The sequence below is a fragment of the Balaenoptera musculus genome, chromosome 17 (assembly GCF_009873245.2).
Source record: "Balaenoptera musculus isolate JJ_BM4_2016_0621 chromosome 17, mBalMus1.pri.v3, whole genome shotgun sequence".
Classification (NCBI taxonomy): domain Eukaryota; kingdom Metazoa; phylum Chordata; class Mammalia; order Artiodactyla; family Balaenopteridae; genus Balaenoptera; species Balaenoptera musculus.
The window spans coordinates 71,118,462-71,262,640 of NC_045801.1; the positions used below are offsets into that span (position 1 = coordinate 71,118,462).

Genomic DNA, 144,179 nt, shown 5'->3' on the forward strand with positions numbered 1-144,179 from the left:
CGAAGACCCAACACAGACAAAAATTAATAATAAATAAATAGTAAATAAATTTTTTTAAAAAATTATAAAAAAAAAACAACCAATGGGTCAATGAAGAAATCAAAGAGGAAATCAGAAAATAACTTGAGACAGATGAAAATGAACACACAACACTCCAAAATCTATGGATCCAAAAAAACAGTTCTAAGAGGGAAGTTTATAGCAATACAGGCCTTCCTCAAGAAAAATCTCAAATAAACAACCTAAAATAGAACTAGAAAAAGAACAAACAATAGATATTTTTCTGGAGAAGATATCTCTCTTCTCTTCTTGAGAAGATATTTTTCTTATAAGCACATGAAAAGATGCTCAGCACGGCTAATTATTAGAAAAATGCAAATCAAAATAATGAGATATCACCTCACACCTGTCAGAATGGCTATCATCAAAAAGTCAACAAACAACAAATGACGGCAAGGATGCAGAGAAAAGGGAACCCTTTTACACTGTTGGTGGGAATGTAAATTGGTGCAGCCACTATGGAAAACAGTACAGAGTTTCCTCAAAAAACTAAAAATAGAACTACCATATGATCCAGCAATTCTGCTCCTGTGTATATATCTGAAAAAAATGAAAACACTAATTTGAAAAGATACATGCACCCAAATGTTCATAGCAGCACTATTTACAATAGCCAAGATATGGAAGCAACCCAAGTGCCAATCAACAGACAAATGGATAAAAAAGATGTCTCACACACACACACACACACACACACACACACACACACACACAGGAATATTACTCAGTCATAAAAAAGAATAAAATTCTGCCATTTTCAGCAACATGGATGGACCTAGAGAATATTATACTTAGTGAAATAAGTCAAAAAGAGAAAGAAAAATCTTTAACTTGAAACCTTTCTACAAAGAAAATTCCACGACTAGATGGATTAACTAGTGCATTCTTCAACATAAGGGGAAAAATGCCCTCATTTTACACTGATTTAGGAAGTAAAAACGAGAAAACACTATTCACTATATTTTACAAGGCAAGCATAAATTGGATACTGCAATCTAACAAAGACATTAAAAGAAAGAAATATCATAGACCAATCTCTCTTCTGAATACCTGTGTAAAATTTATTTATACTAACAAATAAGTCACAGCAACATACAGAAAGGATTACATATCATGCCAAAGGGTGGGGGGGAGTCATACCAGGAATGCAAGGTTAGATTAACATCATAAAATTAATCAGTAAAAATCACCATCTCAATAGAATAAAGAAAAATTACATGGTCATCTCAAAACATGCATTAAAAACACTTGACAAAATTAAACTTCCCAACAGTTACATTAAATTTAAAAATTGAATTGAGTAAAATCAAAAGAAGTCTTAGCAACTAATTATAATATGATAATATAATGTGAAAAGCACATTTCCAAAAAAGCAAAGATCATAATAATGATAAAATGAAAGCATTCTCTATGCAATCAAAAATGAGACAATGATATCTTCTGTCACTTCAGTACAATCATTCACTGGAGGAATTAACTAGTGCAATACGACAAGAAGAAGAAATACACATATAAAAATTTTTAAAGGAGTAATAAAACACTAATTGTTGAAAAACATATTATTATATATTTAGAATATCCAAATGAATATACAGATAGTAACAACAACAAGAACAGCCAATAGCCACAATAATCCCTGGGGAGGGGAGAGAATCTTATTTCCAGAGTTGCCATATTATATCATTTTAAATATCCAGTTATAAAGAAATAATTATATCACATGCAAATAAATAAGAAAATATGGTCCATATGTGGAAAAAAGTTGTCAATAGCAACTTTCTCCAAGAAGACTAGTTGTTGTACTTACTGGACATCTTAAGACTTTAAATCAGCCATTTTAAATATTATCAAAGAACTAATGGAAACCATGTCTAAACAACAAAAGGAAAGTATAAAAATAATATATCACCAAATGGAGAATATAAGTAAGGAGCTAGAAATAATTTTTTAAGTAACCAAATAGAAATTCTGAAGTTGAAAAGTGGAATAACCAAAATGAAAAATTCATTAGAAGGGCTCAACAACAGATTTGAGTGGGCAAAAGAAAGAATCATTGAACTTTAAAACAGGTCAATTAAGATTTTCAAATCTGGGGAACAAAAAGAAAAAAGAAGAAAGAAAAACAAATGGTCTCAGATACCTATGGTGCACCATCAAGTGTATCAACATATGCTTAATGGAAGTCACAGGAGGAAAGGAGAGAGAGAAAGGAAAGAAAGAATACTTGATAATAATAACCTCAAACTTCCCAAATTTGATAAAAAAATATATAAATCTACATATCAAAAAAGCTCAACAAGCCCAAGTAGGATAAACACAAACAAATCCCTACCTAGACACATTATAATCAAACAATTGGAAGGCAAAGAAAGAATCTTGAAAGTAGCAAGAAAGAAGTGATTTATCATATACAATGGATTCTCAATAAAGTTAACAGCTGACATCTCATGAGAAACCATAGAGGCCAGAGGACTGTGATGATGACATACTCAAGTGCTAAAAGGGAAGGACTGTCAACCAAAAATTTTATAACTAGCAAACCTATATTTCAAAAATGAAGGAGAAATTTAGACATACTTAGATAAATAAAAAATGAAATAATTCATCACTAGAAGACCTCCAATATAAGAAATTTTAAAGGGAGTTTTCAGGTTCAAATGGAAAGACTAAAGAGTAATTCAAAATCACATGAAGAAATAAAGCACACCAATAAAGGTATCTAAATAGGTAAACACAGGAGTCAGTATAAATTTATTATTCTAACCCTTTTTTTCTCCTTTCTTACTTAAAAGATTATTTCATAAAGCAATATTATAAATCTGTGTTGAAAGGCACACAATGTATAAAGATGAACTTGTAACAATAACAACACAAAGGTGGGAACAAACTTCTACAAGAACAAATTTCTTTATATACTATTAAAACTAAGTGGTATTAATCCAAATTAGATTATTATAAATTAAGATGCTAATTGTCATCTCCTGGGCAGCCACTAAGAAAATAATTCAAAAATGTATAGCAAATGAATGACAAGGTAATTAAAGAGGTATAGTATAACAGGTTAGAAAATATTTAACACAAAAGAAGGTAGTAATGGGGAAATAAGGGACACCAAAAAAAGATATGAGACATAGAATTCAAACAGCAAAGCAGCAGAATTAAGTTCTTTTTCATCAGTAACTACTTTAAATGTAAATGGATTAAACTCCCCAATCAAAAGGCAGAGATTGGCAAGATGGATTTTTTAAAATGATCTATATGCTGTCTATAAGAGACTCACTTTAAAGACTCAAACAGATTGAAAGTGAAAGGATAAATAAAGATATTTCATCTAAGCAGTAAACCAAAAGAGAGTTGGTATGACTGTATTAATATCAGACAAAATAGATTTTATGAAAAAAATTATATGAGACAAAGAAGAATATTATATGATGATGAAAGGATCAACCCATTAAGAAGATACAATTATAAATGAATATGCACTTAACAAGATATCCCCAAATCACATGTAACAAAAACTAATAGAATTGAAGGGAGAAATAGACATTTCAACAATAATAGTAGAAGACTTTAATATCCCACTTTGAATAATGAACAGAATAACTAAACAGAAAATTAATAATGAAATAAAAGACCTTAACAACACTTTAAACCAGCTTGAGCTAATAAACTTCTATAGAACATTACACCCAATAACAGCAGAATACACATTCTTCTCAAGTGCACATGGAGCATATTACAGAGTAGAACGTACTTTAGGCCAATAAACAAGCCTAAATAAATTTAAAAGAATTGAAATTATACAAAGTACAGCTCTGACCACAATGGAATGAAATTTACTATTAAAACAGTAGAAAATATGGGAAATCCACAAATATATGAAACTTGAACAGCATACTCCTAAATAATCAATGGATCAAAGAAGAGATGACAAGGAAAATTAGAAAATACTTTGATATGAATGAAAACAAAAACACAACATGCCAAAACTCATGATATGCAGGTGAAGTAGTGGCTAGAGGAAAATCTATAGCTTTAAATGTCCATATTTTTAAAAAATAAAATCCTAATTCAATAACCTAATTTTCACCTAAAGAAATTAGAAAAAGAAGAGCAAATTAAATCCAAATCAGACAAAAGAAAAAAAAATAGTGAAAACTAATGTAATACATAATATGAAAACAATTGAGACAATTAATGAATCCAAAAGTTGATTCTTAAAAATTATCAACAAATTTGATAAAACATTAAAAATGTTGATCAAGCAAAAAAGAAAGAAGATGAAAAAAACCAAAAACTGGAATGAAGGAAGGGACATTACTACCAACCACAGAAATGAAAAGGATTATATGGGATTATTATAAACAACTCTATGCCAATAAATTAGATAATCTAGATGAAATGTTAATAATCCTGGAAAGATGGAAACTACTGAAATTCAGAACAGAAATAGAAAATCTGAATTAACCTGTAACAACTAAAGAGATTAAATCAGTAACAACAAAAACACACAAACAAAAAAACAGAAAACAACAACAACAAAACCTTCCTACAAAGAAAAGTACAAGATAAGAAGTCTTCACTGGTGAATTCTACCAAACATTTAAAGAATACCATGCTTTAATAAACCTCCAAAATACAGATGAGGGGGGGGATGCTTCCTAATTCATTTTATGAGGCCAGTATGTATGACCTTGACACTCAAACCAGACAAAGACATCACAAGAAAAGAGAACTATAGAACAATATCCTTTATGAATATAAATGTAAAAAATCCTCAACAAAATCTAAATCCAGCAAACTATAAACAGGATTATATGCATGACCAAGTGCAATTTATCCCAGGAATGCAAAGCTGTTTAAACATATGAATATCAAGCAATGTAATACACCACATTAACAGATTAATGGACAAAAACAACATGATCATCTTGATAGACACAGGACAAGCATGTGACAAAATCCAAGGCCCTTTCACGCTAAAAGCACTCAAAAAACTAGGATTAGAAGAGAACTTTCTTGACGTGATAAAAAGGGATCTACACAAAAATCCACAGATAACATCATATTTAACAGTGAAAGAATAAAAAGTTTCCCACTAAGATCAGAAACAAGACAAGGCTAGCTTGCCATACCCATTCATCATTGTATTAGTTCTAGCCAAGGCAATTAAACGAGGAATGGAAATAGAAGCATCCAAATTGGAAAGAAAAAAATAAAATTTTCTCTACTTGCTGATGAAATATACATACATATCCTAAAAAAAACAGAATAATAAATTTGTTTAGCAAGGTTTCAGGATACAAGATCAATATACAAAAAAAATCAACGGCATTTCTATATTCTAGCACTAAACAATTAAAATGATGTTAAGAAAATTCCATTTAGGGCTTCCCTGGTGGCACAGTGGTTAAGAATCTGCTTGCCAATGCAGGGGACATGGGTTCAAGCCTTGGTCTGGGAAGATCCCACGTGCTGCAGAGCAACTAAGCCACAACTACTGAGCCTGTGCTCTAGAGCCCATAAGCCACAACTACTGAAGCCCATGTGCCACAACTACTGAAGCTCGCACGCCTAGAGCCCGTGCTCCGCAACAAGAGAAGCCGGTACAATGAGAAGCCTGCACACCGCAACAAAGACCCAACACCACCAAAAATAAATAAAAATAAATAAATAAGTTTTAAAAATAAATAAATAAAAAAGAAAATTCCATTTATAAAATATAAAAAATAAAATACTCAGGAATAAATTTAACAAAAGATGTACAAGGTTTGTACAATGAAAATTTCAAAACATTGTTGGAAAAAATGGATATTTTGAGGAAGGTAATGAGTGATAGAGTGCACTAGGGCAACTTCTGGGTTGTTTGTAAGTTTTTATACTGTGATATAAATAGTAGATACACAGGTGTATTTAATTTGTAAAAATTCATCGAGCTGTACACTTAAGATTTGGGCACTTTATTCTGTGTATGTTATGTTCCATTTTAAAAGGGTGATAAAAATAAAGAACTAATCAAATCATAGTTTATTTCTATTCCCATTATTAAACACAATGCATTTAAAACAGGAAAGATAGAAAACTACACTGCAATGAAGATATAGAATTTTTAAAAAGATGGGCTAATAAAGTGTATCCCACAATGGAAAATGAATTCAAGTCACTGGGTCAAAGTAAAATACATCTTAAACTAATAAAGGGTCTGTTAATATAAACTTGGAGAATGATAGTAATTATGAAGAAGTTGTAGAAGACTTGAATAAGGGAGAGATTCTGATTTTCAAAAGGAAAAAAAGGTAGAATCCAGGAATAATTCATTTAGAAAAGTGATATTGATCTCTATCAAAAATCAAAAACATCTTGGTCTCTAATACCATTCTTTACCAAATGGAAGTAGTTCTCTTCAGAGAAATGGCTAACTCCAGGCCTGTGGCAAGCTGGGAACAAAATCAACCTGGGTTACCCTGTGAGTCCCCAAATGTTCAATGTTAAAACAATCACCACCAACAACAAAACAGTAGTTATATGTCATGAGGATATGAAGGAGCGCCCACTGGCAAATCTTGGACAATTTAAACATCAAAATAATTAAGGACAGTAATTAGTTATAGACCGCTGCAAAAATAGAAATTCATGAGTCTATTGATAACAAATAGATAACTAAGTATCTAAACAAATAAATAATGGAGAAGACAAAGCTCTTGCTTACAGTACAATTTCAAGAGCCAATAGGTAAATGTGATTGGAAAGCTGTAGTTAGAAAATTACAGTTTAGCAACATTGGAATAAAGATTGTTTCAAGCAAGAATTATCAACGGATGCTGAATACAAGGGAAGTTTTTGATGAGGACCAACCACAATAGTTGCATAACCTTACAGTGCCTCCCTATAGATTTCTAGTAGTTGCAAGAGAAAAAGTAGTAACTATACAGTGACAAAGTAAGTAACACCTTTACGCAGTAATCAAAATTAACATCACCAATGAGGGGCAGATGGACATTGTGTATGTCTAGAAGCAACACTCTCAGAAGGACACAAACATCTCTTCTGTTGCATCCTGGAAAATGTAACCTAATTTTAATCATGAGGAAACTTTGGGCAATCCCAAAATAAGAGAGAGTTGTATTAAAAGAGAGGAAAGGATGTCGAATTCTTTTAAAAATGCCAATGTCATAAAAAATAAATAAAATCTGTGGAAAATTTTCCAGATTAAAGTAGATTAAAGAAATATAACTAAATACAATAGCTGATCCCAGATTGGATTCTTTAATAAAAGGGAAAAAAATTCAGTAAAGGACCTTATTGGAACACTTAACAAAACTGGAATAATGACAGTAAAATAATGGTATCAACGTTATTTTTACTAAAATTGATAGTGTGCAAGAAACACAGAGAAGAATGTTATTTTTACTAAAATTGATAGTGTCCAAATGACAGAGAGAAAAAGAGAGAGAGGGATTGATGATTAAATAATAAAGCAAATGAAAGCAAATGGGGTACAAGAGTAAGAATAGGTCAATCTTACTAAAGGGTATACTGGTATTCTATGTACTATTTCTATTGTTGTAATTTTTCTATGAGCTTCAAATTGTTTCCAAATAAAAAGTTTTAAAACTTAAAAATCAAAATAAAATCTATAACAGTTATAAAACTAACATTAATTGAGGGCCTCCATATTCCAAAAATTATTTAAATATCCTTTTATTTAATCCTCACAACAACACTGTCCAAATAATTTAACAGGCTTAGAAAAATTTGGCCTTGGTCTTTTTTTCTCAAAATTTTATTTAATTCCTTGATTAAATAAGTAAAAGGAACACTTGTCAAAGTTCTTTGTGATATTTGATGTTGGTTTTGAGTGATGGATAGTTTTTACCAACAGGATTGCTGCAGATAGGAGTGGATCCAGATTTCGTGGGACCTGAAACCTTTAGAAATGACAGAAGAAAAGACTCTTCCAGAGTGCAAAGTTACAACACAAAATTAAGTATTCATTATTCATTAAATAATAATAATTATTTGCTAAGTAATCATGTTTAACAAGAATGAAAAAAGAAATCACAATAAATAAACTTTAAAAAACTGGTAACTACCAAAAATATCACAACAACCAGAAAAATAACATAATATTTATATTAATTTGCTACCTGACATAGCTGTGTAATACGATTTTCCTACAGGTTTTTTGGCTACGTACTCTTGAATCACTTCTTCATATGATACTAATTTTGCAATATTTTTCTAGAGAGAGCAGAAAGATATTTCAATCTTCTATTGATTTAGTTGATCGAAATTTGTTTTTCATTATTTCTAGTGTAGAAAGTTTCCTTTGATTTCATAATTCCTTTGACATCATTACTCTTTATGTCCCATAAATTTTCAGTACTATTGCCAGACTTGGGGAAATATCTTTCAACTTATTTTCTTATGGAAGACCTACTCACTATAGTACAACTACAAGTTTGTATCCTAAAAACACAGGAAGCCTGATGAATTCTATTTTGTGTAAGTCCATCAAAAAAGACAAAATATATATGTTGTCATAATTGTATATATCCTATTATCAAGTATATATCTGACAACAGTTTCTGTTTTTTTAAAAAATAAATTTATTTATTTATTTGTTTTTGGCTGCATTGGGTCTCCGTTGCTGCGCGGGCTTTCCCTAGTTGCGGGTGAGCGGGGGCTACTCTTCATTGCAGTGCACAGGCTTCTCACTGCGGTGGCTTCTCTTGTCACGGAGCACGGGCTCTGGGCACATGGGCTCAGTAGTTGTGGCTCGCGGGCTCTAGAGCGCAGGCTCAGTAGTTGTGGCACACGGGCTTAGTTGCTCCGCGGCATGTGGGATCTTCCCGGACCAGGGATCGAACCCGTGTCCCCTGCATTGGCAGGCGGATTCTTAACCACTGCGCCACCAAGGAAGTCCCGACAGTTTCTGTTTTAACTGTGTCAATAAGAACAAAATCATTACTGCAGTTATACATGGATGATTGAAAGAAATTTCCACAGTGTAGCTTCTAGGTCTAGGATCCATAGTATATGTCATATTGATATACAATCTCTGACCTTACAATTGTGTTTTAATGCAGGTGAGTAGGCCCAGGGGAAAGGAGAAAGATTTCTGGAACTCATTTCTACATTGGTCAGCTTGAAACAACTATACATATATGTGTCCAGTTGTAATGCATGAAATGACTCTAAACCACATAATTGTCTCACTGAATCCAAACTAAGTACATTCCCAACTCAGTTCCTCCTTAGCTCAGTTCCAAAAACATCCACAGCCATTCCAAACATGAGGAAAAACACAAAGGTTAAGTCAAAGAGGAAAAAGACAGTAAAACATCTCACTTTTGTAAAATTACAAAGTGATATGACCATATGAATATACTGCTAAGGCCCTCCCAGGGCCTTGAAGGGGCCCATGCAAGAGAGGGCCTTGAAATTAAAGCTTTATTTAATATATACACCCTTGGCTTCAGGGCATCTCTTGGCAGAAGAAATTGACAGTTTCAGCCTGAACCCTTTCATTGAGTCTACTGTCCGATCTAGTAAACTATCAACTTGGTCTAATAGCTTGTTGCACTATTAGGGGCATAAATTCAGCTCAAGGTGGGTGACCGTCCCATTACACTCATAAGACCAATTCTGAGAATCAAACTTTTGAAGGTTACTTGTTTAACCCAGAAGTCATCCAGAGGATAGTGACCAGGAAAATACAAAGACTCAGAAGAAGAAGAGTTATTAGAATTTGGGTATTTAGTATGTCAGAGATGACTTAGAGAGGAAAGACCTTTTGCAGAATGTGAAAGGGGCTGTCATACGGATGAGGAATTGAACCTGCTCTACATTCTTTGGAGCAGAAGAAGGACTAGGGTGTGGTTTGGAGACTTAGTGCAAAAAATATATATAGAATATCTCATGAATAATGCTTATGTTGATTACATGTTGAAATGGTAATATTTTAAACAGCTGGGGTTAAATCACATGTATTTTTTTCACCTGTCTCTTTTTACTGCTTTAATTTGGCCACTAGAAATTCTAACAGTATATATATATATATATAGCTTGCATTTGTGGCCCACGTTATGTTACTATTGGATAGCACTGGTCTAAGCTTTCAGCCCCACCAGGATAATCCCTAAGCCCTCAAAGCCACTGCAATTTTACCAAGAGCTGAAGCACCAAAGCCGTTTCATATTTAGGCAGCTTTGACTTGAAATTCTCTTTTCTTGAATTTACTGCATTTACTGTACCTGGTTCATTGGTGTCACTTGGCTTTTTCTTAAATCAGGAAAATGAGCTCCTATAGTGTTCAAAAATAGTCCAATAAAGATATATTACTGCCTCTTTGCTCAGTAGGGGTAGATGGGTCATAACAGGATGTCTGACACTAGCAGGTTTATACAGTAATTTTTTTCTTATCAGCTACTTAATGAAATGAATTTCTATCATAGCAACTTTTAAATGTTAATACTCTTACAGCTGTCTTCAAAGACCTATTTTGAACTAAATATGTTATCAATCAAAATACTCATTAAAATTCGGTGCAAGCTTATGTGAAGAGAGAGATTAAATCATTGAGGCATCTGGGCCTCTTATTCCACTAATGTGACCTCATTATATCGTAATTTGTTATTACAGAAATTTAATTTTCTGATGCCATAGAATTACTAAGGGTCTTCACATTTCCCAGATTTTCATCCACACTAAGTGCAAACTTTTTGAGCATTTACTGGTTGGGTCCTTGGGTATTTTCAAGATTTGTGCTTCTGACAGACAACAATGTGTAACCAAAGCAAGCAGTGCTCCCTGATGCTGGAGGGAGGTGATGGTTCCAATCCCTAAAGGCGCCTGGAGAGGGTGTTCTCTCTAATGAGGCAAGAAAATACCCTGAATTAGCATTTCATTGTAGCCACCATTAATAGATGTGGATCCTGATTTTCACACCTTCGCACTCTCTACCTTATCTCTTAATAGAATCTTCCTTCCATGGAGGTGTGATGGAGTCAGAAGCACAGAGAGGGTTGCTTACAGGGCTGAGCAGTTTGCCCACCCACCTCAGAGAGTCTGAGGACAAAAGAAGGTAACGTGCAATTCCTAGTACAGTGCCTAGCCAAAGTAAAAACCAAAACAATCCGAGTTCCCTTCCTCTCTCCCCATCACCTTAATCTAATCATTCAACCAAACATGCTACTTGGTTTTCCCTGCTGTTTAAGGAGAACCCAAGAAAAACCAAAAGGAGAGACAGAACACCCTGAGTGTCAGGAATCAAGAATACGATATTCAAAAATTTGGTCCATTTTTCCTATGAAGACAATTACCAAAATACCATAATGTAGAAGGAAACTCAGAATTTCATCTGAAAACCCTGTCACCTTTAACTCATACACCTGTACCTATGTCCAACACTGCTTTCAATTACAACAAAATGGTCATTCTTTTCATCTCTAATATTGTTTCTCCTTGTTACCTTCTCTCTTAAAAAAAAATTACCAAGTTGCCTAATTGCCATGGCCAGGGATGAATTCTGACCGGATCCCAGAACCCAGAGTAGTTCTGTTGTGATGGTCATTGATTTAGTGGCTTAGTTCCTAGTGCTCACACAGAAAGACTCAGAAAAAAGGACATAAGTTGCCCATCAGATCGACAGCCTCTTAGCCTCAAGTCATTACATCTTTTATGACAGATGTGAGCTGTCAGGAAGTGGGTGTTTCATTTTACTCTCCAATTCCGTCTACTGTCTCTCCTGCTATTCTCCTCCTCTGGAGCCCTGTCTCAGCTACACTGGCCTCCTTCTTCTGCTTCCACAGCCAGCCTCCCACCACAGTAGGGTCTTCGCACATCCTGTTCCCGAGGCTAAGATGCTCTTCCCCCAGATTCCCACATGGCTCACTCTCACACTCTACAAGGCTTTGCTCAACTGTCTCAGCAAGGCTTTTCCGATGACCTAATAGCGAACGAAACTCCTTCCCTGCCCAGTCCCACCCCCCATCCACTGCCCTGTTCAATCTTCTGGATAGCGTCTATCACCATCTGACACCCTCCATACTTCACATGTTGTTCATTATTGTCGGTCTCCTGGGCTCAAAGGTGAGGTCCACAAGGTAGGGGCTTTGGGCAGCTTTTTTGCTGCCGTGTCTCTAACACCTCCAAGAGTGTTTGGGACAAAGGACAGTGGGTAAGTGAATGGAGAGAGCATATTGTCACGGATTTTTGTCATTTTGTTGGAGTACATCAAATAAGAGTTAGTCACACAAGGACATTATTTTTAAATCCATGCAATGCATAATTTGGGTGACCTGATGTGTACACACATGTCTGTTTGTAAACGTGAATACACTGCAGTCTACATTGGTGGGTTGTCGTGGTGCCCATGCTTTAGGCCCTGAAAAAAAACAAAGGGCTCTGAATTCACACGACTCTGAATAACAGATGACAGACTACTTTCCCACTGTTTTATGTGAAAGAATAAAAGAGAAATATGTAGGAGAAAAAGCCATTGTAGAGTGAAAAGAAACGCCCGAGTCTGCTCGGCACGACTACCACTAAGTGCAGCAGGATCCCAGGAAAACAGAGGAACTCTAGATGGCTGGTGATGACAGCTTCAAGTCCCTCCCAAACAACAATGTCTGGCTCTCACCTCCCAAAACTTCAGCTTCGGAGATTCTACGGCCAACACAGGAGGGAAACTGTGGCTTCAACATTAAATAAAGAAAATGAAATCCCTCAAAGCAAAAGCATGACATTTCTTCTCCACACCCTCTGTTTTTTTGTCCTCTATTATTTGAGATCAAGCCTTAGCGCGAAACCAAAAAAAAAGAAAAAGAAAAAAGTAAACAATTCTTTGCAGATAACTTGCAGTTAAATAACCTGATAATTATTCATTTTGGCTTAAAGCATGCTTGTAAATATCATTTCAAATGAAGCACTGACGATTTTTAATCAATGAAAACTGACATTTGTTGAAAAGGCTTTCTGAATAATTACCTTGCATTCTTATTACTAAAGCAGATTTAACGGAAAATCAAAACAAACGATATTAATTACATTGTAGCCTCGTTATGTATTAATAGGTTCAGAACCCAAAAACTGAGTGTCTTATAGAGCTGGGTGTAATATTTATATGAAGCTTTATGATGGAAGCCAGCTTAATTCTAATGCTTCCATTTTAGTGCTCTGACCTTCTGCTCTCTGGAAGTGTGAGTTTGATCTCAACTAGGAATCCATGTTTCTGGCATCAACATTTTGGGCTCATGCCTGAGAACCCAGAATGTCAAAGGAAGTTGACTTTCTCATGCCAAGAGACATGAGTTGCATGATTGATCACCTACCTTTAACTCAGAGTCATTATTGAAACACTTCCCTTCTGGCTGATGAACTTATAACCTCAAGCAAAGGAATCTCACCCTGTGACTATGCACTGAGATCTGCTATTATCTTTGTGTCCAGCAAGCAACTGAGCCAGTACCAGCAGGAGCCTGAAAATGAGGACAGTACCACAGGAGAAGGGATTTCCTTAGGTCTTCATCTCCTGGCTTTTAGACCATCACATCTTTACATTCATGTTCGGCTCTTTCATTGTAATTAGAAATCAGCAGGTGGGTTTCCTAGCTGGGGAAACTTTTTAAGTTGTACAATACCTCTGAGAATCAGTTTTTGCATCTGTAAATTGAAAATAAAAATAATGGTTGCTGTAAAGATTATATAAAACAGAATTATTATGAAGATTAAATGAATAATCCAGAAAGTGCTCAGCAGACATGTACTAGGCTGTCAAAAAATATTAGTCATTGGGGGGCTTTCCTGGTGGCACAGTGGTTGAGAATCTGCCTGCCAATGCAGGGGACACGGGTTCGAGCCCTGGTCTGGGAAGATCCCACATGCCGCGGAGCAACTAGGCCCGTGAGCCACAACTACTGAGCCTGCGCGTCCGGAGCCTGTGCTCCACAACAAGAGAGGCCGCAATAGTGAGAGGCCCGCGCACCGCGATGAAGAGTGGCCCCCGCTTGCCACAACTAGAGAAAGCCCGCGCACAGAAACGAAGACCCAACACAGCCATAAATAAATAAATTAATTAATTAATTTTTAAAAAAAGGCAGATGCTTGCTTTTAAAAAATATATATATATATATTAGTTATTAGTCATTATTATTAAAGGCCCCTTCCAGTCTCGACGTTCTGTGACTACTCAAATGCGATATGGAAACCCTACTGTGAAAGTCTAAGGAGACTTATTACCTCTTCAACGTCTTACTCTGGCACAATAGCCTTCTGACCTCTAGGCTTGCAGTAAAACGCTAACATGAACAGTATGGACAAGTACAGAGAACTGAGTAAAGTTTGGACATAAAAGTCCTCCCTACCAGAATGTAGACCACACACAAAGCAGGGAGAGTTCACCAAAGCAGGTAGAGTCAAGACAATACCATCATCCTTGAGGGCGACTTTTGCAAAATCTGAATCATTCATTCAGCAAAAATTAAATGCGCCAGTAAGTGTTCTAGGTACTGACGACTCCGCAGTAAACAAAAAGCCAAGGCTGTCTCGGGAAGCTGATGTTCTGGTTGGGAGAGAAAAATGGGTGGAGAAGAAAGGAGCGGGGAGTGACACAGCGCCCTCCATCCTCCTAACAGCCTCCTCGGAGCCTTCCCTGAGTTCCCCGTGTCTCCACTGCGCGTGTCAGTCAGCATCAAACTGCCGTTGACTTGTTTCTTTCCTATAAATCCTCAATCGCCCCCCTCCTCTTCAATTCCACTGACACTTTCCTCAGCCAGGTCTATATCCTCTCTAGTCTTGGTTACAAGACCAGCGCCTTAGCAGATCTTCCCGCCACCAGTCTCGACAACCACTGAAATGCCCTTTCCTCTTTTGAAAAAATTCTACTCAGCCTTCAAGTCCCAACTCACATGTCACCTCGTCCATGGAGTCTTGCTCAAAAGCCTCCTCACCTCACATTCCAACACAGGCAGAACTAATCATACGTGCTCTGTAATTTCTTAATTTGGTCGCCCTTCCAGTTGTAGCTCTGCTAGGCTGTAACAGAACCCGTTCACTCATTTGATAAATAGTTATTAAAATCTGTACCCTAGATCTGGTCCTGTTATAGGCACTGGAGTTAAAACACTAAATGAGACAAACTAGGCCCCCAACTCAGGGACCCAGTGGTTCGACCTCCCTCTCCTTGAGGTTGGAGGTCATGTCTTATTACCTGAGTGCCTTTGGTGCATGTCCTGCATTCAGGACTTGCTGAACGTCCGCCTCATCGCCAGAATTTGATTCAGAGAGAATAGGTGTTGGCCAGGCCCAGCCCACCAGATTCTATGCCAGAATATGACACCGAATTCCCCAGTGTGGGGGAAGGTCCCTCATTCCTTTCTCTAAAACAGAGAGGAAACAATACACCTCCCAGAAGAGTTCTTAGTGTTTACCCTTTCATCCCATTACTTTTAATTATATGGGGAAAAAGACATCCACCTCTTTTCATAGCAAACCAAAATTCCTTTAATCTATAACTTAAGGTAAAATTGATCATTTTCTACCATCCACAAGTATTTTCTTTAAACATTATCCTATTAGTCATTCAAATAAAATAATCCCTAAATTTTCCTGTCAGAAGAATTGCTATCATCATATCAGATAATACAAGCACTCAAGTGTGGCAGAATGAAAGAGGGAGGCAAGATCACAGAGCTCTATAAGGTTTAAAATTTTCATTCATTCAACTTGAAGGCTTCTGTATAACCAGTACCATTGTCAGATACTAGAAAGAATGGGTGCTAGTGAGGGAGGAGCTACTTTCAGGGAATGTATTATTAATGAGATAATTATTATTACTAAAATGAGATACATTAGTGTTGTCTTAGTTAGTTTGGGCTGCCATAAAGGAATACCATAGATTGGGTGGCCTAAACAGTAGAAATTTCTTTCTCATGGTTCTGGAGGCTGGAAGTCCAAGAACAAGGCCCTGGCAGATCCAGTGTCTCGTGAGGATATTCCTCCTGGTTTGCAGATGGTCATCTTCTCATTGTATCCTCACATGGTGCAGAGAGAAACAGCAATCATTTCTCATGTCTCTTCTTATAAAGGCACTAATCCCATTCATGAGGGCTGCACCCTCATGACCTAATTACCTCCTAAAGACTCCATCTCCAAATACTATCACATTGGGGATTTAGGCCTCAACATACGAATCTGTGGAGGACTAAAACATTCAGCTCACAGAAAGTATTATTAGTAACATAATAAAATGAGCATGAGAAACTATAAAAGGACCACATACACTAAGAGAGTTAGGCCTAAACAAAACTTAGAAGTAGTGGAATAATAATGTCTTACATTTCAAATATATCATCTTTGGCCAGACCATCAGTTAAGTGAGTACCTGAACTACTATACGCCTCACCTGAACTGTGCTTTAGCATCATTCCATGAACAAATATTGAGAGAACTTACGAGAAACAAGACTTTGAATCTGGCTCTTCTATTTATTTTAGGATTAATTCGTTCATTCCATGCATTCATTGGACATTGTTGACATTGATTATATGCCAAACATTGTATCCAAGGCCCTGGGAATAGAGAATTAAAGTATCATCTGTTCCTTTAAGGAGCTTATAGTTTGGCGTGAAGTCAGACAAGCAAAGTATTATAACCCAATGTCACAAGAGCTATGCCAGACTTCAGTTCTGAGGACTCTGTAATCTCTTAAGACAGGCACCAAGCCTTGATGAGGGGATCAAGGAAGGCTTCCTGGAGGAAGGGAGAGCAGCATGGAAGGAAAATCAGACAGAAGGAACCAGAAGAGTGAAAGTACAGAATCCTAGAAAAGTATAAAGCAGTTATACCAAATGGCTGTTACAGGTGTAAATGAGGAAGAGAGAGGTCAAGGATGAGAGAACCAGTCACTGCATCACATGGTTGCCCCTTATGAGAATCCTCAGGAAGAATTTCAACCCTAATATCAGGCAGTTATACCTCTCCTGAGCTATTGATTGACGTCATCTTGGGAACATGACAAAGTCTGCATGCTCTCTGTCAACAGTACAGAACATTACTGGCGTGCTCTGTTCAGTACCTTGCCTGGGACTTGGCATAAAGCAGGCACTTGACAATTTTAGTTGAATATTAAAATAAACTTTGGGGCTATTAGCCTTGGTTTCATCTTACCTTCCAACATGATTTTCTTACCTGGTGTTTGTATTTTTATCTCTATAAATCTTTGAAAGGAGATGAGCTATAAAGAAGATAATTACATTTAAAAATACAACTTACTTTCTTATGTAACTCTGTAGGTAAATCCAAAATTAAAGTATCATTTTAAAGATAAGAAAATTAAGGACTTGTGATTCTGGCCAAAAAGGTATAACAAGGACTGGATTTACTTGAAATGCCTCCTACCCTAAACACCAAAAATACTGGAGAAAAAATATGAAACAACAGTCTTTAAGGCATTGGCTATCAGGCAGTGAAGGGCAGTGATCCCTGGAAGACTAGAAATTAATGAGGTGAGCCCCGCCACTGTTTGAGGTTACTTCCTTGAGAGAAATTTCCAGGTCATGGAGAAGGGAAAGGGAATCAGGCAGAACCCAGCAAACTCCCTGAGTTGAGGAGATGGAGATGAAAGTCTAGAGAACAAAATGGCTAGAATTCGAAGAACAGAGCACAGGCAAGGAGAGAGTTGCACAGAGAGAAAATTCCAGTGATCTGCAGAGGCAGGGTCCCCTTGATTATTCATCAGAGCACTGCTCAGCTCACGCATGGAAGGAAACTACTCCAGACCAGGGAAAGAACCAGTCGAGAGGATTAGAGGGAAAAGTACCCAGAACTTGCATAGAGCCAAGAACAGTGCCTGTCTCCCTTCCCCACCCCCTCCCCCAGTCCGACCGGAAATCCTCCTGATTCACAGGACATCAGGTAGAACACTCAGAAGGGTTTTGCCTCAGTAATGAGGTAAAATTAACTCTAGACAAAATACAGCTGTGGACTCACCTAACAAAGCTTAAAAGCAAGACCTGAAAGGATCAAACTGCATCTAAATAACTTAAAGGTGTCCCAGAACAAAGCTCAAGATGTGTAGGAATAAAAGACTTGGAGCCCCAAAAAGACAAAATTCACATCCCATCAAAACTGAACAGGCATGCAAAAAAAGCTAGAAAACAGAACTCATAATGAGGAGAAAAATCAATAATCTAAAGTGACCCAGAACTGACACATGTCAGAATTAGCAGACAAGGACGTGAAATCAGTTACAACAGTATTCCGTATGTTCAAGCAGCTATAGAGAAATAGAGCGGGATGGATAGAAAAAGATCCAAATCAAATTTCTAGAGATGGAAACTACAATGACTGAGATAAAGAATATAATGGGTGGGATTAACAGCAGATTTGAAAATGGAGAAAAAAATATTTTCAAGAATTTGAAGACACACTAATAGAAACAACCCAAAATGGAACACAGAGAGAAAAAAAGACTGACAAAAATATGAACAGAGTACCAGTGAGCTGTGGAACACCTTTGAATGGCCTCATATGTGTGTAATTGGAGTTCTCAAAAGAGAGGAAAGACAGCAGGGAGCAGAAAAAATATTTGAAGAGATAATGGCCAAATTTTTGCCAAACTTGAGGAAAATTATAAACCCACAGTCACAAGAAGCTTCTTGAGACCCAAGCATAAAAAAACATGAAGAAAACTACATCAAGGCATATCATAATTAACTTGCTAATGAGAAGGCAACTAAAGCTCAGAGCATTTACCTGAAGTCCTTTTCAATGGACAAGTTTGCACTGGGTCCCTTCACATTGAGCAGATTTTAATCATATCTTAAAGAGGTCACAGACATGGATTGGCAAGGAATAGATCAGAAGTGAAAGCAAGAAGGAAAAGACTACTTAGGAATGAAGGCAGAGACGTTGCCATAGAACCCTTAATAAAATATGTCAACACTTCATGCACTTAGTCAAGGTTAAGGAGGCCTTGCCTCTGCAGGCAATGAGCTCTGCCAGCCACACTGGGTGTAAAGCCAGTGCCAAGGGCCACAGGGTATGTTTTCATTTCACTATGTCATTACCCCATTTCTTCAGTCTGCCTTCTTGTTCTCAGGCCTTAATTTTCAGCTTCTTGGGATTACTGTCTTGTTCATTGTGGTGGTTGTTTTTTCTTTTCTTTTTCTTTTGGTCACTGGATTTTCTATTGTTGTGAAAAATAAATGCTAGGTAAATGGGCTGTGTATGCTGTGTATCATTTCCAAAGCTTATAAGATAAAGAGGTTTATCAATTATCTTTCTTCTTCTCTTTTTGTACTTGTAAAGCAGAAATTCCCCTACTCCTTTACATACTTGAAGATGCTGATTCTTTCAGTATTTGCCTGATGAGACTCCTTGTTCCCTTGTGTTTCGTAAGGAGTCTTTTAGTTTCCTAGCTTGATTTTGCTTATTTTGTGATTTCATCTATCTTCTCTTCTAAATAATAATAAATTAAGAGAACAAGTGGTAAAAATTTGGAATTAAATTTATTATTGGACTAAGCACACTTCTAGGAGTTTACCTTCCCGTCTTCCCTTCCCACTCGACAACTCCGAAATATAGTTTTTACTGAAGTTGAAGCACTTAAAATATGCTTCAGATTTTATTCAGCTAACAATTATTCTACCCTATTATGCACAAACACTGAGCTACACCTATGTAGCAGGTATGAAGATGAATGGCATTGATCCTTCCTATAGGAAGTCCATAACCTAGAGGCAGTGAGACAAGACAAAACTAAACAAAACCCAAACCAAACAATAATAAGTACTTTCCTTATCAATGGGTTTTCTCCTGAGTAGTTTGTTCAGATACAAAAACACACACGGCAAGTTATAAAATCCTTGTTCTAAACCAACTCAGTGTTGGTTGGGGCAGAATTCAGACCTGTACTCATGAAATCATGCACATATGTGTGTGTTTTCAAATAGTGTTTTTGAAATTTCAGTCTTTTTTTTTGCATATAAACTCTGTAACCATACAGCAAAAGTATGATATACCCAAAACAAGCAAACAAACCAAAAAACCCTTTATCAGGACTACTTTAAACCTATAAAACTTAGAAAACTGGTAGTAGTCAGCAGGCCATGAGAAATGAACATCTGATAGCCCAGAAGGTTCTAATTCTGGAAATAAACTTGGCTTTAAGTAATGCAGGTAATACTTGTGTATCTGCTTATCTTTTTCTATTTATAAAAAAATTTGAAAGGATGGTGGCGCCCAGCAATTATGAACACTTGTTCATAAAAACATGAACATGATTCATGGTATTGAGATAGATGTAGTTTGGAGGAAGATCATCCAGGGAAAGACAGGACAGCTTGCCTTAAAACCCCTTCTTGATCGCCTCACTTCCTGAAAATTGCAAAGACCAAATAAATAGCTGGAGTGCGCACTAACTGAGTACAGAAAGTGAGGAAGGTGTCAAGGAGGGCGTCTCAGTTTATTTCACAGTCATTCATCCTTCCCATTTCTCTGCAGAGGCCCCAGGCAGGTAGATAACACAGCCATCAGAACCCGCGTGAAGATGGCTGAACAATCAGGACGGGTGGTGCCAGTCCGTTTGTGAGGCTCGGCCAGGAAAGGATGGAGACTGAGAAGCAGGGCAAGAGAGTGTGCACGAGGTCTGTTCTCTGGCCTTGGAAAAGGAGCTCTCATTTCAAGGTGCACAGGGATGTCTGGGAGCCGAAAGAAAAAAGCCGCCTAGCCGGGGGAAAGAGCCGTGAACAATGGGGTAACTAGGAGGTGCCTGGGGAAATTTATTTGTTATTTCCTGAAGTCAGAAGAAAAGGAGTCGCAGGAAAATAGCTTTATTTCAGCTCCTGAATTGTTTTATGCGCGATTTCCCTAGAAAGATTTTCGTTTTCTCCTTCTGAACTGTTCAGCACCCAAGCTCTCCCGGGATTTTCTCATTTCCATCCTAACAGGAGGGGATCCTAACACTCCTGCAGTTAAAAGCCCTCTCCTCTCCGCTTCAGCATCTAAGTCTTCTATCATTCTTTTGTTACAAATGCTCTGCCAGCAACAGAAAAGATTCTTTCTAGAAATAGCAAGGGGATGAATATGGGGGTGGGGTGGAGGAGTGCGGGGAGAGAGACAGAGACAGAGGCAAGACAGAAGGGAAGGGTAGACGGAGAAGAAAGCAGTGCAGGGAGAGCAAGTGGGAAGCCCCAGCCTCTGAGGTCTTCCTCGGGCTTTTGTTGCCTTTCTCCCCGGCTGGCCTTCCTGAGAGCCGCAGCTCAGGGGACGGCCGCCTGCTGCCGCCACTGCTGCGGGAGCTGCTCTTTCTTTCCTTCAGGCTCTCCTCACCATCGTGATGCAGTCAGGAAGTCAGGCTGCCCTGTCAGACCTCATCTGCAGTCCTGTGAAGGCGGAAGGAAATCACTTCCATTGACCCCCTGGCATATTTATAGGCTCCATCTTTTTGCTGAGGCTGCTGGTCATCACCTGCCCCTCCCCGTGTTGCGCTTATTCACACCCGTGTGCGACGGGAGCGTTCATCAGGGACCACGCGCCCCGCTCCCAGGCTGCCAAACCTACCCAATTACTGAGGCTGGAAGGGACCGAAAAAAAAAAAAAAAACAACTCTCTGCTGGGCCAGTTCTCGTTTGTACCCTCTAAAAATCAGACCTTCTGACTCTGCACGCTTCCCCTGTCCAATCTGCACGCTGACTTTGAACAGGCAGAGCGCTCATTATCCTCCGTTGGCTGTGTCTCCGAGATCCCCCTTTTCTTGTTAAACAATGAGCAAGAGACGCTGTGTTTCCTTCTGGAGAAGCGGGGGAGAGGATGCGAGTATAGCTGCTACTCCTCGCCCTGCTTGGCTTCCTCTTCAGATGTGCAAGTTATGCAGCCCTGTTCTTCTGAAGGGCGGCTAGCGCTCTGATCCCGTGCTGCCCTCTATCTTTCTGTTTCTTGCTAAAGATGTTGCAGTTTCCTTTAATAAGTGATTTGGAAGAAACCATTAAAATTAGGAGGAAAATTGTGTCATGTGATTTAAAGCCATGAGAGCTAGATGCAGACATTCCCTTAAATGTTGACGGACGAGGATGGCAAATTGTTTAAAAGGATGTGTCTCTTAACACATTAATTTATTTAGAGCTTTTTTTTAACCAATACTTTCATAATTTCTATTTCTCTTGATGTATCTCATTCCTCAGATTAGAAAAGGAAGCAAAGATTAATATTATTAGACCTACTACCTTAGCATGCAATGTTTTTTGAAGCTCATTACAATAGAACATTTATGAATTAGGATTTTTTAAGTTATGGAAAGCAGCGTTGAAGAAAAGCAACAAAACCTGCCTGGGACACAGAAAACCTGGATTCTTGGCCCAGCTTTGCTTCCACCTAGAATCATGACCTTGTAAGTCATTAATCACTCTGGGCTTTAGCTCCCATATCTGTGGTTCTGTCTAGAGCTAACACTTCCATACTTACAAGCAGGGGACTGAACAAAGGGAGCCTGGCCAAATGACCACTTGATTAATAACCAAGCCATTTGTGAGAACGGGGGCAAAGGTTGATTGCTTCCCTTATCCCCATGGACTAATGCATAATAGCTAGTGAGGCTGCAGCAGCAACATACAAAGCATAAGAAAGACACCTAGACCAAGCATCAACTATATAGGGTGTGTTGGTCCCTACTTAACCATTTCTCAAAAAAAAAAGAGAGAGAGAGAGAGAGAAAGGGGAGACTGATTTGTAGCTTTAGCCAATTTCTGTGGTATAAATACCCCCATCGTGGTCAACTTGAATCTATCAACTTGATTTCACTGATGGAAGAGTTAGGAAGAAATGCTGAAAACTTGACTCAAGAGCCCTTACAATGGTGCTCCAGCACAACGCAAGTTCCACCGGTGCACACTGCTACATGCTCAGCCCATCTACCCGCAAGCCCCACCTACCCCTATGCTCCCCACAGATCAGCTGGGCTTTGAGTAGGGAACTGGGAATGGTGAAATTCCAGTGAGAGCCTGAGATACAAGATGAAGACAGTAAAATTGCAAAGAAAAGCTTGTCTTCACAGAGAGGTTTTGAATACTTCTCAAAAATGTGACAGAAAATCCCCAAAAACAGAAAAGAGAAAAGGGATCTTATGCCTCCAGTCTTTCTGGACACATAGTCTGAAGATACCTTAGAAGAAAATTTCTTCAAAGGTTTATGTAAATTTTGCATTCTATTTTGGAACTATCTAGGACTATTTTAATATAAAAGTAATATAAACATTTTAAAACAAACAAAGATTTTATATACCCCCTAGTGTATCAAAACATAAGTCAATAAAAGACTCTAAAATCAAACCACAACTTGAAGGGTTTGGAATGGCTTTCTAAATGAAGGAAAGAAGAGAGGGAGAGAAAGAGGAAAGGCAAGAGAAAGAAAGGGGAAGTGGGCAGACAAAACAAACTACAAACTCGATAAAAACACTAAAGCATGGAAGAAGACTTGGCTTGGAAGGAGATACCACAGTTGTGAAATTCTTCTTATGACTCAGCTCACCATCATTCTCCATGACAAAAAGGTTCCAAATTTCTGTGCTCTTTAGCTCACTAGAGAAATGAACACTTTCTTATTTAGGCTAATGCCCATTTAAGCAAAATTTGAAGGTCAGCAGAAGAGGTGTTAGAACAGCCACCAAAATGGGTGTGTTAACAGGAGCAAGTTGAGAAAGACCACGATGATAGAGACCATCAAGCACAGACACTGAATTATGAGGACGTAATAGCTTTGGTTTAGAAGAAATTAACATCACATGGGTATTGACTCGCTTAGAGGGAAAGAGTGAGCAGTAATCCAGGGGCTCCACTACCTCAGTGGGAAAGGGAATGTTTCAGATTATTTGTACAAATGGGTCAAAAAGTTCCTGAATTGATATCGGACAGCTCAATTTAATCTCATAAATATTCATGGTGCACCTGTGAGTACAAAAATCCCAAGTGGGGAAGAAATTGGTGCAGGAAAAGGGACACAGCCCAGGAAGTGTGTCCAAAGATAAATAAAGACATGATACACACCCCAAAGAAGTGAAGACTATAGCAGGGGTTGCTACCTAAAGCACAAGGAAGAATGACAGGTGTTATATGAGAGGTAAAAACACAGTGCTTGTGTAATAACTTCCAGTGGGGAATAAAGAAATGCACTGTGAACTGATTCTATTTCTATTTCATAAATTCTTTTTTTTTCCTATAAGTGGTATATTTTGCTTATGCAGAAATGAGGAAGTCATTTTTATTTCAACTAGATATACCCAGTTCACCACATTTTTTCTTTTCTCAAGTATCTTTCAGCACGGAAAAAGGACTTTTTATGCATTGCTAGCTAAGTCAAAAGGAGTTTACAAATAGCCTGCCTTTCTAAAGACCTTGCAAACCAATTTTCAGTGATGAGCTCACAGAGCTGTGTGGTCAGAAAACTCTTATATACCTCCCAGTGCTGAAGGGAAGACTTTGCTTTCAGGTTCTAGCCAAGAGTCTAGAAACAGTTATTAAAGAATTATTTTTTACTAAGGGATATAATTCTGAACTTAACTTTAAAAACTTGTTAACATCCTATTAAATTTACCTGTCATTTTAAAATTTAATAATGCCAATCTAGTGTTTATTATGCAAGGATAGAGGACCATATGGCGGCTGGTAAAGAGAACACTACCTGGTCCACAACTTGGTTGACCTGGGAATTCTAATAGCCTTTATATAATGCCACCTACACTACTCAAAGCCCAACACCTCACAGAAATCTAATAAACCTGGTTGATTAGACAGATGTGCGGCCAAACATCTAGATATTTTGAAATTTCAGGTAACTGAATTTTGAATTTTCTTTACTTATAACATATTCTTGGAACTGCAGCTAAGAGCCAAATTCCAACCATCCATAGCAGATAAAGTAGCAAACGCATTGACTGTGAATCAAAACTTGCACTTTGAATCAGCCTAGAGAGGCCTGTAGTGTCATAACATAGACTCTGGGACCAGACTCCTTGGGTTCAAATCCTAGCTTCCCCCATTCTTGAGCTGTAAAGCCATGGACGGCTTACTAACCTCAGAACTTTCCTGCAGGGGAGGCTGTGATGATTAAGTAAAGGTCTGCCATATATGGAAACCATCCTTCAGCAGTATGTATGTGCAGCTATTGCTATAGCCCTGATCCAACCAGCATTTCCAGATCTTTCTATCCCCCCAGTTACACATTTCCCTAAACATGTACCCTGTTATAGTTAGGCTATTAATGAAAGATTTTTTTACGTTTCCAAGCCTTGTGAAAGTCCAAAGAACAAAGTTGAGTCAATATTTTAGAAAACGACATCTGTGATAACGCTTAACGAAGTTTTCCATGTTGACCCATGGACCTCAGGAAAAGGTGAAAGAAGGGGGTCATTGATGAACTTTAGGGAATCTGTGACTCTCTCAAAAAAATTTTATGCAGAAATGACTATGCCTCCATGGACATTGGAGGAAATTTCCATGGCTTTCAGCAGATGTGAGAAAAGACCCAAAAGATGACTAAAAAGCCCCTGTATGTAAAACAAAATACCACTGATTTTTTGGATTCAAGGCAACCTTAGAATTCAAATAGAACCTAATCCAGGTATTTACCCCTGATCTTTATGTGCTTGCCACCATTTTACGTTAGATGGCAATTATTATATTTATGCAACTTTTTTTCTTTAACTTGCAGTTAAAACATAGATATGCAAAGTACTATCACACCCCATCTTAAAACGCAAGGTTATTTATACTATGTTGAACTTCATGGTTACTTTCATTTAGAATTTTTATTACCCCCCTTTCTACTTCAAATGTTTTTAGAGAAGCATCCCATGAAGACATAGAGGGATAGTAGGAAGAACAGGGGCTTTGGCATCAAACAAATGTGGGTCTGAATTCCAGCTTTCCCTCAGAGGAGAGACAAGAAACCTGCCCAAGAAAATGGCTCGGAGGAATGTTGTAAACTACATAACAGGCAAAGTACAAGACCCAGGGACACAGTGGACATGCAAAGGTGGTTTTCTTCCCCTTTCCTTCCTCTTCCTGCCCTCTATCCCGTAAGAGGAAGTATTGCAAGTTTGAAAATGGCACTTACACCACAGACTCCGACAAACTGAGTATAATCACGTCTGGTTTTATTCATTACATTCAGAAGCATACATCCCCTGGAAAAAGGACGAGTGTTAATAAATAAATAAATAAATAAATGGCTTTTAATGTTTAAGTGCAGTAATTTGTTCTATAATGAATTCATGTTAATAAAAAATTATAAGTGTACATGGAGATCGTAAGAATTATCAGTGTAATATTACTGAAAATGACCAATTCTCGGCCAATTATTTTGTGTGCCCTCAGTGAAAAATTTTATATATTTATTTTTAAGTTATTTCTACATAAATTCATATCTTTCCCATAGGTGCATTTTTTTTTAAGAAATAGATCTTTAGTACAAAAACATTTTCAAAAATATTTCTAACACTTGAGTATTGGGAAAGATACATGGTAAAAAATGTCAGTGACTCAAGGCTTCATTTCTTGTTTTAAACCCAACTCTTGTCTCCTCAGGACCAAACTTTTAAAGCTGCCTCAAAACTTAAGTCCATAAAGGAAAACTGATTTTTTTCCCATGAATTTATTTATTTATTTATTTATTTATTTATTTATTTATGGCTGCGTTGGGTCTTCATTGCTGTGCGTGGGCTTTCTGTAGTTGCTGCGAACGGGGGATATTCTTCGTTGCGGTGCACAAGCTTCTCATTGTGGTGGCTTCTCTCGTTGGGGAGCACGGGCTGTAGGCGCATGGGCTTCAGTAGTTGTGGCTCACAGGCCCAGTTGCTCCGCGGCACGTGGGATCTTCCCGGACTAGGGCTCGAACCCGTGTCCCCTGCATTGGCAGGCGGATTCTCAGCCACTGTGCCACCAGGAAGTCCAAGAAAAACTGATATAAAAATTTTAAACTATCAACAGTATCAACAGTGAACAGTATTTATTATGATAAGATAAAGCAAAAACAGAAGGTACTAATTACCACAGTGACACATTCTGAGCTAGCCGAAAAGTAGAATTCAGATTTCTGGTTCTCGAGGAAATAGACATTAGATTTACTGCCGTTAAGGAAGCAGTTTCCAACGTTATTTACATTGAGGGATCAGTGACAGTAGCATTTTATGGCTCCCTAAGACGAGACCAGCCCAGGACCTAGCAGCAAAGGAGAGCATAGTAATGGGTCTTATGGGGATGTTCAAGGGACTAATAACTCCACGTGGTCTTAGAGGTCGTGGAGAATATCGCATCAGGCACTCTTGGGAGGAAGCAGGGCTGTGCAGCTGGTCCAGCGTTCAAGTCCTCTTCACAAACTGCACCAATACGGGTCCTTGTCACCCCTCAGGGCAGCCCTGTGGTGAGCAATTATTACATCATGTTCTATGGATTATCACCCTACAAGTAATTTCTCAAATGTTCTCATTAAGTGGTATCTTGAAAGCGACAGACTCCAGCTAGGAAGGAACAATGAGAGGCACTACCGGCAAACGGGGGCGGGGCGGGGACAACAGTTCAGCAGAGGCCGCTATGAGCCCCTCACCCACCCCATCCCAGCCATCCCTCCCCTCCCCCTGCCCTTCAGGGAAAAAAGCCTTTGGCTACTCTTAGAAACTCTTGAATGTAAGAGTAATACCAAGAAATACCACTGAATTCTCCTTTCAACTTCTAGGTCCCTGCATGTGAATTCTGGTTCTGCCTCTCAACAATTACATGACTTTCAGATTATTTTTCTTTGGGTCTCAGGGAAAAGAAGACCTGCTTCTTAAGGCTGTTGCCATGACTAAATGAAGTAATGTATATGAGGTACCTGGGCCAAATGCCTGCACATGGAACGGACCCAAGAAATGGTGGAAATGTGAACATTTTACATTGATTGAGTAGCTTCTCTAGGCTGGACCCTTTGTGCACTTTCTCAGCTGTCCGACAGGGAGTGTGAAGGAGCTTCTAACTAATGGCCATGTCTGACGTTCAGCCTTCAGAATTCAAAACATAGAAGTGCCAGCCCAGCCTTTCACTTATTCTTGAACTTTTTGTCTGTCGGGCTGCATGTTAGGGGATGGAGATACAAAAATTAAAAAGGAAATCCTATATGTATATGTATAACTGATTCACTTTGTTATAAAGCAGAAACTAACACACCATTGTAAAGCAATTACACTCCAATAAAGATGTTAAAAAATAAAATAAAATTACAAGGGGAAAAAAAAAAAGGAAATCCTTGCCCTCATATTTCATAAGCGAATGGAGGAAATGTATATACTAACTGCAAAAAGGGATCAAATGAATAGGGGAGGAGATTATAAAAGAGGAATCATAAACATTATCTCCCATGTGACTCTGTTTTCTTTTCCAAATGGATTTCCTCTCATGTTTGTTACTCTATTATTTAACACATGATTCTGTTAAGTGGCTGCATTTTGCCAGCTCCATAAATGGCATTAGCCTTGGAGCAAAGTGGAAAATGCCAGCCCCATGCAGTTTTGATCCGTCCCTGATTGTGCGACCCATACGTTTCCAGCATTTCAGAAGGCTGGTAGGGTCCCTCCATTGTTATGGTAGACTAATGGTACGGAACTGGTAACAGGACAGCAAGAAGAAAAACCCCACACACACCGGCTGTGGTAGATGGGCACTGCCAAGGCCCCATGGTACTGCCTCTGACACCCGAGGGAACAGATACAGGAGGGAAGGAACTGGGGGGTGGTTCAGCTGTACCATGTAAAGGAGATGACGGGGAGAGAGACCCGTCCCGCCATATCCCAGTTCAAAGTCAGTTGCTCCCTGACTGAAGCACAGTCTAAGGAACCTGCCCGAGATCTCAGCAACAGCTTTCCCAGCTCCGCACCAAGTGGGGCTAAGAGCTTAGTCCAGACGTTCTACATCAACCTCAACTCTGATTATGCTTCTCAGAGTGGGTCTGTAATGAAATGCAGGTCTAAAGAGTAGCCAACTTTTAAAATCAGAAAGCACTTCAGTCTCAAAGGCTTAAAAATCGTGTGATACAACTGTTTACTCAGCACACATCAGGTTTATCCTCAGGACAAGGCAATGACCTGCCATGAATGACACGATTTAAACTGTTTCTTAGGCCCAAGTACTGTTTGCAAAACGTTTTGGAGACTTCCTTATACATATAAGCTGGAAAGCCAAGATAAGCCCATGTTTATAGCATCCGAAATCTTAGCAAATATTCTAGCCTGTGAATTATGAATTAGCAAGATTTCATTATTTTTCTTTAAGAAAATGAGAGGCATCGGGTCCTGCAGAAAACCTAAACAAGTCCTTGGAACTATGGCATTAAAAAGCTTCTCAGTATTTATAGAGCTATATGTGGAGAAAGATCAAGGCCGTGAGGAAGCACACCATTTAAAGGAAAAAAAGCACAGAGAATAGCAGCACTTTCCTCTGAAATATGTCCTATGCTTTGTCCCCCAGTGAAGGAGCAATTATCTCCATCACATATGATGTAGCATGTTCTACTTGCCCTTCTAGATAGAGGGAAAAAGTACTTAAATCTGAGGTTTATCTCCAGCATTCTTTCCCTGCCCCATTTAGCATCCTTCTGCCACCTCTTGGAACCCCGAGTCTCTGGAACTACTTTGGTTTCCAACAACCAGAGCTTTTTCCTCATCCTCCTCATACCCACACTTGCTTTTGTCCCATTCTGCTCTTCTAAAGGAGCTTAGAATACAGAGGAAAGGAGGAACCGTGGGCTTGAGATCAGATGTCTGAGTTTGAGCGGTGTGAGGCCATAGATGCAGTCCAAGCATCAGTAGCTTTGAATGCTTCCCAGGCATATTCAGCTGCGTTCAGAATTAACCTGATGCTAACTGACAGTGTTAATACTCAGCTAGAACTCCTGCTAGAAAGCAAGTACAGAAATCCCTACTTTCCATCAACATCAGTTTATCGTGCTACCCAGTCTAAAGACGAAGTGTCCAAGGATGAAGGTTAGCACCTCGTGGCAAAGCTGCCCATGTGTTAGTGAGTCTTCAGGACATTCTCAGACCTCCTACTCCATACACCCAGCAACTGGTCCTAACTCGGGCAATACCTGAACTTCCTCTTGTTGCCAGTGAGACTAAGGGACAGAACAAGATAATTCAGATGCCACAGGGGCTACTCATTTAATGTATGCAGAGTTGAACTCAGGTATGATCTCATAGATCTAAACCTTTTCCAACTGACTAGGAAAGAAGAGTCCAGTAAGCTAGGTTCCTCCCTAAAAGTAGGGCACTTCTGTTTTCAAAGGACAAAAATACTATTCAACTCGCAATATAATATGCTTAAATAATTTAGATGAAAAAATAAAGCTACCCATATCACCCATATGAAGCCCAAAGAATCACCTGAGAGGAGACTGGTCAGTATATAAATTTCCTGATATTGTGTCTTATCAATAGAAACATATTCAGGCAAATATATCACAAAGCCACTTCTGGAAAACAGCTGCTTCTTCCAAATAAGGAGTAGGCTTCCAGCCAACCATATGGAAAACATTCATTAAGAAAAACAAAATTCCCTCACCTTCACCTCCAGACTGAGTCTTCTTGCTATGATTTACAAATATGGCTGCACATCCAAATGAGCTGGGACTTTCTTTTGGTGTCCCACCAAAATTTACTATATAATAACAATATCTGAGTGTGGCGTTTGGGAATCTGTATTATTGAAAAGTTCTTCATTCATTCAAGAACTAGAATTGGGATAACTGAGAGGCTCTGAGGGGAAAAAATTAAGTTAGGTCCACACCTCACATTGAAACAGGCTGAAGTCGATGGATCCCAAACTAAAAAATAAATAAATAAAACCACAAAGGAACAAGCAAGAAACTATGTGAGAATTCTTTTACCATTTCAGAATGGGAATAGCTAGAAAACTATGAAAGAAAAGATTGGTTTAATTCAGCATTATAACATATTTTAAATGTTGTTATAAAAACTGTTGAGAGAGATAGATAGACCATAAGAAAGTCAAAAGATATACTGGAAAAAAAAGTTTAACGTACATGACTTTTAAAAATTTGGTCTTTCTAATGTAAAGGATTCCAACAAATCAATAAGAAAAAGCCCAACAACCCAGTAGAAAAATGAGCAAAAGATTAGAATAAATAATTCACAGGATAAGAATAGCAAATGGCTCATAAACATATGAACATATTATTTCTATTTTTCATAATAACAAAAAAGTAAATTAAAACTACACTGAAATATCTTTTCATAGTCAAGAATGGTAAAAATCCCAAAGTTTGATGACACTGCTACTGAACAAGGCATGGGGAACCACTTTGCTCTCTCAAGTGGAGTGTAAATTAAATATCTGTGGAGAACAAGTTAGCAACAGCAGTCGATGTCATGTGGCCTAGCCACTCTCTTCTCTTCTATAGGCACACTTTCAGGCATATGACAAGATATATGTGTAAAACTGTTACTGCAACATTGTTTGTAATAGTAAAATATTGAAATTAACCCAAATGTCCATCAAAAAAAGGGTCTGTTTTATTAAATTATGGCTTAACCACACCATGGAGTACCTGGCTGCCGTAAAAGAAGATCAGTGAAGTTTCTTTATGCACCAACATGTAATGACATCTAAGGAAACAAATAAAAACGCAGCACAGTCTGTATACTGTTGTACTATTTGATTTTTTTTAAAGCAGAGGGAGGGGTGCACTGCTTTTCCTTGCTATCTGATCTTTCAGTCTCTGAAGAGTCACTATAACAACTGCCAAACTGTTTTATTCAGCATTCCCTATCTAAATTGAAAAGCTGCCATAATGAATCCATACGCAAGCACCCACAAACATTATGCACGATTCCAGGCAAGATCAGAGCGAGCGGCAATCATGTCTCAGGTGTACTCCAGGTAGAACGGAGTCTCGGCTGATGCTGTCTAATCAAGTTCTGCTTTGTTGTCATCATCTTCCCCCACCTGACGTAAAAAATACCTCCTAAAAGTAGAGAAGGAGAAAATAGGTGAGCCAAAGAGATATACAAGTGCCCACACATAAGAAGAAAAGTTTGAAGTGATAAAGCAGATGGAGAGAGGAGATCTCAGCAAAATGCAGGTTCTGATTGACTAGGTTTGGGTCTGGGTCTGAGATTCGACAAAGCTAACAAGCTCTCAGGTGACGTCAGTGCTGCTGGTCCTTGGACCATATTTCGAGTAGCAAACTTTGTTATTGTGTACTGCAAGTAAACGTACTCAATAATGAGCTCAGTAAGTGTTAAACATTTAAGTGCTTGGTGTTTTATGACGCAGACATCCTTGCTCAATTAATATATAACAATTGGAGAAATAAATTGAGGTTTCTAATTGCCTGGGAATATATTATTTTTTCCTTTTAAAATAATGGATTATAAGCTCAAGTTATCTAAAAATTTGTAATCCAATAGGTTTTCAGAAATTTATATGTATATGCACGCCTGTAGGTTTATTCGCTCTGATGTGAGTAAAATAACTCTGAAAGGCTCCGGAAGAATAACAGGTTTAACACTGAGTACGTGGGAAACATGAATAGTATGTGAACTTTATTATATTTCCTTTTATGCCTCTTGAATTTGAGTCATATAAATACAGTATTTATTATCGAATAATTTTTTAAAGTGCCCCTCCTGAAACTGATGACCTCTTGAAGTTGAATGGAAAGGAAGGAGAATTCATGCAGGTCTAAACCTACAGAAAGCTTTTCCAGGAAAGACATGGTGCTGAACTGACCCTGACCAATTTGGAATACCTTCAATCTACACACAGAAGGAAATAAGTGTACAATGGTTGTGAATGAGAGTTTTGTATTTTTCCAATAGCCTTTTGAAAGACACTCGTTAGAGTTATATAAATATTATATAAATTTTAAATCACTTTATAAAGAAAGATATAATGAAAAGAAATGGTACCCTATCCACCACCTATCCATCTAGGATGGATCCACAGGGGAAACCATTTTTAATATTTTCTTCCTATGATTACATCCATGTTGACAAATAGTGTGTTTCCACACCTATTTATAAATTCAGGAACTGTACGCATTAATCATCACTCCCTGCTATGATGAATTAGGATTCGGCTCACCTTCCATCACTCCCCACCTCCTCCCATCATCACCTTAAAATGGTTATATCACTATTTTTTTATGCTTTCCAGCTGTTACGTTCATAACTGTAAGTAATATGTTTCCGTCTTTATTTTGTACTCTATCAACTGATACAATGTCTCTTGACCCCTCCCTCTGTCTTATGAAAATATTCCTGCCTCCATTCTTCCTTTTAGCTGTCTCTCCATCTCTGGTCCTCCAAACACTGGCATCTACGTTTTACATCTCCAAGGTGATCATATTTACGTTCCGTTTTCAATCATAAATATGTAGTCCATATTTTACCCTGAAAGGGTTATCCTACACATTGAAATTTAATGCAGTGTTTACTTAATTATGAATAAAATTATCATTTGCTATAGAGCCAACAGCATAATATAATTATATTTTATTTCTTGAGCAGCTTTTCATTTTTCCTAGTGGTCCTAACTGGTTTCTTATTTCCTCCCATTATTTAACTTTTTCATAATTTTAAGACCTCATGATTTTTTCCTAATATTTTCATTTTTCCTCTGTAATATCATGTCATATTTGTCCACCGTCTCTTCCTTCCCAGAGCCTGACATTTTCTGCTGCAATCTGTACCAGTCTAGGCCTGTAACACAATTCTCTTCCTAAACTTCCCCTCTTGTTGTCCTGGGTTGTATCCCCACCATCTTAGCAGGTCTTCTGACTAAAGGAAAAGCTTCTGGCCAAGAGATTTTTCCAGCAACTACAATGAGACACTCTTCAGCCTACCAAGGACTTTTTTGAGGAAAAGGACTAATAGAAAAAGTCAAAATACTATATTCTATGCTCTTTTTTTTTTTTCCTGCCTCCAGGATAGCAATATGCCTTTTTGAGAAGATCCCTAACTTGATGATTCAGATAAGACAATTTGGAACTTGATTTTAATTTAGTTATTTAACTCATGCCAGTTGTGATTTATTCTGTTTCATACTGAAATACTGTATTTTATTTTTCTTTCCAGAATTATTTGACAGACACTAAATAGAACTTTTTTTTTATAATAAAGAGTGCTTAATTGTCAAAGGAGTAAAATATTATACATGGACAAATGACTAACATTTTACTATATTTTACTAAGGTGCTCTGATTCTGCTTCCTTAATAATGACCAATTTTTTCAGAGTCTGCTTCTTCTGAGCCTGTAAGATGGGGCAGGGGAGGAGAGCTATGATGATTCACCAACTTGATTAACTTTTTTCTCTTTTTGACAAAGTATTGTGTCATGATTATGTACAGCTCTGATTCCATTTAAATATCTGTGTGACAAATATTCTGCAGAGGAAGAAGAACAGGACTTGAGTAATATGACTAACTCAGCATACATAATTTGTTAATGTAGTTAGTTCTGATTCAGAAGTATGAAATCCTCAGAATTAATGGAATGCATAGAAGACAGACAGTCTAACTTTTACTTTTCTTATACTGGTTCAATTTATTCCAAATCCTAGCCTTTTTATACAGAGATCAATATCTTGAAGACTTTTGATGTGCAAATGGCTTATTTTATTCATTTTAATTTGTAAAATCTGACCTCGAAAATTTGTTTACAGAGCTCACTGTCCTATCTTTTCTATTTGCTTAATGAATATTTACTAAATGTTTAGCATTTATAGGTTCCTCCTATTTATCTGGCACAGTATGACATTCTTGGAGGAATCAAAATACTTAAAATACTAATACCTCACTCCAAGCGATTTTACAGAAACATAAATGTTAATATGAAACAAAAAAAATATTCCAAACAGTGAAGAACCAAGAGCTACATTATGTGGCACAAAGGACTGTGTGGCACTTAGAGAAATCTGAAGGAAACAGAAATGAGGGCTGGGCACCCACATAAGGCTTAGTGAACACAGATGAGACGTGAAGAGCTGCTTGTCGGTCATTCTGATGCAAACACTTGAAGCCAGTTTATTGACTATGAAACACAAAATTTCCCACTGCATCTGGAACATTATTTAACTTATTGGGGTATGTTTTCTTTGTCTCTGTATGATGGGAATAAGATAAAAAGATTCATGCTTGCTTCTGTAAGTTGACTCTAAAAGTCAACATTTGTGTGTGTATATGACTTTAAATAGTGCCTATCATTCTAACTAAAATTCATGCAAGTAAAACTCTTTATTCTTTTCAAGTAACTTGAGCTCAGAAGGCATGATCATTTCAGAAGACGTATTAACAGTATCCTATGACCAGCCTAATGCATTGGAGATGTCATCACTCAAGGCGGGCCGGGTAAGCTTATTTTAAATACCAGTCCTGTGGCCAAGAATTTATGATAGACGATATTTCACTTAAGGAAATAGGTATTTCCTGGCAACTTTGAAGACTGAAAAGCAGAAGTACTAAGTTGAACCATACGAAACTGACACTCTGTAGGTCATAACATCAGTGATTTTCTATGGTTCTCTTTTCCAGTTGGGTTCTCTTGGGAGCCACCACCTATATATCAGACTCCCCCCAAAAATTACACCTAAAAAGGAAGAGCTACTTTTATTTCTAAAATCCTAATATTTAAAGTTGGGGATTGATAAATCATCTCCAGAGCAATCAAAATAGGCAACAGACCCTTTCTAAATTCCATGAAGTTTCTTTGAAGATTTCTTTGTGGATCTCTTACCTCAGCTAAGAATAAATAGGTTAAGAATATGTGTATTGGGTTTTCTGTAAATTGAATAAGATCACTTATTCTGGACCTTTTAGACTTTCATATAGGAAATAAGGAAAAGAGGACAGAGAGAGAAATGTTTGTCAGCCTTGACCCAGAGTTCTTAAGACAAAGAGGAATAATATACTGAGGTCCATTCAAGCTTTGGCTTCTCCACAGATCATTACAACCAAGATGCCAATTAACACTAATGTGACAGTGGCTTGTATGACGTGGACAGCTGGCCACTCAAAGATACACAAGGACCACCTGCTCATGTAACATAGGCCACCAAACAGGCACCAGATGGTGACAACATTTGAATGTTATTACTATAGTCACTTTCACCTCAGCTCTATTTGAACTGGACATTAGGAGAAAGAGCTGTAAAATTTGCATTTGATTTTTAGAACAATATGGTTCTCTATAAATCTCACATGTATGACTTACTTGAGACCAAAGAATCATCCCTGGGCATTGGTGGCTCAGAAGAAAGTTCTGCATCATATGGCAATTAGAAGCAATTGGCTTAACCAAGACATACTATTCCTGCTGAGATGCCCTTCTGGAAAGCGTGGAGAAGAGAAATGTGGAAAAATCACGGACAGGGAAAGACTTGACTGAGGTGATGGAGTTGGGGGTTGGTAAAAAAAGTGAAAAATGGTTGTCAGAAGAGGCAAGTGCCAAAGCAACAAGAGGAGCCGAAACATGCCCAATTTTTGGCTGCATATTCCAAGCCTTGAAATTTGCTCCTGGTTATACAGATATTCAAGGAAAAACATTCTGGAAACTTTTAGACATGCTTATTGCCCCCCCCCCAACAAAAAAAAAAGATGTAAATACAATTTTTTCAATAAATATGCACTAGGAGTTTGAAAGAACATTCAAGGAGTTCAAATCATTTCCCCAAACTGTGGAAAATGTTCTGTGAAATTGACTGATGCCCTAAGCATGGAAAAATAGTTATGAGGTAAAACTTGGTTAACAAATTCTGGAACATAGTTTTGTACCTTGGACAAAGAGTAATCCATGTTTGTATGTCATAGGGAGAATAGCCTTCAGGTATCATGCCCAAATCCTTAGTAAAGAAAACAACACTGTCTAAGGATCTAGACATCACATGTAAAATTGTCTAGCAAAGTATACAGCAATCAAAAGACCATAGAGATTCCACTAATATTACTGCATTATAGACTGATGTGGTCTCTACTTATGTATGAAAAAAATCAGATTCCCATTTCCCTAACGACATAGGTGACCCTTGTTGAAACAGCAGCCAGATGTCCAATAAGATTTCCTGAATTTTGTAATGCAACAAACTTAGCAGGTGGTCCTTAGTCTCTAAATCAAACTGTTAGGGCTTCTTGGGGGTGAAGGGTGAGGATGCCTAGCTTAAGAAAACAGGGTCAGTATGGAAAAAAAGTCTGAAAAAATCTAGAGAAAGCAAAAGATTAGAGAAAAATATTGGTAAAATTTGACAAATGCATTTCTCAGTATTATGTCAAACATGTTTACTAAGCAGCACAATTAATAAAAAATATTCTGTACTAGAGCCCCTAATTATTATTCCACGCAGGACAGAATACCTCTTCATTATGCCTTTTTGAATTGATTGTGTACATCAAACAGTCGAGATATAAATAAAATATGCCTGCATGCATAATGCCCTCACATTAAAGCTGAAGGCAATTAACCTATGATTTCTCATTAATTAAATTAAACAACCTTCTAAAAAATGTCTAAAATCAAAACAGATTTCTTTTAGTGTAGATTTTCTCCACAATGATGCAGAGAAGCTGTTTACCAAATTTATCACACCAATAAAAAAAATGCTGTTTCTGATTTTATCCCAGGCTTGTCTCTAGTTTTCTCCTGAGGTTCCAGTCTCATTTAGCTAAATCTGATTACAATGTCAGGGTTTTATTTTTTTTCCTATGTCTTTAAAAATACCTGTTCTCATCAAGATTTTTTTTTCCTATTAAATTGTCCAAACACCTTCTCCCTGAGCTGGATCCATATCATATAGTGGAAAACTCAAATTATTTGGTGAATTTGCTGGATTTAGATAGCTGAAGCACATAAATGAGATACAAGAGGGCATAATGGGGGCCCAGTAACAGGGCAGCCTCAGCAAGGCTGGAAAATTCTCATTACCCTCCTGTTCAAGCTCCTTCCAATTCTCCCTCTCCTTCCCTGACTCCCAAGTTACACCAAGTTATTAGGTATTTCAAATTTCAGTAGTCTCCCCTCTACAGAGTATTTTCATTTTAAAACAGGTATAAAAGGATATGTTCCACCAAGGAATATATCCTTAATAATAGAAACCTTTTGTTTTGCTTTTCTATAAAGTCCTTTGCAGATCCCCTAAAATCCCACTATATTAAGAGACCACATAGTCAGAGATTGCCTCCACCTAAAGCCTGCCCTTCTTAGCACACAATCGGGTGCTAAAATTTTTCTTAAACATCATGCATTGATTTCTTAAACATCAATCCCTTCTCCAATGGGCAAAGTATATATATATATAATATATATATATATTTACACTTTTTTTCATATCCTGAGGATCTGTTTGAAACAGTGCTTTCACATGGTAAGTCCTCAAAGAATGATGCTGTATTGAACTGAGTTTAAGCCTCGGTTCACTCCTTTCCCCCAGTGAATCAGCTCCCCATCTCTACTACCACTGGCTGCTAGTGACAGCCTTTGTCTTCTAGTTCCCTGGATTAGAACTGTGAAGATATCCTTCACTCTTTGGTCACCTTTTCATAATCCTTTTATTGATTTCCTCATGAGGTGCTATCATCTCTTCCTCAAAATGACAGGAAGAAATGATGACTCCCTTTTTCTTGATTCCAACGACCACAGCCTAATACAGACACATTACTTTGCCCTTAGAAACGTAAGCTTTCCCAGACAGCCCTCTAATCCCACTCACTGCCTCTAAATTATCCCTCTACGATATACGTTACCTGTACTCTTTAACAACAAATCTTCCTTCAGCCTTGTTTTGCCCTTGACCTCCTCCTCACACACGTACATCAGCTGTAAAGCACACAACGTCCATTGTCTGTTCAACAAATATCATCACCTTCGCTCCTAGTAGAGCCCCGGATTTTGTGTTCTAAAGGCAGGAGAGAGTCTATACTCTTACAAAAGAACCACCCTTCCTCTGCTCTATGACTGGTCTAAACCAGCCAGTTTCTGGCCAATGGGCTTTAAGGGAATGTGTCTGGGGAAGCTAATAAAATCCTCAATAACATGGCAAAGCTTCATAAGGACAAAATACTATACCTCAGTCTCTTCCTTACTGCTTGGAATGTGAGTGTAAGGTTGTGACGCCTAGACCTATACCAATAGGTAAGAACAGTAGATCAAAAGAACAGAAAACCTTGGGTCCTTGATGGCATCATTGAGCTGGGAGCCAACTCTTCAAGACTTTTTGTTAAAGAATAAGAAATTTAAATTTAGTACATTTAATTTAGTTGAAAAAGATCAAAAGAAATTATTTTACTATACAAGGTGAATCTGCAAAAAGACTCTGTAAAGCATTGTTCTTCAATGCCCCGATTTGGGAACCCACTGGCACAGAAGACCATGAGTACTCTGAATACTATGTAGCTTCATGACAAATTCTTTGGGAGACTGATAACATACTGCACAGGATTTAATGTCAGGGTACACACAATCTCTGATCCAACAAAGGCATCTGAGAAATTCACTAAGCACGTATTTAAACAATTGAATCTGTCATGTGCATTCTGAGAAGTCCCTGAAGAAGAGTAAGCCTGACAGGATACAATGGCATTGGAGAAGCTATTATAGTCAATTCTATGAATCAGGTACCCTGATTCCCCAAGGCAATTTTTACAAGAGCGGGTCAATGGCTTACATTTAAGGCTTTGTTTTAAAAATGATACGAGGGGATTTGAGAAAAGGTTTCCCTTTAGTTACAATACCTTTTAATACTACATTAAAATAAGACAGGGTGCTATTGATACAAAGGTACATTTTGATAAAAGAGGATTTTATGATAAATAAATCTTAAAATGAAGTACTAATCCAATTTTTACTGCAGACCATCATAAATAGAATACAGTATGCTGTGCATAAAGAAATGAAAAAGCCTACTAAAAAGGTCTAAAGTATTAAAGTAATGTGACTGAGTTTTACAAATCTGTACATATGATTTTAGTCACGTCAATGTAGTCATCTTGTATATGCTGTGAGAATGTTGCCCAGTCTGATTCTCTTCCATGAAGCTGTCCAGTTTTTCCAACACCATTTGTTTAAGAGACTATCCTATCCCCATTGATTACTCTTGGCTTCCTTGTCAAATATGGGTTGACTATATGTGTAAGGGCTAATATTCCCAGGCTCTTGATTCTATTCCATTGGTCTATGTGTCTGTTTTTATGCCAGTACTGTACTGTTTTGACTACTATCGCTGCTTTGTGTCAGTCTCAGCCTATCAACAGCAACTTTATCTGCTAGGAATGCCTGAGGGCACTTGGGCCCGTGCTATTTGTGGTGAGCCCCACAGTGTAGCGGCTGGACCACTCTTGTGGTTCTTATTATAAGAACCACAAGAGTAAGACACACTGCAGCAACAACCATCAGGCAACTTGGAAAAAGCAAAGGTTATTATTCACCAATCCTGGAGGATACCTGGCACACCTGGGGCCATACCGCAAACTCATAGATCTGGAGGGAAGGAGAGAAAGCACAGACCTGGGGTTCTGCCTTTATTCGTGCGTTCGCTATTTATTGGTGAATTTAAAACATAAGAGCAAGAAGTAAAGTACAGGAAGGGAGAGGCAAGTAATCAGTTATCTAGGTCACCCAGGGCTTTCTAAAGGAAACTTCATGGATGAGGTAGCCTGGCCATTTATTTACTTTGTTGTGTGGATGGCCATGTGTTTATTCGAGATGAACGTCTTTGAAATGGATGCCTTGTCAATCAAAAGCTTAATGTCAGTCTCTCAATTATAATCAAAAAATTGCAGATATTTCACTAAAATAGCTTAGTAATACAATTTAAAACCAGGAAGTGTGATGTTCACAGCTTCTTCTCTTTCAGGATTGCTTTGGTTATCTGATGTCCTTTTTGGTTCCATATAAGCTTTAGGATTGTTTGTTCTATTTCTGTGGAAAAATGCCATTGGAGTTTTGATAAAGGATTGAATTGAACATATAGGTGCTTTGTGTAGTACGGCCATTTCAATAATATTAATTATATTAATCTATTAACACTGGATATCTTTCCACTTGTTTGTGTCTTCTTCAATTTCATCAAAGTATTGTAGCTTTCAGACCTGTTAGTGTTTGCTTAATATATTTAGGTGCTCCAATGTTGAGTGTATATATACTTACAATTGTTATGTCTTCCTGATAAATTGACCCCTTCATTATTATATAATGATCTTCTTTGTCTCTTGTTACCATTTATAACAGGCCTAAAGTCTGTTTTGCCTCTTATAAGTATAGTTACCCCTGCTCTCTTTTGGTTTCTACTTACATGTATTATCTTCTTCCATCCCTTCACCTTGAGCTTATGTGTGTCCTTAAAGCTGAAGTGAGTCTTTTGGAGTCAGTATATAGTTGGATCCTTTTATAGTCATCTAGCCTCTCTATGTCTTTTGATTGGAGAATTAAATCCATTTACATTAACAGTAATTATTAAGGGAGTTCCCTGGCGGTCCAGTGGTTAGGACTCTTGCGCTTTCACTGCTGAAGATCCAGGTTCTATCCCTGGTCAGGGAACTAAGATCCCACAAGCCATGTAGCGTGGCGAAAAAAAACCTCAAAAAAACAGAGTAATTATTAATATGTAAGGACTTACTAATGCCATCTTATTAATTGTTTTCTGGCTGTTTTGTAGTTTCCTTGCTCCTTTCTTTTTACCTTGCTGACTTCTTTTGTGAATTGATTTTCCATGGTGATATGCTTTGATTCCCTTCTCTTTTATCTTTTGTGAATCTACTGTAGGTTTTTGCCTTGTGGTTATAATGAGGCATATATAAAACATCTTACAGATATAATAGTCTATTTTACACTGATAACAACTTAACTACAATCACATACAAAAACTCTACCCTTTTGCACTCTCCCATAATTTTATGCTTTTGATGTCATAATTTACCGCTTCTTATATTGTGTATTCATTAACAAATTATTGTAGCTATAGTTATTTTTAATACTCTTGTCTTTTCTTCTTCATAATAAAGTTAAATGGTTAACACTCCACCATATTACAGTATTAGGGTATTCTGAATTTGCCTATGTATCTACCTTTACCACAGTGTTGTATAGGTTCATGTTTTCATGTTACTAATTAGTGTCCCTTCATTTCAGCTTGAAGGGCTCCATTCAACATTTCTTGTAAGGCAGGTCTCGTGGAGATGGAGTCCCTCGGCTTTTGTCTGTGTAAGTCTTTTATCTCTCCTTTGTTTCTGAAGGATAGCTTTGCTGGGTAAAGTAGTCTTGGTTGACTTTTTCTTTCTTTCAGCACTTTGAATATTTCATTCCACTCACTCCTGTCCTATAAGGTTTCTGCTGAGAAATCCACACTGATAGCCTTAGAGGAGTTCTAAGTTACAAGCTTTTTTTCTCTTGCTGCTTTTAAGATTCTCTCTGTGTTTGATTTTTTGGTCAGTTTTATTACAATGTGTCTTGAAGAAGATCTCTTTAAGTTGACTTTGGTGACTTAAGAGCTTCGTTAACTTGGATATCCAAATCTCTTCTCAGATGTGGGGAATTCTAAGCCATTATTTCTTTAAATAAGCTCTCTGCCTCCCTTCTCCCTCTTCTCTCCTTCGGAATGCCGATAATTTGTGAATTGGTCTTTTTGATGGTGTACCACAGATTATATGACTTTCTTCTCTCTTTCTCACTTTTTTTCTTTGCACTCCTCTGACTGACCACAGGGTGGAGAAGGGGGTGTGTGGGTGAGGCAGTGTACTAGGGGTGCCCATGGGCCAGTCAGGCGATCCACAGATGAGGCATTTCCAGCGGCTCATGAGTAGTCTTCTTCATGCAATCTATGATACAGTTAGTATCTGTGTCCCTTTAACATCCTCTGAGAGTTCTATATGCTGCTTTCCCCACCTCTATTTGCCCCTCAGTCATGTAGCTCACAATTCAGTACTCTGGATGGGGTGGAAGAGTAATGAACCTTTTGGCAGCATGCTGCAAGAGACTCGAGCTGAGGACAATCTTTCTTGGCCCTAAGCTGTGCCACCTTGGGAGAGGGGTGATACAGATAAAGTCAAACTGTTCCTCTTACCCACTCCAATGTGTCCTAACTTGTATTTTTTGTTGTTGTTGTTCTAATGGAGTCCTGAAACTTCTTCTATGGAAACCTGGACTTTCACAAGGACTCTCTCATCTGTGAGTGACTAAATCAGTGTTCTCCAGGGGCTACCAGACCATGGCCAATAGAGGCTGGAGTTGGCTCACAGGCCACTGCAGTGTCCACACCTGGGACCAAAGTCTGTCTGCCTATTCCTGATGTGCTGGTAGATAAGACTTCTCCCAGGTTCCCTGGCACATAGTGCTGGATCCACAGGGCCTGGCTCCCTCAAGGGCACTTTTGTCCATGGATGGATGACAAATTTTTGTTGTCGAGGGAGAAGAGACAAAAATGAGGGACTTCTTAGGCTGCCATGATGCTTATGTTACTCCTGACCATTAGATTGTAGTTGACCTTCTGTATTTATCCTCCTTCAGGAAAAGAATGTACTGACCATGCAAATGTAAGTGTCTCAGTTCAGTGTCAATTATATACCTTGTTACAAATATCAAATAACTCAAGTCAAATCTAAATGGTGAGCACACAAAAAAAGTTGTGAACAAAGATGAAATAAGGGCAAGTAGTGCAGCATCTAAGGAAAATTAGAATCAAACCTGGAATTAAATTCTAGCTGTGCCAGTTTATAAGCTGTGGGACCTATGTATGGTAAGTCACTTGATCTCTCAGAATCCAAGTTTTCTCATTTACGAATGTGAATATTAATACAGTATGGTATTGTTGGGAAAATTAGCAATGATGTATTTCTAATCCAAATGTCAGTTGAGATCACCCTTTCCTTTTCATGCTGTGATCTCTGGAAACTCCAGTCCCCAAGATGCTTTGAGTCACATTGGGGCTTAAACTCTATGGTCCTCTCTCCTTCTAAACTCTTGTTTCTGCTAAATCTTTGATCTCTTTCACATTCTGCCTCCTGTATCTTCCTCTTTTTTCTAACTGTGCCACCTCAGAGCACAATCTTTTTCCTCTGATTTTTCCAAATCATCCAAGGCATTTATGCCTAGTAGACACTGACAGAGTATTAACAGATTTAAAAATAAATATTAGAAATGCTGTGGGCTATTTCCTGTTCCCAGCCAACTTTCCTACTAACATTGCTCCCTCTCCCAACGTTTTCCTCAAATCTCCTTCCCTACTCCCAACCACCAAAGTTTGTTTTATTTCTTTTGAAAATCAGTGTGTTACCTTTGCTTCTCACTCCCAAGGACATTCTTGTTATGCCCAGAGAGGATGATTTTAAGAAGAACTTGGTGGGCAGCATTTAAAGTAATGTTGTTTAGCTACATTCTTAACATGCCTAGAAGAGTAGACATTCAATTAGTGGTAGTTGTTATCATTATGTGTATAAATCGCCAAGGTAATGACCTTGAAATGCTATTCTCTTTTGAATATATATTCTTTTATGTTTGTTAACAAGGCAGTCCATTATTTTATGGTCACCACTTACAAATCACCATTCCAGAGGCCACAGAGGGTAATTCAATACTTTTGGTTTTTAGAGTGCTGAAAAATAACTCACAATCATTACTTTTTCAATTATATCCCAACAAATGGACATTTTTTTTCCTTGTTTTGCTCCAACAATCACCTAATTTTCTGTGTTAGATGTATTCTGCTTTGATCTTTAGAAAACCACTCTCTGTACTCTCAGCCTTTATGCCTCCTCTTGTATTGCTGACACCAGCCCCACAGCCAGGGTGTATCTTGTGATCTAGGCTTAGAGAAACAGTACATTACACTCCCTGGCTTCAAACATAAGTCAGGGATGGACACACTACCAAAATCGAATGAATCAGACCAAATGAGACAATTCTAGATGCTTCTAGGAAAGCCAACTGTAATGGTTAATTTTATGTATCAACTTGATTGGTATAAGGGATGCCCAGGTATTTGGTCAACATTATTTGGGTGTGTCAATGAGAATAATTCTGGATGAGATTAACATTGAATTGGTAGACTGAGTAAATCAGATTGCTCTCCCTAAGGTGGATGGGCCTCATCCAATCAGTTAAAGGTCCTCAATTGAACAGAAAGGTTGACCCTCCTCTAGTAAGAGAGAATCCTTTCCACCTGACTGCCCCTTTGAACTGGGATATCATCTTTTTTCCTGCCTTCAGACTCAAACTGAAATGCCAGCTCTTCCTGAGTCTCAAGCCTGCTGGCCTGTGATGGAATGAAACCATCAGTTCTCCTGGTGCTCCAGCTTGCTAATGCACCCTGCAGATCTTGGGACTTACCTGCCTCTTGTCTTGTAAGCCAATTCATATGTATATGAATCATTTCTCTGGAGATCCTGACTAATACACCAACTATCCAAGATGGACCTTTTATAGATATATTGTTATTGTCAAACACACAGATAATTTTTCTGAAAATAAGCCAACATAGCAGAAAACTGCACTGACAGGCAGAGAGAGAAAAAAAAATCCTTGTGGTCTTTCCTTGAGCCCTTGGTCAAGCAAAATTTGAAACCAACTCTATCCTGGGTTTTTCTGTTACACAGCAGAATAAACTCCCTTTTTGCTTAAAGGGCCTTTCTATGTCTTGTAACAAGAATTCTAACTGATAGCTCATTTCATCCAAATTGGGGATAAATAAATACAAAGAAATACATACACTCATCCAGATAAAAGTAAATGGAAACACGGAGACACACAATAAATGGAAAAAGTTTACACAAAGTCACATGTAAACCAAGTATGCAAAAGTACATGTAATTAGCTTCTGGGGAAAGGTCCAAATTCAGGACCTTCCTAATGGCTAATAATTAATAGTTGTGATATTTATAATGTCCATGAAATTAAAGAAGATCAATTGCATAGGAAGACCCCAGTTTCCTGATTCAAGAAAGGAAACCAAATATAATATTAAGATAGTCATCAAATCACAAGGAAAGAGAGCAAAATAAGAAGAAAGGAATGAAAAATAATTACAAAAACAACCAGAAAACAATTAATAAAATGACAATAGGTATATATTTATCAATAAAGATCCAAGAATTTTATATTATAGAGCATGTCTTAAATCACAGTATTTTGGAAACTTTTCAAATAATATAGGACTTCTCATAATATATAGCATTCGCAGAATAGCTAACTTTTAACAATGTAATTCCTTAGAGAACTCTAAGAAATAAATTGGTTGAAAATATACCTCTGTAAAAATGAATAATTTGATACAAGATCATTGGATATAAGCCTATTAAATGCTGGAGGACGTCTGCTAAAAATGATAATTTGTGATTTGAAGTTGTTGAATGATGCATGTTCATTCTTTAAGACAATTTGATAGCAAAATCAATTGTCTGTAACCTAACATGTGAAGGAAAACCCATACCAGTGATATAAAGAATACTTATCTTTTTATTCTAAAAAGCATTAAATCTATTTCATCCACAAGCAATTTCAATTCATTACAATACCAGGATAATAAAGAGGAAAACATACGCCCACTATACACTAGCATATTTTCAATGAGGATATTATCAAGTGGGAGAATGGCACCAACTGACTCATTTGTGAATGTAGTTTCTTTTTGAGCCTCAGTATGAGAAGTTTATGTTGATTTTATATGACTTAGTCTAGTTAAAAAACTACTACAGATCACAGGACAGAGGCCTAAATAAAGTTTTTATAGGAATATAGCCACACCCATTCTTTTATGTTTTATTTATGCTGCTTTTGGGCTCCAATAGCAGATTTGAGTGGCAGAGACACAGACTGTATGGCAATAAGACTAAAACATTTACTATGCGTCCCTTTAAGAAAAAATTTGTGTACTTGGGACTTAGTTGATAACTGAGAACTGCCCCTGGGTCCAAGTACACTATTTTCAAATCTTAGATACTTTTATTCACAAAATTACAATGTGAAATTATGGGTAAAAATTGTCAATATTGAATGAGTAAAACTTAAAGCCTAGTTGTTCATCATGTAGAATACTGGCCTAAGGAACACAGACTTGAAATTAGTTAGGAGGGAAACTAGCATAGAATTTAGAAGACATGCCTATTTAATCAGTGGACCTATAACATCAGGTAAAGTAGAAGATTACCTTTTCAAAATTGAACAGATTAATTAATGGACTAACAGGATGAAAATAGAGGATTACTTGCTAAAAAATGAATAATGAACCTATAACATAGGGTGAAGTAGATTACTATTTAAAAAATGAAGAGATTACTCAATGAGCACATTCAGATGGGACTAAAATCAGACCCCACAGTTTGCAAATAAACCATAAAAACTGCAGGGAACTTAAAGTCTTCAGGAGGTATTCTATTTAATTTAAACTCTTTAATCAACTATTCTAAATGAACAACCACTATTTACAGTAATAAAACCTGAAAAAGATTTGGAGATTACAAAGGTCAAGCAGTTCTCAAAGTAACTTCCTTTGTTGTATTTTATGAGGGTTCACTTAATACATGTGCTTACTATCTCAGAGTTGTGGGCACTATCCTTCCTAAGAAAACTCAGGATCTGGTATAAATAGTAGAAATAAAAAAGTAAGTATCTATAGGGTAAAGTAAGAAAGAGCGAAAGAAAAGATAAATGTGCTCCAAAGAAATGGGATAAAATCAACATCTCTTAGCATGAATGTTGCAGGCCAAAACTCATCTCATTTATGCTTGAAGAGAGAATATACCATACCTGTCATCTCTCTGCTTGCTAAGCAGGAAATAAAGCTGGCCAACTAACACATATGAACTCTGTTCACAGAGCCCAAAATCAACTTTCTACTCACAGCAGAGGCCTGTTTAGGAAAAGGCCTACACAGTGACAGAAGAACGCATGCTAACCATCTATATTAATCAACCTAGTCCCTCATAAGTAATTTTAAATATGAATTAATAAAGAAGCACTGCCCAACACTTGAGGAAAATCAATAATGTGAAATAAAAATGAAAAGGTAAATAAAGAAAATGAATAAGTTTGAATGAAACAAGATTATTTGGGAGAACCGAAGAAAACTTTTTTAAATTTTTAATATTTAATTAATTGATTAATGAAAATGTATGATACCCAAAAAACAAAAACAGACTGCCATCTATTTTTTTAAAAAATCAAAGAACCAAATAAAGAGTTCTTAGAAGTAAAAATATGATTGGTAAAAAAAAATAAAATAGAAATAGGAATAAATAAGTAAGGTATCTTCCAAGCATTGAACAAAAAAAGACAAAAAGGTAGAAACATAGAAAAATTTGACTGTCATATAAGATGGGATGAAAGGAAAAAACTTCAGGAAGAAAATAGGAGGGAGTAATCAAAGATATAGTAGAAGAAAAATATCCCAGAGCTGAAGAAAATTACTAGATAAGAATGGTACCACAAAGATTATTGAAAAAGTCTTATACCTAGACACATTCTAATAAAATTTTAAGTACTCCCAAGATAAAGAGAAAACCCTAGAAGCTTCCAGAAATGAAACCAAAAGCAAGCAAGACTCATATTGCTACCAAATGTCTCATTCAAAATACTGGATGCTAGAAGAAATGGAACAACATCTTCAAGGTTCTGAGAAGGGGATTAATATCGACCCTAGAATTTTATGCAAACTATTAATAACACGTGATGACAAAATAAGTGCATTTTCAAACACAAAAAACTCTGAAAGCTTTTCACAGATACATCTAATGTGAAAAAAAAATACTTTAGAGGCAATTGAGCAATATTCAATTCAATGATTCAAAAAACACTGACAGCTAAAGACATCACACACACACACACACACACACACACACACACACAAAACAGAAGGAATTGGGAAAGAAAATGACAAAATTTTGAACATTTCCTTTTCTGTGGTTGATATCTTTCTTCTTGGTTGTTCATTGATACAGTATTTAAAACTAACCTAAAGACGAAGTCTAGAATTCTTAACTATAGTTATAGTATTGAGTAGAAACAATAATATCATTTTACATAGACATGAATCAAAAGATAGTATCTGAAGTTAATTATGAAATACTGGTTTAAGTGTAACATCTAAAGTTATAAATGTATATGAATAAAAATAATAATATATAATTATATATAATAAACTAAAATTATGAGTAAGGAGAAAGGTGTGAGAGTAATAGAATTAAGTCAATTTCTCCTTTTCATACTGGGGTAAAAACAGATGCTATGCTAAGTTGCTGAATACAGAAAGAAATACAAGATTTAAACACCAGAAGAACTAAACAATAAGAATTATGAAAAGCGGTTATATCTGAAAAGTGGAACTGGAGTTGAATGATTTAATGGAATATTTTTAATTTCATACTCTTTTGCATTGTTTAAATTTTTGCCATGGGCATATATTACTATAATAATATTTGTAATAATAAAAAATAATTATCCCAAGTACTAATCATGATATGGATTTCTAGCACCTCACTCACCATATTCAAATATGGAAAATACAATCCCAGAACCTATATGTATTCCCAGATATGAGTGCCAAAACATCATAGAAGGTTTTGAGATTTTTAGAAGAAATAATATTTTTATAGTATAATTTAAATATGATAAGAATTCAGGTGGAACCTCCTGAGTTCCATCTTGTTTACCGCATAGGTCACTTTACCAGTGTAGTTTTTAACTTCCCATCAGTTTTTGTCAAGCCAAGAATTAAAACCCTGTGAAGTAGGAGCATCAGTTCCTCTTTTGAGGCAACCAAAACAGCATTCAGTAGATCCTAGGACACCAAATAATCACCAATAAAATTCAAAAGTCCCAACCATTTCACTCTTCTTAGCCCTTTAATCCCAATAGTCCAATTATGAGTACAAACAGGCCCTAGGTTGAAGTTAATGTAAGAGGAAATTGATCACTTTCTAACCAGTTCATAGAATCCTTCCTAAGTGTAGCAATAAGCACAGAGGAGGTAATTATAGTTCTGTTTCCCAGATTTCCCCTAGGGCTCTGCTATGCACTTCCATTCAGCAAGATCAGTTTCTCTTAGTAAAGAATTATTCATTCATATGTAATCAACTCACCAAAGGAGAACAGTCCCAGAAATGCAATCTCCTCCTTCTGCATTGGCTCCCAGTAGAACTCTACCAAGCCTACTCCCAGACCAGTCATTCAGATGTCCAGAGACAAGTATCTCTACCATGGAGATGCCTAAAGTAAAGAACAGTTGAAAGATTACCTAGCCTGTGTGAACCACGTACAATTCCAGGAAATGCATCAGGATTTTTCCATGAGACACAACATCAAGTAGTTCTGAGAATGAACAGAATGGCAGTAGTTTGCTTGCTTTTATGTTTCCTTCTAACATTTTGCCCTCAAAACAAAAGGTTTAAAATCATGGCTATAAAAACAGGTTATTAAATTTGAGATGCTCTTAAAACCTAGCAGGAAAGCTGACTCCTCCAGATTCTTATACATGGAACCCCAACAAACAACATTTCAGGGAAGAAATTGTAATGAGTGGCAATTTTCAGGAAATCTAATGAGAAGAATACAACTTTTTTCTTATGATATAGTAGCTCTAACACTGCAGCTGTTGTGGGTGACGTGGCCCCAATAAAAAGGGGCAAGCTCATCAAAACAAGATGTATTATATGTAACTATTTGGGACAGTATACTTTCTTTTTTTTTTACAACATAATACTCAGACTGGAGTGTGTCTCATGGTGATTTATACAGAAAGACTTCACGCAGGGAAAGGGAGGTCAAGAAATGGATGGAACTAGTAGTTACACTAATGTATATATTGATATTTCTCAAAACTCATCTAATTGTACTCCTAAGAGCTGTGCATTTACAGGGTATAAAGTTTACCTCAATTTAAGAAGAAAGACATTGAGTCATCCTGACGTTTTAAGACCCCAGGAAGGTGAGGGCTTAGAAAGGCATTGTTTTACCTGTGAGCAGTCCTCTTTTTGAACAGTTCCAGTATGTATGAATTTCAGTTACCACGGTTCAGTTAAATAACAGCAGTTCCCTGACACATAGTTAAAATTTCAATTGCCACAACAGACTACCTAATTGCATAAAGTGCAAACTTCATTGTTAGCCCTTCAGTTCACAGATCACTATGAAAATAATGGATGTACTCATGATTGATGACCCATCATGTCACTTCTTTCAAAGTCTGTTGGTGGCTGGTCACTGAGCATCTGTTATTCAGTTCACACAAGCTTGTAGTTGTGTTGCTTCCTTGTCTTTTAGTGGTAAACCCTTAAGACATTTTATGAAAATGAATACTTAAAAGAGAGAATTAGCCAATAAAATGAAAGTGCAGCAAAGAAACAAAAAGTGGTAACACTTGGAAGTGAAATTCGAATCAAATGTCTATTTAAAAAAAAAAAGGAGCTGACTGGGAATATTGACACTGCTGCCCTTCAAGAGACCCTAGATATACAGTTGGAGGAACTGAGTGAAGGCCAACACCTTACCCACATGAATGATAAAAGCACTTGTGACAAAAAAGATAAAGGTGTCACAGAGGAAGTGACACCAGGAAAAAAGTTCACATTAAAGGAACTCTCAGAGATATTTCATGACATTGAAAGCACAACAGTTAAAATGCTGGGGGCTTCCCTGGTGGCGCAGTGGTTGAGAATCTGCCTGCCAATGCAGGGGACACGGGTTCGAGCCCTGGTCTGGGAAGATCCCACATGCCACGGAGCAACTAGGCCCGCGAGCCACAACTACTGAGCCTGCGCGTCTGGAGCCTGTGCTCCGCAACAAGAGAGGCCGCGATAGTGAGAGGCCCGCACACTGTGATGAAGAGTGGCCCCCGCTTGCCACAACTAGAGAAAGCCCTCGCACAGAAATGAAGACCCAACACAGCCATAAATTAATTAATTAATTAACTAATTTAAAAAAAAAATGCTGGGAGCTGGTCCAAAGGAGTGTGACAATTCCCAAAGCATAGAAGAGATGCTCACTCCATACCATAAGTTATATGACAAGAAGAAGGCAACCACTTTTCAATCTATTTTTCTTAAGTTTTTTACAAAGAAATAATACACCTTAATTCTCAATGTTTCTAATGTTTTAAATTACAGTGTTATAAATAAATATTAATTTTACTATTTTTTATTTTGTTATGCATTTCCAATCAATAGTAAGATAGTTTTTAAATTTTTGACATTTTGAAGGGTAGAAGAACAATTGTAATTTTTTCATTGATTTTTAATTTTTTTAAATTTCATTGTAGTAAGAACACTTAAGATGAGATCTACCCCTCAGCAAATTTTTAAGTTCGCATTACAGTCGACCCTTGAACAATGCAGGGTTAAGGGCACCAGCCCCCTGCAGTCGAAAATCCACATATAACTTTTGACTCCCCCTAAACTTAACTACTAATAGTCTACGTTGACTGGAAGCGTTACCAATAATATAAACAGTCGATTAATACATATTTTGAATTATACGTACATGTATCATATACGGTATTATTACGATAAAGTAAGCTAGAAAAAAGAAAATGTTATTTAGAAAATCAAAATTAAGAGAAAATACATTTACAGGACTATACTGTATTTATTGATACCGTAAGTTTATGTCATCTTTTTGCAAGATGAATCATCTGTCTGTCACTATCTACATTAATATTGTCTTATATGATACAAAACATTATATGCTCTATGTATTACGAACACTCGACATCCAAAATGAAAAGATAATGTGAAAAAGAAATTCATATTTACTTATAGGTATACCAATTCATGCACTGATAACAGCATTTGTAGCAGCAGTATAATTGCTTTATGACAGCATACTGTAATCAATATAATTGTTTCACAGTAGCCTAGCTATACCTAATGAATGAATTACTATAATATTTTTATGGCATAAAATATTATAGTCATATTCATAATACAGTATTGGAAACAGTGTTACACTTTTTAAAAAACTTATCTGTCATCATAAGCTGATACACAATTTCTCCAATTATAAGAGAGAGAGGCATACTATACAAAAATGTTTCAAAAATTCTTTGAAAGCAAAGTTATAAAACAGTAAGGAAACTAACAGGTTATTAACTTTATATTAAATATCTCTCACCTTATGCCTACATAAGGATAGACTAGTATCTACATATATATTATGCATTCATGACATACCTGACTTTTTTCAATATTTCTAGGCTACGTGGTTTGTCTATGATTTTTTTCAAATTGTCTCAAATCTCCAAAAAATTTTCCAATATATTTATTGAAAAAAATCCAGGTATGAGTGGACCCATATAGTACAAACCCATGTTGTTCAAGGGTCAACTGAATAGTACTGATGACTACAGGTACCACGTTGTACAGCAGATCTTTAGTATTTACTCATCTTGCTTAACGTTATGCTCATTGATAAACAAGCCCCCATTTCTCCCTCCCCCCATCCCCTGGCAACCACTATTCTACTATTTGAGCCTATGATTTTGACTATTTTAGATACCTCATACAAGTAGAATCATGCAGTATTTGTCTTCCTCTGATAGCTTATTTCACTTAGCATAATGTCCTCACGGTTCATCTATATTGTCACATATTGTAGAATTTCCTTCCTTTTTAAGACCAAATAATAAGTATTGTATATATATATATACCACATCTTCTTTATCCATACATGTATCAGTGGACATTTAAGTTTCCACATCTTGGCTACTGTGGATAGTGATGCAATGAACATGGGAGTGCTAATATGTCTTCAAGAATCTGATTTCAATTCTTTCAGATAAATACCCAGAAGTGAGACTGCTGGATCATATGGTAATTCTATTTTAATTTTTTGAGGAAAGTCCTTTCTATTTTCCACAGCATCAGCACCATTTTACATTCCCACCAACAAGCTGTGAGGATTCCAATTTCTCTTCATTCTAGCCAACACTTATTGTCCTTTATTTTAATAACAGCCATCCTGACAGGAGTGATGTGATATCTCATTGTGGTTTGGATTTGCACTTCCCTGATGATTAGTGACATTACATTTTTTCATATACCTGTTGCCCATTTGGAGGTGAGAGACACATACTAAAAACTATAAAACACTGATGAAAGAAATTAAAGAAGACACAAACAAATGAAAAGACATGTCTTGTTAATGGATTGGAAGACTTAATATTTTTTAAATGCCCTTACTGCCCAAAGTGGTCTAGAGATTCAACAGAATCCTTATCAAAATCCCAATGGCATTTTTTGCAGAAATAGGAAAAACAATTCCATAAATTCAAATGGAACCACAAAAGACCACAAATAGCCAAATCAATCTTGAGAAAGAAAAACATAGCTGGAAGCATCACATTTCCTGATTTCAAAGTATATTACAAAACTATAGTAATCAAAATGGTATGGCCCAGGCATAAAGCCAGCCATGTATGAAACAGAATATAGAGCCCAGAAATAAATCTTTGCATTTATAGTCTACTGATCTTCAACAATGGTGCCAAGAATACAGTATGGGAAAAGGACAGTCTCTTCAATAAATGATGTTGGGAAAACTGGATACCCACCGGCAAAAGAATGAAATTGGACACCTATACACAAAAGCAACTCAAAACGGATTGATTTAAACATAAGATCTGAAACTGTAAAACTTGAAGAACACATAAGGGAAAAGCTTCATGACATGAAGTCTTTCCAATGACCTCACAGATATGACAGCAAAAGTATAAGTAACAAAAACAAACTAGTGGGACAACATGAAACTATAAAGCTTCTGCAAAGCAAGGGAAACAATCAACAGACTCAAAATACAACAGATGGAAACACAGAGAAGGAAAACCAGAGTCCTGCCTCCTTTCAATACTGCTGTTTTCCACAGCCCTGCACCATGTTGGAAATATTCTGTTCAGGACCTCTTCTAGACTCCTAGTGCCTGGAGTTTTAGTCACCTGGGGAAGCAGACCACATGCCACAAGCCCTGATGTTTTCCACCTACACCATATCTACCTGAAAGTTCCTCAATTATCACTCTCACCTCAAGATTCAACCCTAAGTATTGGGATTGAGTAAAACTCTGGTACCTGCCCTACTCTCATGTGACTTCTTTTACTTCTCATTATCTCTCAGGTTAGACTCAGGCTTATCTTTATACAATAATATCCTTTTGCTAGGAGAATAGGTCTTTCAGTGAAGAATTCTGGCATAAAGTTTTATTTTCTCTACGCTCAGGGAAGAAAACGACCAATCGAAGACCACCAACCTCGACTGTCAGTATGCTATAGAAATCTCTAAACAAAGCCCAGATTTTAAGACAATCCTGTTGCAAAGTCCTCTATTGGATATTTTATGGTGACTATTAATGCCTTCTCTTCGTATCCCAGTGGTAGCATTCCCAACATCCACCCCAACCCCTACTTCTACCTCATACTCACCTCCAGTAAGATGGAGGGCTCTATTTGAATATGGAGATCATCTCATGATAATGCAAAAGAAAGGGGACATTAATGTGCTTCAAGTATTATTTCCCTTAAATGAAACAGATGTGATGATGAGAAACTCCCCCATGCCAATAGCACATGAGCGCTGTCTACAAGAAGATGGCTGTGGCCCAGAAAAGGGTTGTTGGCTTGTGAGTTCCCTGAGAGGACCATGACTTTATGTACATAACACTAGAAAAAAGGGGAGATCAACTGAATGCAGCCAAAAGGGCAGTTTAAAAAAAGGAGTTTGGGACTTCCCTGGTGGTGCAGTGGTTAAGAATCCGTCTGCCAATGCAGGGGACACAGGTTCGAGCCCTGATCCGGGAAGATCCCACATGCTGTGGAGCAACTAAGCCCATGCACCACCGCTACTGAGCCTGCACTCTAGAGCCCACAAGCCACAACTCCTGAGCCCGTGTGCCACAACTCCTGAAGCCCGCGTGCCTAGAGCCCATGCTCTGCAACAAGAGAAGCCACCGCAATGAGAAGCCCATGCACCGCAACGAAGACCCAACGCAGCCAAAAATTAATTAATTAATTAATTATTGGAAAAAAAAGGAGTTCAAGGAGACTTCCAGACTTCCCTTGTAAGGAAGTTTGTCCTTGCTGCTTCCACTTTGCAGAACTACTATTACATAAACAAATTATGAGAAATAGCTAAAATCTTAGAAAAGTTTAAAATTAAAATTAAAATTTACACATATATAAAAACCAATGAAGGCTAAAAAATTAATTTAAAATTTGAAAGAAAAAGAAAATAATTAAAAATGGGGAAAAGAAGAAAAAAGATTAAAATTTTAAAAGGCTAAAATAAGTAAGGTTAACCAAAGGAAATAAGAAATATAAAGCTATCAAAAATCAGGAGCAAATAAAAGTCATCAAGTGAAAATTTTTAACTAAAGGAAGGAAAAGTAACTTTAAATTTAAGAGAAAACAGAAATTTGCAAAAATAATTTGCCATGCTGGGTTACATGGCACAGATCCCCCCATCGAACTGAAGGAGTTTCTCCCCCAGGTCCTGGGAAAGCTGTCTGCCAACCTCTCAGCTTCAGCCCTCTCAGATGTTTTCTTCTACTGAAGAGAGCCACTGTGCCCTAAGACAGCCACATCCATCGTGGGGATATAAATCATTGTGGGGAGACAAAGCCCAGGCAGATCCGGTCATGCCAGCTTGAGACAACTCTAACCAGCCATCCCAGCTTCAGAGCTCATCATGAATACGTTTAGTCATTGGTAACACACATGAGCTTTAGGCAATGTGGATTTAGGGGTCTACTAATTCAAAAAAAATTTAGGGCTATAGTGGTCTAGGATATCTTGAAAAATCCCCTGAAAGTAAAGGACAAATTATTGAATATCCCACAACAAAGAAGGAAACACTATGCCTGGTAAAACTCTTTGTGTTCTTGAGGCATGTTGCACCTGAAAATACAGCTGCCAAATGCCATGCAACACAGATGGCTGCCAGATTTGAGGGACCTAGAGCAAGAAAAATCTCTCCAGCAGGTTTAGGCTGACGTACTAGCAGCCCTGATGCATGAGCTATGCAACCCAGAAGACCCTATGGTGTTAGATGTATCAATGCTGGGGAAGGGTACCATGTGGAGTTTTTGGCAAGTCCTCATGGGAGAATTACAACATAGACCCCCTAGTGTTCTGGAGCAGGGCTGTGCAATCTTCAGCAGAGAAATGTACACCTTTTGAAAAATGGTTCTTGATATGCTGATTGAATCCTGATTGGGACAGAATGTTTAACTATAGGAGAACAAGTCACCTTGCAGCCTGAACTGCCCATCATGAGCTGGATTCTATTAGATCTACCAAGTCATAAAGTCAGACTGGCCCAGCAGCAATCCGTTGTGAAACTGAAGTGGTATAACTGGGATTGAGCATAAGCAGGATATAAGACCAAAAGCAGCCTGATGGGCAGATAGCCCAGAACCCCACGTGTCCACCACAGTGGTCCCTTCCTCAGCTCATAACAATGGTTGCATTTGTGTGGAGGACTGAAGAACGAGAAGACAATGAAACGCGCTGTTATTCATGAGTAAGTCAGCTCAGTATTTAGAGTCAGGCTGAAAATGGATGGCAGCTGCACTACAGCCTCACTGAGAAGTACCCTTAAAGGACAGAGCTCAGGGGAAATCCTCCAAGTGGGCACATTCTGAGGCAGTGCATTTGATCAACCACTTAGAGTGGAAGGAAGAGTGGCCTGAGGTTAGCCCAGCATTTATGTGAACTTACGGGCAGTGGCAAATGCCTCAAATGACTGGACAGTTGTCTAGAAAGAAATAGATTGGAAGATCGTGGTAGAGGCATGTGAGGTACCAAACAGAAGAAGACACAAAGTATGAAGATCTTTGTATCATGCATGTTAACAGCCATCAGAGAGTATCCCACCATGGATGAAACACCAAAACACCCAAAGAACACAAAGACTTAGCAAGCTGACATCAGTCAGTCTCTGACATGTATGAATGAACAGCTGATACTATCCACAGGCCCAAGAGTATGGGTTCCCACTTTTCAGCACTACTGTAGCTTTTCCAGCTACTGTATGTCTAACCTGTCAGTAATAGACACCAATGCAGAGGCTAGGATGATCTAGAACAGATAATAGAGGAAAGAAATAAGCATCAGTTGTGTACTCAAAACCAGATGTATCATCAGGGTCCACTACCTTTTCCTTACACGTTTTGAATAGGTTCCCTCAAGAAAAGAGACCTAACAAACTCCTGGAAGAGCTACTCAAGAACTTAACTGGTAGATACAAGTAGTGTCTTCACGTAAGTTCTTGAAGCAGCTCCTCCAGCAGTTTGGCAGGTCTCTCTTCTTGGTCTTGAGTCCTGTGCCTTAGTACTAAGTTGCAAACCACCCAGATCCCCCATTACAGACTGAAAGATTTATTCCACCTAGCTGCAGGAAAGATTGTTGGCAAATAGCTTCCAGATGTCAGCCCTCTCTGGGGAACTGTTAGTTCCCCAGGAACACCTGCCTTAGTGTTTCCCACGGGTAGCCTGTATTCCATAATTCATGTATATGACTGGTATAAAGACCCAGCCAGCTTGCCTCAACTTGGGACAACCCTGAAGGATCATCCCAGATCTTCTTTTTTTTTTGTTCTACTTTTTAGTGATTGGTACCAAGACATAAAACTGAAAGTCATCTTTTAGGTTTTCCTGACCCTCATCTTCAACATCCAATGAGTGCTTCCTGTCTACCAGACCCCATACCGAGTGCTTTACCTGCGTTGTCTCCTTTACACCTCGCCACTGCCCTCTGAGACAGTGATTGCTCTTATCTGCATCTACAGGTAAGAAAATTCCAGTTTAGAGGTAAGAAGTAAATTTCCAAAGTCATACAGCAACTAAATGGAGAAAACAGTTTCAGACTATCTGCTCTAGAACCAAATCCTGAGCCAAATCTCTGTATGCTTTTGCATCAGAAAAGCCAACACGTTCCTATTTTTAATTTTGCATCCTCACCCAGTCACTTTTGGAAAGGAATATTAATTATCCAGAAGCAATTTTAAAGAAAATGTTCCTGCTTGCCACAAGGAACAGAAGTTCACTCAGGTTACCTCATCTCATGCATGGTTAACATCACACATATGCTGTCTAATAACAGGATCTCTTAGACTCTAGAAAGAGACATACAACAAGACCTTTTGAAGAGAAAGAAATTAGGGACGAAATGAATATTTAGGATCCAAGAAACTCCAAAAGCCAGCTTATCTTGATGCTTTTCAGCTACAGTTTGTTGATATTTACTCTAGCATTTATCAGTTGGCATGGCTTAGTTCTTTCTCTGATTTTTCTTCTTTCTGGGTGTATCTCTCCACTTATACTTCTACTAACTCCTCTATCCCCTCCCCATATCTCTAGGTCAAACTCCTGAGGGGGTAAAATCATATTTGAGTAGAGCTTTCAAGTCAAGACTTCTTGAATGCTGTTGGCTGCCTGTAATTGCGTGCCCTTGGGAAGTTCCAGTTCAATCAAATGTGGCCAGGGTAGGGAAGATTGGACATTGCAGATACAGGAAATGACCACCTATGCCTAAAGACGTTCTGGGAAAGGTGCCCTCAGCCAGCAATGGACAGTAGGGAAGTTTCCCTTTGAAGGAGATTGACAAGGCAGGCCTTTTCAGCTTCGACGATCCAGTATGTTGTGGAAGACTTGTCAGGGATAGAACACACATTTAACACTTCACCACTAGAAAAAGGCTTTTCCCCACCCATTAGAAGAAATGACCTATTTCTCTCTGCTATAATCCCTACTAGTTGCTGCTTCAATGTGTGAGACGGGCCAGGACTTCCAATGTGTTTCTTATGGGAGCTTATGGAATGTGACGACTGAAAGACACCTACTCCTGGATTTTCCTCTGTGGGAAATAGGACGTGATGAAATAGTCCAATATCAGAGGAATGATATAATCAGATCATCGTTTGAGAAAGTTAATCTTGAATATGGGGTTAGTGAGATATTGAAGCAAGAGGAACTGAGAGACAGAGCAGTAAAGATGCTTTGCCAGAGTTTACATGAGAGATATTGTGGGTCTTACTATGCAAGAGGCAATGGGAATGGAGAGAAGCATAAGCCAGAGGTATTTTATAGTAGGTAAAAATTAAGGTGCTAATGACAGTGAGATAAGGAGTGGAATCAATGGCAGGAGTGAGAGATGCCAACTATGACATGACGATTGGTGATTTTAGGGACGATGGGGCCTGTAGTTAAGGCAAGAAGTACAGGTGGAGCAGAGGATTTTTTTTTTATGGGGAAAGGATGACATATGACACATTTGATTTCGAACATGTTGCATTTGAATTTTCTTCAAGTGATCCATGTGGAACTTTCCAGAAGGAAGTATAAATCTGGATTTGGAGCTTAGAATAGAGATTGGAAATGGTCATATACATTTGGCAGCATATGGTCCATTCTAGCCCTTCCACTTTGAATATTACTTTCAATAAAGGAAAACATGCCAAATAGACTGTGCATTTCTTTCTGTGATCCCCAAAATAGACGTTATCTCTTTTTTCTTATTGCTTGCAGCATACTGAATTTCCGAGAGAAAAAAAAATCCCCCAAGATTACATACTAAATGATTTCATTTGTATAACATTTTTGAAAAAACAAGAATATATAAAATGTTATAAATGAAGACCACATTAATGGTTTCCAGAAGTTGGGCAGGGGGTACTGGAAGGAGCTGGGTGTGGTTATTAAAAGGGCACCATGAGGGAGTTTGTGGTGATGGAGCTTGACTGTGGTGGTGGTTCCCATCAACATGCACATGTGATAAAATTACATATAACAAAACATACACACACACATAAGCACAGGCAAAACTGGGCAAATAGAAATGAAGACTGATGGATGGATCAATGCTGATCTCTTGGCTGTGATATTGTATTCTTCATTTTCAAGACGTTACCATTGGAGAAAACTGGGTAAAGGGTAAATGGGATCTCTGCATCATTTCTTATAACTGCATGTGAATCTACAATTATCTGAAAATAAAAAGTGTAATTTTTAAAAATAGAAAGGCAAGATTATTCAGAGGAAAAAAAGTGTGTTTTCTCCTTATTTTTCCTCCATTTGCTTCCTTAACTTAGGAAACATTTGTGGCAAGCTGGTGGAGACAACAGAATTTAAGGAGGAAAGAGTATCCCAAAGTCTAAGAATAACTTGCCCTTACTGGGATAGAGCAGGGTGAGGGAATTTGAGAAAAAAGTAAAGAGAGAAAGAGATTGAAGAGTTCTCAGCACTGGATGATTGCGACAAGAATAAGGGATGTTTATTAAGATGCTGGCTGCTGACCACGGAATGCCCAAGAACGAGGGCCAGCATACTGTACAAAGCAATGCCAAAGTACCCCCAGCATTTTTATAAACCCAAACAAAGGGACAGGGTGCGCATCTAGTGAACAGTGTTATTTGAAGGAGGTGCTCTCCCACCTACATTTAGGGAATGATGTTAAACAGAGCCATCTTGACACCCACCCCCTGCTCAGCCCAGCCACAGTACCTTTCTGTTTCTTTAGCATTCATCTTAATCCTATAGAAAGTCTACATTTTTGTTTTTCCATCATCCTGTATGCTTTTTGTTATTTAAACCTCCTTTGGACATTAGTGGATTCCTTATAAGATTGGAGCTCAGCAGAGAGACTTCTTTGCCGCCACACTGATTTCTTTATACACCTCTTTCATAGTGCATGGGGACCATGAGTATTTTGTTTTCTGAAATTCTATTTGGGGGACCTTCTACCAATCTGAAACCACATTCTTCTCTATAATCACCCACCAATGAACTATACTTTCCTCTGATTTTGTTTCAATTTGATTTCCTTGACACTAATTTATATGTCTGATTATTCTTGGAATTACTTTTTTTTCCTTATTATGAAATCTGAGATTTCTTGTATTACTTCTGCATCACCAGTGAGTTCTTCCTTCCTGACAAGAACTGGCTCCAAAGTTCTGCATGTTACAACTTCTATCTTCTTGGAGAACAAAGTCTCATCAAGCCAATTGAAGAGTATATCAAAACCATGCTTTTGGCAGAGTAAGGCTTTTCAGCAGATGTCTGAATAGTTCAAGTTTCCTATAACAACCAGATCATATCCTTGCACCTGCTTCATAATCCGTGTGAGAAATGCATCATTCCTCTCCCCTAACTGCCCAGCCATCCACAGTAGTGACATCACATGTTTCCTTCTCAGTTTACCCTCAACCAGATGTTCTCAACTGTGTTTCCAAAATTAGGCTTATTAACTTTCTTCTGTAGGAAACTTCGATACTCTCCAGCCATTTCTGTTAGGTGTATTTTTCTTGTCAATGCTTAAGGTCACTTTCATTGCCATTTATGGTATTGGTGATGGTTATGAGCAGATGTGTATGAATTTGTGGTAAGAATCTTCAGTTATTTTATTACTCTATGCAACCGTATGTAGGTACCTGTAATTGTAAGTGTCTATCATGGCCTTCTTATTTACTTTTCCCCCTGAGAGGCAATAAGTCCTCCCTCCTCTAAAGGAGAAAGCTATACCACAGCAGCAATTAGTGATGATATCAAAATGTTACAGAGTTCTTTGAGGACATCTTCTTCTTTCCCCTCAATTTTCACTTCTTAGATGCCTTTTCAAACAGGTTGGTGGGGCTCCTGTTTAATATGTTCTTTTCAGGCAACTGCCCAATGAGTCAGACTGGGCTGAATGTCATAAAATGGTAAGAAAAATCATTCTCATCTGAATCATTGTTCAACTTGTTTGACGGTGAGCATACAAATTTAAATAACAGAGACAAGACCTTCAGCTCTCCCTGTGGCACCAAGTAGCTGACTCTGGAGGACAAATGGTATTATACGGCTGAGGCAGGAACTTTTGTCTTCTGCCTGCGCCACACAGCTTGCAGGATCTCAGTTCCCCAACCAAGAACTGAACCCAGGCCACGGCGGCAGTGAAAGTGCCAAATCCTAGCTACCAGACCACCAGGGAACTCCCCAGGAATTCTTAAACAAAAATGTTTTCATTGTTTTTAGCTCCCCTTTTGCGGGTTTTTTGCCTTTACATTTTGCAGCTTGCTTTATGAGTACCAGCATCATTGTATAAGTTCCTCACAGATGTTAGTGACCCAGAATGATAAGCCTTTAGTATAATCTCCACTCATAGCTTCTTCATATCATTCCAAAAGATATTCCCAAACATTCTAGTTCAATGATTGTTAATATAACACAAAGTGATTTGCAGAGTTTTGCTTGGGATGTTCCTGTGCTTGTTTTAAACAACATTTAAAAGAAAAAGTTAAAAAAAACTTTTCTGTTAGTATTCACAATTCCATAACAAGTGTCTCCTTTGTCATGCAGCAGTAGGGGTGCAGGTTCTACAATGAGAACATTGATGACATCCAGATAAGGGGGATTGTCTGCTTCCAGAGAGGAGAGTCCCCTTGGTGACCAATTTCTTCCCAAGAAAGTCACAGGACAAGTAGATGACAGGGAATCCACTAGCCTGAGTAATCAGGTAGCTAGTATGTAACACATTAGTAGTCCAGGTCACCTGTTTTCACATGTGGCCAAAACACAAGCAGAGGAGAGAAGCAAAAAACAGAAAAATGTAAAGATCAGAAATAAGGTAAACACAACCTAAATTGCAATGAATGAATGCCAGGAAAAGCATCAAAATCAACAGTGCAATGCAAGGTAAGAAATACAACCACAGGAGACAGACGATTGCAAGAGAAGAAAAAGGAAAAGGAAATATAAGAGCGCAAAATTACCAGGGAGAGGCAACAAAGCTATTGTAACATAAGATTTAGAACGTAACACTTTTTCAATATTTAGTTAATATTATTTTTAACTGTATAAAGCAATAATAATGTATGATGTTAATGGAATTTAAACTATATTGTGACACGGAAGCAACCTAAATGTCCATCAACAGATGAATGGATAAAGAAGATGTGATATATATAGGTAGGTAGATAGATAGACAGATATAGGTATACATATAATGGAATATTAGCCATAAAAAAGAATGATATAATGTCATCTGCAGCAACATGGATAGACCTAGAGATTATCATATTAAGTGAAGTAAGTCACACAGACAAAGACAACATATGCTATCACTTACATGTGCAATCTAAAATATGATACAAATGAACTTATTTACAAAAGAGAAACAGACTCACAGACATAGAAAACAAATTTACAGTTACCAAAGGGGAAAATGGGTGGGGGAGGGATAAATTAAGAGTTTGGGACTTGCAGATACAAACTACTATAGATAAAATAGATAAACAACAAGGTCCTACTGTATAGCACAGGGAACTGTATTCAATATCTTGTAATAAACCTAATGGAAAAGAATATGAAAAAGCATATATTGTGAGGAAGAATGAAATGTACAAACATATGACAAAAGTTACACAAATGATAGAGTGAAAGTGATCTAAGATTCCTTTATTATTTGGGAGAAAAGTAAGAGTTTTTATTAACATTAAAATTTAATGTCAAGAAGCCTCATTAATTTCTAGGAGTAATCACTAAAATAATAGCAAACAAGTATAGACTTCCAAATTAATAAGGCAGTGGTAAAAAAATCAAATGATTTGAAAAAAATACTCAAGTCCAATGAAAGAAAGGAAATAGAATCAGAGAATAGGCAAAACAAATAAAAAGCAGATAGATGGGAGGAGACCTTCAAGATGGCGGAGGAGTAAGACATGGAGATCACCTTCCTCCCCACAAATACATCAGAAATACACCTACATGTGGAACAACTCCTACAGAAGACCTACTGAATGATGGCAGAAGACCTCAGACTTCCCAAAAGGCAAGAAATTCCCGATGCACCTGGGTAGGACAAAAGAAAAAAGGAAAAACAGAGACAAAAGAATAGGGACAGGACCGACCTCTCTGGGAGGGAGCTGGGAAGGAGGAAAAGTTTCCACACACGAGGAAGCCCCTTCACTGGCAGAGACAGGGGGTAGCAGGGGGGAAGCTTCAGAGCCACGGAGGAGAGCGCGGCAACAGGGGTGCAGAGGGCAAAGCGGAGAGATTCCCGCATAGAGGATCGGTGCCGACGAGCACTCACCAGCCCGAGAGGCTTGTCTGTTCACCCGCCGGGGCGGGCGGGGGCTGGGACCTGAGGCTCAGGCTTCAGAGGTCAGACCCCAGGGAGAGGACTGGGGTTGGCTGCTTGAACACAGCCTGAAGGGGGCTAGTGCGCCATGGCAAGCCGGGAGGGAGTCCAAGAAAAAGTCTGGAACCGCCTAAGAGGCAAGAGACCATTGTTTCAGGGTGTGGAAGGAGAGGGGATTCAGAGCACCGCCTAAACGAGCTCCAGAGACGGGCACGAGCCGTGGCTATCAGCGTGGAACCCAGAGACGGGTATGAGACGCTAAGGCTGCTGCTGCCGCCACCAAGAAGCCTGTGTGCGAGCCCAGGTCACTCCCCACACCGCCCCTCCTGGGAGCCTGTGCAGCCCGCCACTGCCAGGGTCCCATGATCCAGGGACAACTTCCCCGGGAGAACACACGGCACGCCTCAGGCTGGTGCAACGTCATGTGGCCTCTGCCGCCGCAGGCTCGCCCCGCATTCCATACCCTTCCATTCCCCCGGCCTGAGTGAGCCAGAGCCCCCGAATCACCCGCTTCTTTAACCCCGTCCTGTCTGAGCGAAGAACAGACGCCCTCAGATGACCTACATGCAGAGGCGAGGCCAAATCCAAAGCTGAACCCCGAGAGCTGTGCAGACAAAGAAGACAAAGGGAAATCTCTCCCAGCAGCCTCAGGAGCAGGAGATTAAATCTCCACAATCAACTTGACGTACCCTGCAACTGTGGAATAACTGAATAGACAATGAATCAGCCCAAAATTGAGGCGGTGGACTTTGGGAGCAACTGTAGACTTGGGGTTTGCTTTCTGCATCTAATTTGTTTCTGGAATTATGTTTATCTTAGTTTAGTATTTAGAGCTTATTATTTATGGTTGATTTGTTTAATGATTTGGTTGCCCTCTTCCTTTTTTAATTTTTTATATATATATATTTTTCCTTTTTCTATTTTTGTGAGTGTGTATGTGCATGCTTCTTTGTGTGACTTTGTCTGTATAGCTTTGCTTTTGCCATTTGTCCTAGGGTTCTGACTGTCCGTTTGTTTTTTTGTATTTTTAGTATAGTTTTTAGCGCTTGTTATCATTGGTGGCCTCGATTTTTGGTTTGGTTGCTCTCTTCTTTCATACTCTCTTTATTTTAATTATTTTTAATTTTTTATTTTAAATAATTTTTTTCTATTTTAATAAATTTATTTTATTTTACTTATTTATTTTCCCTCCCTCCCACCCTCCCTCCCTCTCTCTCTCTCTCTCTCTCGCTCTCTTTCTTTCTTTCTTTCTTTTTCTACCTGTTCTTCTGAGCCATGTGACTGACAGGGTCTTGGTGCTCCTGCTGGGTGTCAGGCCTGAGCTTCTTAGGTGGGAGAGCCGAGTTTGGGACACTGGTCCACCAGAGACCTCCCGGCCTCATGTAATATCAAACAGCAAATGCTCTCCCAGAGATCTCCATCTCAATGCTAAGACCCAGCTCCACTCAACAATGAGCAAGCTACACTGCTGGACACCCTATGCCAAACAACTAGCAAGACAGGAATACAACCCCACCCATTAGCAGAGAGGCTGCCTAAAATCATAGTAAGGTCACAGACACCCAAAAACACACCACCGGACATGGTCCTGCCAACCAGAAAGACAAGATCCAGCCTCATCCACCAGAACACAGGCACCAGTCCCCTCCACCAGGAAGCCTAAACAACCCACTGAACCAACCTTACCCACTGGGGGCAGACACCAAAAACAACCGGAACTACGAACCTGCAGCCTGCAAAAAGGAGACCCCAGACAGAGTAAGTTAAGCAAAATGAGAAGACAGAGAAATACACAGCAGATGAAGGAGCAAGGTAAAAACCCACCAGACCAAACAAATGAACAGGAAATAGGCAGTCTACCTGAAAAAGAATTCAGAGTAATGATAGTAAAGATGATCCAAAATCTTGGAAATAGAATGGAGAAAATACAAGATACGTTTAACAAGGACCTAGAAGAACTAAAGAGCAAACAAACAATGATGAACAACACCATAAATGAAATTAAAAATTCTCTAGAAGGAATCAATAGCAGAATAACTGAGGCAGAAGAACGGATAAGTGACCTGGAAGATAAAATAGTGGAAATAACTACCTCAGAGCAGAATAAAGAAAAAAGAATGAAAAGAATTGAGGACAATCTCAGAGACCTCTGGGACAACATTAAATGCATCAACATTCGAATTATAGGGGTCCCAGAAGAAGAAGAGGAAAAAAAGGGACTGAGAAAATATTTGAAGAGATTACAGTTGAAAACTTCCCTAATATGGGTAAGGAAATAGTCAATCAAGTCCAGGAAGCACAGAGAGTCCCATACAGGATAAATCCATGGAGAAACATGCCAAGACACATATTAATCAAACTATCAAAAATTAAATACAAAGAAAAAATATTAAAAGCAGCAAGGGAAAAGCAACAATTAACATACAAGGGAATCCCCGTAAGGTTAACAGCTGATCATTCAGCAGAAACTCTGCATGCCAGAAGGGAGTGGCAGGACATATTTAAAGTGATGAAAGCGAAAAACCTACAATCAAGATTGCTCAACCCAGCAAGGATCTCATTGAGATTCGACAGAGAAATTAAAACCTTTACAGACAAGCAAAAGCTAAGAGAATTCAGCACCACCAAACCAGTTCTACAACAAATGCTAAAGGAACTTCTCTAGGCAGGAAACACAAGAGAAGGAAAAGACTTACAATAACAAACCCAAAACAATTAAGAAAACGGTAATAGGAACATACATAGTGATAACTACCTTAAATGTAAATGGATTAAATGCTCCAACCAAAAGACATAGATGGTTGAATGGATGCATAAAGAAGACCAGTATACATGCTGTCTACAAGAGACCCACTTCAGACCTAGGGACACATACAGACTGAAAGTGATGGGATGGAAAAAGATATTCCATGCAAATGGAAATCAAAAGAAAGCTGGAGTAGCAATTCTCCTGTCAGACAAAATAGACTTTAAAATTAAGACTACTGCAAGAGACAAAGAAGGACACTGCATAATGATCAAGGGATCAATCCAAGAAGAAAATATAACAATTGTAAATATTTATGCACCCAACATAGGAGCACCTAAATACATAAGGCAAATGCTAACAGCCATAAAAAGGGAAATCGACAGTAACACAAGTATAGTAGGGGACTTTCACAACCCACTTTCATCAATGGACAGATCATCCAAAATGAAAATAAATATGGAAACACAAGCTTTCAATGACACATTAAACAAGATGGACTTAATTGATATTTATAGGACATTCCATCCAAAAACAGCAGATTATACTTTCTTCTCAAGTGCTCATGGAACATTCTCCAGGATAGATCATATCTTGGGTCACAAACCAAGCCTTGGTAAATTTAAGAAAATTGAAATCATATCAACTATCTTTTCCAACAAGGACGCTATGAGACTAGATATCAATTACAGGAAAAAATCTGTAAAAAATACAAACACATGGAGGCTAAACAATACACTACTAAATAACCAAGAGATCACTGAAGAAATCAAACAAGAAATCAAAAAATACCTAGAGACAAATTACAATAAAATCTCGACGATTCAAAACCTATGGGATGCAGCAAAAGCAGTTCTAAGAGGGAAGTTTATAACTATACAAGCCTACCTCAAGAAAAAAGAAAAATCTCAAATAAACAATCTAAACTTACACATGAAAAACTAGAGAAGGAAGAACAAACAAAACCCAAAGTTAGCAGAAGGAAAGAAATCATAAAGATCAGAGCAGAAATAAATGAAATAGAAACAGAGAAAACAATAGCAAAGATCAATAAAACTAAAAGCTGGTTCTTTGAGAAGATAAACAAAATTGATAAACCATTAGCCAGACTCACCAAGAAAAAGAGGGAGAGGACTCAAATCAATAAAATGAAAAATGAAAAAGGAGAAGTTACAACAGACACTGCAGAAATACAAAGCATCCTAAGAGACAACTACAAGCAACTCTATGCCAATTAAATGGACAACCTGGAAGAAATGGACAAATTCTTAGAAAAGCACAACCTTTTGAGACTGAACCAGGAAGAAATAGAAAATATAAACAGACCAATCACAAGCACTGAAATTTAAACTGTGATTTAAAATCTTCCAACAAACAAAAGCCCAGGACCAGATGGCTTCAGAGGCGAGTTCTATCAAACATTTAGAGAAGAGCAAACACCTATCCTTCCCAAACTCTTCCAAAATATAGCAGAGGGAGTAACACTCCCAAACTCATTCTACGAGGCCACCATCACCCTGATACCAAAACCAAACAAAGATGTCACAAAAAAAGAAAACTACAGGCCAATATCACTGATGAACATGGATGCAAAAACCCTCAACAAAGTACTAGCAAACAGAATCCAACTGCACATTAAAAGGATCATACACCATGATCAAGTGGGGTTTATCCCAGGAACGCACGGATTATTCAATATATGCAAATCAATCAATGTGATACAGCATATTAACAAATTGAAGGAGAAAAACCATATGATCATCTCAACAGATGCTTGAAAAAGCTTTCGACAAAATTCAACACCTATTTACGGTAAAAACCCTCCAGAAAGTAGGCATAGAGGGAACTTACCTCAACATAATAAAGGCCATATATGACAAACCCAAAGCCAACATCGTTCTCAATGGTGAAAAACTGAAACCATTTCCGCTAAGATCAGGAATAAGACAAGGTTGTCCACTCTCACCACTATTATTCAACATAGTTTTGGAAGTTTTAGACACAGCAATCAGAGAAGAAAAAGAAATAAAAGGAATCCAAATCAGAAAAGAAGAAGTAAAGCTGTCACTGTTTGCAGATGACATGATACTACACATAGAGAATCCTAAAGATGCTACCAGAAAACTACTACGACTAATCAATGAATTTGGTAAAGTAGCAGGATACAAAATTAATGTACAGAAATCTCTTGCATTCCTATACACTAATGATGAAAAATCTGAAAGAGAAATTAAGGAAACACTCCCATTTACCATTATAACAAAAAGAATAAAATACCTAGGAATAAGCATACCTAAGGAGACAAAAGACCTGTATGCAGAAAACTATAAGACACTGATGAAAGAAATTAAAGATGATACAAACAGATGGAGAGATATACCATGTTCGTGGATTGGAAGAATCAACATTGTGAAAATGACTATACCACCCAAAGCAATCTACAGATTCAATGCAATCCCTACCAAACTACCAATGGCATTTTTCACAGAACTAGAATAAAAAATTTCACAATTTGTATGGAAACACAAAAGATCCCGAATAGCCAAAGCAATCTTGAGAAAGAAAAACGGAGCTGGAGGAATCAGGCTCCCTCACTTCAAACTATACTACAAAGCTACAGTAATCAAGACAGTATGGTACTGGCACAAAAACAGAAATATAGATCAATGGAACAAGATAGAAAGCCCAGAGATAAACCCACACATATATGGTCACCTTATTTCTGATAAAGGAGGCAAGAATATACAATGGAGAAAAGACAGCGTCTTCAATAAGTGGTGCTGGGAAAACTGGACAGCTACATGTAAAAGAATGAAATTAGAACACTCCCTAACACCATACACAAAAATAAACTCAAAATGGATTAAAGACCTAAATGTAAGGCCAGACACTATCAAACTCTTAGAGGAAAGCAAAGGCAGAACACTCTATGACATAAATCACAGCAAGATCCTTTTTGACCCAGCTCCTAGAGAAATGGAAATAAAAACAAAAATAAACAAATGGGACCTAATGAAACTTAAAAGTTTTGCACAGCAAAGGAAACCATAAACAAGGCGAAAAGACAACCCTCAGAATGGGAGAAAATATTTGCAAAGGAAGCAACTGACAAAGGATTAATCTCCAAAATTTACAAGCAGCTCATGCAGCTCAATATCAAAAAACAAACAACCCAATCCAAAAATGGGCAGAAGACCTAAATAGACATTTCTCCAAAGAAGATATACAGATTGCCAACAAACACATGAAAGGATGCTCAACGTCACTAATCATTAGAGAAATGCAAATCAAAACTACAATGAGGTTTCACCTCACATCAGTCAGAATGTCCATAATCAAAAAATCTACAAACAATAAATGCTGGAGAGGGTGTGGAGAAAAGGGAACCCTCTTGCACTGTTGGTGGGAATGTAAATTGATACAGCCACTATGGAGAACAGTTTGGAGATTCCTTCAAAAACTAAAAATAGAACTACCATATGACCCAGCAATCCCACTACTGGGCATATACCCTGAGAAAACCATAATTCAAAAAGAGTCTGTACCACAATGTTCATTGCAGCTCTATTTACAACAGCCAGGACATGGAAGCAACCTAAGTGTCCACGGACAGATGCATGGATAAATTAGATGTGGCACATATATACAATGGAATATTACTCAGCCATAAAAAGAAATGAAATTGAGCTATTTGTAGTGAGGTGGATGGACCTAGAGTCTGTCATACAGAGTGAAGTAATTCAGAAAGAGCAAAACAAATACTGTATGCTAACACATATATATATGGAATGTAAAAAAAAAAAAAAAAATGGTTCTGAAGAACCCAGGGGCAGGACAGGAATAAAGACACAGATGTAGAGAATGGACCTGAGGACATGGGGAGGGGGAAGGGTAAGCTGGGACGAAGTGAGAGAGTGGCATGGACACATATACAACACCAAATGTAAAATAGATAGCTAGTGGGAAGCAGCCACATAGCACAGGGAGATCAGCTCGGTGCTTTGTGACCACCGAGGTGGCGTAGGGAGGGTGGGAGGGAGACACAAGAGGGAGGAGATATGGGGATATATGTATATGTATAGCTGATTCTTTGTTATAAAGCAGAAACTAACACACCATTGTAAAGCAATTATACTCCAATAAAGATGTTAAAAAAAAAAAATTACCCAGATACCCTTTTCCCAAAGGAAAAAAAAAGCAGATAGATGGTAGATTTAAACTCAAATATATTAAGATGTGCATTAAATGTAACTGGATTAAAAAGTTTAAATTAAAAGACAAAGCCTATTCACCTAGAAATAAAACGTATGCTGTTTAAAAGAGCTATCTAAAGCATAAGGATACAGAAGGGCTTAAAGTAAAAGGCTGTAACAAGATATACGATGCAAACATTAATGAAAACTATATGAGGTAGCATATAAATACCACACAAAATAAAACAAAGAAAAAAGGCACTAGTAAGATAAAGAAGCCCCTTCATAATGATAAAATGTTCAATTTACCAGGAAAATATAATAATTCTAAACCATACTCACCTAATAGCATAATCCCAAAACAAAACAAAAAGTAGCAGAAATGCACAGAAAAATTAATTCATAATTAAAGTTTAATTCACAATTAAAATGAAAGAATCTTAGTATACCTCTAGAAGAAGCAGACAAAAATCAGTAAGGATACAGCATATTTGAAGAACATGATTAATAAACCTGAATCAGTGGGTGATATGCAACATCCAAACTCAATAACTGCAGAATATACTTTCTTTTCAAAAATACGTGAAACCGCTTCAGAGATAACAATATACTCGACCATAAAGAATTACAATCTCAGAGTATATTCTCTGATCACAATGTAATTATGCTAGAAATTGATAAGCAAAAGATACTCTAAAAATCCCCCATATGGTTTAATATAGGAAATATAGTTCTAATTAACAAATGGGTCAAGGAAGAAATCATAAAGATAATCAGAAAGTCTTTGAACTGATAGATAACAAAACTAATTTATATACAAACTTGTGGAACTCAGAAAAAAAAACAGGATTTAGAAGAAGATTTCACTAAAAATGGCAAGAACCTTGTACCAAAATTTTTGAAAATTTACATGAAATTGACAAATTATTAGAAAAACACAACTTAAAAAGCTGACATAAAAATAATAAATAGAATGTAAAACATTCCCATAAAGAAAACTCCAGGCTTCACCAGCAAGTTGTTCTAAATATTAAAGAAAGAAATAACTCCAATCTTATAAGAAATCTTCCAGAGATCAGAAAAAGAGGAGACACTTTTCAAATAATTTTACAAGGTCAAGATAACCTTGGTCCCAAAACTCGACAAGGAAGAATAATTGCAGGCCAATCTCACTATGAACAGAGTTTCAAATATTCCAAATCAAATATTAACAAATTGAATCCAGCTATACACAGAAATAATACAATATGAACAACTTTCATTTGCCCCAGGAAAGTTGGGGCAAAGTTGTTTTAACATTAGAAAATCCATGTAATTTAGTGCATTTACTGAATATTATGATGATTTGCACAGAGGCAGAAAAGGCATCTGATAAAATTCAATATCCTGTCAAGATAAATATTAGCAAACGACCAAAAAAATATCAAGTATTCTATTTAATGGTGAAACATTAAACATTTCTTTCTGAGATTGGGGAAGGACAAGAATGCCATTGTTATTTCTATTCAACATTACGCTGGAGGTCTTAGCGAGTGCAGTAAGATGAAAACAGAATGAAAGGTAAATGGATTAGAAAGAAACCAAACTTTCACTATTCACAGATGATATGTGTGTATAGCAAACTCCAAAAGATTCCACTGATTGTTAGTTAGATTAATGAAGGTGTATCAAGTTAGCCTGATTCAAAATCAATGAATAAAAATCAACTGTACTGGCAGTGTTCTGTTTCTTTACCTGGGGACTTGCTATATGTGCATCTGCTTCTTACTGATTTGTTAAGTTGTACATGCATGTTTTGTGCACCTTTTTTATTAACCCGTACCCATTGCTAGTACCCTAAAGGTGTCATACTCTTCCTAATAGGTTCTACCTGCTTAATAGAGAGGAAAAAGGTATGTAGCACTCAGCCTGAAAAGCAACAGTATACTTATATGAAAACATTTAAAGCCTTACTTAATGGACACTTGCTTCTGATGCTCAGGATGTGGCTTAATTCCATTCCTGTTTTACTGTTTAAGTTTCTTTTTAAAGCAACCATTTCCTTTATACCGTTTACAACAGACCCTGCAAAACTATGACAGAAGCTATTTATCCAACAAATCATACTATTTCCCTTGTAGATACTTTACCTTAAAATAGACATTTACTTGGACAATTCTATGTACCTAGCTTTCAGTCAAAGAGATCTATATATTACACTTGGCCCTTGATGCACTGATCTATACATTAGCCTTTCCCTGAAGGAAACGGTCGTTCAGAAGGAAGGAGCAATTTGATAAAGCCTATACAGCAAGTCATTGTAAATGGAACTGAAACATTTTCTTAAAGACAAAGTAGAACAATTTCTTTTCAACCTCTGATCAGTAGACAAAAATAAGTTGGATATAAATTTATGGGCACAAACCAGCACTATTTGATTCACTTATTGTTCGCTGCACTGAACACTGTTAAAATCCACTGGAAGCCCAAAGAGCCATTAGCAAAGGGTGGCAGTCACAGCACCCCTGTCATCGGGCCTAAGAGCAGAATAGAAACGCAGCATCAGGCCTCACGTAGGGAAATGGTTTAGAACTCTGGCGAAACTCCCATGCTCCTAGGGTACCTGCTTCCTCTTAAAAAAACATCATGCACTTTAAATACCTGAACCACTTTTCATCTAAAAAAATACCATCCACGACTACACGGTTATTGTAATAACCTATATTATATGTACATTAGACATTAGAAATACAAACACTGACATTCTTTGCCTTACCTGTTACGGCACAAGAAACCATAAACGAGTCTGTCAAATAACAAAAGGCTTTTGTTTAACATCCCAAAACTAATCTGTTATTACTCTGCCTGTCAAGGGGAAAAAAAAAGTCAGAAAACACAAATTCATATCATTTTCTATTAACCAACTAAAAATAGAGGGTAAAATGTAACTCCACTAGAAAAATGAATAAGTACTTGAAAACCATCACATTCTATAAAGGTCTAGCTTTTGGAAACTGTAACCCTGTCATTAAATTATTTCCCCAAATCCATTCACACAGTCATGTGCTGAGTCTAAGAGGAGGAGGAAAGATCATTTTTTTCCCCAAATTTGGTATCTAGCTTGCTAAAAAAAGACAAAGGCACATTTTATCATCCTGGAAAAAGTGACTTCAGTGAAGCAGATAAAGTGTCTAATAAGGCCTAATTATCTCATGTTGTGATTCTTTTTAAATCACTTTTAACCTCAGGAAGAATTTTAATTATCTTGTATAATAAAGTCTCTCCTTATTTCACCCCCTCTAGGAGAAAAGACATATTAAAGCTTATTTTTGTCAAAAGATAAGAGCAGTATTAAGTTTAAATTGATGTCATTATGAAATATTCGATATCAGGATTACACATTTCAACTTCAGTAATTATCCGAGCGGTCACAAAAAGAGTACCATTGCACCACCAGCTCCTAGAAAGGCCATCATTGCTATCAGCACACCTGTGATACACCAGGGATGGTGGGGGAGAGGAAAATGTGTTCTTTCTATTCCAGTAGAGTCTTGTGATTCCAAGGTGAAATTATTGAAGCAGTTTGGGAGGTGCTTTTTAATATGATTTTCAAAAAGTTTTCTCCTCATTATCAACTCTTTAATAAACACTTCAAGGTTTCTGTGAGCTTCTCTACTGGGAAAAAATATTAATTCATGAGTTCTTCTTCCCAAACATACACTCACTTCTCTCACTGGGATTCAAGAACTCAAGAAGGAAATGTTATGCAAGGTCTGCATATGAAGAGACAAAGTTTCCCTTCTTCTTTTTCCTATTTCTCCTACAAATGCATCTGTGCATGCTGGGCACAGAACCTCTATCCTGCAATACGATTCTGGCATGAGGGACAGCCTCTCCGACTCAGGGAGGGCCTCTGAAACAGGGCATTAACCTATTTCTCTCCTCTTCCTTCCTCATCCACATAAAATAACAATAGTTAGTGTTGACTAGATGCTGGGCACAGTGATAAGCCCTTCCCAACACATTTATCTCATTCACGTTCACAGCTCCACCCGCCTCTACTAATGAAGTAACTGAGCCTTAGAAATACTTGGTGGCTTCCCCGACGTGACACAGCTAGTGGATGATGGAATTTGAATGCATCTCTGTTTCAATTTACAGAATCTGCTCATGTAACCATCACACCAGTTGTAACACATTCCTTTATTTTGACAGAATGGAGGTGACTGCTTTCGTCCTTAATATAAGGATGCAATTTGGATATTCATGATGTCTCGGAAAAGCATGGAATTTTTCACTTACTTGTATCTTTATATAGTTGTCTTTGACCCTTGCCACAGAAATGTATATATATATTCCACCTATATATATATATATATATATGGGTGAAACTTCATAGCAAACTGTTGGTATACTAAGCCTCATGTTAAAACTCATACTACAGAATTAAATATGAGCAGAATCCAATTACATCAAATTTTACTTAAAGGAACTCAACTTCTCTTCGGCTTACTACAATAGAAGTCTGTGTCTTATTCTGGTCAAATCCCATTGGCAGTGTTTAGGGGATGGGAAAGAAGCTCACCTTCATGCATTTAGGGGCCCAAACTGTCAGGGACTCTTGACGTCTTGCAAAGTCACCTTAGGTGCCAACCTCCAGCCTGGGGTCTTACAAAGAAAGAGTAGAGGACGGCAGGGAAAGGTTTTCTGAGACAGGCAGAGAAGTACCCAAAGAGAAAAGGGAAGAACTGGGCAAACAGCTAGCCAGTCTTGTTTACCTTAGGTATACACAGTAACATAAATTAGGTAAAAAATTGTGATTAGAAGAGGCAGGTATGGGTATTCTATGGCATGGACTGAAATTTCATTTTTTAATGTGATTATTTTTTTACTATCTCTCAATTTTATTAACTATTGTTTAGTCTGTATCTGTGTTAAGACCCTTTAAATACTCTCTAGAAGAGAGGACTATATTTAATAATTAATAAATTAATATTAATAATATGGGATCAAATAATAATTTTAATATTAGCAAACATCTACAAAACATTTCTTATATGTCAGGTACTATTCTAAGTATTTGACATATATTAACCCATTTAACAAAATCACTATGGTTACTCATTTATTATTAATAGGTAAATAATGCTGCTTTAATCTGTGTTATTCAGTTTTGTCCTGGGAAGTTTAAACCATTGTCTCATAATCTTTTTTGAAGTCTTAATTTGATTAGGAAGCCTATTTTTTATTTTCAACACAAAGGTAAACATCAGACAAGCTTAACTATACAATCGGTTAAAACACAGAATGCATGGTCTTCTCCCAGAGCTTATAACGCAATAGGTCTGGGATGATGCCCAAGAGTTTTCAGTTTCCCTAAGTGACTCTGATACTGTTGGTATAGAAAAACTGGACTTAGTTTGCAAGGGTGTAGAAGCAAGGGTGTAGAAAACCCTACCTAAAGAACTTAGACCATTGGACTCTTCAAGGAATACAAGAGAACGGCTTACGAGAATGGGTACAATTCTGATTTTGATTAGAATCATAGAAAACAATGTCCCTGGATATTTCTTATAATAAGATTTCCAAAAGTTGTGTAAGCAGACAAGGCTTCAGTTAAAATTATGTCACACTGAGTTTGTATGTCTCCGTAGAGATTCTGCCAGTGTGCTTGGTGGGTCCCAAACCCCTTCTAAAAAGAAAAATTCAGATTTTAGGGCCGCCTAGTATTTAGTGCTACCTCTAAGAAATGAGAAGGCAACCAGGAAGAGATCTCACAGGCAATCCATCTCTCCGGCCAGGAGGAAGGAATGCTGAGACAATTAAGAGAGATGGGGCGTTCAGGAACAACGCCCGAGGAGGGTACCACCTATAGCCCACCCTCACAGCCAGTATGGGGTGGATACAAGCAGAATAAGGACCCCATTCCTCAACTCTGGACTGCTTCCGGCTTTGTAATTTGAGAAGAGGGCAGAACATGACATGGTGATGGACGCCCCATTCCTCTGCCTCCGTGGATAATATCAAGTGGGACCTCTTCCGTGCCAGAGTGAATTTCAAGGCCTCCACAGAACATGATTGTACCTGGGGCCTTTTAAGTTCCCACTGTGAGATCAGTGTGTAGGACATTTTTCTAAAATGAACTGCTACATGTTTTGGTCTCTGCTCCTGATTCTCACTGCCTTTGCTAGACTGGCTATTTTTAAATTCCTGTTTTAACCATGAATGAGCAACTCGAGTCTACCTTCCAACAGGGAAATTAGTATTGTTGTATTAAAAGCTGATCTTTTCCTGTTCCTCTAAGATTATGTTCGATGGGGAAGGACGATCAGTTACTCCCTCCTCTCCATTCCTTCCATCTGGGAAGGACGCAGCACAGACAGAGGTGTCACCAGCAGCCATAGGGCCATAAGCTCAAATGGGTAACAGAGCTCTGTAAGAAAAGGAATCACTCCCTGAGAGTCTCTCAGTATCGTCGCGCCCCCAAGCATTTCTGTTTGAGAAAGGAAGGACAGGGTACGAGCTGTGAGAGGGCAAGTTGGAAGCAGTCCATTCTAGCAATTCTGCCATTATGATTTCACTTATTCATTCAGCAAGTGTTGACCGAAGGCTACTATATACCAGGGCCGTGTTGGACTCTGGAGACACATGGGGGAAAAGACACACACAGGTGGTCCTCTCATATACTTTCTATTCCAGCAGGAAGACCAGCTATTAAACGACATGCATTACTAACTAACTGTGATTCCAGTGAGGCCTGTGAAGCATGGCTACAGCCTGGGGAGCTGAGTTGGTCCAGGGATCAGGGAAAGCTCCTTGAGGAACTGACACTTAAGTCCTGAAGGATAAGTGGAGTTCTCTGCTAAGAAGGATTCAAGTAGGGAAAAGAGCTATTTGAAGGCCCAGAGGTAGCAGCGTAGATGGCGTATGTGAGGAGCTAGCCAAGGGCTTGTGTAAATGCAATAAAGACGGCAGGACACCAGCAGGAGAAAGGGCTCCTGGAAGGTTCATATAAGGCAATCATGGGCCCACAATTAACCGTAAAAGGTTCTCTAAGCATCAAGGACTTTGTCCAGAACAATCAAAGTACTGTCTTCCAAACCACCTTTTTTAAATCCAAAGCATCTGGTGCAGTGTTCTGCCAAAGGTGTCCAATGGATGTCTGACGAATAATGAATAAATTAATCAAAAATGTAAGCATGTGTATAAAATCTATCTTTCACACACTGGAATTTGTGCTTTGGTCCATTTGCTGCAATATTGCAAAATCATATAAGTGTCTGGGCTTCCTGAATTTGAAAAGGCAGCTTAAAATAATTATTGAATTCTGAGCCTCTATTCTCTCAAATTAATTCCCAGTGCAGCATATGTGCTCTTAACCAGCTTTTCTGGTTTTCTGTGCAAATAAAATAAGACTATTTCAAAAGACATATTGGGGCATTGATACCACATCAGATACCAGAAAATCTTAAAATGTTTATTTACAAAAGTCAGAAGAGAGAACAGTATCATAAGCAGCTGAAAACAATATGGCGACAGAATGGAAGACTTCCTACCAAATTTCTCCACTCTTCACACACATTTTTTCTTCATCTATCCCCATCTCTAAATGCATTCAGCCAAAAGCTTGAGAAATTTAAAAGCAAGTTGTATGTTTTAGACAGTAGATGCTTCCTCATTCTTTCTATTCATGTTTTTGTTCATCTGTTCATATTTACTGAGTTGTACATCAGAAGCTGTGCTGAACGCAAGAGATGCAAAGATGGATGTAACACAGTCTTTACTATCTACACCTCTTATTAGGAGGTGTAGATAGATAGTAAGTGTTCAAGTGTCTCAGGTAGGGAATTTGGGCCTGGGGGCAGTGGAGACACCAAAGAAGGAACAGCCAGTTCTATCTGAGGTGGGGTAGCAGTGGGGACCTGCTACAGAGAGGTCCAGACGAGAAAGGCTCACAGAGGAGCTGACATTTTCCTAAGTCTTGAGAGGTCCACTACCCAGCAAGGGACACAGAAAGGTAGCGTTCCAGACAGAACCACCAGAGCAGATGCAGAGAGATGGGAAATAGCTTGCAACACTCAAAGAACTGAGGAATTCCCTGGCAGTCCAGTGGTTAGGACTCCACACTTCCACTGCCGGGGGCCCGGGTTCAATCTCTGGTCGTGGAACTGAGATTCCGCAAGCCATGCTGTGCAGCCAAAAAAAAAAAAAAAAAATACTCCAAGAACTGCATATAGTTCAGTGCAGAAGAACACGGAGTTCAAGCCAGAGCACAGAAACAAGTCTGGTTGTGGACATCTTGGATTGATGAGAAGGCAGCTACTGAAGATGCTCACACAGGGGAGTGATAAAGCCAAGCATTTTCTTTCCAAAAAACAAGCGTAAATAATAGATTACAAGGTGGGGGAGGGATAAACTAGGAACTTGGGATTAATTGATACACACTACTATATATAAAATAAACAAAAAGGACCTACTGTATAGCACAGGAACTATATTCAATACCTGGTAATAACCTATAATGGAAAAGAGTCTGAAAAAGGATAACTGAATCACTTTGCTGTACATCTGAAGCACTGTAAATCAACTATACTTCAATTTTTTAAAATGAAAAAAAAAAGAATGCATTGGACTAACATTGGCATTGGGACATTTACTGAAGAATACAAAACTAAATAATGCATTCACATCTCACAGACATTTTTCTCCCTTCTTTGACATTACAATTCCTGGAAAAAAACTAAAATGTTTTTTAAACATTTTTAGTTTTTTAAAAACTAAAAATGTTTCTACTGTATGTGAAGAAATTTGGAAATTTCTCAAGTCCAAAATTCTTAATTCCAAAAAAAAAAAAGAAACAAAGAAAGAAAGAATGGATTATGAGGAATTTAAGACTAGAGGCAATTGTCTAGGCAAGAAGCGTTATAAAGTTAGAACTGACAGAATTCAGTTGGCTTCCTGAAAACCTAGGTCTAAAATAAAAGGAGAGTCAACACAACTTTTACTTTTCTACTAACACATTGGTACCTTTGTATAGAATTATTCAAGGCTAGAGTTGGCTGGACTTAGATGTCATCTAACCCAGTGCCCTTAATTTGCTAAAGAATCTGAGACCCCAAGAAATAAAGGTCACAGAGCCAAGCAGGGCAGAGTAGACCCCAGTGTCGTCAATCTGAGCCAGGCATCCTAAGGGCACCCGTCTCTTCATCTCTCCCCACTTTATTAGTTAATCACTTAGTGACCAGCTATCAAATGGTACTACTAGGATTCTATTCCAAGGAACTACACAATGAATTTTTTTATAATACAAATCATCATTTCATTTTGTATTTTATACTTTCTTGTGCTTATGCATTATATTGTGTATGCCTAAAATTATTTTTTAAACTGTTGAAAGTCCACTTTCTGGGAGACCCAATAAACTATGACCAGTGTGAAAAACAGTGATCATTAACATTTGTAACTAATTCACATTCATCTTCGTTTTCTTGGTTGCAGTGATTCTAAGGGAGTCTTTTGCACCATGAAAATTACAGGCCTGTGTTTGAAATCTAGCTCTGCCACTTGCTAGCTGTGTGATCTTTAAAAAGTCACCTAACCTCTCTGTGCTTCAGTAAAATAGGCCTAATAATAAAATCTATCTGATAGGGTTGTGGAAGTCTTAAATGAGCTAATGCTTTAGAACACTGCTTGACATATAGTAAATACTACAGTAGTGTCAGCATTTATCAGTATGGATAAAAAGGTTCAACTAGCTATGGGGTGGTCCAAAGCAGGACCCTAACAAAGACAAGGCCTATCTGTGATTACATATCACCAGAGAGGTTTATCTCTAGCTGATTTCAGCCTTCCATGAGTCTTTTGGGATGTCCCATAAAATCAAGTTAAATTTAGGGAATTCCCTGGCAGTCCAGTGGTTAAGACTCTGCGCTTTCACTGCAGGGGGCCTGGATTTGGTCCCTGGTTGGGGAACTAAAATCCCACAAGCCGCGTGGCCAAAAGTATTTTTTTAATTTTTTAAAAATTTAAAAATCAAGTTAAATTTGAAGGAGGTGATTCTCCCTCTGTCCTCGTTTGTGATTGTTTTCTTCTGACGTCTGACTCTTCACATGTTATCTTTCCTCATTAAGGAAATAGTGAGGTACTATTTTGCAAGAATGGTACTAAACTCACCTGAAAATATCACAAACCCTGCTGAATGTTTTCTAATGATGCTGCTGCATTTCTCCAAATAATAAGAAATCCCTCCTCACGTTTTCTGATCCTGCAATCAAATGCTCATTTTTATTGTTTCAATAAGACATTCCTATTCTTCCAATAATAAACATGCACTAAGAACACATTATGTGGGGGACACTCAGCTAGGTGTTAGGAATACACAGACATTACCTGTACTCAAGGGAATCACATTATTCCCTTTTTTGTTTGTTTACTTCACTCCCATCCATAGAGTACCTACTGGGAGCCAGGCCCTGTCCTTGGGAATGGTGTCTAGTGGTGAGTGAAACAACACAGACTCTGCCCTCGTGGAGCATCAAGTCTATTTTATCTAATATACAGGTAATAAACAGGGAAACAGACAAAGGAGCACAAAATTACAAACCGAGAAAAGGCTTATGAGGGCAAAGAACAGGTTAAAATGGCAACCTTCTCGCTCCTCCAAGGAAGGAGGTCTGTGTAAATAGAGTGGGCAGAGAAAACCACCAGGACAAAGGAAAGTCGACGGTGAAACCAGCCCAGCAGCCTGCCATACGGAGAACCGGGGAGAGGATGGTCGAAGCTGAGGAAACGATGACTGAAGCCCCGGGAGGGAAGCAACTTAACGACGTTCGAGCGGAAGTAGCCCTGTGTGGTGGCTGGAGTGAAGGCAGGACGACACCACGTGAGACGCAGGGACGAGCAGGGACCACAGCGTGCAGGACGTTATAAACCATGGCCAAGAGGGTGTGTGTTATTCTTAATGCAACAGGAAGTCACTAAAAGATTAGAAGAAGGGATGTGCAATTTACATTTTGTAAGGTTCTGGTGGACACTGTTGGGGAATGCAGTTGGAGGGAAGTGGAGAAATTCTGATTCATTTGGAAGTAGAATTGTGATCTCACTGATGAATTAAAACTGCAGGTTGAGGAACAGGGAAGAATCAAGGATGATGCCCATGCCTGTGGCTCAGGCAAATAAGTGAATCGGGATGAAAAAGACAAAGGAGGGACTGGTTTCATGAGAAAGAAATCTGTTCCCATTTTTTGGTCTTATACGGAGAAACCCTCTTATAAATAAGTACCTTACAGGAGTTAAGTCCTAATAGAGTTTCCTAGCAGCAATCCGGAAGGCTGCTTTGTGAGATACTCTGACTCATGCTGAATTAAAAGCAGAGAGTGTTACTCTCATCCCTGGCTCGCTTCCTGCTCTGGACAACGGGCATCCATTATTAAATGTGTCTGGGGGAGTAACCCTAGGTGTTGACAGTAGCCCGAAGAAGCTTCACCTCCCCTCCTCCTGGCCTGAATTTTGCTTGGTACCAGTGTATGTTGTCCACAAATGCAGCTGAATCCTTAATGAACCTGATGCTAGAGCACGAAATGGACAGCCATCTTAGAGTACCATATGAGCTGACATGTTGGTGTACCTTAGTAGTTAATGTGGCCACCCCAAATGATTAGCCTAACTGAGTGTAAGTGAAATGAGGAGCCTGGAGGCAAGGTCAAGGCCCCTCAAATGATTAGTCTAACTCAGTCATGGCATTCCACTCTCTCACCAATGACTGGTTCAGGGGTAGGCATGTGACCCAATCCTAGTCAATTCTAGTGAAGGAAAAAACTGAGGGCTCTGGGGGAAATGTGTCTTGGTCCCAAGAAGAGAACACAAGGAGGGAGAATCCTTTCTTTGTCCTGTGGACATTGCCCTATCAGGAACCTCTACAGCCATCTTGCTCAGAATGGCTAAGGAGGAAGCCAATGCACAGAGGAAGACAGAGTCCACACAATGCACACGAGCTGAGCAGGAGCCCCTACTTCCCTGGATCCCACCCTTCCTATCCCAGGGGATAATCAGGTTCCTCACTGCTAAGCCAGTCTGAGTAGGGGTTCTCTTGCTGACACTAAACACATCCTTACTAACATACGAAAGTCCCATGACTTGGGGAAATGATCAAATCGCTGCACGTTCAAAGTCCATGAAAAAACAAACCCTCTCAAGGGTTCTACTGTATATTTTTTAATGCTGTACATACCTAATTTTTGAGAAACATGTAAATTCTCTCAAAAGCTTATAAATCAAGGTGTGTAGACAGAAGATATCTGGCAAAGAATTAAAGTACTTTTTAATAATGTTTTCCGTGGAATAGAACGGTTTTCAAAAGAGAAATAAGTGGAGAAAAGTCACAAATTTCAGTTGTAAAGAAAAGGCAAAAACATAAAAGTGAGGACATGTTGAAGACCATACTTTAGTAAATAACCCCTGAAAGACAAAAATAAAAGAATCTACAATAAAGGTTTCTTTCTCTCTCTTCTGGATTTATTAGCTACTAAGTCAGATGAAAAGTAGAAACAGTACTATTGAAGTTGAGAGGGGAGAATTATTTGGAGGACACCTCTGATGTTGTAAACAGCGGGGAACTGTATGAGCATCAAAAATGTCTTTGGATGGCAAGTTATGGAGAGAAAGGATTTATTGAGCTTTGTGGCCCTCACATCCCGAAACAAGTAAATCACAAGAGCAGGGAGAGATTAGCGTGGATCACGAGATCAACAGAAGGGATATGAAAAAATTGTATTTCTTGAGCAGCTGAGCACTGAGGACCCTGAGAACATGAAAGACCTAGACCAGAAACAACAATACCCTTAACGGGAGAAGACTGCAACCGCACGATTCCACGGCCACACGTCACAGGACGTCCCCGGGATCCGTTCCTTACCGGCTACCTCTCTGTGAGGGAATTTCTGCTTGAGTCATCTAAGTCAGTCTGCACATTTTAGATTTTGGTCACCGTGAAGCTACTCTAACTTCCTGGTCATTTATAAAAATGTCAGCTCAGATATAAACATTAGGGTACTTCGAATATTTTTGAAATATTTAACCTCTCACACACATAAAATTTTTCAGATTTTTCATCTTCCAGAAAGTGAGCAGGCCCCTATGTTTTCCCTTTTGAGATGAAAAAAAAAAAAATTTTTTTTTTCAACTCATTCCCCAGTTTCATACTATTTGTAGTAACAGCAATTTATTCTTTGAGCAAGTTTCCCAATAAACTTTGTCAAAGGGACCCACATGAGTGCTCACGTGTGTATAAATATACATGAAGATGTGATTCACTGTAAGCTAAAATATGAAAAGAACAGATTTACCTAGCAAGTAAATTCAGGGATGTCTAATCACTTTACAAAATTACCCATTATGGGAGCTCTTTAAATACCGAGTTTCCATAACAAGCTTTTATAGAATTATTAATTCATGAACATCGATATACATAACCTGGCACTGCTCTCTCAGCTCCGTGGCCTTCAGCACAGCCCCAGCCCCTGAATGACGTGGAACACACATTAAAACCTCCATCGCCTGTGCAACTGACTATTGTCCTTCAAACATAGCTAAACACATTTGATTTTTTCCCCCAAGGTAAAGAGGTAACTGTGAATACGGCCAAATAACCTAGACTGTGAGAAATGATCCATTGTCAGACTGTCTTGACTTTTTTCCTTGGAGTCATAACAAAACCACGCCTGTTCTCTCCTGGAAAAAGCAATGAGAACCAACATGCCACGTGACTGTTTCGGAGGAGAAATGAGATGACGCTTGGCTGGGGGCTTCTCCTCTCTCTGCAGGGATATCCTGTTTCCCACGGCGGGCACGACCTGCCTAACCCCCGGCCTGTGGGAAGCGGGAGCCCGCTGTCGTCCCAAGTCAGAGGCGGCAATGGCAGCCGTGCAGGGGAGGGGGCGTTGATGGGGAGCCCACCAGGGAGAGGCTGTCATCGGGTCCTGCAGCTGCACAGGGCAGAGCAAGGACACTGACCCTCTGGAGCCCAGATGGGAAGCATCCCCCCCCCAAGGCCAGTGGGACTTCTGATGCCACCACAGGGGAGCCAGCTGTGCCCATCACAGCAGAGGCCACCTGTGAGGACACCTGTGAGGACACCCACAGAAATACTGAGAAACACTCTGAAGGAGACTCATTTATATAAAAGGAGCCAGTGGGAGAGCTTACAGCAATTATGGATTCAGGCCTTTTCACTCGGCCGTTCTCCTTTTCTGAAACGTTCTTCCAGGCAGACACATAGCTTGCTTTCTTACCTGCTTTGGGTCTCTGTTCAAGTATCACCTTATCAAGAAGTTCATCTCTTTCATCTCTGACCACCTTTCTTAAAATAGCAATACACACACACAATACCCATCCCGTACCCTTACTTTAATTTGTCCAATGCACTCTCACAATCTGACGTATTGCATATCTTATTGTTCAACTCTTTCCACTGGAAGCTCTGCAAGGTAGAAATTTATGTCTACTTGTTCACGGTTTTATTCCCAGTACTTAGAGGAGGGCTCGGCCAAGAGTAGGCCCTCAATTATTCTTTGTTAAATAGGTAACTAGGGCTTCCCTGGTGGTGCAGTGGTTGAGAATCTGCCTGCCAATGCAGGGGACACGGGTTCGAGCCCTGGTCTGGGAAGATCCCACATGCCGCGGAGCAACTGGGCCCGTGAGCCACAACTACTGAGCCTGCGCGTCTGGAGCCTGTGCTCTGCAACAAGAGAGGCCGCGATAGCGAGAGGCCTGCGCACCGCGATGAAGAGTGGCCCCCGCTTGCCGCAACTAGAGAAAGACCATGCACAGAAACGAAGACCCAACACAGCCATAAATAAATATAAAAAAAAAAAATAAGTAACTAAACCTACCCCACACTGTGGTCCACGGTCTCTCATTTCTTTGCCCCAGTCCAGCTGCTGCAACAGGCACGTCTTGAACCTTGTCGTCGCCCATAACAAACTGTTCCACTCCCACACCTCTCTCCTCCACTGACGTGTGCAATTTCTCCCACCGCAGACATTCTTCAAACTCACCACGACTCCTTTACTTTCGTCCAACCATCAACTCCATCCTCTAAACCAAACCCTTTACTTCTCTTGGCTCAGCCTTCATTGAACGTCATCTCGATAGCATTTCTTCGTGCTCTGTGTGCGCGCTGTCCTGTCCTGCTAGCCCAGCCTGCTGGCCCGGCTCCACACTTCTCTGTGACTCACCCCGCAGCCAAGCAGCGCGGAAGAGAGCCACACAACAGAGCAAAGAGCCGATTAGATGAAGCGCTACGGCCAACCTCACAAAGGTCCTCAACACTCCCACTCTAATTCCTTCATTTTCACCAGGCAGTCTCTCCTCCTAGTTTACAGAGGAAATAGAAGCTGTTAAGATGGGGAAGCCATCACCTTTTCAAAAGCAAACACACAGGCCCACTCACCTCTCACACATTCCATCAACTTTCTTATCAGCTTGAATCCCATTCTCACTTATCTTCTGAGGAAATTCCACTATCAACTATCCTTGTATATTTGTCTTCTTTCCTAGGATCTTATATTAGTTTGCGAGGGCTGCCATCACAACGCATCACAGACTGGGTGACTTAACAGAAATCTGTTGTTTCACAGTTCCGGAGGCTGGAAGTCAGAAAGTGTCAGTTGAGCTGGTTCCTTCTGAAGGCTTTGGATTATGTTCCGTGCTTCTGGCCTGGCTTCTGGTGGTTTGCTGGCAATCTTTGGCGTTCCTCGGCTTGTAGAAGCATCAGTCCAATTTCTGCCTTCATCTGCACGTGGCCTTCTCCTTGTGTGCATATCGCTGTGTCCAAATTTCCACTTTTTAAAAGGACACCAGTCATACTGGATTAGGGCCACCTTACTCCAGGGTGACCTCATCCTCACTTCGGATAAGGTCACATTCTGAGTTACTGGGGGTTAGGACTTCAACATATAAATTTTGTGGGGACCATTCAACCCGTAACAGATCTACATCCTTCCCGATGGCTTTTCAATATGCTTAAATCTCTCCCTTTAACAAAAATCAACAGGGTCCACATTTCATTCTGAATTCTGACTCTGTCTCTATTCTTTCCTAACAGTCATTTCTTTTCATTGTTTTCTTTACCCGATGTCTCTATTTCTTTATTTCCCATTCTCTCTTTGATTCACTCCAAACAGCTCTCCAGTAGCTCCCACAAAGGTCAACAGTAGACAACACAATGGTTATTTTAGTGCTCAGCTTATTTGGTTCCCCAGAAGCATTTGACAACACCAAACACACCCACTTTCTTAAAATATTCTCCTCCACTGGGGACTTATCACTACCATTGCTTTGCCTTCATCTTTCTACTCACTTTTCCACTTCCTTCGCAAGCTAGTCACCTTCTAAGCAGCCTGTAAGCAAACCTATAATCTTTCATCTTTGCTCCTGGATCCTCTCCTTTTTACACTCTATACTCTCTTTGTAGATGATCCCATACATACCTATGGCTTCGGTTACCTCCCAGACAGAGGTAACTTGGAAATTGACCCGGCCCAGGTCTCTCCATGGTTGCCAGACCTGTGAATCCTACTGGCTACTTGCTTCTTCTTGAATGTCCTAAACTTTTGTCAACTTCACATTTCTAGAATTGAACACAAAATCTTCACTCCATCACTGTCACTAATAGAGCAGTCCTCCTCTTGTGTTCTCTGCAGGGATGAACTCAAACATTATGCAGACTTGACTAAAGGACCATATGCCAAAGCTGTTACTTCTTCCTTTAACTTCATGTTGTCCTCCAACTCAATTGCGTTTAAAGTACTTATTAAGCATCTAAGATTGTCGCTATTCAAAATGAAACATATTACATGCAAATATTCATTAACTCTCATAACAATTCTGTAAGGTAATTTTATCTATTCCCATTTTGCAGATGAGAAAACCGGGCTTAGAGAAGCTCCCTTACAATGACCTAAATAGCAAATGATGAAGCCTCATGTCAACCTAGATCTGACTCAGAATCTGGACCGTTAGCCACACGACTAAACTGTCACAATCATAGTATATATTGAAGTCATCAGGAGAAAGCAGAAAGCCGCATTTAATCTTGGTTTTGAGGAATGAGAGAAAATACGGATTGAGAACTGAGCAAATCATGCCATCTGAGCAAAGTGAAGATTATAGTGACCCTGACATATGAGAGAGACAGCAGAATCCATTCCAGTGGACCGGAGTCCCTACTGCGGACTATTAAATAAAAGTGAACATATAAGCTAGGGTCATTAAATGGAATTTCTTGAATGCCAGGCTGAGAAGTTAAAACTTGAACCTCTAAGCAGTAGGAAATCAAGAGCAAAAGCATAATGATTTTGAAAAGAGGAGGACAATACAGTCTGTTTTTGTTTCCACTGCCCTTTCTGATGGCACTCAGATCTCTAATAGCCATTCTGGGTTCAGTGAGGACATAAACTCTTCCTTCCTGAGTTATAACTGACACCTCATAGATGGTCACAGTAATGTTATCCCAGCAATCACCATGCATTAAAGGTGGTTAGGCTTTCAAGAGTAAATTTCCAGATACTTGATAAGATTATACAAATTATTTAGAACAGCTGCTTTCTCGGACCCAGTTGTCTTCTCTTTTGTATATTAACGCACCTTTTTCTCCATCAAAGATCTATGCCAGAAATTAATCTGGAGAGTAAAAGATAAGGGTGTGGGACCAAGTAAAAGATAAGGGTATGGGAAAGTGCAGCATTTATTGCAGGGCACCAAGCACGGAGCCCAGGTAGCTAATGCTCAATGGGACCTAGTACATCTCCCATTGTACTAGGAGATGGTGATAATGCATTCCTCACGACGACTGCTCACGTCCAGCTTCCAAAATGCCTTATTCCTACATCATGGCTGTGCATCAGGAGATAAACTAGTTGCCCCACAGGAAGATTGAGACCATTCACTGATTAGAATACCTAAACTGGGTCAGGAATTTGCTAGGGACTGGAGACCTACGGAGCCAAAGGGTCTCTTATCCTCATCGAGCTTCCAGTCCAGGGGAAGACCGACACTAGTCAAATAAACACAAACATACACATTGATATTGATGAGGACTCATATTATATAATTCACTTCAATATAACAGATGAGTTAAATGAAAATTTGTTTTGTTTTTTGTATGCTATAGGCCCTGATGTGCAATCCTGAAACGTGATTCATTTGCAAAGGCCCTCAAGCAAGTTATTCAATTTCACCAAGGTTCAGTCTCCTCGTATATCAAATGGGAGTAATAGTAACAAATGGGGAGTTTTATAAACATAAGTGAGATAATTTATGTGAAAATGCTTGCATTGTGCTTGATACATACTAAATATTAAAATATGTGAGCTATTGTAATTCTTAGAGCCTCTTAGGAGTCTGCATCTTTCCTGCTGTGGGATATAGAATCTGATTAGCCAAATAGTTCTTAACTGCAACCACATCAACAATGTTTTGTGCTAACAGTGTATGCTTACAAAATATCTCTCACAGGTACCGTATAACATTCTGGAAGTAGGGAAAGAAGATGGTAGTTTTTAATCTAGTAAGGGAAATAGATGTGGATACAGATCGAAATAGACATAGATGTACAGACCACAGTGGGAGCTGGACTTGGTAAGTGTGGGCTGGAGATGGAAAAAGCCAGACGGAGCATGATACACACTAGAACACCGGAGTGAGAGTTATCTCAGCGGTAAAAAGCCTTACCTCAATCTGGAGGCAGGACAGAAGCCCAGGTGGAGGCAAAAGAGAAGAACAAGCAGCAAGGAAACACTTCAGCTCCACCCCAGCCTCCTGGTGGAGAGAGCAGCCTAACCAACGTCAACCTAGAAAAAAAATACACGTTGCAAAGAATGCTTCCATTAAAGGCGCTATGACAACGATGATCCTAGCTTCTTGACACCAACTTCAATACAGATGCAAGTAAGAGACATGAAACAGCCCTAGGTCTCAGGTGGTTAAGATTTCTTTACATCTCAGAGTTGTTATTTTTAAAGTCTCAGCCTGAAAACTGACGTCCCCACAAAAACCTGCAACTGAACGTTTATAACAGCTTATTCATAATTGCCAAAATGTGGAAGCAACCAAGATGCCCTTCAACAGGTGAACACGAATAGGTGAAGATGAATATCACGATGAGTAGATGAAGACATGGAAGAGTTTTAAATGCATAATCACTAAAAGGAAGAAGCCAATCTGAGAAGGCTGTATACTATAGTATGTAGACAGCATGATTCTAATTAGATGACATTTTGGAAAAGGCAAAACTATGCAAGTTACTGAGCCAAACTGGGGTCCACTCACCCGTGCACAGTAAAGCCAATCTACCGACCCCAGGTTGTGGTGAAGGAAAGTGCAGCATTTACTGCAGGGCACCATGCAATGAGCCCAGGTAGCTAATGCTCAAAAAACCCAAACTCCCTGATAGCTTTCAGGGAAAGGTCTTTACAGACAGGGTGAGGGAGAGGGATGCAGGTTGTGTTATCAGCTCGTGGACGTTCCTCCGACTGGTTGGTGGTGAGGTAAGTGGGAGTCGGCATCATCAACCTTCCGGTTCCAACTGGTCTGGGGTCTACGTGCTTGTGGGCAGCAGACAGTTAACTTCTCCCACCTGGTGGGGGCTTCAGTACCTGCAAAACGGCTCAAAGGCTCAAAGCTCAGAATATTATCTGCAGCTCTTGAGAAGGAACTAAAGGTCTCTGACTTTGTTTAATGGCTAAACCATTATTACTTTGCCTTACTTGACTGCTTTCCTCTGTTTCTGCATTTTCTCACTTCTCCAATTAAATTTATTCTTTGGACCTTGGGGAAGGCCTAGGAAGCTAAAGTTATTCTACAAACAAGAGGCAGGCAGAGGACATGGCAGTGGGGAGGTGGCAGTCTGTCCCAGGAAGGCCCCACAGGGTTCTACTCAGTTACCCGGAGACAGTAAAAAGATCCGTGATTTCCAGGGCTTTGGTGGGAGGTCAGGAGGGATGAAGAGATTGGAGTGTAACTGATTTTAAGGCAGTGAAACTATTCCATATGATATTATAATGGTGGGTGCATGTCGTTATATATTTGTCAAAACCCACAGAACGTACAACACCGAGAGTGAGCCCTAATATAAACGATGGACTTAAAGTTTAACGATGTGTCAGTGTGTGTTCATCAGCTGTAACACAGGTACCCTCTGCTGGGAGATGCTGAGAGTGGGAGAGGCTGTGTATGTGTGGGGAGGGGATATACGGAAATCCCTGCACTTAACACTCAATTTTGCTGTGAATCTAAAACTGCTGAAAAAAAATCTACTAATTTTTTTTTAATCCCCAGTGGATGAACACTGTGTAGATAGGTGACGGGTGTGGGAGGGAGGCTTGTTTTTCCTTGTTTATCCTTTTCAACCTTTCGAATTTTACATCATGACAATATATTTCCTATTCAGTAAATAATTTCTTCAAAAATTAAAAGGGGAAAATACATATCCACATCAACGGTATCTGTTTAGTTTACAAGTAATTAAGTCTAAGTTTACAAGTAATTAAATCATACATAGTCATACATGGAAACACGTGGAAAACATGATTGGTCATCCTGAGGTAGCTCTGCAGCGTTGTACCCATCTATCCCTTAGAAAGCAGACACAGCAGTGAAGGGATTTGCCCCAAGACTTTTATCTGACCAGGAGGATATTTCCTCTTCCTCTTCCTGCTATTTCACTGCTTCTTTGTATTGAAAAAACTAGGGGTTTCACAAGATGTTCTAACCTGGCTCACAGGTAACAGATTGTTCAAAGTTAAGAAAACGTGAACCAGCTATATGGTTTGGACGCCTTCACCACTCAGAAGTTATAACTGACCTTTACACCTGATCTCTGCCCTCTGCCTCATGGTCAAGCCTTGTCATTCAGCCAGGTGACAGGGTTAAAGGTGATGCCACAACACTTCTGGCCTCCCAAACACCAGGCACAAGGGCGCCCTCCCAGGGGCTGGGATGCTTCCTAGTTCAAGTTTCCACATAAGAAAATGGCTGCTGGAGGTAAAGAGGAGGGATGACGATAATGGCTGATATTTATTGCAACTAACGTGCGAAGCATTGCTCTGAGCACTGTTCCAGTATTAACTCATGTAACCCACTCAACCCCGCGAAGTAGCTGCAGCTCTGTCCCCACTTTATAAGGAGAAAACGAACATACGCAGAGGTTAAGTAACTTGCCGAGGTCACCCAGAGATGGAGTCAACAGACAAACTCTGGCAAACTGTGATCACTCAGTAGAGAACGAATTTGCCCACACTCCCCGGTACTTGCATTAGGATTTAAAAATAGAGGCCACAGCTCTCAGCAGGACTGTGGAGTTGCTCCAGCTCAGTGCTCTGAAGTGTTCTGGGGAAGAGGAGAAGCAGCTTGAGATCCGTTCATTCTGTTCAGAAGGCGAGCAGCAGAGTCTGCTGGGAGGTCTGAGCGTGGCGTAGTTTTCACGACCTTAGAAGCCAGGCTGGGATCTCAGGAGCCAGCCCCACATCCCTTACTGGGATCTGCGTGCTGCAGATCCCCAGGTCCAACGTCAGGAGTGATCCAGAAGCCTGAGCGACCTTCAGATACTCCCCGAAGCAGCGAGTCTCCAGGTGTGGTCCCCAAGCAGCATCATCACCATCACCTGAGAGCTTGGTAGAAATGCAAATTCCCAGGCCCCATATCAGACCTCCGGAATTAGAATCTCATAGCGGGGCCTAAAAGTCTGTGTTTGAACAAGTAATTCTGGGTGATTGTAACGTGGGTCAAAGTTCGAGTACCACTGCCCTGCAGGACTCCTATATTTGATCCGTGTCTTCTTTCCCCAGAGCGCCCCCTTGGACAGTAATTTTCTGGGTATCCTTGGAATCACCTGGGCTCTCCTGATTCTGGGACCACCCACCTGTGACGGTAGCACATAAACAGAGTCAGGGGTAGGGAGAGGGAACCTGGGGCTCTGACTTCCCGTTCTCTTTTCTAACTATTTTGAAGGAAAAGAGAGAGTGATGATTTCTCTTCTTTTGAAAATGCCAAAGGCAAGCTAAATCATCAACACGTTCATTTTTGACAGAAAGGAATCACGTGGGAAAGTCTCTCAAGCTTGGAGTGATTTATTCTGCTCAAACCCCAAGTCAGCCCAGGAGCCCTGGCCATTTCTGGCAGTGGTGAGAGTTCCAACTAAATCAAATAGAGCGCGATGCCTGCGTGCGTGGACGTGCTGAGTCTCTCCCGGACACTGTTTGGAAACCCAGGACAGAAAATCTCATGGAACCTTCAGAACCTTCCCTTTCTCCTCCTTCTGTGTAGACGTGTTAAAAAGATGTGTAAGTGATTGTTCTAAGAATCTGTTCCACCGGCTCCAGTGCAGGAAGCTGCAGATGCGGCTGCTGTGTGATAAAGGAAATGGTTTCTGGAAGCCCAGCTCCAGAGGACTGTGTTCCTCATGCGCCCTCTTGTGGCCACTTAGAGATAATGCAATCAGGTGAGGCCTCGGACTGTGTTCTTCCGTTAAAGCTGCAATTTAGGGAATTTGAAATCTCAAGAATTCAGGATTTGGAAAGCTTGTCTTTCCATAAATTATGCTTGCCTTGGGCCTTGTGGAAACCTATAGAGCTATTCTTCCTAAAGTGACTGTGATGGTCTATCCCAACTAAAGCTGTTTTGCAAAGAATAGCAAATAAGTATCAGCTTTTTGTTTAAAGAATGTATACCGGGGCTTCCCTGGTGGCACAGTGGTTAAGAATCCGCCTGCCAATGCAGGGGACACGGGTTCGAGCCCTGGTCCGGGAAGATCCCACATGCCGCGGAGCAACTAAGCTCGTGTGCCACAACTACTGAGCCTGCGCTCTAGAGCTCACGAGCCACAACTACTGAGCCCACGTGCCACAACTACTGAAGCCCACGCGCCTAGAGCCCATGCTCTGCAACAAGAGAAGCCACCGCCATAAGAAGCCCGCGCACCGCAACGAAGAGTGGGCCCCACTCACCGCAACTAGAGAAAGCCCGCGCGCAGCAAAAAAGACCCAACACAGCCAAAAATAAAAAAAGATTAAAAAAAAAAAAAAGAATGTATAACAATTAAGGAGGCTGCAAGTAGAGAGAGGATAATTGAGTTACCGTTGGCTTGTAGCTGTGTTTACATGGGCAAAGCAAAGTGCAAGAGAAAATTTAGATCATTTGTAGGCTTGTTCATCAGTTAAACCAAAAACAAGCTGTAAAAGAAATTAAAGATACTAATTTCTATCTAATAACAGATATTAAAGCATGTATGTATGGAGACTACACGTTTGGTGCGTGCCAGCCCTGCACAGCCTCCAGGACGAATTCCTTCCTGCTGTTGGTGTGGTTCTGAAATCCAGCGTCCTCCCCGTGGCTACACTGCCTTATTAAGCTGGGAGAAGGTGACGACCTTCCTTGGCTCCCAGGGGGGATATCCCAGGGGGGATATGGCACTGTCCTCTCCCCTGGGCCCTTGTTCTTCACCTGAAAAACACTTCCCTGCCCCCCTAAGCTCTGAGAACTTGAAGGCTTTGCTACTGGTGCATGGAAGTTTAGCAGTGTTATGTGCCTGCTACATTCTCTTCTGGCTTTAGGAAAGAAGCCTGCCTACAGTTACAAGTTTCCAATAGAGAGCAACAAGATCTAAGTGCCGTGCAGTGTCTAGCTAATCACCTCCACAAGTAGATATAAATGAAAGTTTGATAAAGGGAAGATTACATTAATTATTCAGTTTTTCTAATTGTCCAGAAATAAAAATAGGTTGTCGGCAGCTAGACAAAATTTTCCAGAACAAGGAAACATGGGGATGAATTAGGGGATTAGGAAGCACATAAGATTTAGGACAGGGCAGCTCGACCTTGGCACTCCTCGGCTGTCTGAGTTGAGGAATGCTTTGTTACAAGGGCTGCCCTGTGTCTTCTGGAATGCACAGCAGTACCCCTGCACTTACCCGTCAGATGCCAGTAGCACCCCACCAGTGGCGATAACCCAAATGTCCTCTGATGGCAATACCATCCCCAGTTGAGAACCATTGTTTTGTGGGGATGAGGCTGGTAGCAAAATTATTAAATACTGCAATTGATGAACCAAGATGAGACAGAAGATGTCTGACTATAGGGCACCATGATGTACAGGAGAGCAAATGGGCTTTGGGGTTAGTAAGACCAGGGCTCAGATTAAATGACAGGACCTTAAGCCTCTTTTTTTTCCTAAGCCTCAGCTTCATGTATGTAAAATAATAACAATAATAATATAACAATGGTAATTAAGAATAACATTGTTGAGAGGTTAAATGAAATAAAGTTCATAAGGGATCTAGTATATTGCTTGGTATTTAACAAGGTCAGTAGATAGCAGTGTCTTTTCCTTATCTCCAGAAGTTTTTAGAAATAAAGTATAGCTTCCTGGGGTAGTTTAAAAGAGTCCTGGGAGACTGGCATAGGTGGGGTGGGAAGAGCCTTGTACCTGGGATGCTTGGTGAATAATGTCACCCTCCCTTCCTTCTGAAAGATTCTCCCTGAAATATAGGCTGTGCCTATTCAGAACTGAGGGCGGTGCAGTGCATTAGCTCTCAGGATAAATAATCACAAAGGGCAGCAAAACAGATTAAGAGCATTCCAGAAACAGAAATATTTATGGTCTTTAAATGTTCCACTTTGGTCTCTATTTTTCAATCAGAAAAGTGCAAAATCATCCTTTTAACATGGGGAGTAAAATTCTTATACTTTGATGTCAATGAAACATCCTTGGCAAATCTGAAGGAGGGGATGTTTGTCATGTTATTTGTGTCTGACACACATCCCTTCTTGAATAATGAATGCTGTGTTTTCAGATTAGTCCTATAATGCTTCATGAAAGCCTTAAGTAACTCTGTGGAAACATCTTCATTGCCCTTCCTGTTCCTTACAGCTTTAATTAAATCATTTGTTTACCTCTTACATAAATTACCTAAAAATAAAAAGGTGTTCAAATGATTTAAATTTCCCACACGGTAACAATCATGGCATTGGTAATTTATTCTTGAATTTTATCCCACTAAAGATTAATTCTCCTTTTCCCAGAATCCCTGAATCCTAATCTGTTCACATGTCTGATTCTCTTCTAACATTCAAGACCCCTTGTTTGAAAACGGGGAGCCTGGGAGAAGACTGAAATTCCCCGTTTTTAAACTATATCCACGTCCTCACCACTGTCACAAATTGTTCTAGGTGAAGCTAGATGAAATTAACAACATATGACTTTTTTTTGACCTACAAAAATGGCAAGTTCACATGGTTTAAGTTAAAATTCTATCCCAATTTCTCTTACAATTCTGCTCATCCAGTGTCACTTTCCTCATGGAGTTTTCCACAGTAGCTGCTACCCTGAAATGATCTCCCTTTCCTAAAGATGCCTACTTTGCGATAGTACTGTTGTTGATCCCTTATTACATCACTTTTGAGGGTGTTTCCCTTGGAGAGAGTGTAAATTGCAGAATTCAGCCGGGAGAGCTGTATTTGATTCTTGAGTCTTCTAAGTACTTGCTGGGTGAGTGGAGGTCAGCTATTTGGCCTTCCTAAGTCTCAAATTCCACTCTTGTAAAAGAGTTGTCTTAAGTATTGAGATAATGAATTTAATATTTTACATAGTGTCTAAATGCTTAGTAAATGGTCATTTAAAAAAATGATTGGTAGCTGTATCAATGAACTCCTGACGCCATGCCTTATTCACTGCAGCCTCCCCATAGGGGTTCAACACGTAACAATAACAACAACAATATAATGAGTAGGCATTTACTTACTTACTTCAAGTAGGCATTTACTCTACCTAGTACTTTGCTAAGTATTTTCCTTGTATTTATCTCATGTAATCCTCACAACAATCCTGTGAGGTAGATACTGTTAATATCACCATTTTGGAGATGATTAATTTGAAGCAAACAGAGATAAGATAAATGGAACATGGCCACACACATGGAGGAGCCAGGGCTGGAACCAAGGTAATCTGACGTCAGAGTCCCTAATCTGTTCGATATCTCCCTGGTGATGCCCTAGATCTACTGCAAAGGCCTCAAAGACTTCTTTCTACTTTAAAGAGTCCATGATTCCAACGTGATAGTCTTGGAGCACTGTCATTTTTACTCACTTAACTCATAATCTTCCCACTTTTTTCTTTGTCCTATTAACTGTTTGATATTTCATTTGGGTTCTAAGTAACTAGAGATTTTTGTCAACATAGCTGGGCAGGACTAAATCATGGTTAAAATTAAGAGTTCAGTTCATTTTAACAATCTACCCCCTCGATGTGAGGTACCATGTGAGGCACTCAACAAACATATATGAATACCATACAGTACTTTGCTAAAAGTATTCATAGCAGTATCATATGAAAAGACTAAACTTGACATTTAAGAGCTGATGCCATGGAAGACACGAACATAACTGAACTTGGAGAACCATCTCAACAGATATCACGTAACTGCCCCTGTGTGTCCAGCCAGCACTTTGCGAGGTGCCGTGGGATCTAAACAAAAGTACAATGACTCTTGACTGCAGAGACCACACAGTCCTGTGAAGATAGCGACACTCACATGTGCAGTCAGGTGACTCTGCAAATCAGCATAATCATTCCTTTAACAAGTATAGATTAAGAACCAACTACCAGCCAAGCCTATGCTGGGAACTGGGACAAGGGTAAACAGGTTAGGCCTGGCCTTGCCCCCATGAATTGAACAATTTGGGGGAATACATGACAGATTTTGTGGGAAGGATAGAAAATAAAGTCACAGTTTAGAGAGCTCATTGAGGACTACAGTAATTGGAAAAGCCCTCTTAAATGAGGGCAGGATTTGAGTTTGGTCCTCAGCAAAGGATGGTAACATGTCACCTAGTGACTTAATTCCCAAACGCGGCAATCAACACAAATGCATAACGTGGTATCATAATTTCATAATGGTGGTAAAAGACAGCCAGTGAAAGATGATTACACCTTCACAATGTGCATTCATATTCACATCGTCCTTCACAGCATTTTAAGCTTAGCATTCTTTTTTTTTTTAATTTATTTTATTTATTTATTTTTGGCTGCGTTGGGCCTTTGCTGCTGCGCGCGGGCTTTCTCTAGTTGCGGCGAGCCGGGGGCTACTCTTCATTGCGGTGCGCAAGCTTCTCATTGGGGTGGCTTCTCTTGTTGCAGAGCACGGGCTCTGGGTGCTCAGGCTTCAGTAGTTGTGGCATGCGGGCTCAGCAGTTGTGGCTCGCGGGCTCTAGAGCGCAGTCTCAGTAGTTGTGGCGCACAGGCTTATTTGCTCCGAGGCATGTGGGATCTTCTCAGACCAGGAATCGAACCCGTGTCCCCTGCACTGGCAGGCGGATTCTTAACCACTGCGCCACCAGGGAAGTCCCTAAGCTTAGCATTCTTATTTCATTTACTGAAAGAACTAAGGCAAAATGTAACCTCAAATTTGAAAATGCTCCTTGCAAAGATTCTTATAGAACTATGTTAAAAAGCCAAAGTTCTGGGCTTCCCTGGTGGCGCAGTGGTTGAGAATCTGCCTGCCAATGCAGGGGACACGGGTTCGAGCCCTGGTCTGGGAAGATCCCACATGCCGCGGAGCAACTAGGCCCGTGAGCCACAATTACTGAGCCTGCGCGTCTGGAGCCTGTGCTCCGCAACAAGAGAGGCCGCGATGATGAGAGGCCCGCGCACCGCGATGAAGAGTGGTCCCCACTTGCCACAACTAGAGAAAGCCCTCGCACAGAAACGAAGACCCAACACAGTCATAAATAAATAAATAAATAAATAAAAAAAAAAGAACGTGAATTTCTTTAAAAAAAAAAAAAAAAAAGCCAAAGTTCTGCACTATAGTTAAAATTGAGGTGTTTTCCTTTCAATTCAAAACCTCAATTTTCAGACCTTAATATCTTGGACTTTTCAACCACAGGCAGTGGGAAGTTGGTTACAGAGAGTGGTTACTATGAAGAAGGGGGTTGCTGATAGCATACTTCTGAAGTCCAACTGTGGCCTGTCATCGTTCAGTGGTTAAGGAAGCAATCCAGAGAAGAATATGTTGAGGGATAAATTGCTAACTCAATCAAGATGAATAACCTGGGCAGGTCAAACTGTATTTTTTTCCATTTCCCTTAATACTGGTCCACAGTGTGAGTAAGAAGCCCAGTTATATTTTCCCCCATATGATGGTTTAGAAAAGATTTCCACAATATAATTCACATGGTACCAGGGATTATCTTTTTATGTGCAAACTAAACAAGATGAAATTATGTCAGCACAAGTCTCTGAAGATAAGATATGTCAAAAAGATAAATTACATAATTTATATTTGCATTCCTTTGCATTTTAATATTGTTATATTCTTTGCATTTCTAATTATATTTGCATTTTAAATATTGAATTCATTTTAATTTCAGGGGTAAAATGATATGATATAACTAGGAATGGATGGACATGAGACACTTTCAAATTCTTGTCTTTGCCACAGCTGCAGTCAAAGACTTCTTTCCTTCCCATGATCCCCCAGTACCCCAAAGACCAGTATAATAAAACTAATGCCTAGCTGCTTACTAATACGGTACCTCTTACTATTGTTCAAATTATCTCTCCCGGCCACGTGAGCAAAGTAGACACCTCTGCCCTGTGACGCCCCCTTGCAGGAGGCGTCACAGGCGCCTGCGCCTCACCATTAGGCTTGCTTACGTGCATGGACGTAGAAGTTCTGGATCAGCCAGCACCGCCTGTGCACAGCCCTCTGCCGTGAGGAAGCCAGCCACGTCTCACATAGGGCTGCACCCTCACCCCGAATCCAGAAGTGAGAAGACATAAGGAGTGGAGCCGCGGACGATCTGCACCACTGAGCAGACCTACGGTCACCGCCAGGCTGGCTCCGTGGCCCTAGGTGCTGGCTCGCAGGGGGATCCTTCAACCCCGGGCCCTGGCTCACCCCAGTGCCTGCTGGCTCCAGCGGCCCCAGGAAGCTCCTGTGGCCCAAGGTGACTTCCCTGTCACCAGGATCCAAGTGAGTTCCTGCTACCCCAGGACTACAGTGGCTCCTGCCATCCAAGGTGGCTTCCGTGGCACCAGGCTCCCAGTGGGCTCCCACCAATCCAGGCCCCTGACCCACCCCAGCATCTGCTGGCTCTGGCAGCCCCAAGTGATTTCAAAGAAAACGAGCTCCCAGCCCACCCAGGCAGCTCCCGTGACCGATGACTCCCCATGGACTTTAGCCAACCCGGGCTCCCAGATCACCCCTGAGCTAGCCAACTCCTGTGGCACCAGGCTCCTGGTAGGTTCCTGAGAACTCAGAATGAAAAAGAGTAAAGAAATTCTGCATGCGCTATAGGATACCATGAAAAAAAAAATCTACACATTACTGGAGTCCCAGAAAAAGAACAGAGAGAGGGAGAAAGCACATAAAGTTTATTTAAAGAAATAATGGCTGAGAACATCCCAAATTTGGGGAGAGATTTGGACATCCAAGTTCTGAAGCTAATTGGCCACCCAAAAATTTCAACTCAGAATGATCTTTAAGACACATTAGAATAAAAGAAAGATATATTATAATGAAATTATCTAAAATCAAAGATAGAGAATTTTTAAAGTAGCAAGAGAAAAAAACTCCTCACATAAGGAATTCCACAAGACTATCAGAGGATTTGTCAACAGAAATCTTGCAGGGCAGGAGAGAATGGGATGATATATTCAAAGTGCTAAAAGAAAAAAAAAAGTCAACCAAGAATACTTTCCTTGGCAAAGCTATCCTTCAGAAATGAAGGAGAATCTATGAAACAGAAACAGAATCACGCACACAGAGAACAGACTGGTGGTTGCCTAGGGGGCGGGGGGTGGGAGAGGGATGGATTGGGAGTTTGGGATCAGCAGATGCAAACTGGTATATATAGAATGGATAAACAACAAGGTCCTACTGTATAGCGCAGGGAACTATATTCAATATCCTGCGAGAGACCATAATGAAAAAGAATATGAAAAAGAATGTATGTATATGTATAACTGAGTCACTTTGCTGTACAGCAATAATTAACACTACATTGTAAATCAACTATACTTCAATTAAAAAATAAAAATTGAAAAAAAATTTTTTAATTTAAAATTAAAAAAAAGAAATAATGAGTTTGAAGATGAATAAAAACTAATGAATAAAGTGGGGGAAAAAAGAAATAAAGGAGAGATCAAGATTTCCTCAGACAAAGCTAAGGGAAATCATCACCACTAGACCTGCCTTTACAAGAAATGCTGAAAGGAGTCCTTCAAGCTGAAATGAAAAGACACTAACTAGTGACATTAAAAAAACATCAAAATATAAAACTTACTGGTAAAGCTAAGTATATAATCAAATTCAGATTACTCTAGTACTCAATATGGCAGTGTGATAATCAGATAATCACTTAACTCTAGTATAAAGGTTAAAGGACAAAAGTATTAAAAATAACTACAGCTACTATAATTAGGTAATAGATACACAATATAAAAAGAGGTATATTGTGATATCAAAAACACAAACTTATGGGGAAGAATGTAAAAGAGTAGAGTTTTTGTATGCAATCAAAATTAAGTTACTATCAGCTTAAAATAGACTGGTATACCTGAAAAATATTTTATGTAAGCTTCATAATAACTACACAGCAAAAACCAATAGTAAACACACAAAATATAAACAGAAGGGAATCAAAGAATATCACTATGAAAAATTATCAATTCACAAAGAAAGACAGCAAAGAGGAAGACAGCTAACAGCATACTCAACAGTGAAAGGTTGAAAGCTTTTCCTCTTAAATCAGGAGCAATACAAGGATGCCCACTCTCACCACTCCTATTCAGCACAGTACTGGAAGTCCTAGACAGAGCAATTAGGCAAGAAAAAATAAAATAAATAAAATAAAAGCCATCCAAAATGGAAAGGAAGAAGTAAAATTGTCTCTTTCCACAGATGATATAATCTTATATGCAGAAAACCCTATAGACTACACACATACACACACACACACACACACACACACACACACACACACACACAAATCTGTTAGAACTAATTAAGGAATTCAGCAAAGTTGCAAGATACAAAATCAACACAAAAATCTGTTGCATTGCTGTACACTAACAATGAAACAGCTGAAAAAGAAAGCTAGTGGCAGGGCAGAAATAAAGACGCAGATGTAGAGAACGGACTTCAGGACACAGGGCAGGACGGGGAAGCCGGGACAAAGTGAGAGAGTAGCACTGAGACATATACACTACCAAATGTAAAATAGATGGCTAGTGGGAAACTGCTGAATAGCACAGGGAGATCAGCTCGATGCTTTGTGATGACCTTAGAGGGGTGGGATAGGGAGGATGGGAGGGAGGCTCAAGAGGGAGGGGATATGGGGATATATGTATACTTATAACTGATTCACTTTGTTGTACAACAGAAACTAACACAACATCATAAGGCAATTATATTCCAATAAAGATATAAAAAAAAGAAAGCACCCAATTTACAATAACATGAAAAAGAAGGAATAAATTTAACCAAGAAAGTGAAAAAAATCTGTATGCTGAAAATTATAAGACATTGATAAAAGAAACTGAAGAAGACAAATAAATAGATCCCTTGCTTATGGATTGGAAAAATTAATATTGTTAAAATATCCATAGAACCCAAAGCCATCCATAGAGTCAATGCAATCACTATCAATTTCCAAGGGGGTTTTTCACAGAAATAGAAAAAGCAATCCTAAAATTAGTATGGAATCGCAAAAGGCCCCAAATAGCCAAAGTAATCCTGAGAAAGAAGAACAAAGCTGTAGGCATCACAATTCCTGATTTCAAACTTTATTACAAAGCTATGGTAATCAAAACAGTATGGTACTAGCAAAAAACAGACATATAGACCAATGGAACAGAATTGAGGACCAGAAATAAACCCACACATATTATTTGTTCAACTAATATTTAACAAGGGAGCCAAGAATACTCAATGGGGAAGGGAGATAGGGCAACAGGGAGATGTTGATCAAAGGGTACAAAGGTTATGTGGGATGAATAAATTCTGGAGATTTAAGGTACAACAAGGTGACTATATTTAACAGTACTGTATTATACTTGAAACTGCCTAAGAAAGTTAGTCTCAAGTGTTCTCACCACAAACACACACATACAAAATGAGATGATGAATGTGCTAATTAGTTTGATTGTGGTAATTATTTCACAGTATATACATAGATCAAAACATCATGTTGTATACCTTAAATATACACAGTTTTTATTTGTCAGGTATACCTCAATAAAAGTAGAAAAAAATAAAAATGAAAATGAAAATAAAAATCTTTCAAGTGTTGACAGCTACAGGCTTCACAGTACTTGGCATGCTAACAAAGCATGAACTACTCCCATCAGATGGTGAAGATAAAAACATCATTAGAAGCACATCAGTAGAACTGTAGCCAGAGATGAGGTTTGAATTAGTGGAGGAGGGAGAAGAAGAGGAAGAGAAAGGAGGAGGAGAATTTTAAAAGTAAGATGAAGGAGGAGGAGGAGAAGTAAAAGAAATAGACACAAAGAAGGAAGAGGAGGAGGAGGAGGAGGGAGAAATAATCACCTATATCTCAGCATCCAGAGAGAAGCGTAGCTAACATTTCGGTGTCAGCACATACACACAAATACACACACACAGTAACTTCAGCACTTTTCCTAAGTTGGCAGGTGTACAAAACTTAGACGAGAGCCAGTAGGTTATAAGCATGTCAGGTTTGTCATAGTCATGCAGCATTTAGGAAGATGTGTTTAAGAGTGAAATTTAGGTCCAACTATGAAAGAAGGGAAAGAAAGCAGATGGGTGAGTGGTATTTCTAGGACTTGTCAATCTCTCAGGAATCTTGAAATAGACATCATAGAAGAGAGGGAACTGGCTGAGAGGATTTGAGAGCATCAGTATGGAATTAGATGAGAACAAAAATGGCCTTGTAAATAGGAAAGTTGATAGAAGGGAACACTGTGATAGAACAAAAGAAAGTAGATTAAAACTAGGGGAAAAGAAGCTTAAGATTTTAAAATATAGTCTCCCTTAACAATTAGTTAGACTATGTAAAATATATATTACTTTTAAAATTGGTAGGCATGATACTGAGACTGCTCTGGGAGTGATTTGACACACGTATATCATGAAATAATTATTACAATAAGATTAGTTAACACCTCCATCTCCTCATATAATTATCATTTTTTGCGGTGATAACATTTAAGATCTACTATTAACAACTTTCAAGTACACAACACAGTGTTGTTAATTATAGTCACCATGCCGTATATTAGACGTCCAGAACTTATTAGTCTTATAACTGGAAGTTTATACCCTTTGACCAACATCTCCTCATCTCCTCTGCCCACAACCCCCAGTAACCACCATTCTACTCTCTATTTCTGAGTTCACTTTTTTAGATTCCACACGTGAGATCACACAATATTTGTCTTTGTCTGACTTACTTTACTTAAAATAATGCCCTTGAGGTCCACCTATGTTGTCCCAAAAGACAAGATTTCCCTCTTCTTTATGGATGAATATCTATTTATTTATTTATATAACATTTTCTTTATCCATTCATTTGTCAATGGCCACTTAAGATTGTTTCCATGTCTGGGCTATTGTGAATAATGCTGCAATGAACATGGGAGTACAGAAATCTCTTCAATGTCCTGCTTTTCTTTCCTTTGGATATATACCCAGAAGTAGGACTGCAGGAATCATATGGTGGTTCTATTCTTAATTTTTTGAAGAATTTCCATACTGTTCCACAGTAGCTGCACCAATTTACATTCCCACACACAGTGCACAAGGGTTCCCTTTTCTCCACATCCTGTTATCTCCTGTCTTCTTGTTCTCTCTTGTCTTCTTGATGATAGTCATTTTAACAGGTATGAAGTGGTATCTCATACCTGTGGTTTTGATTTGCATTTCCCTGATGATTAGTGATGTTGAGCATCTTTTCACGTACCTGTTGGCCATTTATACGTTTTCTTTGAAAAAATGTCTATTTAAGTCCTCTGCCCATTTTTTAATCAGATTGATTTGGGGTACTGAATTGTGTAAGTTCTTTATTTTGGATTTTAACCCATTATCAGATAGATGGTTTGCAAATATTTTCTCCCATTCTGTAGACTGCCTTTTCATTCTACTGATTGTTTCCTTTGCTATGCAGAAGATTTTAGTATGATTCAATCCCATTTTTGCTGTTGTTGCCTGTGCTTTTGGTGTATATCCAAAAAATAGTTGCTAAAATCAATGTCAAGGAACTTCATCCCTATGTTTTCCTCTAGTAGTTTTACAGCTTCAGGTCTTGCATTTAAGTCTTTAATCAATTTCGAGTTCATTTTTGTGAGTGGTGTATGTGAAATAATGGTTTTATTTCCTTCTTTGCATGTGAATATCCAGTTTTTCCATACCATTTATTGAAGAGGCTGTCTTTTCCCCATGTGTATTCTTGGCACCTTTGTTGAAGATCAGTTGGCCATATATGTGTGGGTTTATTTCTGGGATCTAGAATAGAGAATTCAGAAACACTTGCAAGTTTTATGCCTAGCACCCTACTACTTACTTTGATCTTCCATGTTTGGTACCAAGAATGCTGACCAACTACAGCTCTGTATAGGGAAAAACATCCAGTATTCCTCCTGGGTTTGTCCTTTATTCTCACACTCACAACACTTCTACACTTCTAGTCACCAAATGTGTATGGGGTTTTCCCACACCAAGCAATTCTCTGTTACATGAGCTGGTCAATTCTGACACTATCTACTAAAGGTAGCAGCAGAGTCCACAGGTTAAGGGCTCAGTCTCATAAGACTGTCTCCTCATCTCAGATGCCAGCTGCAAGTAGTAGGCCCCCAGGTTACCCACAATTTCTGTCTGACTTGGCCACAAATCAGAGGTTTCCATGACCTCCACCCCTTGGATTTGATTTTTGCTAAAGCATCTCACAGAACTCAGGAAAACACTTACTTACACTTACTAGTTTATAATTAAAGGATATGAAGAGCCAGAGGAAGAGATATGCAGGATGAGGTCTTGGGAGGATCCCAAGCAGGAGCTTCTGTCCCATGGGGTTCGAGTCCGTCACCCTCCCAGTACGTGGATGTGTTCACCAACATGGAAACTCTCTGAGTTCCATACTACTGGGACTTTATGCAGGCTGCCTCGCATAGGCATGATCAATTATTAACTCCATTTCCAGCTCCTCTCCCCGATCTGAAGATGGGGCGGGGGGGTGGGAGGTTGAAAATTCCAAACTTCTAATCATGGCTTCCTCTTTCTGGTGACCAGCCCCCATCCTGAAGCCATGCACAGTTAGCTCACTAGTACAAAAGACCCCTCAAACGCTCCAATCAAGGTGGACTTTACATGGGTTTTAGGAGCTCTCTGCCAGGAACCGGGGGCAGAGATGAAGAGATAGGTACATAGATAGATAGATAGATAGATATAGAGAGAGAGACTATATAATCTAGTATCTCACAAGCTCCTTTACACTACTTAAGCTCCTTGGGTACCAATTCCATACACAGACCTGTCCTGTATTAAGTGGATATAGTGTTGGAGATTCTAAAATAAATTTGTATCTCCAAATATAAAAAATAGATATAAGAATAAACAATTGATGACCCTCACATCTGATCAAATTTTCAAAACTCACCGTGTTAAGAACCAAGCTCTGTTTTGAAAATTGATCCTCAGAGGGAAAAAAAAAAAACCGGGTAGGGGGGAGATTCTGAGCTGCTGGAACTCAAACTGGAGAGACTCGATGTTAATAACTGAAGACTTCCTTCCCACCAAATCTATATCTAAGGGGGAGAGCAAGAAATAACGATGATTTTGAAGCTTTTGCAAAAGCAGAAATCCTATCCCTAAGCAGTTCTAAACAGAAGTTAAATCTTGAACAAATATAAGAACTGAATATAACAATAAAGAAGTAAAGTGCTATGACCATTTGCAGAATGGAAATATAAGGTCCTTCTCTCCTCCCACATTTGTAAGAATCTCATGTTTTCACAAACCTCAAAATTCTGTGGAGAGGGTTTAGTTTACTGATTTTTTGTACTTAAAATAGCACTTGAAATGCTTTTTTAGTAAACAAAAAAACAAAAAAAACACACAATGATTTTTTTCTCTTAAACAGTGGCTGTCCTTTTAGGTTTGCTTTCATCACTTTTAAAACATTTAAATGCCAAAGTTTTGTTATGATTTTGCCATAATTTTTTCAAATTTATGTTCCTCCAAAATTATTTTGAATGTGTAATGTGATAGTTAAGAAAGTGGGTTATGAAATCAGAACTGTCCAGCTCTCCTGTAGCTTGCCATGATCGTATAGTGGTTAGTACTCTGCGTTGTGGAATCAGAACTGTGTTAAGTCCCAGTCCTGACAATTAATATAAAAAACTAACATATGCCCCTATGCCTAGGCCGGTTTTTTTTTAACCTGGATGGATATAAAATAGTACATGTTCCATAACATTGTCATGAGTATTAAATGAGATATTGTCTACGAAGTGCTTAGAATAATGCCTGACAGAATAAGCTGAAGATTCTTGAGTATTGTGGAAATGTTTATTAATTGTGTAAAAATTAATTTCAGCTAGGAGCAGAGTGTGCAAACATAGCATTTGGATACTCAATAAATTCTGTAGAGGGAATGCTAAGGAAATACCTGCATTGACAAATGAATGAAATGTTACACAAAGTAATGTGTTGATGCTTTTCCTACTCTCCCAGGCAAGGTTAGAGCTCCCTCCTCAGGATTCCCTCAGCATTACAAACATGCTTTTATCACAGGACTTAACTGTGCTGTCCTCTGGGTCAAAGACTGTCTTGTGTCTTGTTTAGGTCCGAACCCAGAGCCTGGCGCTGTGTCTGAGTCTTCATAATCTCTCAATAAATCTTCCATCTAATGACTGAATTTCAATTCCTTAAACAAAGGTTAAGACTCACGTGTAACACAACCTCTGTCAGAATAATCCCCTGGCCAAACTTTATTCCTGAGAGAAGAAGGGATGCTCTGAGAAATGCTAAAATGGAAAATTTTTAAATAAAAAAAGGTTCATAACCTATGGCCTCAGTTACTTATTCAACAGTCATTTAACAGGCACGTACTGGGTGAAAGGTACTGTAAAGGATACAAAAATAAAACAAAATAACATTTTCCTGTCCCAGGAGAGCTTATATTTGAGTAGAGAAAATAACATTTTTACATATATCACTGAAAGTAGCATATAGTAAATTCTGCATAAGCAAGTTTCTTTTAAAAGGACGGATTTCCAACTCACGTGATAAGGCTGTCCATCCTAAGAAAGGAAGTATTTAGGCTGGTTGTGGAAGATAGGTAAGGGCTCAGTGGGGCGAGTGGAGGAAGAAGAACGAAGATGGAGAAAGGGCATGTCAGAAGAAACAGCAGGAGCGAAAATGCAGAGAGAGGAAAATGCAATATGCGTTTAGAAAAAGTCTAGCTTCCAGCTGTACTTGTAACAGTTGTTGCATGAGGGAGGCAAGGAAGCCAGCTTAGGGGTGTACTGCTGAGGAGCCTGAATGCCAGCCTGGACCGTGTTCAGCGATTTAAGAAGATCCGTGTGGTGTCGTGCGTGGGGTGGTTTGGAAGGTAGGAAGGAATCTGGTGTGAAAGCTCAAGCTCAGGTCATTAGTGCCAGAGCAAGGAATTAAAAGGAAGAGAATTATCTACAAGGTCAGATAACTAATGCTTGGCAACTGACTATGGGCCTGAGAGCCCAGCGGAGAGGAGGCAAAGATGACTTATCATCATTAGGTAGTCAGCCTCTGGCCAGGAGATGAAGTATTCCTTCCCTGTGACTCACACATTTCCAGAAGCTACTGATTTCCTGGAAATTTTTATTAAATTTCTAAGTCTTTCAACAATAAATTTTTAAACCACTATTTTTACCACTTGTTCATGTTGTAGTGTCTCTATGACAGATTTTAGAGCAGAGGCTTTCTTTTCCAACTCCTGACGTGAATCGGACCCAACATGACCACTCTTGACTAACTGGTCTCCAAGTCTATTACCTCAGTATGAGCTGCTGTCGACGGTTTTGTCCTAGACGGCAACAAATGAATGGTTAGATGAGTGGTTTTCTGGTAAATAAGAAACTTCTGGGTATGTTCGTACCAGTAAAAGGCAAGATCTGTCATACTGATGACAGGTTTCCAGTGTTTACTCCCAGTAGGTACTACTCACTGCAGCCCGGGGAGTGGTCTCTGGTGCATAACAAAGGGGAGGGTGACGTAGCTAATTCGCAGAGCCTGAAGCCACATCTCTGGGTTAGACTTCTCTCCTTAGCTCTCCTCTTTAACATCTAAATACCTATTTAAAAATCTCCACCTAGGTGTCCCACGTGCACCTCAAATTCAGCATGTCCAGAAGATCATTCCTCCGTTGTCCTCTACCCAACACCTTCTTATTTTCTTGTATCCCTTGGCACCTAAGTCTACAGCCATGTTGGTCTCTTCTCCTCCTCTCCTTTTCTCCATAAAGGAGCCACCTGCTTACCCTATACCTGGACCCTCATCTTTAGTCCTGTTTTACTGCCTTTGTTCCTCAACGCTTGCCTAGGACTTCTGCAACGACCAACAAGTCTCTTGCCCTCATTCTGTCTCCTTAAATCTATTCACTATATTAGGACCAGAGTTATTTCTTCAAAATGGACATTTAAAAGTGTACGATTTTGCTTTAAACTTGTCAATGGCTTCCACTTTTGAAAAAAGATAAAGTCCAAACTCTTCAATTTAGTCTTCTGGTGCAGCACTTACTACATTGCATAGTGACTGGTAGCACTTTTATCTGAATCCTCTAACACATTAAAAGCTTCTAAATGTTTGTGGGATGGAAAAAATGAAACAGTACTCAGTGTATTTTTATGATATTATTTCATTCGCACGAAAACCCTGTCAGATAAATATTGTTCTTCCCATTCCACAGAGGAAGAAGTTAAGAATCAAAAGAGGATATTTAGCCTGTTGAAGGGACATGGAGAGTAACGGACAGACACTGGGTTGAAGAGCAAGTCTACTTGGCCCCAAATCTCAACAGCTCACTGTTCCTCCATACTGCCCTTTATTTGTATTTGTTGTCTTCTAATCTTTGTAGCTACCCTAGGTAAGCCTGAGACACACCTTCTGCTAAAATTTGTGTGTGTGCATGTACATGTGTATTATTAGATTATGAGCTCCTGAAATTCAAAAGCCATATTCACTTCCAGCATAACACCTTTTATACACGCCTTTAGTTGGTTCTTAATAAATGATTTATTAAATTAAATAGTGCAATGGTAAAGGTAATTTTGTTATTTTAGGAAACAATGAAGCTTACACCAATTACAAAGCATAAAGTGATTTTTAAAGTACCATTTAAGTACCACTCTATATGAGATAAGTAGTATATAAAGAAAAAAAATTGCTGTATGCATTTACCATTTGTAGCTCATGAATTTTAACTACTAAAGAAGACAATATGTCTCTAAAACCTTGGTGTAAGTAATAGCCCAATGTTCTCAGGGCAAATTTTTTCAGTTATATTATTAATAAGATTTCACTTTGCTTTGGATTCAGATAGTCCTTGGCCAATAGCATTATTCAGTCTTTCATCTTGAATTCTCTATATAGAAAAATTTCTTTGGGATCATAACCCTTACCAGTGATGGAAACTTCCAGGTCAGGTGAAGCGGTAAGTTCTAAGAGAAGGAATCTCACAGGGGGTCTCCAACTTTGCCAAGATGACCTTAACTCCATATTGATAAAATATATCTGTTGTGATGAATTCTAGAAGCCATATTTTTATGACAAAATTTTGAAAAGTTAAAAAACAGATAGGGAATTAGTCTGCATGGAAGCTGAGTCATCTGAGAAAGGGGCTGGAGAAAATGGAGATATATAACCTGGTGATAAAATTAGGAGGAATATTTACAAATATTGCTGCATTCAAATATTTGTTATCTGAATGATATAACATTTGAATGACAAATAACAAACTATCTTGAGTTTGCTTTGTGAGTTCACTGTGGGGCATTTAACCTCTTTGGCCAAAAAAGGAAGTATGTGTTTGTTTATTTTAATAGAAAACGTGGATCAAAACATCCTTTCCCTAAAATAATGTATTATAATCCTATTTGTTTGACTATGACTTTCTGTGAAACATACATGTTAAAATAGTGAGCATTCTGGAACATCACGGCAGACTATCTATTGGTTATTGTGGAGGATAAACCATTTACTTTGTGGAGTTTAAATGGTTTTACATGCATATTAATTGTAATAAACTATGCCAAATCAAAAAAATGTGTTATTTGAATGACACTGAGATACGGTGTTCGTAGAATATACAGAATTACCTACCTTATACTCTTTCTCTAGAAATTGGCCCTCTTTTTCCCCTTTTTCCACATGACTGCAGCAGGAATGGCCGTGTTCATATATGACACAACATACAAACACAGATTTGTTCAGAGGTGAACAAATCTGATTCAACCAGAGCAATAACCGGCCTCTCCAGGAATTATGGAAGAGAGAGAGAGAGGGAGAAAGAGAGAGAGAGAGAGAGATGAAAGACATGGAAAGAATCTTGGTGCTTTTGAGTCTCTGATTCCAGATCATTCCTCAAGCCTAATGCATTTGTGCATTTCTGTCCTTGGGTCCCATAGGAAAACTCTGCATCTTTCTTATTAAATTCCCCTTTATGCTTAGGCTAGTTAAGGTAGGGTTTGGTTACTTACAAATGAAAAAGTCCACATTAATACAGTTGTGACATGGAAAAGAAATTGGACATTCTTATTGTTTCCATAGAGAGATTAAACAAGGACCAAAGTACTGAGGTTATAAAAAGGCAGACATCACTGAGAATATATCGGAGAACTTTATAATAGTTCAGAGGAATCCGTAAGTGTGTTGCTGAATGAGCTTTCTATCCCTAGAAGCATTAAAGGAAAGGTTGGCTCTTGATCTGATACAGACGTAGTAGCGAAGATTTCTGACTCCCAGGAAATTGGACGAGATAACCTGTTAGGATCTTTCCAACTGTGATTTTCAATGAGGTGTTACAGCGATACGTTATCACTCATCTTCAAGTCCCCTGGTACCCACCTCAAGTATGAAACTATGTTCTCTCACCTGCGATTATCCCAATGCTCACCCCCCATCTCCAGGAGTTGAGCTCTACTCTGTCACCATGCTAAAAATTTAGTGCTTGGTGAGATGGCATATGACAATTATAAATGTCAAGGTGGTTGCAGGAATAAGAAAGAATTGCTAACCTGATACAGGGAGACGAGTTTAACAGCGGACAGTACGGGAGTCAGCCAACAAAGAGGCTGGTACTTGAATGAAAACGATGGAGGAAGAACAAACTCAAGGTGGCAGCTAGGCCCTGTCAGCTCCATGCAGTTCACCCAACATTCCCTGCATCGAGGCGGTGACTGGCTCATTACAGGAGTGCAATCAAGTCACTGAGTGGATGGATGGATGGAAGGATGACTGAGTGAGTGAAGAGATGAAGCAGTCAAGAAATTTAGGCAAGAAAATACGAGAGGAAACTGAGTATAGAAATTTGAATTAACTTACAGAGCTCAGCACAATCAGCTGGAAAACCACCTCTTTAAGCCTGAATTGTGTGCATCAGGTCTACTTTGCACTTTCAAGGCTCCATTCACTTGGTTTCAGAAGTAACTGTTCAGTTTGACCACTAACTAGAGCCCCTACTGCCTTTCCAGATTCCAGAAGTATTCTCCTCACAGCCACAAGCAGATTCTTCATCACCACGGCTCAGACTCATTCCCTCAGAGCCTCAGACTCAAGTTAACCAATGTTACTTCTCTGTCCTTCAATCTGAAGCAAACTTTAAGTGGGAGAGTAATCTCTGAACAAAACAAGAGGTTTTGAAAACAATTTTGATGGTTGGAAATAAATTAAGGTGCTTAAAGTGCCCATTAAACTCAGCAGAGCTTGAGTCGTGCTGGCAACAATAAAGAAGCCAGGCTCTTTGGAATCTGAAGACTCTCGAGTTACGTAAGTGACCTGAGAGTTCTGGGAAGAGAAGCCTCAGGGGGCCTTGTTCAAGCCCCTCACCCAGGGGCTCTGAGGATGGAGATGGCGGGCTGCGCCCTTCCCCAGCCCCTTAGTCACTCTTCACATGTTCAAGCTCTGTTTGAGGGATTAGACTCCGTCTCTCTCTACTTTCAGACCCCTGTCCTTCCTCTGTCCCACTTCTTGCCTGGAAGTGTTGGTGCTCTGAATGCCCTGTTACTGGGTGTATCAAGCTCCGAAGGTCAAGGCAAACAGAGCAGAGCGGTTCCTGTGACCATGGACAGCAACCTGCTCCTCAAGCTCTCCTGGAGGCCAAGACTTGGCTCGCTGCCAGCTTATTTCTCCCTTGATTTTTTTTTTTTTTCTTCTGATAACCCACTCGTGATTTTAGGCTAATCAGGCAAAATATTAGCTCCAGTGTTGTGAAGAATTTGAGGTGGGGTGGGGTTATTTTGTTCTGTTGGATCCAGTTCACAGGAGGAATTACATCCACAAGTCATATGAAAGGGAACCCATATCTTTTACTTTTGTGCTGGTAAAGGATTGACTCACACGCTCCAGGAGAAGAAACAGCCCCCTTAGAGCATTAGCTGCATAACCCGTGCTTGTACCACCAACATGAACCAGCATGACTCACTGAAGGACTGATTTTTTTTTTAAAAACTCCTGAGGTGGCCATGTCAGTGCCTTCGTCTTAGTCCTAGATAAGTAAAGATTCTGATTATTTCCATTTGATACTATATCTTCCATCCACTTTACCACGTGGTAGTTTATTATTAATTCATAACCAACTTTGTCTCAAAATTAAAGTAAGAAATTTTTCATACATGGATTTTCAGATTCTTACTGCATGCTCTGACAATCACATGAGGTCCTGTGTCATAAAGTGACACTCACTAGTCACTAAACATGTTAACTCAGAAATCTCAGTGGCTTCACACAGTCAAAGTCATTTCTAACTCAAGTACAATTGGTGAGAGGGTGCTTGTCTGCCAGGTGCTTGTCATGCAAGGACTCAGGCTCCTTCTCACTTGTTGGTCCGTTATCCCTTGATGCTTAGGGGTCCTCTGATGGATCTCGGCATCCAGCAGATGAGGGCAGATGGAGAAAGAGAGAAAGCACGGACGTTGCACGTGAGGCTTGATGGGCCAGCTCTGGAAGGGGTATACTTGCTTCTGCCCACGAGCCATTTCCTGCAGCCTAGTAAATGGCCTCACCCGATACAATGGAGGTGGGGGCATATAGCAGTTATTTGTCCAGGGGGAAAGGAAAATGGGATTGAAGAAAACTAGCCAGCCTCTGGCACAGCTAATTGCTGAAGAGTAATAATAATCCAATATTTTTGAGTACATACTCCGTGCCAGTCACTGTGGCAAGGACTTGAAATTCATTACTTCATTAATCCTCTCAAAACCCCTAGAACTAAGTCTCATTCTTACTATTACTAGCCTATAAAGGAGGATTCTGAGGCTGAGGAGTTAAGTCATTCAATCAGAGCCACACTGTCACCCGCGGCGCAGAACTGGGGCTGGAGCCCCGACACACTGTTCCTGGGGTCACGTTCTGCATCCACGGGCAAGACAGCCACGTCTCCAGTTGCCGCCCCCCACCGTCCCCCTCCCACCCCGTCATCCTCTGCGGGGTCCGCGCTCCAGCCCCGTGACTCCAGTGTCAGTCACTGCCTAAGCCGCCCCTTCTCTCTGCTCCTGCTGTTACTGACCAATTTAGCAGCACTGACTAGTCCTCGTTTCACATCAAACGACAGTAACAGGTTTTTTAGAATGAGCAACCCACCTCTAAACCCGCTCGGAGGGGAGCCTAAGCCCAGTGGGTCCTGCTCTGCTTCATGGGGCAGGCATGACATATACACAACCTGTGATTTAATTTTCTGAGCAGTGATCCTGTTTTCTACCTCTTGAATCCCCTTCTGCAGAGAACACTTACATTCTCTGCACGTCTGGCTGTCACAGATCAAAGTCCTCCCTTTCTCTGTTTTCTATATTCTTTCTCCCTCTCTCCCTTCCCCCTTTTCCCCCACCAATACACACACACACACACACACACACACACGCACGCACACGCACACACCAAAACCACAAACAAAAACAAATAAAAATTCCATCTGGGGCTGGAGAGAAGGTCTGCAGTATTTTTTCAATCCTCCAAATTTCCAAGGCCCAAACCACATACATACGGACTGCGTGGGTACAAACATGAAAAATAATAGAAAAAGTGATAGAATCATATTCATTCTAACTGCTATGACCTAGGTCCTCTGGAATGGTTCTTAAAAGTTTGCAAATGGTGTGGAACCAACGCGGAAAAACAGAAATTAGAGAGGAAAGGGAAAAAGTGGTTGCGGCTTTTGAACGAATTCCCCGGCTCCCATCCTGCTCCAAATAAAGACGGTGGAGCCTGAGGCCATGCAATTTCAAACCAGTAAAGTGAGCCTGGAGCATTCTCCTAGGAGCCCTGAAATTCACGGCAGGCTCAAGGCAGATCTTTAATGGATTCAGTTTTTGGACTCAAATGCAATAGGTGAATTCACTTAGGCTTCTCTAAACCTTAAGCTGTTAAACAGGCAAGAACAAAAGCTTACCAAAAGTCTCTTTCAAACTGCTCTCAGCTGCAAAACATTTTTTTTTCCCAGACAAACCTCCTTTTGGAGTAATAGCCAAGGCTTCTCTGTTTACACTCAAGACATGATTTTTAGAAGCCATGTTTTGTTGTGAAAATACACCAGAATCATACAGTAGGTTTTGTGTGTGTGTGTGATTCTCTTTATACCATTAAAGGGAAAATGCACCAGGTTGCTAAAGCAGAATTTCAGCTGGATGTGTTTCAGGAGGAAACCGTCATAACTGCCTTAAGTAGACAACACCCTAATACAGGCATTAGATAACACAATTCACTGAAGGAAGGAACGAAGAGAAGGCAAGCCTTTGGCAGACTGTTCTTTAGTAGAGATACAGGCCCTGTGAGCCCAAACTACTGCCATGGAAAGATTGAAGGGATCTGTTCATAAGGGAGGTCAAAATGTAAAATAAGCCACCTCTGAGGAGCCTCTGGTGCATATGTACGGAGCCCAGCAGGTGCTGGTTGGGTTCTGCTCTCCCCAAGCCAGAGACGGCTCATCGTTAGACCAGCTGGGGCCAAGAGGCGAAGCGGTTGAGGACCCTGGCAAGAATCCAAGACCCGATTCAGAATCTCAGCTCTGCCTCTCACTAGCCAAATGACCTTGGCGAGTCACTTTACCACGTGGTTCCCACCTACAAAATGGGAATAGTGGTAGTACCAAAATCACAAGTCAGTTTTAGCAAGAGAGATGCTTGTGTGTCTTGTGTGTGCTCCACTCTTTAGCAAATGGAATTTAGCAGCAAAAATTTATAGAAAAGTGATGTGAAATAGCACTGGCCGACTAGAACACGGACACTTGCATTGGAGCCAGCCTGGGGCCCTGAGGAGCACAGGAAGGAGAGTGATGGCAGAGACGTCCAGACACACGTGAGAACTGCAGTTTGGTGAGGATGAAGAAGCAACTGTTGCAAATGATGATTTGAGTCTTGTTTACCCGCATTTCCAGTGTCCAGAATATGGCAGAAATATTCAATAAATGCATGGAGAACGCATGCGCGAATGTATGCATGCATGAGCACTACTGTCGTAAATGTCTCCAGCCAGCGTGCTAGTGGCCAAGACGTGGAATGTCCACCCACTGCGGTAAAGAAAGCCTGTGGGAATGGTGAGACTGTATCTGGCAACTTGAATCTATTTTATAAATTCTCCAGAGCATCAAAGAGTGTCTACTCTTTGAAGAAAATGTATTGCTTGATAAACACCCAGTGATTTTTTAAATGAATAAATGAAGATAATCAAACCTGATTTCATCAGTACCTATGTATCTAGCCTTCTCTCCCCAGCCAACTCTGTCCACCAAGCTAGCTGAGGACGCTTTTCTGATTATGTCCTGGAGCTGAGGGATCTGCTGAGTGGAGCTAAAAACAGGCTGCCTTTGCTGTGGCCCCTCCTCTCCCAGCCACCGGCCAACAGAGATTCTCTGCAAAAACAGGAGAGCTGCAATGCAGTATTTCCTCTGGAACTCTGAGGCTGAATTAAAGATTTCAGACATACAGTGAAAGCATATTTGTTTTCAGTGTTCAGATGCAGTTTCAATGGTAGCTGTTGAAGGAGGCGGATGAATTATTGCCAGCTCAGCAGCACTTTATGGAGCTGGCCGATCAGAATGGTATTTTGCTGAACTAAATTATTTGAGGTCCCCTTGAAAATGATGTAGCTCTTTCCCAGAAAGAGTCTGCTGCTCATAACTCTGACCCTTTAGTACCACTGCAGGGGGCAGAACTGGAGAGAAGAGCTGTCCAGCCCTGAACCTTCCAGACCCAGGAAAAGAGTACTGAGAAAGCAGCAGCGGGGAACTCACAGCAAAACAATGGGAAATTGCAGGCCACCTTTCCTTTTTAAAGGTCATTTTTCTTACTCCTACTGATGCTAATCACAGAGATTCTGATTCCTCACTGGAGACTTGTGTTATTCTGTACAATATTTCTCCTGGGTCCTATCTCGCTTCTGCACATTGTGTATTCCAGGGGATGTATTACTGTCTTCTGGTCTTCAGTACATTCTTTTTTCTTTCTTGCCTGCCCTCTCACAGACTTGCCACTAAATTCTCTGGTCTCAATGTAACAGAAATCTGTCAACATCAACTAACAGACTACACCTTGGTCGCAATTCCGAAGTCCAAATTAATTCTTAGAAATCAGAATAGAGTTAAGGTTAAAGACAGGAACTGCAGTGTTAGAGCTAAACGTCCCGGGTGAAGTGTGAGGGCTGGAGAAGGAAAACACAGCGTCCCTTGCCCACTCTTCCGTGGAATTTTATGGTCCGGGATGGAAAATGGAGTCTGGTTCTGCACTTTGTAAGGTTGATATTCAGGACCAATGTAAGATCTCATTAACCCTCCTAGCCCCTCAGCGAGCCCCTCAGCCAGCAGTATGAACTTGGCTTTATAAATATGGAAATGGAACACCAACAGGTAAAGAAACACAGCCAAAACTACCTGCCAAATTAATGCAGGAGACAATACCGTGTGTGTGTGTGTTGTGTGTGTTGTGTGTTGTGTGTGTGTGTTGTGTGTGTGTGTGTGTGTGATGTTTGGATTTAGATCTACTGTTAGGTTATGTTGCTTTTTGTCCTCAGTGATTTTTTTTCTTCCTTTTCCTGCCCTTTTAAAATTATTTGAACATTATTTTTGGCTATATCTCTTTGTCTTATACATATTTACGTATATATGTAAACTTTCGATAAGACTCTTACCAGCGTCTGACCATTTCTAGAAGTTCATGCAATCTAATTAGAGAGTAGAAGGAGTTAAAAGGTCTTCCGGAGTTAGTCTTGTCTTCTTCCTTTCCAGCCGACTTCATTTCCCCTCTTCCGTCATCTCATAACTGGTAAACCCCATCGAATCATTAAGCCCTGTCTATGACATTGCCACTTGGTTAGCTAATATTATCCTGCACTCAGGGGTGAAAATGTTGCATCTTTAATTATCCTGAGCCCTTTCTGCAAGCAACTAGACTCTTTCATTCCAGAACATTCAATTCTCACTCCTCTTTTCGTAATGGATATATAAAAAGAGGATTTTCACAAAAACCAAACAGCTTCCTAAATAAGCTCTTTGCTCTCTTCTAGGGAAACTGCTTCACCTGTGGGAGACTTCGAATGTCCTTCTCATTTACCACTCCTGAACTACTTCATCAGTGCTCTGTGAGAGCAGCCACATAAGGGTCCGAGAGGGAGGGAATATTGTCCTTCACCCCGGGCACCGCGGAGGGGCGGCGATGGCTTAAACTAACTAGCCTGTAATAATACTGGCAAACGTATAGGGTTCTTTTATGAGCAAGGTAATGACCATCTGAAATGGTCACCTTGACTTCTCCCCTGTCCCTCAATCCTTTAAACCTATTATTATGAGACAAAAGACATGAAATATCTGATTCTAAGAGGCATGTAAATCATTTGTACGGAGATCATAACAGAGCTCTGCCCACACACAGTGTGGGGAGGCATGTCCCCCGATGCAGACCACTGATCGGCTGACCATTTGCCAAGTTTGGGATAGAGCTTGGCTCAGAGCCCATAACCTTTTTCACGAAACCTGGAGAACTGACTTCACCCCCACGGCATGCCCTTGGGAAAATCAGTCCACACTTACAGCAAGTAGGACCCCGTGAGTGCCAGTGGAAAGGAGAGGACCGAAGGCAAGCCTGCATGGCCTCAGCAACGCTCCCCAGAGGCCTGGGGGCATGGGGAGGGAGATGGGATGTTTGGGGGGTTGAAGACTAGCGCAGGAAGGGCAGCCTAAAAGATAGGCAAGTTTGGGAAATGTCTGAGAGTATGGGCACCAATTATCCAGGGGATAAACAAACTTCCTGACCTTTTGTGGATAAGGAAAATGTAAATTTGTGATTTTCCAGCCTTGGAAGCTCTGCCAGGAATTTTTCCATCCCATTTTTATGGATGAATCTCAATCCTGCTCCTTCACTTTGATCCAAAAGGTTTTTTCTTTTTTTTTAAATGTTCTAAGAAATGAGGGTAGCCACCCCTCCCGTGGCAAAATATTTCCACTAAGATATGTACTGCTCTCCCTAGCTGTCTCCTTCACCCAGGGAGATAAGACAAAGCTTATCTTTACTTCAAGGTTCAGGCAATGTTTGTTACAAGCTGAAAAACAGAAACAAAATGAATTTGCAAAAAGGAAAGAAACATACCATTGTACTGGCATTATAAATTTTTCAACTATTATATTTTGTACTTTACAATAAGTGGTTTTGGGGTCCCATCTGAACACATACAATTTTTTTTCTCCCTGGAAAATGGGCATAACTCCCACTTGAATCAACAGAGATGTCAGATAGATAATATGTTCCCATTCCTTTCACTGATTTAGATTTGCTGTGCCCGTAACTGCTTTCTTTGGAGAAAAAACAGAAGGGGAAGATAGAAGAAAGAAAATGAGTTGAGAAGAAAAGGAGAAAGAATACAGGAAGGGAAAAGCATTACAGAACAGTAAGATCAATAAAAAATAAGCAAGAGAAAGAGGATAGGTAGATTACATTTTCCCCATATGGGCACTGACAAGAAAACCAGGGTTTTGTGTCCTGGAAGTGTTGGTTTCCCAGATAATTAAGAATTGTTCTCAAGAATTCCCTGGCGGTCCAGCAGTTAAGACTCAGGCTTTCACGGCCATGGACCCGAGTTCGATCCCTGGCCGAGAAACTAAGATCCCACAAACCGCGTGGTGCAGCCAAAAAAAGAAAAGAATTGTTCTCAAAACTAATTTCAAAACAGCATTACACAAGGTTTAATACAAGCTCTACTCTGAGTAGAGCTGCAGAAATGAAGGAAGTACAGAATATCTGTACTCCCCAAACAGTGGAGGACAGGGTCTCCCAAGGAGGACTCTGACCTGTGTACAGAGCCCTTCTGGGGCTTGTAATAAATCTAAGAAGGATCCCTGTGTGTGTACCTAAGGAGTCTAGACAATAAGTACTAGAGTTTGGCAGCCTTGGCAAAGATGCTCATGACTGAGCAAAAACAGAAGAGGAGGCACAAGCTTTCAGACAATGGCAGGCAGGCAGAAAGAGACGAAAGCCTAGGAGACTAAAGCCTTTTTTTTTACAAACAAGAAATGGGGGGTACAAAGGGGCTTTTGTACCTGGGAGGGCCCTACAGGGTCCTGTTGGGTTTCAGCCCCCCCTTTTCTTTGATACCCCTCAATCCTGAGGGGAACAGGGGCATGACAAGAATGGGAATAAAGTTTTGGATAGAGAGGTTAATCATAAACTCAGCAGGGGAACTCAGTGTCGGGGGGACTCAATTTCAACGTGAAATTTAAAGTATAGTTTGGGGGTCTTGAAAAAACAAGTGAGGCTCTCCTGATCCAACAAAAAAAGGTTTCCTGACCCTCGTCTCCACCGTTACCACCAGTAGGCTAGACTCCTGGGTGGAGGGAATGAAAAAAAGCCTAAATGCCCATTCGGTAATGTTCAGCAGGTCAAGGTGGGATTGGCTCCACCCTACTTCCTGACAATCCACTGCAGGTAGCAGGGAAAGGATTAAAGTGGGACTCCCAGATTGAAGCTGAGATCTACTTCCTCCTAATGTGGGAAAATCAGAGGCTGAGGAGAAGAATATGATCCTGAGCCCGGAAAACATTATGGTTAGTTAATTGGATCCTGAGCTGAGTTTTATTTGAAAATCAAAAGAAAAAAAAAATGTGGCTTTTTTTAATGCCTTTAATGCCACAGAGCAAATTTATTCCATACTTATGGCAATATAGGCATGCAGAATACATACAGAAAACAACATAACACAAATCCTCTGATCTGGAGGAATAAAGGAGTACTCAGATATAAAGAATAAAATGAATATTCAATTGAATTAAAGACTATCTGGTCTTAAACAATCCTTTCATTTCTCTGTGATTTAATTTTTCACTTCTCCTTGGGAGAAGTAATAGTTGTTATTAAAAGAAAGAAGTATTATGAGAAAAGTTTATGTTTAAATGTTGCTTCTACACAGGAAGCGTTACATAAAAAATTTTCTTTCATATAAGTTCTCTAAAATGCCTACAACACCATTTCTCCAGGAAACTTACTGGGCAGAGAAAGTAAACTGTAACTGAAACACCAAATAATGTCTGCTAAAAGAGCCATCCACCACATAAAAACAAACATCCATTTCTACAATTTATTTTATCGGAATGATTTAAACTCTAAATTATTTTGGACCACTAGTCAAGTTTTAATTCCAAATTTAATTCTTCTCTAATGTGTCAAGTACCTGGCGTAAAAAAGAACAATAGCTCAGGTAAGAAATAGGAAAAGTGTATCTAATTATTAAAGATAATATTATAATTATTTTTTTAAAGGATGCAAGTTAATTGATTCTTACATTTTATTCTCTACTCAGATTTTAGTTCTTTATTTTTTTTTATGTTTTTATAACCATGGATTGTGGATTAATCTATTTAAATGGGATAGTATTTCACAGAAAATGGAGTCCTCATGATCCCAGAACTCCTTACCAAGATGAAAGGCTGTGTTAATAAAACAGTATTAAATTACTCTGCAATAGTAATTGCTCTGCTTCTTTCTACCATAGTGAATGGTAATAAAGGAAGATTTCCCCATACAAACGTCCACGCTATTTCAAAAAATGAGACCATTGGCTTGATTTAAAATTTGGCTGTAGGGCCTACCAGTTCTAATTAACATAACTAAATCTTGATTTAGAAAAGAGATAGAAAGAGGTTAAAAAAATACAGCATGTCCTAATCAAATAAGAAGATAATTCAAAGGTCTTCATTTTGCCCATGGAAATGACTGCCAGTTGAGATACATAAAAGAAAATTTAATCAAGTTGATATAATCTAATATATAGGAACTGACTTGAGCTTCATAACATAAAAAAGTTTTCTCTGATTCAGGCATTCAACACATTATGAATACCAGGTCAATAGAATCAATATCAGTAACTCCAGTCCTATATGGGTATTTTATTTTTATTGACGTATAGTTGATTTACAATACTGTATAAGTTTCAGATGTATAGCGAAGTGATTCCATTTTATATACATATAATATTTCTCAGATTCTTTTCCATTACAGGCTATTACAAGATATTGAATACAGCTCCCTGTGCTATACATTAAGGCCTTGTTGTCTACCTGTTTTATATATAGTAGTGTATATCTGTTAATCGCCTATATGGGTATTTTTAATTGTCCTAAAATTTTTCACTGTAGCTTTTTATGTTAATCAAATAAACAAATGAATGGTAAGTTATCAGCAAAACAATGGCTATCTTCTTAGAAGCCAGAGACTCATGAAGCATAGCTACAGAGGAGATAGATATATAGAAAGCAGAGGATACTTGGCAGTATGTATACACCTTAGATGACTCACTGGGATAATTTATTTCAATTTAGATGTCTTTTAATTTTGTGGATTCACTCTGAGCTAGGAAGAATTTATGGATAATTTCATTTTGGTGATGACATGAATTAAGAGTTGGAGGGTGGAAATATTCTAATATGAATATTTAGAGTATTAGAATATTTAGAATATTAGAATATACAATATCCTAATATGAATATTTAGAATCACTAAGTGATTCTAGGTGGTATAGTGATTTCCAAGTTGGCTAATCAAGTAATCTTCTGAAGAAATGATCTGGAAAAAGGAGACTGAAGACCACCTGAACCCAATAATCCATCTAATAGCAGAATAACCAGGCGCTATATAAATCCTAACAGTATGAATTATGAAAGATACATCATCACCTGGGATATATTTTACCAAGAATGTTTAACTTAACTCTAACCAAGACATTAGTTCTAACTTTAAGTTTATAGGAAATACAAGAGATAGAACAAGTTAACACCAGACAAATCCAGAATATGGGACACTCCACAGAATAACCTGTTTTATTTTTTCAATGACTCAATGTCATTTAAGAATTAGGGAGAAGGGGGACATCCCTGGATGTCCAGTGGTTAAGACTCCACGCACCCACTGCAGGGGGTGCAGGTTTGATCCCTGGTCAGGGAACTAAGATGCCACATAACACATGGTACGGCCAAACACAAAAATTAAAAAAAAAAAAAGAATTACGGAGAAGAAAATTCCAAATAAGACACTTAAAAGATACAACGACTAGAGTCTGTGGGTCTTTTTGAATTCTGGTTTACCAACCATAAAAGACATTTTGGGGACAAATGGAGAAATGTAAATGTGAACCAGTATTAAAAGATAATAGGACTCATTGTTAATTTTGTTAAATACAATAATGTTACGGTGGATATTTTAAGAAATGTCCTTATTTTTGTGGGCTGCACATGAAATATTTAGATGTAAAATGACATGTCTATAATTTATTTTAAAATATCTTTATAAAGATGGGGCTCAACTTCCAGTAATGGTGGAGAGGTGAGATGAGAACGTGACCCCCACAGATAACGACTACAAAATACTGGCTAAAATTTAAATTCGGATGATTAAAAAATCTTAGAAAGCATCTAAACACAAGCAAAAGCAACAGGAAAGTTTGACTGTGAAAAAACTGCACCTGGAAAAGTTAAGAATTTTGAGTCTGTGGCTATTCGATCCATGGCTCTAGCCAACCTCCACAGCTATGGCTGTTGAACTGCAGTGGGAACCACAATAGCTTATTTTAGCTAAAGGAGCCACAGACTGAGTTCAGGCTTGGAAAGCAACTGGAATTTTAAAGGGGAAATTTTAGCAGCAATAGAGCCTCAGAAGGAGCGAGACGAAAATTCAAAGCAAACTATACAAATCCCTGGCTGGCAACTAAACTATGCATAAGACCCTGGTGGGAAAAGTATTCAGAGACTAGAAAAAAAAAATATTTTTGAAATTTAAACAGAACCAGAACTCTAAATTTGGTGCTTATCTAACTGAGGGCATTCCCCAACTATGAGTGGTTCAGCTGAAGAAAGCTGAATCCGCATCAGTCAGAAGAATGAGAGAATAGAGCCTGAATCAGGTAGAAACTGGGGAGACAGGGGTCACAGACAAGAAAAAATCACAGAAGCAAGGCAGCACAGAGAGGGTGAGCTGCACCTCAAAAAGGATTTTCTTGGCTGCCTGCCACATTTTATAGCTATGGGGATAACTACAAGGGACAGGTAAAAGGGCTGCATTTGGAAGCCTTAAAAACAAATAACAGCTGTTTACAGAAGAGACAAAGTCTACAGTTTGAATCCAGACAGGTGTTCACCTACTAGAACAAAAACCCAATAATACACAGGAGAACATGACAGAAGCCAGAATTCATTACATTTTCTATAATATGTAGTTTCAGGGAGAAATTAGTACTCATGCAAAGAATGAAAACTGTGACCTATATTCAGGGAAAAACGTAGTCAGAATCTGACTCTAATTTGGGCCAGATGTTGAATTTAGCAGGTAAAGACATCAAAAAAGTTACTACAAATATATTCAAAGAATTAACAGAAAATATGTTGGAAGAATTATAGGGGCTTCCCTGGTGGTGCAGTGGTTGAGAATCTGCCTGCCAATGCAGGAGACATGGGTTCGAGCCCTGGTCTGGGAAGATCCCACATGCCGCGGAGCAACTGGGCCCGTGAGCCACAACTACTCAGCCTGAGCGTCTGGAGCCTGTGCTCCGCAACAAGAGAGGCCGCGATAGTGAGAGGCCCGCGCACCGCGATGAAGAGTGGTCCCTGCTCACCGCAACTAGAGAAAGTCCTCGCACAGAAACGAAGACCCAACACAGCCAAAAATAAATAAATAAATAAAAATTTTTTTAAAAAAAGAGCATGGTCACATGTTCTTAAAAAAAAAGAATTATAATAAAGTTTGCTAGCAATAATTGATAAGATATCTCAAAAGAAAAGTGGAAATTATTTTTTCAAAAGGATATCATAGAGCTGAAATGTAAATAACTAAAATTAAAAAGGGCTAAATGGGCTGAAAAGCAGACAGGAAATGAGAGGATATAATCAGTGGACTTGAAGATAGATCCATAGAAACTGTCCTAGCTGAAAAAGACACAAAAAAAATTAAATAAAAAAGTAGCAATACCTCAGAAAACTCTGGTAACACTATGAAGTGATCTAAGCAGGTGTAATGGGAGTGCCAGAAGGAGAGAGAGAGAGGGAAAGAAAACTTTTTTTAGGTAATGTCTGAGAACTTTCCAAATTTGTTGGGAAACATTAATTTATAGAACTAAAAATCTCAATGAATCTCAATCAGAATAAACGAAGAGAAAATCATCCCTAGGTACATCATAGTCAAACTGCCATCAATCAAAGAAAAATTGCAATTCTTCAAAGCAGCCAGAAAAAATACATTACACACAGGAAAGCCACAATATAACTAATGACTAACTTCTTACCAGAAACTATAGGAGTCAGAAAAAATTGAAATAAAATGTTCAAAGTGCAGAAGAAAAAAAATGTTAATCAAGAATTCTATATCCAGCAAAGCTATTCTTCAAACTGAAAGAAAATAAAAACATTTTCAAATAAACAAAAATGAAATGGATTTATCCTTAAGAGAAAAGAGTCACTAGGAGAAGTCTGAAGGAGAATGCTATTAAATTGCAACTACTAATATCAACAGGATGAAGACCCCCAGAAGTAAATATGTGGTAAATACAAATATATATATACTTCATACATATACTTACATTTTATATTTATGTATAAATATATGACATACATACATGAGCCATACATGATAAAAATAGCACTGGGAGTTGGCAAACAAAAATACACTGTTTCAAAATTGCTATGTTTTACCTGAAGTAATTCAAATATTAATTCTGAATTGATTGGGGCTAATTTTAAGATGTATGTTGTAAACCTTAGAGAAACCACTAAAAAAAAGTAATACAGAAAGACATAGCAAAAAGTCAATCAAACAATTAAAATGGGGGATTCCCTGGTGGCACAGTGGTTAAGAATCTGCCTGCCAATGCAGGAGACACGGGTTTGAGCCCTGGTCTGGGAAGATCCCACATGCTGCGGAGCAGCTGGGCCCGTGAGCCACAATTACTGAGCCTGCGCGTCTGGAGCCTGTGCTCCACAACAAGAGAGGCCACAATAGTGAGAGGCCCGTGCACTGCAATGAAGAGTGGCCCCCACTTGCCACAACTAGAGAAAGCCCTCGCACAGAAACGAAGACCCAACACAGCCATAAATACATAAATACATAAATAAATAAATAAATAAAAATTAAAATGGAAAACTAGAAAATACCTGATTACCACAGAAGAAAACAGAAAAGAAAGAATAGAGAACAAAATGTTGATACAAGTAAGACCAATAAAAAACAAATAGCAAAAATGGCAGACCTAAAGCTACCACTTCAATAATTACTTTCAATGGGAACAGACCAGATACTCCAATCAAAAGGGAGAAACTGGGACTTCCCTGGTAGTCCAGTGGTTAAGACTCCATGCTTCCACTGCAGGGGGCACAGGTTCAATCCCTGGTTGGGAATTCTGCATACCACTATGCAGCATGGCAAATAAATAAATAAATAATTTTTTTTAAAAGGCAGAGATTGCCCAACCAGATATAAAAGTAAAACCCAACTATATGTTCTCTATAAAATATGCACTTGAAATATAAACACATTAAAAGTGAAAAACTGAAAAACTTTTTTTTTAAATGGGTTATTATGGGATTATATGAAATCATGTGTGTGAAACTTTTGAAAATTATAAAGCATTATAGAATTTAAAGAATCTTTCATTCAATAAAAATAGTGAAAAACTAGAAAAAGATATATAATGCAAAAAGAAAGCTGGAGTGGCTATATAAAATCAAACAAAATAGACACCAAAACAAAGAGTACCACTGTGGACAATGATAAAAGGTTCAATATATCAGGAAAAGATAACAATTATAAATATGTATGTGCCTTACAAAAGAACTTCAAAATATATGAAGTAACGGACCTAAGGGGAAAAAACAGACAAATCCACAACCATCATTAAGACTTTAACACACATCTTTTCTGTAATTTATTTTTAAAAACTAGACAAGAATATCAGTATTTCTGATAGAAGGCCTGAATGATACTAACCACTATCTTCACCTAATTGACATTTTTAGAAAACTAAACCCAGAAACTGCAGAACACCCACCTTTTTGAAGTGCACATAAAGCATTCACCAAGACAGAGTATATGATGGGCCTTAAAACAGGTCTCGACAGATTTCAAAAGACTGATAACTTACAGAGTATGTCTTCGGAACACAAAAGAATTAAATTAAAATTAGCAAAAATAAAATTTTTAGAAAAACTTCAAATATCTGAAAATTAAGCAACTCTATTCCAAAAAACCAATGGGTCAGAAACAAACACACAAAAATAAAATTAGAAAAAATTTAACTAAATGAGAATTTGCTGTGACGTGTAGCAAAATGATTATTTAGAGGGAAAATATTACATGCTTATATTAGAAAGGCACAAAGTTCTCAAATCAATAATCTAAACTTTAATCTTCAAAAAACTAGCAAAAGAAGAGCAAATCATATCTAGACTAAGTAGAAGAAAAAAAAGATAAGAACATAAATCAGTGAAATAGAATATAGAAAAAACAATACAGAAACATCAATGAAGCCAAAAGTGGTTCTTTTCAAATATCAATAAAATTGATAATCTAGCTGAACTGATCAAGAAAAGAAGAAACAAATTACCAACAGAGAGGGGAAATATCACTTCAGATCTTACAGACATTAAAAAGATAATAAGGAAATAGTATGTACAGCTTTATGCCAATAAATTTATCCAAACAGATTAAATGAATACATTCCTTAAAAATAATAAATTATCAAAGCTCTCTCAAGAAAGAGTAGACAACTTTAAAAGTCTGTACCTATTAAATAAATTAATTTCTCTGTGCACAGATTCTGATTGTGAAAAGTCTTAAGTAATCTACTACTAAAACCAATAAGTGCATTTAGCAATGTCACAAGATACAATATACAAACATTACTTGTATTTCAATACACTAGCAATAAAAAATTGGAAATTAAAGTAAAAATAGTACTATTTACATTGAATAAAAAATTATGATATAGTAATGTATAAATTTAGCAAAATATGTGCTATACTTCTCCACTGAATACTACAAAACGTTGCTGGGAAGATTAAGGAAGCCCATGTAAATGCAGAGAAATACCCTTTCAAGAATCACAAGACTCAGTATGTTAAAATGTCAAACCTATCCAAACTGATCACCACAATACCAATCAAAACCCCAGCAGGCTTTTTTTTTTAGAAACTGACAAGCTGACTGTAAAAATTTATATGCAAATGCAAAGGACCTAGAGTAGCCAAGTGATTTTGAAGAAGAACAACATTGAGGACTTACACTACATTATTTCAAGACATATTATAGAACTATAGTAATCACAACAGTTGTAGTATTGTCATAAAGGATAGTCATAAACATCAATGGAACAGACTAGAAAGTCCATAAATAGTCCTACAAGTAAATTGATTTTGAAAAAGATACCAAAATAATTTATGGGGAAATGATAGTTTTTTCCAACAAACAGTGCTAGAACAATTTGATTATCAGATGCAAATTTAAAAAGATATTGGACATTCATCTAATATCATTTACATAACTTGAAATGGAAAATTATAAAACTTTATAAAGAAAACACAGGAGAAAAATCTTGCTGATCTTGGCTTAGCCAAAATTTCTTTACTATCAGCCCACGTGCTGCAATGAAAGGTGCCACGTGCCGCAGCTAAGACCTGACGCAACCAAAAATAAATAAATAAATTTTTTAAAAAATTTCTTTACTATCAGAAAGCATCAACTACAAAAAAAATTGATAATTTGGAATTTATCATAATTAAAAACTTCTGCTCTTCAAAATTGACAGTTAAAGAAATGAAAATACAAGCTACAGACTGGGAGAAAATATTTTCAAAATCCACATCCAATAAAGGACACACTGCCAGAATTATATAAACAACACTTAAAACCCAATAATAGGATTACAAACAACTAAATTTCTTAAATGAGCAAAGAATCAGAAAGACACTGCACAAAATATGCTATACAAGCGGCAAATAATCATGTAAAAAGATGTTCAATATAATTAGTCATTAGAGTAATGCAAATTAAGATACCACTACACACTCACCAAAATGGCTAAAATTTAAAAGATTGACATAATCAAGTACTGGTGAGGATGTGGAGCACCTGGAACTCTCATTCATGACTGATGGGAATGCAAAATGGTACAGCCACTTGGAAATAGTTTCACAATTTTCTATAAAATTAAATACACACAGTATGACCAAAATTCTACTTCTAGGTGATTAGCCAAGAGACATGAAAAAAAAAAATCTACACAAAGATGTGCACCCAAATGTTTATAGCAACTTTATGCAGAATAGGGGAAAAAAAAAAAAACCCTGGAAATAACCAAAATGTCCATCAGCTACAGAATGGGAAACTTCGGTATATCCATACAATGCAACACTAATCAGGAATAAAAAGAAAAAAATATTGATAAGTTCAACAACATGGATGAATCTCTAAAGCATTATGCAAAGTGAAAGAAGCCAGACATAAAATACTATCTACCTTATGATTCAATTTTTGTGAAATTCTAGAAAAGATAAAACTATAGAGGAAGAAAAGAATTCAGTGGTTTACTGGAGTTTTGGTGGAGGAAAGGAATTGGCTGGAAACGGCCATAAGAAAATTTTAGGATGTAGAATATTCCATATCATGAGTCTGCTGGCTGTCACGTGACTGTATATATTTGTCAAATCTCGTAAAATTATTCACCTAACATTGAAATTTTTTTATTGTATGTAAATTACACCTTAAAGAAAAACCTTAGGATCCATAAAGTTGTATAAATCTAAAACATGGAATAAATATAGTAAATGTTAATAAACTGTTAAATCTGTACGATGGATATATGAGGCATTACACTCTTCTTTCTCTTTCTCTGTATTTTGCAAATTTTCTTTGCAGAAATATTTTTAAGGAAGATGTTGACGTGATGGGAACATCATGATGGTGAACATCAAGAAATTTTTTTTAAAATCTTAAAAGATTTCTTTCCTATCAAATGTAGCCACTACCACATATAGTGGCTCTTTGGCATAAGTTTACAACCCTGGCTAAGACTGAACTGCAATCTCTCTTGAGGCTACTTTCACTGCCTTGAAAAATAAAGTCTCAGGAACAAAGAGAAAACCAGTAGTAAGATCAGTGGTGCTATTTTCACAGAATGAACAATTTCTTACTGGCTCAGACTCCTTTTTTCTTTTTTCCTTTCTTTCTTTTTTTTTTTTGGTGCAATATTTGTTAAAAGCTTTTTTTGGTGTTTTATTTATTTTGGGTAGGTTTCTTTTTAGCATGGGAGTTCACAGACCATTTTCCATTTTTATTTCCTTTTTAATTGATCACTTGGTCATCCTACTTCTAGAAAATGAAGGAGCAAAAAAGAACATGTTTCACTTCTCTCACTCTCTAAAACAGTTCTAAGAAATTGAGAGAAAATACTAAGGCTGACATTTAGCGATTATTAAGAGTCTTTGTTTTAAAAAAAAATTCCCTGAAACTCTATGATATATTAAATACTCACTAAAATTAATGAGAATGCTTTTATTCTTACCTGTGAAAAAAAATTTTTTTAATGCATGGTTTAGATAGGAAAATTTTTAGTCTTGCAAGTGTTCTGTAAGTGTTAAGAAGTCTGGAGGGACCATATGAGAGAAAGTGAGAATGTGGAGAGCTGTGTGGAAAAAAAAAATAAAATTGTTAAGAATATGATGGGTAAGAAGAAGAAAAGATATCACAGCTTTTCTGCTTCTCCCTTTCTACCACAGCCTTTCACTAATGTTCTCAAGTGAAACACTCTTCTGAAAGTTTAAACAAAATCAATATTTTCCTTCATGTCAAATACATAAAAGCATATTTTCAAAGGCAGAATTTTCTAGTTATCCGTTTGTCATGGTGGAAATGATCAATATTTGATGTTAGGGAGAAAATCATTTATTTCTGTCCATGTTTTCAAGTAAACAGTTTTCGTTTTTAAAAAAAGTCATGTTGTATATATGTACAATTATCATTATTTCTGTCATCTTTCTCTGACCTAATAAAAGGAAGAAAGGGAGGAAGGAAGGAAGGAAGCGAGGAAGGGAGCGAGGAAGGAAGAAAGGAAGGAAGGGAGGGAAGGAAGGAGGGAGGGAATTTCTTCTAACTTATTTACTATGGAGAGAGTTAACTATAGCACTTCCAACAGTAGAGAGAAAATAAATACTACTACCTGAGAAATGAGGAAGACTAAGAGAATAGCTAAGACTGAAAGTCTCTCAATTTAGTCTGTGAATTCCCACTCAATGTCACTGAATCCTGTTAGCAAATGATTTTACTATAATGTCTTAAGCACAGGGTAAGCATTCTTGAATTCTCTTCAGAAATCCTTCACTTGTACCCTGAGGCTGTCAATATCTAACAAACTAGAAATTCAAGGGCCACTCAGATAACTTTTTCCCTTGACAGTAACCAACCACTGCTATCTTTTACTTACCTCCTTTTACCAAACAATGTATCACCAAGAGAGATGGGAATTCCAACATCAGGGATTTCATATTTGAGTATATATACTGTCTTTTTATTAGATAAGTATTTACCACATGCTAATATTATCCAAGAAATTGCAGAAAAATCACATGCAAGGCACATATTTTAAGTGTGTTATCCACATGTAATTTACAAGATAACATCAGAGATAGTTCATCTCACACTACGATAGAAAAAAAAAAACTAAATATTTAGTAAGAACACCACGCAGATGGCACTAGGCTAGGCACTGTCTGACTTACAGAAATGTATAAGACATGGTTCCCACCCTCAAAAAAAGCACTATTTCATTAAAGAGAAAGACTTAAAGACATAAATCTCCAGGCAGCAGTGTAAGAGGAGCCATGGGGCAAACCCATGACTAGATGCCAAAAGGATGCACCAATAAAATGCAGTGCTCCCTCGGAGGCAGTGAGTACAGTAATTTGTGGAAAATTTTGTGCAGTGACTTAGCGTTAAGTCAGCACTGACTGAAAATCCACGCTTTTTGAGTAGTTTGTCATGCTAAGAAGGACACAGAATTCAAATTCGTCCTGCTCTGGTGTGAACTCAGGCTCTGCCATCTAGAATCTCAGGTTCAGCATTCATAAACTGGAAATAATACTTTTTCATTCCCTTGTTGTGAGGATTAACTCAGACAACATAGAGAGAATTAATCTCAAATACACAGAATATGATTTTTTAAGTTGTAAGCTATTTTATTTGCCATTGTTATTGGATTTTAAGTACTGACTGTGGGATTCCTATCCCTTGGGAATCTGCTTATCCTAGACCCAAACCCCAGCTCCCTAGCTGTGCAAATTAGAGAAGTCTTCCCATGATTGCTCTAGGATTCTTTCTCATGCTTCTCACCCCCATCAATCTGGGCATGAAGCACAACCAATTCTTCGCCCTTCTTCTAGATTTCCACATTAAAATCCACTGGCTGCTAAGCACAGGCTGTGCCCAGGGATGGCATGGGGAGAGAAGAGGCGCAACATCCCAAACTTCCGAAGTTCCAGTGTCCAGTTAGAAGTCCCTCCAATAATCATGCAAGCTTAGTAGTAACAGTCGACTGGTCTACCAAAGGTAGCCTCAAGCCAAATCCCTTCCTCTTGGCATTTTTTTCCCCTCAATCTATCCTGTATATGCTGCACCCCGCTAGCTACCAGGGGTGGGTTTGCGAGTGGTTCCAGCTCTTATTTTTGTGACCATTCTCCCCTCAATGGAAGCAAATTGAAGGTTCCAATCTCCAACCAGGGCCCTGCTCAGAGGAACACTGCTCAGACCTCACCCTGAGATGCACCTCCAGTTGCCCAGGTCTAGTCCAGGGAATCAAGTTTGCTCTGTCTTATTCCCCAAGAGCTTGGTTGCCTCTTTTTGGCCCTCTTATTATTAGTTTCACTAACAGCAAAAATTTAAGGTTTCCCATAAATGTACTGGAGCTTCTTCACTTGGTAAATGTTTCTGTAAACTTTTCATACCCATAGCCCCAAGTTCTAGCAGAGCCTGATTTTTTCCAAATGACATTCCATAGTAATTTCTGGTACACTTTGCTGCAAAAACATCTTAAATGTGCACATGTATGAAGAAATCTTTTCTCCTAGTATGTGGTCAGGAATTGACTGAAAGAATATCCCAGAAACTTCTAGTTTACCAAATATTGAATACATTGAATAGCAGACATTCTGCCATAGAAACAGACCCTGGCAGACATGAAACCATGTAATGTCAGACCCAACAAACTTTAACTGCAGCTGCGTCTCCACCTCCAAGGCCTCTCATGCTATATCATTTCAGTGGCATGTTTTAACAACTCAAATCACCCTCTACTACCTGAGGCACCTAAGTCTCCAAAATGTCTCCAATTTCTGGAACAGGATCCCAATTATCTGCCATTTCCCAGAAGCTTAGGAATATATTTTATTTTTAAGCTTATGAGACATGCATGGTATTTATGTGAATTTATATGAAGTTTGGGCTTATAAATTTGTGTACAGAGCTATAATATCTTCACTGCTTTTCTACTCTTTCCAAAGCAACAATGATATAGCATCTGATTTCCATGGCTCTCAGTAATTTGTTCATATATGCTGGAAATGTTTCTGTTTTTAATTAAAATTAATATTGTACCAGAGATGGTCTTTTCTGTATTACACATATCATATTTGAGCAATGTATTCTATATATACAGACACCCCCTGCCATTCTAACATCAACCTGAATTCTGTTATTGGACTCATTTGGTATGGCAGGCTGATGTGCTGAGGGTCCTGAAGATCGTCCTTATGCTCCATGATTTGCTGGAAGGACTCACAGGACTCAGGAAATCTGTACACACTGTTACAGTTTACTGCAGTGAAGAGGTACAGATTAACATCAGCAGGGAGAAAAGGCTCAGAGGGCAGAGTCCAGGAGAAACCAAGCACAAGCTTCCAGCTGTCCTCTCCCTATGAAGTCATGCACAAACAGTATATAATTCTCCCCTTAACAATGTGTGACAACCCATGCTAAGTGTTGCCAACTTGATCATCTCACCTGAGTCTTTGTGTCCAGGGATTCTATTGGGAGTCTACCACATAGCATGCGGCACCTGTATGACTGGCCTTAGCTACTCAGTATGCAGCCCCTCTCCTCCAAGAGGTCAAACACATGGTACGGTCCACAGCCTCAGGCATGCCAAAACAGGTGCTCACCATAAATCATATTGTTAGCACAAACTATCTCCTGTGGCCCAAGATCTCAGGTATACAAAGAAACTTATCAGGTAGGATACGCCAAGGACTCAGAGGTCATCTTCCAGAGGCCAAGCCTAGGGTCAGTTCTGAAGACGCTGGGAATGTATAGGGTTTGAGCAATCCAGACCTGCTGAGTTCATCCTTTCCTGTACAGCTGAATAATAATTCCCAAAGATATCTTGGCCCTCATTCCTAGAACCTGTAAATGTTATCTGATATGGCACAAAGGACTTTGCAGATAAGATGAAGTTGAGAATCTTGAGATGGAAAGAATATCCTAGATTACCTGAGTGGATCTTAAATGTAACCACAAGCATCTCTATAAGATAGAGGCAGAGGCAAATTTTACTACAGTGAGACAGAGGGCAATATGCCTGAAGCAAGATGCTGAGGTGCTGGCTTTGGAGATGGAGAAAGGGGCCACAAGCCAAGAAATGCAAAGAGTGCAACAAGAAGAGGCAAGGAAAGGAAGTCTCCCCTGGAGCCTGCAGAGGCAGCATGGCCCTGCCAACAACTTGATTTCAGTCCAATGAAACCAATTTCAGACTTCTGTCCAGAATTGTAAGCCACCGGGTTTGCAGCAATTTGTTACAGCATCCATAAGAAACTGATACAGTTGGGGACAAAACTTTGTAATGAGATGGCTTTGGCATTTCATTTACTAAATCTTCTTAGAAGTCATTCTGTCATTTCATTCAGCTCTAAAAGAGTGAAATATTATAGCAGGATGTCAGTATATACATGAACATGCATGCACACATTTAAAATGCAAACGATCATAAGTACAAAACATTTCAAGAATTTGAAGGCCTAAAGAAATAGCAGGCAAGCTACCCTAAACCAGATGGCTAACTAATGGATTCAGCAGTTGTCCTATAAGGATATTAAATTCAAATATCAAAAGCTGTAATATCCTGAGTACTGTGACTTGAATATAAAAAAATAATTGCAAACATGGAAATGAAAAAAAAGCAAACTGGCATCACATGAAGGGTAAGGTAATCAAATGACATGGGAAATATCAATGAACTTTACTGGGTTCCAGGTTTGAATTTCCATATTCTATAATAAACCTTAAAGCTACTCAAACTATCTTATTTCCTGTTTTTATAGATGATAATATGATCATCTTCTGCCTTTGGTGATTTCCCCAGCTTCAATTAACATACACATTTACTCCTCTGTGAATGTATACTTTTCAGTTCTGATTCACATATACATATTTTAACCATTAGGTCAGAACAGGTTTTTTTTCCCTCCAAGTATATTGGTAAATCTTTGGAGTCTTTTTCTCACCAATCAGATTTACCTATATATAATTATATTTATTTTTATAGTTCATTAATTTCTCTTTTAGTCATGATGTAAGCCAGGGTAACAGTCAAATAACCAGCACGATTTTCCTGAGCTCTATTTTTGTGGTAGATAAAAATAATTTTTAAAATTAAATTAAAATAATAATTTTAAAGAGTTAGGAAAGATGTCTATCCAATCTCTACCATTTTGTGTGTTCACTGTGCTATACTCTGTAAATTGATTATCATAATATACTATGCACATTACACAATCAAATAGTGACTTCTAAACCATCAAAATGTGTAGAATAACTTTAGAATCTACCACACTGCATCAAATTGTTTGAAAATTGATAAGCCATATATGGACTATATGTCTACAATGAATAAAGCAGAGTATTCATTTGTGAAGAACAGTCCAATTTATGACCATTCACAGTAGTTGTTCGATAAACGATAGTTACATTCACATGTTAATATACTTTAGTAAACATCCACTCTGTCATGAACTTTATAACCATTTGTGTCAGAATAGAGCTCAGTCTTCATTATGCCCACTTAATTGAAACTTTATGTAATAAATTAGGAAACAATGGTGTCAAGAGATTAGGTAGTTTGGCCAATTCTCTCAGCAAGTTATTAGCAGAGTCTAAACATGGTTACAGAGTTTAATAAAAATTCTTACACATACTTCCAATTTATCATGAAATACGTAAGAATATAGTTCCCATTGATAACTCTTGAGATACAGAATGTTCAGGTTTTCTTTCTCCCTAAATAAAAGATTGGAGAATTTTTAACAATCTAGACAAATTCATGTTTATAAAAGTCATGCACCAATTGCTACATCAGATATATGAGTCTAAATTAAATCAAAGTATTAATATTTGATCCAATTAACTGGAGCTCAAAGAAGATAGTCAATCTAAGTAATTTCGTTTCTGTAAAAATTTTTCAATTAATTACCATAACTGTTAGCCAAAATATCAGATTTCCTCTGAATAACTGTAGCTTTGGGGACCTGGCCAGAGGTTGTGGCATCCTGCAATGCTTTCCACACTGATGACTGGCTCTGGGTATCAAGGGAAAATGCAACTCTTCTCAGAGCTCAGCTGGCAGCTCCTACTCAGACGCATAGAGCCATTTCTACTGTTATTTCCATGGAAACCACTAGCAACGTAGCTTAGTGAACCAAGAACCAGGTATGAAGCCTCTCAGCTAACTGTACTGCGAGTTCAATCTCTGATGGACAAAATGAGGGTCATGTGGTTACTTGAAACCTAATATCCTCCATAGTGACCAAGACCCAGGTGAAGATTTTATATAATTAAACTGGTGTGAAGGTGGCCCAAAGCCTCCCTTTCCCTACTGAAGGACGGCTGCTTATAACTGCCAGAGCAAGGGCTTTACAACAGCTAAAGAAGTAATAGCTATAGTCTTTTGTGTGACTATATCCAGCCTTTATATGCTACTTTATTCGAAAAAGACAAGTAATCATATGGATTCTTACTTCAGTTCTATGAGTACTATTATCTGCACAATTATTTAACATTTTTAAAACGAATTTTCCATTTACATTAAAATTTCTCACTTTAAGTCAACAAAAATAGAGTTCCCAGTTTGTCATAATCAAGTCTTTAAATCAGTTCTTAGTCCCTGAGTGCATATGACCTGACACAGATACGAAGGGGACCAGGAAAATTCACACCTACATCATGGTCCCTTGAGGTGACTGCTTCATCCTCAAAGTATTTACTGAGCACCTACAATGTGCCATGCACTATGTCGAGTGCTAAGGATAGAGTGGGAGTAAGAAAGACCTAATTCCTGTCTTCAGGGAGTTTCCAGCCTAGGGTATTCTGTACTATGGGTGACCCAAATCTGCTGATTGTGGGACAAAGTTCAGTAAAGTAACCATGTGCGTAGAAAAAGTTGCCTCTGCTAGCTGGGGCTGAAAATTATCTAAGGTAGTTATCCTTCTAGTTAACCCATAAAACATGTATTGCTTAGGGTAACTAATGTTAGCTGTTAAAGAAATAAATAAACCCTGAAATCTCAGCTCCTGATTTACCTCCATGGGGAAGGGTGAGGGCGCTCTGTTCCATGGTGTTCCTCGGCATCTAGGCTACTACCACCTTGTGGTTCCACCCTCCTCTAGGTCCTTGGAGTTTTTACTCATTAAGTAAAGAGAGTGGGACGATTTGATAGACCAGGCCTGGAACTTGGGCACATGACTTCTGTCCACATTCCAGTGGCCAGAACTCAATCTCAAAGTCACACTTAGCCCCACCAAACTCTAGGAAATACAGTCCAGCTGGTGCCCAAGAAGAGAAGGAGAGCATCCTCTCCCTCTCCCCACCCACGCCAACCCACAAAGTTCTCTCCATTCCACCAGTGCACTGGAAAGAGAGCAAAAAAAGTGTACAGGAATTTTTCTCAGCTTGGCTGGCAGTGAAACACATGACCCACTCAAATTCCATTGTCAGAACTCAGTCTTGTGGCCACATTTAAGCAAACGAGATCCTGAAAGTTTGAATATCGTTCAAACTTTCAGGATCTCGTGTCCAGGGGTAGACCACAGGCACTGGGATTACTCGTCCAATCTAACACAAGCTCCCTTTCAGTCATTACTAAGACAAAGAAGAAAAGTGCACCCTTACTTGTTCACATGCATTTCTTTGGCTGCCCCTATGGGATTCTTCTTTTCAGAGAGTCCTTGAAGTCTTTTATTTTTCCATTTTAAATAAGAAATTAGAGGACTCAAAAGGTAAAATCTTGAATAAACTGTAGTCTGACAGCTAACCCAAAGCACACTTGTAACTAAATTTTAGATCTTCTCATTCATAGTCCATTTAGTTGACTTCTATTAAATACATATTGTGTATGTAGCACTGTGCTAAATATTTAGGGAATAAGAAAGGAAGAAAGGCCTAATACTTCCCTTCAATGAGCTTTTATTTATTTTTAAGAAATAAGATATTTACATAAAAGAAACACATATATACATAATTATTATTTAGAGAAATGCATGCAATTGCACATAATGTGATGCTGGAATCAGAACAGGGACTCCAGGACAGTGTGTAGACAAGAAGGAATTGTGCAGAGAATAACTCCCAGGAAGAATTTCACTGAATTTCAACTTGAAAACTGTAGGATGTGGATGAATAGAGAAAGACAGAGGACTTGAAGAGATGATACTGAGGTGGCAAGAAAGCATGAGCAAAACTCCGTTCTGAACAGCGAGGAGACAGGTGTGACTGAGGAGAACCGGTACTGGGAACAGGAGAAGTGGGGAGACCGAGCATGAGACCTCACTGCTGGTGATTCTGAAGACATCATCTCTAAATGATGTTAGAGAACCCAGTAGGGACTTGACCTGGCCATCACATGCCTGTCCAAGTGCTGAAGAAATACTGCCCTGGCGACACTATATAGAGCACCCTGCAGAAGGTAGAGATGACTGACAGTGGTCAATTCAGTGGACCTTGACAGAGACTGAGGAACAACAAGATGAGAGACTGAACAATAGCCGTGCTGGAGAAACCTTACAAAGAGAGAGTGAAACATCCCTTGACAAAAGAATCTTACATTCATGAAACAACATACAAAAAAAACTTTAAGATGTTACAGAATAAATGCCCAAACCAATAATGTAGCCTAACATCCCCTACATGGTGGCCCACTTCTAGAAAATCCATGTATTCGTGTCCTGTTTACATTTTTGTGGTGAGAAGAAATTATATTACTACCTACATAAGACCCTGTGCTCTTCCCTCAAGACAGTAATTTTTTGGCAAAGAGATTAAGTAAAGCCACAACCCTACAAAGCAATGCAAGACTACACACATTATCTCTTACAGGCAGGCAGTGATGTTTGTAATACACTAAGGAGATATCTTCTCAAAAGAAACAGATGTTCTTAGTTGACAATGGAAATGTAAACAGAACCTTATGGAATTTTCTCCTCATTTGGCTTATTTATTTATTTATACACCACCTTTGCTAAAAAACAAATTAGACAAGCTTAGAGACGTAAAACAAGATAAAGTAAAAATAGGTGATGAAATCAGGTCAGAAGAATAATACAAGTAGAAAAAATAAGATAGAGCCAAGAGTAATGTTGACACTTTTTTTTTTTAATGTGATAAAGCTCTATGCACTGGCTGGAAGTGAATCCAAAATTTGGTTCTGAACTTTATGCCCAAAACAGAATTGTTTTCATGATAACACAGTGTTCATAAAACAGCATTTACTCAGAAGAGACAAAGCCATGTCTAGATGTAAGAATCCCCAAAAATTTCTCTTGTGGATTCTTAAAAAAGAGGTAACAATTATTAATATTTTGTATTGGTCGGAACTCTTTCCATTGCAAATGATAGAAAGTCTGACTCAAACCGGCGGAAGCAGAAAAGAGAACTGACTGACTGGTGTACTGAAAATCCGAAGGGTTAATCTATGGTTTCAGGCATCGCCAGATTCAGGTGCTCAAGTACTGCTGTGAGGGCTCTCTTCCTATATCTCGGTTCTGCTTTCCTGTGTGTGGCTTTATTTTCAAGAGGACTCTCCCCACTTAAAGGCAACAATGGGCACCAGCAATTCCAGATACACATTCTACCAGATTAGCACCTCTAAGAGGAATAGAGAGCCCTTTCCCAGTTGCTACAACAGAAGTCCTGGGACTGGTTCTGGTGGTCCCAGCTTTGGTCACATGCCTCCGTCTGAACCAATCACAGTGGCCAAGGTAAGGTCCTCGTGCCTCGTGGGGTTGGGGTGGATCACTGCCATCCAATCCCCATGGACTCAGATCAGAGATGAGTGGATCCTTTAAGGGCTACTGGCCAGGCTAAATCATGTCTCCTATACATCCCAACAACATACTTCTAGAAAAATAGTTAAGTATTTATTTAATAAGGTTGTTTCTTATACATTTTCCTTAATGGGGTTAATGTTCTCACACCAAAACTCTACAATTCTATTAAGGTCACTAGAGTGTCAGCTAAGCACATACCTCTCTTTTGGTATGGCTTAGTTGGGTTTTCTGTGTCAGGTTTCTGGAACAAACTAGAATTCACTCAGATGGTTTAAATAAATAGACTTTAGGAAAACAGTTACTTATGAAAATGTGGGCAGGAGTAAGGACGCATATAAGAGGTATTGAGGCACCCAGAACACAGCAGCGTTAGGAAGTTGTTAAAGGGGACATGATTTTGCCAGTGGGTCTGTGGATTTGGAGCTGTCCAGTGAGAGCTATGGTTGTGGAGGAAAGTACTTGCTCCCAGGAAGCAGCCGAAAAGCCAGGGGGAAGTGGGAAAGAAATATCTGAGATCAATACTGATCCCCACATTGAAATCCAGGACCATTTCACCTCAAGAGACGCGACTGGAGCAGAGCTTCAGAACAACACCATCCCAGTGATACATCCATCCACCACGCAGCATCGTCACTTTCTATTCCCACAACCCTCAGGTACAATAATGGCTAGCCAACTAAGTGAGACCCTCTGGGAACACCTGAAGGAGAATTCCTAATGGTGACCTTGCTGAATCTTCTAGAGTTGAGCATGGCTTTGTTTAGCTCTTACTAAAAAAAAAAAAAAAAAACAGCTCTCAGCAACTTGCTTACCATCCTCTTAATTTACATTATTACCCGCTGTATCATATGTAACACCCTGAGCATCACAATTCAAATTAATCCTGTCAGTGCCTTGAAGCTCAACACAAACCAAGAATCCTCCTATGACTCATGCCACCGGACAAAACACCTGACACAACTCCTCAAGGCAAGCTTTGCATGGTGAAACCTTGAAAGGAGACCAGATGGATTCTGGACACAGACTCCGCTCCCACACTGCTCCCAAATGCCAGCAGTGGACAGCATTCTCCAATGGGTACTGAGTACCTCTAGATGTGAACTCCACCTCTATCAGATGACCCACCTTTCTCTTTCCTTTCTAAGGCCTCCTCCACCCCTTTACCTTCCCCCATCTAGGGAAATCCTTTCAAGCCCCAGAGGATGAAAGCTTGCTTTTATTTGTTATGTATTACGGTCTAGCTCAGAGTTGTCCAATTCCAGTCATGGTAGAAATGATCTGTAATTCTGAGCTATATATACAGTAACTTCCCTAGCCAAGTCTGGCTATTAGGCACCTGAAATGTGCAAACGAGGAACTGACTTTCCATGTGTTTAATTTTAATTCATTTAAATTTAAATAGCTACATGGCCATGAACTAGGGGCTACCAAAAGGACAGGTTTAGGTCTTGATACTCAGAAACTAAGAACTGATTTCCTTTTATTTTTGCTCCTGATTCCTTTTGATTTCCCTTTTTTTTTTTTTTTGAGGTTGGAAAACGAAGTGTTTTTTTTTTTTAATTTATTTAATTTTTATTTATTTTTGGCTGCGCTGGGTCTTCGTTGCTGCACGCGGGCTTTCTCTAGTTGCAGTGAGCAGGGGTTACTCTTCATTGCGGTGCGCAGGCTTCTCCTCGGGCTCCAGATGCATGGGCTTCAGCAGTTGCGGCTCGCGGGCTCCAGAGCGCAGGCTCAGTAGTTGTGGCGCACGGGCTTAGTTGCTCCGCGGCATGTGGGATCTTCCCAGACCAGGGCTCGAACCCGTGTCCCCTGCATTGGCAGGCGGATTCTTAACCACTGCACCACCAGGGAAGCCCGGAAAACGAAGCATTTTAGTAGTCATTTCAGATAATATGGACATTCTTTTTTGATATTACATAGCTTAACAAATGGTAGTTTCTTAAAGATCAGTTGCAATGAGAAATCTGAAACCATACCTTCTGTACTGTTAACCT

At 38.9% G+C, this 144,179-nt stretch overlaps 1 long non-coding RNA gene across 1 annotated transcript; it reads left to right on the top strand.

Moving 5' to 3' along the window:
* The first annotated feature begins 40,440 nt into the window (after positions 1 to 40,440).
* On the top strand, positions 40,441 to 91,645 carry LOC118883267. Its single transcript, XR_005016982.1, has 4 exons — positions 40,441 to 40,740; positions 42,220 to 42,291; positions 58,705 to 58,844; positions 89,010 to 91,645. It is a non-coding gene; the product is annotated as an uncharacterized LOC118883267 (long non-coding RNA).
* The last annotated feature ends 52,534 nt before the right edge of the window (positions 91,646 to 144,179 follow it).